At 44.4% G+C, this 109,360-nt stretch overlaps 2 protein-coding genes and 2 long non-coding RNA genes across 13 annotated transcripts; 2 read left to right on the top strand and 2 right to left on the bottom strand.

Annotated features, from left to right (window-relative positions):
• The first annotated feature begins 13,471 nt into the window (after nucleotides 1–13,471).
• HSPH1 (heat shock protein family H (Hsp110) member 1) lies at nucleotides 13,472–38,422 on the top strand. Of its 2 annotated transcripts, XM_058688207.1 has the most exons (18): nucleotides 13,472–13,974; nucleotides 16,524–16,581; nucleotides 18,667–18,807; nucleotides 19,513–19,635; nucleotides 21,377–21,476; nucleotides 22,596–22,729; nucleotides 23,161–23,405; nucleotides 24,254–24,482; nucleotides 25,929–26,035; nucleotides 26,284–26,417; nucleotides 28,519–28,727; nucleotides 30,358–30,489; nucleotides 33,039–33,176; nucleotides 34,058–34,183; nucleotides 35,880–35,987; nucleotides 36,067–36,186; nucleotides 36,403–36,564; nucleotides 37,520–38,422. In XM_058688207.1, exons 1-18 carry the CDS (start codon nucleotides 13,868–13,870, stop codon nucleotides 37,724–37,726), a joined length of 2,580 nt encoding a protein of 859 aa, XP_058544190.1. In that variant the 5' UTR covers nucleotides 13,472–13,867; the 3' UTR covers nucleotides 37,727–38,422. The 2 variants fall into 2 exon arrangements, with proteins under 2 accessions (XP_058544190.1, XP_058544197.1); XM_058688214.1 differs by lacking the exon at nucleotides 30,358–30,489.
• Nucleotides 28,337–44,898, bottom strand: LOC131487488 (uncharacterized). Its single transcript, XR_009249779.1, has 9 exons — nucleotides 44,465–44,898; nucleotides 42,318–42,554; nucleotides 39,992–40,050; nucleotides 38,643–38,736; nucleotides 36,798–36,934; nucleotides 30,456–32,234; nucleotides 29,784–29,880; nucleotides 29,562–29,656; nucleotides 28,337–28,566 (listed from the first exon to the last, which is right to left on the bottom strand). It is a non-coding gene; the product is annotated as an uncharacterized LOC131487488 (long non-coding RNA).
• A 356-nt stretch (nucleotides 44,899–45,254) lies between these two features.
• On the top strand, nucleotides 45,255–70,725 carry LOC131487466 (uncharacterized). Of its 9 annotated transcripts, XR_009249766.1 has the most exons (7): nucleotides 45,262–45,468; nucleotides 47,054–47,205; nucleotides 50,180–50,266; nucleotides 51,163–51,509; nucleotides 57,551–57,803; nucleotides 58,004–58,044; nucleotides 61,201–62,929. XR_009249766.1 is itself a non-coding variant. In XM_058688229.1 (5 exons), the coding sequence occupies exons 2-5, from the start codon at nucleotides 47,157–47,159 to the stop codon at nucleotides 70,488–70,490; spliced, it is 657 nt and encodes a 218-aa protein (XP_058544212.1). In that variant the 5' UTR covers nucleotides 45,255–45,468; nucleotides 47,054–47,156; the 3' UTR covers nucleotides 70,491–70,724. The 9 variants fall into 9 exon arrangements, 4 of the variants coding, with proteins under 4 accessions (XP_058544212.1, XP_058544222.1, XP_058544229.1 ...); XR_009249765.1 differs by lacking the exon at nucleotides 61,201–62,929 and having other exon boundaries at nucleotides 45,264–45,468; nucleotides 58,004–59,053; XR_009249764.1 differs by lacking the exon at nucleotides 58,004–58,044 and having other exon boundaries at nucleotides 45,266–45,468.
• Nucleotides 70,726–73,878: 3,153 nt separating this feature from the next.
• LOC131487491 (uncharacterized) lies at nucleotides 73,879–79,070 on the bottom strand. The gene is made up of 5 exons (XR_009249782.1): nucleotides 78,888–79,070; nucleotides 78,673–78,777; nucleotides 77,589–78,593; nucleotides 76,876–76,921; nucleotides 73,879–75,190 (listed from the first exon to the last, which is right to left on the bottom strand). It is a non-coding gene; the product is annotated as an uncharacterized LOC131487491 (long non-coding RNA).
• Between the last annotated feature and the right edge of the window lie 30,290 nt (nucleotides 79,071–109,360).

The raw sequence follows: 109,360 nt of genomic DNA on the forward strand, positions 1-109,360 counted from the left end.
AAGAGAACATAATAATTTGCACACTTTGTTTTAAAGACTTTCACCAAGAGGTAACACATGACACTTCTACTCCCATTCTGTTGACCGAAGTAGATCACATGGCCATGCCCAAATGTAAAGGGAAAGCACTATCCCATGATGTGCTTGGAGGGAGGAGAACCAAACCACAGTGCAACCACCCAACGACTACCACAGAATATATTGAAGATGGCCTAGGCTGAGCAATTGAGTAAGAATCCAGAATCCACCAACCCTCTGTGACTGCTCTGGCCGGATTGGACAGAATAGAGGGGAATGAAAAAAAGTACATCTTCTGTCTGTCTCTTCAACTTTAATTTCTTCATGGGGAGAAATAAAAGAGTTAAAGTTTCATACGTTGATGCAAATGTTGAGTTATTTTATATACTAGCATTGTATTATCTGGGCTGGGTTCCTGTCTGAGCTCACTATATAAACCTGCCAGACAAACTTAGTTGGCCATGGAAATAAATTATGGATGGCTTTCAACCTATTATAGAGTATGACCCTGGATAGAACAACATCTCACCTTGATCCAGTTTAGAGGAAAGTGGGAGCCACCTCATAAAGGCCTGAGGGGCTCAAATACTCACATTTGGGGGGATTTTCAGAAAAGATAGGATAATTTCAGGAAGGGGCCAGAGTAAAGTTCTCCATTAGGCACAGCAGGCATAGGGTCTGGGGTCAAAAACCTTTCAGCATATTCTTTCAATATCAGAAGAAAAAAAGAACTTTCATGTTGAAGAAAATGTTTTCACATATAATATTGATATAGTCATCTTTTTACCAATGCTTTAGTAAACTATACTTTTTATTTTATTATGGGGAAAGGGGCTTATGAAGACAAAAGTGCCTAAGACCCATGAACTCCGGATTCTCCCCCGACCTTCTCTCTGGAGAACAATAGAAATATGGTCGACTCAGCCTGATCATTGAATACGTTGGGATTAATAAGCCAAGAACTCAAAAGAGGAACTTCTGGCCTCGAGGGGGAAAATATGGCCTCCCCTGCTCCCCATCCCAGGGCACATCATATAGAAGAGTGCTAAAAAGGATGTTCAAGGTCTACATAATAATTAGGGGATCAAGACATGGTGGAGATTTGCTGGATGACAGAGTGTGATGTGGAAAGTATTACAATGCTAAGCCAGAGAATAAAGTCTACTTCTGGATTCTTCTCTTTCCAAGTCTTGTCATATGTCTGGCCTGGGGTTGTTCCCCAGTGTGGTTCTTCATTCTCTCTACAGGGGGTGGGAGTGAGCTAGTCCACAAGTTCTAGCCTATGCCTTGAGGCCAAGTTATTATTTCTCAGGATTGCTCATCCTTGGTGCACTTTTGTCCTTAGTATCAGCCACCTCACCATTATCTCCCATCTGCACCATAAGGACGTCCAAACTGGAGGCCATGTTTCCACCCTTGCCCTCTGTAGTGCAGACCTGTGTTACACATAGTGGTAACCACAAGCCATGTATTCAATGGCTACTAAGCCCTTGAAATGTGACTCTGCTGAATTAAGAGGTGCTGTAAGAGTAAAATATATACCAGATTTCAAAGATTTAATATTTTTTAAAAGACGTACATACGATCTTAATAATAATTTTATATTGATACGTTATACTATTAATACTATTAATAATTTAGACATCAGGTTAAGTTAAATATACTAAAATTACTTTCACTTGTTTCTTTTTACTTTTTAACGTGGCAGCGAGAAAATTTTTAAAAATCATTTATGACTCATTTTTGCGACTCATATTGTATTTCCATCAGACCACGTTGCTCTAGAATGTTGCAGCACCTAGAGTGATCCTTTGGGAATCATGAATATCATGTTTCTCCTCTACTCAAAACCCTCCAAAGCTTTTTGCATTTCACTCAGAGGCAAATAACAGATCTCATTGTGAGCGATAAGGTCTTATGTCATCATAGATGATCCCAGTGACCTCTCTGACCCCCTCTCCTACCACTTTTGCCTTTGCAACTCCGTTTAGGACACACTGGTCTTCTTGCTACTTGGTACACATGCTAACCATGCTTCTATCCCAGGGCCTTTGCATCTGTTTTTCCCTCTGCTTAGAATCCCTTTCCCCAGATATTTGTATGTCATTCCCTCACTTCCTTCAGGTCTGTGCTTTTATCACCCCGTTTTAAGGAGAAATGTGCATGCGTGCACACACACACACACACACACACACAGACACACAGTCCCCTGAACCACCTGTTCCCTCCTTATTCTGTTTAAGTTTTCCTCACTGCTTACCATAAGCCATCATTTTGTCTTTTTTTTTTCTGTCTCCCTCTGTTAGAAAGTAAGATCCATGAGGGCAAGGCTTTTTGTGTGTTATTTACTGCTAAAGACCAAGTGCCTAGAACAGTGCCTGGCACGTAGTAGATACTTAAAGAATAAATGTTGAATGGATGAATATCGAGCAGTAAATGTGTGGGGATCCGTGGGGAAAGCTCAGGATGACCCTGAGGTTTGCCACTAGCCACGTAAAAGGATCTCCTTCACCACCGGTAGATTTCTACAACAGGGTTTGAAGCAAAAATCTAACAATAATGGTATCGTCTCTGCCTGACTTTGTTCTCTGTAGAAACTCAAGGACAGGACAGGACCTGGGGATACTAGGTGCCATCCAAATGTTATCAACCCTAACAGAGCCACAAAAAATCTCTCTTACGTGTGGGTGTGTGTCCTTTTTTCCTTTCCTTTTCCTTTAAACACAACTAAAACAGAATACAGTGATTTTTTTAAGGTTTATTTTTCAGAGAGAGAGCGCAAGCAGAGAGGGGCAGAGAGAGAGGGGGACAGAGGATCTGAAGCAGGCTCCTTGCCGACATCAGTGAGTCTGAGACGGACCTCGAACTCAGGAACTGTGAAACTATGACCTGAGCAGAAGTCAGACACTCAACCAACCGAGCCACCCAGGCGCCCCCATAATACGGTATTTTAAAATTATTAGACAAAATGAAAAGGAAGCTAAGAAATCCAAATAGCATAAAACCAATTACTGTAGGGCTTGGGCTGTGATCCTACAATAACTACAGTCAAGTCACAGACTGATTAAATTTTCAAGGGCAAGGCCTGGCTTCCTCTGGTTTCAGCTTTCATCTGTCTCCAGATCATATGTGCTCTGGGTGTTACCTCATGTCCCCATTACCTAGTACCTTCCTGAACATTGCCCTCAATTCAGGGAGACCCTGGAACACGGACTTCGTGCCACAAATCCTTGTTTGCCAGAGACCTCACTTCATAGTTTATGGTTTCTCTAAAACACAGTTAATCCCCAGTTCTTCCAGTCAGCCCCCTCCCCTGCCCTCACTGGCTCTGAGATACACTTCTCTGGGCTGTTCTCACCCCTACTGGACTCCAGGGAACCTTCCTGGCAAGATTTAGCCACTTGGTCTCAATTAACAGGGACCCTCTGTGCCCCTTCCCCAGGGGAGGTTAGGATCTGCTCTGTGTGAGATCAGACGGGAGCACAGCCCCGCCTACACTCCGGAAGCTTCACCCCATCCCATCCCCACAAATTGCTCAGCACCAGCGACATTAACTGTGCCTCTAACAGGATGAACATGATTCCATTCTCTGGGACTCGCCTGGTAGGGCTTTTGTGCCTTAGGCGGCGCTTGAAGAGAAGGAATTACTCAGGAGCCCTTTGGTCTATTTCCTCGTGTTGCCTGCACCCACACCCACTACCTCTGTCACCCAAGCCTGCCAGCCAGTGCTGGCCCCACACCCCGCGCCTCCTCCCCCTGCACTTTCCCACCCCTTTGTACCAAGCGAGGACTTCCGTATTTAGCACCTGGCTCCACCAGTTACCAGCTGTCCTTTGGGAAATCACTGAATCCAGAGAGTTGTACTTGCATTTGTAAAATGAGGAGGAAATGGAAGGTACCTGTCTCAGAGGGGCCCTGGAAGCTTCTCTGGCAAACACGTGTGCCCCCGCCACTGGCTCCCCTCTCCTGAGCTGTAAGTACCATGTCAACTCGGAGTCTCAGGGCCTGACTTCATGCCATCACAGAAGAAAAGGAACACATAGCAGAGCTCAGCCGAGAGACGGATGTACAAAGACAGAGCAAGTCCCGATACACTCACACTGGAGGCCCTGGATATGGCCGAGCCTGAAGTGGAGATGGGGTGAGATATGCACCCCGAGACTTCCAAGTTACGTGCATCACCAAATTCCCGTTTTTAGTTTTAGCTTGTTGGCTGCTTGGATCCGCGTTGCCCGCAAAAGCTCAAACTAAAATACTCCTTTTCTATGCCGTGGCTCTTCACTTAGGCAGCTTTGTGTAAGATTTTCATGAGCCTCTGGCTCCCCTGGGTGGCAAAGAGAATAAATTCACATTTCTGGGATTCCTACTTTCTACACGGGCATTTTCATTTCTACAATTTATTCACACTTTGACGCCCCTAGTCTCAGATGTATTGGGGTTTGCTCTTAGCCCACAGGTGCTTTGCCAGAGAATTCCTTTTCGTGATCCACCCACTCACCTCGCTGTGGTGGTGCTGTGTCTGAAGTGAGCCAGTCGAAGCCCCTCACTGGTCCTATTTGGGGTAGCCACTGGGTTTGGATCAGATGCGTAGTGAATGACCCCAGTCAGGGGAGCAGAGGGTCACCCTCCTCCAGAAGCAGTCGGGACCCAAAGCACCACTTTGGTATTATTACAGGTTTCACCAACCAATTGTGTGAGCCAGCCCAGGTTCTAGCATGTTCTAAAAAGCCCCGGCCTTGTGAATTGGCCTCATCCAAATCACTCTGAATGAGGAAAGTGTAGAATTGAGAAAAGAACAAGCTGATAGCCATTTTCATCATGCAATTTGTAAAGGCATATTTAAACACACAAAGGTTCGGCCATATGGATTTTATTTTATCACAATCAATTTCCTGGATAGCCATTGCTATTACAAACATCAACGAGGTCCTTGGAACCCTTCCTGACCTTTTCGTACCCACGCACCATCTGGAAACACATCTTTAGTACGTACCACTCTGTTGTGCTTATGTTTTTTACATAATTGTCGCTCGTTCCTCACTGTGACCCTGGCAGTTCAGAAATACTAACCTGCTTGTCCCCACAGGTGTCATTCACCTTCTGTGTATTTGCATACCCTGGGAGAGAAACAGAGTACCCTTCTCCCAGCCGCCTCACCTCGGCTCAGGTGTATCTACCTTATCGCCCCATTCCATGCCCTTGGCCCAAGTCTGCTTCTGCTTCTATGCACAGTGCTGTCGTTACAGTGATTGCATCGGATGATTGAAGCGTGGTCTTTATCTTTTTTTTTTTTCTTTAAAAAGTGCTTCCTAGCACAGGGCTTCGCCCAAGGTTTATTAAATGAATATATGAATTAGAAGGATAGAAGAAGACAAAATGGCGTTTGTTGAGGACCCGCTGGCCAGATGCCCTATGGCACTGGGGTAAGAAGGTAACAAGCGAGCATAGATAAATGGCCTGGAGACATACCTAGCACAAAGTGCACATGCATATCGAGTGAATGATGGCAGATTCACATTCTGAAGAGGAAAGCTGAGGCTCCGAGAGCTTCAGCTACTTCCTGAAGTCACAGAGTTACACTGAGAGAGCTAAGATTTGAATAAAGCTCTGTCTGGTCCCCAAGCCCTGGCCTCCCCGTAGCCTTCCATTTAACACCTCACCGCAGCAGGCAGGCAATTTTTTTTCTGTTGATCATGATCTTCCAAAACAACGGTAACACTTTTACATAACGACTTTCCATGGGAAGAATTCCACAAATAGTTGGTGGTTGAATGGGTGAGTGAATAGGCTGGGGGAAACTTCCAGTGCGGAGCAAACACAGGTGGCTGACAGAAGTCCAATTAGTGGGTGGTATTAGACGACTCCTTTAGAAGACGTACAATATCACTATAGCGATCCATTAAGCAGAAGCAAAATGCATGATAAAATAACCGTGGGTAAAGGGCTCTAAGAACAATGTAACAAAAGTAAACTAAAGAAAAGTCAATCTTTCCAAGACAGTAACAAAGTTAAAATCTGCGATAGTCAGAATGTTCTTAAGAATCTCTGACAGCGGAGAGGAGGCATTTTTAGCCTCCCTGCTAAAATCTGCTTCTCTGGTTTTGAATTATCTGCAAAGATATGAACACAGATCTAACATTTTGAAACCTGTGGACGGTTACTTGTCTGAGCAGCCATGCGGTATGAGGAGTGCACTGTGACCGGTGAGGACAAGAGTTTCAGGTTCTCTTACTGGGGAAGGGTTACGAGGGAAAAATGAAGCTAATTGGAAGCATCGAGGGTGACCAGGAAATTAAATAATCAAAGCAGTAACAGCCATAGCTGCTGTCCGTTATGTTCCCTTTCTGTGGCAGGCACTTTGCTTATGTTACATTATTGAATTAACTGGCCCCCACGATACACGAAGCGGTAGGATTTCTTACCCACATTTCACAGGTAACGTTTTTGGAGAGGTGAGGTACAGCAGTTTGCCCAAGAGATGTCCCAGATGCAAAGACTGACACCCAGGTCCATCTGACTCCAGACACGGACGCTGCTGGATTGTGTTTCGACTCTCACTGTAGAGGCAAATCCACAGCCCCACTGCTGGGGCCCTGAACCCTACCACGCTCGGTTCCAAGAGCCGCAACGCCTTCAGTTTGCTAAGGACGTGGGCTGATCACCATCATGGCCTCCGTACAAAGCGAAAGCCTTGCACCCTGAAGGTGCTCATCCACTCGTAGGTGAAGCCAAGGGCTACTCTGTAATCAGCGAGGTGTAAAGTTGACCAGTTAGCAGAAAAAGCATTTCAAGCTGAAGGCTTAGAGGCATTTTAATTATGTAAACTGGAAGGACATATTGAAAGCACAAAGGTTTTGGCCATTTTGGTTTTATTTTATTGTGATTAATTTCCTAGAGACCCACTATTATTGAAAAAAGTCAACAAGGTCCTTGCTGTCCGTTTTGGAAACAGCCCCGTGCTCCTCAATATTACAGTCTTTCTCCCACCATCCCTGCCAAGCATCCTCACACTCTCTTACTTATAAACTCTCCCTCAGGGAAGAGTTCTGTTCAAGGACAAATGTGATCCCCAAGGACAGGTCATAGATCACAGTAGTAAGGGTGGGGCTTCCTGTACTCCCAAGGAACAAAAATGTCCTTTGCTTTCATCTCTGTCCCCCAGGGCTAACAAGCATAGTTGGTCCTTCCTCTTCCTTAGGAGGTGTCCTGACCATTGGAAGATCAAACACGGCCAGCGTGGGGCCGGACGAAATAAAGTTCTGTACTGGTTTGTTCTGGGAGAAAAAGGCCCTTTTCTGACGGCCTCGCAGGACTGAGCAGGACTGAGGCTGCCTTCTGCTGGTAGGTCTCTCAGCCTTTGGAAGGCCAAAGAGAAATCAAGTAGGAAAAGAGCATGCATATGTTAAGAACCTTAGCAGAGGCAGGTCACAACCAATAGTAAATGAGGAGGCTGGAGGCAGGTATGAAAAGGCAGGGTCAGGCACTACAGACATTCCCGACCTTTTGTTCTGGGCTAACCCTGTTGCTTCCCTTAGAGACCAAAGAGAAGAAACTGACCTGTCAAAAAATTAGAAACAGTTGAGAAAGGGTGAACTCCTCAGAAGGGAGACTTTGCAAGGGCAAAATAAAGCGCAATAACAGACTCGTGGAGTGTGCTTTTTTTTTTAACGAGAAGAAAACGACACACAAACTTCCTCAGGAAAAACAGACTTAATATTTCACAATCTAAATAGCCGGTTTCAGGTTCCTACCAGTAATTGTGTTTTTTCTGTCTCTGGGAGGTTGGAGGGATACATCTTCTCCAATGCTTTACTCCTAACATACCTTAAACCTTATGTTTGTTGATATAGAAAGCAGTTGGAAGGCATGTGCTATTATTTTGGAGTGCCTCATCGTTCAGAATTGGCAGCATTTTTTGCTGCCTTTTTGCTATTTCTTCTTTTTGTTGGTGAATTTTAAGAAGCAACTTTAATTTGCGTGACTCTTAGCTCTCATGTCCCTCTCTTTTCCAATTATTCCAGTTGTCCACCGCAAGACAACTGACCTTTTGTCATTACATCCATCTCTGCCGAGATCTGACTTTGTAATCAGGCAGCCGGTTCTCCTGAAGTCTCTAGAAAGAGGGATTTCATTTCACTGGGCACAAATGAAATAACGGTCTGACTTGCCCAGTGAAAACAACCCACCCTCCTGAGTGGATTATTAATTCATTCGGGAAACTGAATATACGTGGGTTCCATAAACCTAACGTGCCATCTAACAACAGCATCTGTAAAGATGCTAACATTTCTGGAACTCACACATCCTGGTCTCAGAATCTACCTGATGCATAAAAAAAACAAAACAAAACAAAAAAAAAAACATAAACGACCACAGGAAAACATCAACACTTCGGTGATTGTTTCCCACTAAAATGAAGGCACTTCTTCCAACAGGGCAAATCCAAACAGTGGTGGGGAAATGACTCATCTTTATTTACAAGGACTTTGAATTTACCCCATTATAGTTCAGAAAAGAGAAGACATAGGGTACCAATTCTTCTTCCTTTCCTTTTTCTCACATGTGCTGAAGAAACAAAGAAAAGAAAAAGAAAAAAAAAAAGGAGGAATCTGTTTCTGGCCTACAAATTTAGATTTCAGGATGAAAAATCAGAATATTATGTAGGGCAGCAATGATCCCAGTTATCCAAATATGAAATCTCTTATTTCTACCACAGTAGAATGGTTAAGGTAACCATAGATATAAGAATTGCTTAATAATTTTCAGTAACAGTGCAGGAATTCTAATTATTAGGTCATAAGTAAGGAAACTAAGGCAAAGAAGAGTGGTGAGTCACATACATTTGTCTGAAATAATTTATAATCACAAAAAGACTTCTCAATCACAGGCAAAATCAACCACTCAGAATGGGCAGGGCCTCTTTTCACAACAGCAAGGCATGTCCTGTAGCAAAATGGGAGACACACGATCCCTCCTCGCCTACTGGATGGAACTGTCTGACTTATTCATAGTCTGACTTAGCCTCCGGGTTCAGAATCAAACGTTAGTCTATTTTCTCTCAAAAACATCTATGCATCTTTGTGCCAGGTAAGCTGAAGTGAAAATCTTATAGATGTGATAGCAATGGTTCTCAATCAGGGACATGTATTTTCCTACTGCTGGTGGCTAGTGGGTAAAGACCTGTGGTACTGCGAAACACTCTAGGACAGCCCATACACAACAAAGAATCATCTGGCCTAAAATGTCAACGGCGCCAAGGTTGAGAAACCTGGTGTTAGAGGAAAGCTGACACATGTCTCTTTTTTCCCAGTAAGTTTGTGATGTATTTCTGTCTCCTGATAATTCACCAAATATTTATTGAGTATCCATTACGGCACTGTGAAGAAGCAAAACAAGGTCACTGCTTTCCTGAGCCACACAATTTGAAGAGAGGAAATAAGCAAATAAGCAAATAACTAAGTAAACAAACAATTTAATTTCAGAGTGTGGTACATATTGTTAAGGAAATAAATGGATAACAATAGAGAGTAACTAGAAGATGTTTTCGATAGTATAGACAAGGAAGACCTACCTTGCCGAGGAAATTAGGATGTTTTTAGCAGCAAATAACAGAAACTCCCAAGTCAAGCTGGCCTAAACAGTGAAGAAAAATATGGTTTCACCTAACTCCAGAGGTAGGATGGATCTCAGGATTGACTTAATGCCCAGGCTCCAATATCTATCCAAGTGTCTATTCCAACTTCCTTTCCAGCATGGCAGTAAGGTCCATCATAACAATTGTTGGTCTCATAACCTCACTTAAGGGTGCCTACGGGAAGGCAAGGAGATGGAATGGGGCACACATGGAACACTCACATCCCAGTGTTCTAAGCAATAACACTGAGAATCACCTGAGTGGACTATGTAGGTCACGTGCCCATCCCTAAACCAATGACTGTGGCCAAGAAGAATGGAATGTGCTGATTGGCTTAAACCAAACAGTGACCACCCTTGGCTGCAAGGTCTGGCATCAGCTTCTCCTTAATAACTAAACAATCACTTGGGTGTTTCTTGGGGAAGAGTGATGTCCTAACTGGGGGGCACTCAGAAACTTTCTCTGTACATGAGATTCAAACTCAGTTTTGGAGACTGACAAGGAGCTGGCCTAGCCAAGAGCCCAAGGAAGAGCTTGGGGGTGGTGGGGTGCACAAAAGCTTTGAGGTGGCGAAAGGAGGTCATTGGCCGTCCAAGGAGAAAGTGGTTCACACTAAGCTTGGAGGGGCAGATATGAACTTTATCCTATAATTTGAGTTTTTGCTAACCACATTTGTTATATGGTGATTCTTTTTAAGTTGGGAGGGAAAAAAAAAAAAAAAACCACCAGTCTTTATTTCCTTCAGGATTTTTCCATGCATTCCTACTTTTAGGTAATCATTCTTTCTAGTATCACTTAAAATGAAGACAGAATAGGTTTTATCAGAATTAATTGTCAAAGAACAATTTTCAAGTTAATATATGAGAAGAAAAAATCTTTTAGAAAGCAAATGTTGGAAAAGACTCAACTGGACAAGATTTGAGGTGTTTGAGCATTCAGATGCACGAGGACTATAGGGAAGCTATGCAAAACTCCTCCTGATTTGGAACAAATTTTCTTTGCTTCTGTAACCCCCCGCACCTGGCACAGGCTGAATACAGAGGCAGCCACAATAGTGACTCACACCAGATGTTGAAGATCATGGGCACTTTCGTGTCCATTATTCTACCTACATGACCATTGTTTTGCCCATCTCTTCCTTCCTTTTAAGGAAGCCCATCACAACTTTTGTTTATATTTACTGCACATGATCTCTCAGAATGGCATTTTTGTTTGGGCTTTTCTTTCTTCTTTGCATTTTTGTTTTATTATTCTTTGGGAGCTGTTTCTGTTTCCAATGTTGATGACTCTCTTGTTCATCAAATATGGGGGGGAAACCCCTAGTAACTACAAGGATACCTGCTAGCAGATTTAGGATAAAGTCACCTTAATTCCTTGTTTACCTTTGGCTCCATAATTAGCAATGATGTGTTGGGATAATTTTTGTCTGTTCTTTATTTGATCCTAAAATTTCTGACACTATGATAGAAATAGTGTGAGAAGTTACGTGTATTAAAAATGTAATATATCGGGGCGCCTGGGTGGCTCAGTCAGTTAAGCGTCCGACTTTGGCTCAGGTCGTGATCTCGCGGTTTGTGGGTTCGAGCCCCGTGTCAGGCTCTGTGCTGACAGCTCGGAGCCTGGAGCCTGCTTAGGATTCTGTGTCTCCCTCTGTCTCTCAAAAATAAATAAATGTAAAAAAATAAAAATGTAATAAATCAAAATAAAATAGGAAAATAGGATAAAGTAATATAAACAAGGATTCTAATTGAATAATAAGCATAGTATCATCTAATTAGATAATGTGATAGTTCATATGGCCCCTACTCCCTCACCTGTCCCAATAATTAAAGTGAACTGATTAAATAAAAGGGGGCTACGAACATGTACAACTCAGCATTCATGGAAGCGTGAGCTGAGATAGCAGTTGTGGTGCTGGCTTTTCTTGAATAATATTACTACCACTATAATTTGTTGAATGCCTACTACCATGTAGATGTTGTATTTATATGTAATCCTTCCAAACTCCCAACAAAGGTAGTTATCTCCATTTTTACAAATGAAACCAAAGCCCCAATAACAATTTGAAGATTACCCAGATATCACATAATAAGGACATACGTTTGGTGGTTTATCTACATCCTCAGTTATTACATACAACCTGAGAGGTGGAACTCAAGAAGGCTTAGTAATTATCTCAAGGCCTCACAGCTGGCAAATTCATAAGTATCTAGAGCCAGAATCAAAGCCCACAAAGTCTAACTCTGGAAGGCTGGTACTCTTACAAGCTGTGCTATAAAGTATCTTAGTATAGCCCAGGATTTGAATCTGACTTGAAACTGTCTAGCTCTAAAGGCAAGAACTGTTCCCTTCTTTCTGTTCAAAGGGCTACCATTCCGGTGATTTTAATACAAGGTTTTGTTATGCAAACAAAGTGGGGGTGAGAGAAGTTTTTGGAAGGCAAAACAAAAAATCAGTACAGCTAAACAATTTTCAAAGGTAAGAATACAATCACCTTTAGATAGCTACTGAAGCAATTAAAAGTTAAGTAGTTCGTCTAAATGCGGGGCCAACCATCGAAACGCACATGCAATTTACTTTGTATGTAATAAAAGCCGGCCTCCCAGGCTTCTATTATAACCTTCTAAGAATTGCCATACTTTTCAGGAGACATATTTTTGTATCTCCAGCTCACTACTACTACCTTATCCAGTTACACACATGTGAACTGTGCTTATATTTCTACGTGCCCGGGGGGGGGGGGGGGGGGGGAGAGGGAGCAAGGAGTTATCGGGACAACTTGAAAGACACAGAAGTGTGTAAAAGACGTGATAGCAGCAGAATTCCACCTTTTTTTTTTTTTTTTTTCCTTTTCGTCCTTGTCTCTTTACCGAAAACAAGCTGACAGCAACACCACTGTTCAGGGAAAGAAACAAGATCAAACAAGAAGCAAAACTTAATAATTTATGGCCAGGTGGGGCAGGGTAAAACGAGGTCTGCTCAAGTCAGACTTCAAAAATAAGCAGCAAGGGATACTACAGACAGCCTTCCAAATTACGCCACATTTAAAAGGGCTTCCTTTACAAAGAAAACAGTAACAACAACAACAACAACAACCTCTTATAGTTTATTCCACAAAAGAATATCCTGCCGGCTGATGAATACAAGAACTTTTAACACACACCCTGTGCCTATTATTAGCCGCATCAACGGAAATTCTTTCTTCTAATTCATAATTCACTGTGGGGTGATCTGTACAACAACAGAAGCGAATACAAACCAAACAGCAAACAAGATGCCACTGCTGGAGAAGGCGCGCAAACACAGTACGGGGAACCGGGCCTCTCCCGCGAACTCCCTAAAACAAAGCCGGGTCCCGGCACGCACTGCGGCCGGAACTACATATCCCAGCACACAAGGCGCACACAGTCTCCCGGCCGGACTACGGTTCCCGACATGCTCTGTTGACAGCTGGTCGGCCTCCTCATCGTGTAGGGGTCTAGGGTCTCCGCAGAAGTGGGGTTTGTTTCCCCGCTCTCAGCCCCTCGGGGTCGCACACCATCACCCACTAGTAAACTGTGAAGATTACGATTTTTGGGGTCAGTCTGCATTGTCCGTTTTATTCGGAGAGCAAAGAGCTGTGGCTAGGGCGGGCGGGGACGTAGGTGGGTCAGTCTGGCCGGCTTGAGCCAATAGCGCCGGAGCGGCTCTTCTGCCACTATGGCAACCGCGGCGCTCCCCAGAGGGACCAGCCACCCATTGGGTAGAATCTTTCGAGAAGGCTCGAGAAGAAGGAAGCGGAAGTGGCACGTGGAGGGGCCGGTGGAGGCGCCGGTGAGTAAATGCCGCAGATTCTGGAAAGTTCTGATCAGTGCGATACATAAGGCTGAGGAATTGGGACCTCCCCTTTTGGGTCGGTAGTTGAGCGCCGCGCCGGTGAGCAGCGGGTGCAGATCGAGGCAGTCCTCCCGAGCTTGAGGAGCGCCCCGCGGAGACCGAGCGCCGCTTTCTCCCGTGCTTAGTCCTCCGAGTGCTGCCACTGTCCCCGGGAAGCCGGAGGCGCCGGCAGGCGGGCCGTTCGTGTTTCCGTCCGAGTGACAGAGGAGCGGTCGGACCCCGCGGGAGCCGCGCGCGGCCGGGGCAGGAAGCGGCTGCCGAAGCAGCGGGAGGGCGGCAGGAGGACGCAGACCCAGACCCAGAGCCGAGGCGGAGGCGGAGGCGGACCGCGACCCGGCCATGTCGGTGGTGGGGCTGGACGTGGGCTCGCAGAGCTGTTACATTGCGGTGGCCCGGGCTGGGGGCATCGAGACCATCGCCAACGAGTTCAGCGACCGCTGCACCCCGTAAGTGGGAGCCTGCGGGGGCGCCAGGGGAGGTTCTGGAGTGCGGAGAGAGAGCGGGGGCCGGGGCTGGGGACCGTGGGGACCCGGGGCTCGCGGGCGGGCTGCGGCGCGCCGGGCCGAACGGAGGGCGATGTGGGTAGCGGTGCGCCCCTGGGGAAGGTTGGGAACCGGCGGCCCGGCCCGGCAGGATGCTTGCCCGACAGGGGTGGGGGCTTGCCGGCAGGACTGGAGGGGGGGGTGTCGTTTTGGCGATCCGGGGGCCAAGGATATTCTCAGAGCGGAGAGTCCCAGGGTCGTCGCTTCTGGGGCGGGCTTCCTACTGATGGGAGAGCTAAGGCCAAGCCCGCGATTTCGTTCCCTTTTCTCGGCAAGCCTCAGTTCGCTGCTTCCGCGGCCGCCCCCGTTTCCCCACGCGGCTTCTGAGCTGACTGAGCCGCCCCCAGCTTGTCCCCCTCCTTCCGAGCATGCCTCTGCGCACCGCAGATGCGGGGCTGCTGAGCTTTTTCTTCCGCATTGAGTCTCCGAAATGAACTAGAAGCTTCCAGAGCCTGGATGCTGCTGCTTGTCCAGTGAGCGGGCGGATTGTTGTTAGCGACCGCAGAATCACTCCTTTGATAGATGCCTTTTCTTGCGCACTTTCGGTTGCTAACGCTAGCAGACTTCGTGCCTGGGATCGTTTGTGAAGATGTAAAGGGCCTTTTGCTCGTTTCAGGAGAGCCATTCAGGAGGAATCCTAAATCATGTTCTAGTTTATTAATTTTGCACAGTTTAAATAAAGGAGATAAGATGAAAATTGCACACTTTTGTGCTAGAATTCGGGGATGGATGTGGTCAGAATTAGAATGTTCTATTCCACAGCAGCGTGGGGTGGGCAAGGGCAACATTTTATTAAAGCAACTTTTTCAAGGGGCTTGTTTTCTGAAGATCATCATGCAAACACGCCTGCATGTACATTGATGGAAACAACTGATTCCTTCTCAGGGAAATTAATGTAGGTAGTAATTTTTTCAACGTCTGAAACCCAAGATAAAAAGCCTAGAATGATACCTTGAGCTCAAAGGTAGGATGACCGTGTTTGTATCACTGTTTGAGTGCAGATGGCCATTTGTGAAGGTGAATGGAAAATCAGAAAATTAGCAAATGTTTGACATTGGTAGTACCATTGGAAAGACTTATTCCACGATTCTACCTCTTTGCAAATCTGCAGTCTGTTCTTTAGATATGTAAAGATCTGTATAATTGGAGTACGGTAAGAAAGACAGTATGTCAGGCTTTCATGCTTAGGTACAATTCACATCTTTGTTCTCTTTGATCCAATAAAAAAGAAAAGCTGTTCAGATGAGACTAGGAAAATATTGTATATGTGGCTGTGGTGACCACTGTGAAACTGAAGACAGCAGGTATGTCCCTAGAAAAGGTAAACAGAGGGCAGCATTGGAGTTCCCTGTGATCTTGTTGATACAATAGATATTTGGCTCACTTGCATTGGCCACTATTAATTTCCAAGTGGAAAATGAGTAAAGTCGTTCTGCAAGTGAATGGTTACTCTAGTCCTAGAATGTTACTTTGTTTTCAGAAGGTTCTAGCCTTTGAACACTTCTGCGGCTTTTAGGATGCTGTTTAGAGCACCTGCACAGATAATTTGGGTCTAGGGTATCAGAGCAACCTTAAACTTGAGTGTTGTTTAAGTTTAAGCTTAAGTTTAAGTTTAAGCTTAAACTTAAAGCCCCGTGTTGAGTGCCCTCAGCATATTCCCACTTTCTTCACCTACCTGCGCCTTGATTGAAAATCTGATTTGCGTTCCTCCTGACAAGACTTGAGTTTATCTGTGCTCTGTGCTACCGTTCCGTTTCCATTGCTGAGAAGGCTGTCTCACAGAGGTCATCTTTCATCTCTTCAAAGCTGACTTAATTAATGGAACTAATTATTCATGCTTTTCCCTCAACAATTACACTCTGTTTGCTGTGGTACTTGCTCTGCATCATACTTACTTGGCCTCCTTAAGTAGAGTTCCCTGTAGGACCCTTTTGTGCTTTTAAACTGCAGAAACCTGACTTAGGCCAACTTGTTTGGATTCATATGAATCTGTTGATCCTGAAGGGGTGGAGGTGTATCGGGACAGTAATGGGTATGACAGTGATACTTAGATTTGTACAGAGTTGCCAACTGAGAGTGGAATTCACTCCATATATTTTGCTGATCATGTGGCTAGGGCCAAATTAATAATTTCCCTTCATTCAAAGTATTTTCAGAGTTAATGTCCATTTGCTAATAATTGGGGACCTGGAGAACTACACGGGTATTTGAAGTAATGGAAAATGCCCCCTGAGCCATGAGCAGACTTTTTTGGCTAACTGCCCGTTAGATTACATTCTCAGAGTAACAATTAAGTGGGCTTCTACTAAGTATCTGACTAAAGCTTTAGACTACAACATTGTGCCGTACTTGTGCCGCCCACCAGCACCCCGACCATGGGTAGGAAACTGGTGTATTATTTTCTCGTCTATGCTTTTCAACATTTTGAGACCTGTGGTTTGTATATTTTCTAGATCAGTCATATCATTTGGATCAAAAAACAGAACCATTGGAGTTGCAGCCAAAAATCAGGTATGTTCTTTAAGACCATTCTGGTCACGTTTTTAAGGGAGAGGTTATGAAATATCGAAGCCTGTTTACGTTTGAGTTTTAGAAATGTAATGTACGTATTCCTTAAGAGCCCTTAGATGGTTATTTTTTTCTTTGTTCCCTTCCTCTTTCAGTGAGTAAGATCTGTCTTAACTTTCTAATCTGCCAACCTTAATTTTTAGTGATTTTGCTACCTTCTAATTTATCTAATTTTTAAAAATTATAAATGAGACACCTGAAGTTCTTTCATGTAGAGTTGTGATACTCATTTAAGAGTTAAGGAAGATTTCTTCTAGAAGTTCTATATTTTAAAAGCATGTTCAGGTTACTTAGGTAAGACTGGGAGAACTGTGTCTAGATGTGTGCCGTCTTCAGGGTAGCTGTTAGATACACTTGAATTTGCCTCCTCTGCATTGAAATGGGAAGTAAGTAGGACATACACATGAGCTTTTGAAGTCTTACAAGGAAGTAGAGTATCTCATCGATATTCAACATGAGTACATGTTGAATGACAGTATTTTGGATCTGTTAGACTAAATCACTGAAATTGACTTCACTTGTTATTAATGTGACTAGAACATTTATGTATGCCCCTTCCATTTAGGGCTCACATTATAACCAGGAACCCTTAGGGTTGGGGAGGAAAAAAATAAAGGAAAAGAACATGAAATTTGAAATCTGTTTGGAGAGGCTGTAAGAAAGAGATTGAAAAAATTCTTTTAAACACAGAAAATAGTACTGCTGAAAAAGAAGCAAAACTCTAAACCCTGGAATGCTATAATAAGGCAAGTTGGAAGAGATACAAGGCAAAGGAGAGAAAAATAGCTCTGCACACTCAAAATGGTGTACTTAAAAGAAAAGGGACACATCGGTGGAGGAACTGTCTCCTCAATATGGCTATTTAGAATATTGATATGCCAGACCTTAAAATGCTGTTGCAGTTTTTTTGTGGTTCTGTGAGGAGACTCAGTGGAGGCTCAGATGTAGCCTGTAGATTACTAGATACACTTCAACTCCATTTCAGAATCACAGGGAATTTTAGTACATAAACATGCTTAAATTCCATGTTTGAAAAACTACTGCCAGGCTGTATTCCTCCCTTTAAAAGAAGTAGACCAGAGAAAACGGTAAATAGGAAACTGTTCTGGTATTTTCATTACTTTACAAGTCTGTTTTTAATCTTTTATTTTAATTGTTTCTGTATTTTATTTTTTTTCAACGTTTTTTTTTTTTTTATTTTTTTATTTTTTTTTTATTTTTTTTATTTTTGGGACAGAGAGAGACAGAGCATGAACGGGGGAGGGGCAGAGAGAGAGGGAGACACAGAATCGGAAACAGGCTCCAGGCTCCGAGCCATCAGCCCAGAGCCCGACGCGGGGCTCGAACTCACGGACCGCGAGATCGTGACCTGGCTGAAGTCGGACGCTTAACCGACTGCGCCACCCAGGCGCCCCTTGTTTCTGTATTTTAAATACAGTTTTCGCTGTTGAGTGCTTTGAGTGAAATATACTATGAAGTGGGACTTTTTAATCCGGAGTCTAATCATCAAAAATATGCAGTTAAAAGTCACTTAGAACTTTTGAGTGATCCTTGCTGCTTCTGCTTTTTGGTACCGATAATTAACATTCCATGATTATAGCAGCCCGTGTATTTTATGGCACAAAATGTTTATCCTGACCAATTAACGTTAACTTTTTTAAAAAATGCAATTTGACTTGTAGTGCTTTTAGATCTCCTTATTCGTGTATTCGGTGGATATAAAACTTAATAAGTTTAGTGGGGAAAAAGGAATGAAATAAAGGGATGCAGTTCTTGATTTGTTCAGGGCTTTAGAGGTAGTTTCCCAGTCTTTGATTTTATCTTGCAGGGTTTGAAATCTTTTTAAAAGTCTGTAGTGACAGCATTGCCTCCTGTTTCTTCTCATTTCCTACCTTTTGGCATTTCCCAGGGTTGCGGAGAAAGTTACTTATATTATGGTTTGAGTCGTACAATTGACTTTTTATAAAATTATAATTACTGATGTTCCAATTAGAAAAAAAAACTAATAACTTCTCGTTTCTTTTTCAGCAAATCACTCATGCAAACAACACAGTGTCTAACTTCAAAAGGTTTCATGGCCGAGCATTCAATGACCCCTTCATTCAAAAGGAGAAGGGAAACTTAAGTTACGATTTGGTTCCAATGAAAAATGGTGGAGTTGGAATAAAGGTAATCTAACTGACTAACTTTAATGTGCTTAATAGGAAATGAAATTCACCTATAGAAAAAAACGCCTAGTTCTTAATAAATGTTTACCTCAAATTTCTTAATTAGATGATCTTTTTTTTTGTCAAGTTCTTTTAAACTGTAGGTATATGTTTTAATGGCCAAAAAGTGTTTAAGTGGCATATATTGCTATAACTTAATTAATATCTTATGACTTCTTTATAATTGTTAAAATTTAGGTTTACTTAGTGGTGCTTAAAAAGTTCTCCATTGTGTTACAAAAGTCTGTTCCATTACAGCCCAGTTGCAATTGTTTGAAGAGCACTCATGTAATGCAACCAGAGATCTGTTCTTAAACCAGCGGAGGCATTCCTGTGTTATGACCTACGCAAAATGATATTTGTCACAGTGATTCATCTCTTCAGTTAGAATGGAAATTTACTACTTTGTATAATGTTTTCACTAGTACTTTGGGTAGGGGGAAAATTTACCCTAGATTTTTTTTCTCTTCATCTCTAGAGAAAAGTTCTTTGTTGCATTTTGGGTTTGGTTGGTTTGGTTTTTGGTGTCCTGTTCCTTTCTTCTTTAATGACAGTTGCAACAATAAAGATTTTCTAGAAGAGGATATGTAATAATATATGGAAGTCAGTATTAGCATATAAATGTTAAGTACTACAACGTTTAAAATGTTTTCTTTCCCTCATACAGGTAATGTACATGGACGAAGAACATCTGTTTAGTGTGGAGCAGATAACAGCCATGCTGTTGACGAAGTTAAAGGAAACCGCCGAAAACAACCTCAAGAAACCAGTAACAGATTGTGTTATTTCAGTAAGTAGAATTCAACAAGGCAGTGTGTTTTCTTTTAATTTGCCTTTCTTCCTACCCTTTAAGTGTTATTACTAGGGATCAAAATCCTACTGGACTGTATTAACAGAGTGTTCAGGAGCATTTCAGAGTATGTTTGAGTGGTATTTTTAGCAAGAAGTTGCAGGAGTTCCTGACTGGAGGTGCAAATCAATCTCTTGCGGGACTCTTTGAAAAGACTGAATTGGTCAGTTGAAATGGAAGATGTTCTAATGCTGTCCGTTAACAACACTGTTAGACAACCTGTACGCTTAACAGGGATTTTCAGAATTCTGTCCGTTGTGAACCAGTTCACTAGAAGTTTTACGATGTAACCTACCAGTAGTGACAAAACTTAAAAGATTTTTAGCACTGGAAAATCCACTATCAGTGGACGGTTGATAAGTTATCTAGGGGTATTTGAAAAGGACAGAAGTCAGTCTTTTATTTGGACGCCAAAAAGGCAGCTGTAAATTCTGCTTTCCCAAATGTGTAGGGTCACCTTTTGATCTGCTCTGGTTATGCTCCGCACTAAGACTGTCTGTAACGGACTACATCACGCGTGGTCTTTGCATTACGACATGAGCAGGGTGGCCTGCCCAGACCAGTCAGAAGCTTTGGTGACTGTGTGTCCTAGGATGTGAAAGGATGAGGCAGAGAGCCCTGTCTTGCCCTTGCAAGACAGAATATGTTCTACTAAAAAGGAGTATTTGGCTGTTGCATGGAGAAATAATATTAATCTCTGGTAAAATTAAGAATTAAGTTACACGTCAGTAATTTTTCCTTTTTTTTTTTTTTTTTTTTTTTTTTCCCCTAAGTAAGCTAATATGGAAAAACTGCTGAAAGCAGTGTTCCTGATTGGAAAAGTGAGCAGAGACCCACTTTTGCTCTTGCCTCTCTTTCTGAAGCAGCTACAAATACTTTGGGGAAAAAAATGAAAGCCACTGTACTAAGTTTTCTCTTAGGTACTTTCTAGTTAAGTGATGCTATGAATGTATTGTTAGATTCTCCTGAAGAGTGTCCTAGTTAAAGTGCTGTCCTAGAAAGTGATCAAAAGAATTAACCTAGCTAAAGCACAGGTCAGCACCATAAGAAATTTCATCCCATCCCTTGAGCTGTTTTTGCTCTTCTTTTTAGGAATATCAACAGGCTTTGCCAAAAAATGTTTTTGTGATCTTAACAGGTCTGCAGAATTAGAAGGTACCCCATCTTCTATTAATGCTTGAATACAGGGAATAGCAAACTGCAGGGCGGTGGTGTATACGAGAATTAGCTGTGCGTTACCTTTAGGTACCTGTAGTATTGTCTGTAGTTTAGTTACGTTTAACATTAAATGTTGACTTAGCATTGTGGTTTCCAAATAAGAAATTTCAGACTGGCTTGGAAATGGTATTTCATACACTTAGATTTAAAGCTTTCTTTTATTAGGGAGAGGCAGTTGTCACTATGTCTTAGTGAAGACTCCTGATTAATTTTTATTTTGGGTTAAAATTTGGTTATAGTAAAGATTACTTTGATAATACCATTTCGGGGCATTTTTTTTTTTAAACAGCTACTCTTCTGAAAGTTACGGAACTTGCTAGAAACTAAGTGTAAATGTCTGTTTCTGTTTTATAACTTTGATAGGCACGTATTTATCTGGACTGTTGTTAATGTGTTATAAGTGGTCGTGAGGAATTTGTATGTGCTCTAGACAACTTAAGGTTCTTTGTTTTCTTGTTGGTAGGTCCCCTCTTTCTTCACAGATGCTGAGAGGCGATCTGTATTAGATGCTGCACAAATAGTTGGCCTAAACTGCCTACGACTTATGAATGACATGACAGCTGGTAAGAAAAAAAAGCTACTTCTGTGTAGAAGTGAATATACTATCAAAACTGAGTTAAGACAAGTCAGATATCCTAGCCAAACATTTGTTCATGTACACGTAGAAACATAGCCTATTAAAAGACATGGGTTAGATTTGAAAGCAGGAATTCTGTTTTTTTTCAGATGCTTATGTTTAATGAGAAATGGTCACTGTGTCAGTTTATGAATCTGTTGTCATTAGAAAGTACTTCTAGGTATATATTTCAGTCCTTTGTATTATGTGTGTTGGATTTAGTTTTTTATTTCCTCACATGGTTTTTATAGTTAAATTTTCCCCAAACCTTAGGATTTTGGGTTTCACAGCTACCATGGCTACGAGTATTAATGAGGTTAAAAAAATTTTTCCCCCTTAGTCATTGATCACTCATTTTCTGTCAAATATTGATTTAAGCTGTACCATTTGCCAGACGTTGTGTTAGGTACGGATAGGGTGGTGAGCGGACCAGTCACTGTTCCTTCCTCCTAGAGCCTTTACTAGTTTTTTATGATTACAGGTGAACAGAAAGTCAAGTTACAATTTAGTGTATTCAGACAAAGCAAGTAAGACTTTATTCCAGAATATTTCTAATACGTGTATTCTTTAAAACTCTTAATTCAAGTATCAATAAAGGTGTATTCTTAGGCTATACATGTTTAGAAATATGGTGGCTTCAAAGTTCAGAAAAAGCTGACCCAGTCTCCTTAAGGTACATCAGTTATTTGCCTTGGCTCTAAAAAGAAATTGGTAGGAACTGCCATTGCTATAGTTGTATATTAAATTCTTAATTTTTTTGGATAAGCATTCTCCTGGCAGGTTGTGGTTAAAATGTAAGTATGGTGTAATTAGCCTGCTAATGTTTGTGGTTACATTTCATTGTATTTGCACCTTGTACATTTTCTTTGTCACATCTCTTCATTGAAAAGTAATAGAGCATTGTTCTAAAATCGGAAAGGGAAAAAATTATGCCATGAAAATTAGTATGAAGTCAGGTGTGAAAGAAACGTGTTCACCAAGTTTCCTGCATGTATAATTCTTTCGGTAATGATGAAATTCCTAAGAAAATGTGAAACAAGGAATTGAAACAGTTATTTTTTTGTAGTTGCTTTGAATTACGGAATTTATAAGCAGGATCTCCCAAGCCTGGATGAGAAACCTCGGATAGTGGTTTTTGTTGATATGGGACACTCAGCTTTTCAAGTGTCTGCCTGTGCCTTTAACAAGGGAAAATTGAAGGTAAAGTCATAAATTTGAACTAAATGACCAAAACATATTAAACGTGTTGTAGTTGTCATTACTTTAAGCTACTGAGCCTTCTTGACTTTGTGCTTCTTAGGAAGCAGAATTTTGGGTACTATAGTAACAAGGACTTATTCCTAACACTGCTCCCCATAAAGATGATGTGATTATTTTAGGAGACCCTTAAGTGTTCTTGCTTAGGAAGGAGAAGCATTTTAAGATTATCTTCTATGTAATCATTAAAAGTAAATTAGAGATTCAGCATTTCATTTGGATTTGGTAGTAACATTTTTCTTAGATTTCATGTTACTATAATTTAAATAAAAGTTTTGATCTTATTAGTCTTCAGTTTGTGTAGTAATATTTAAGATTCTGATTAAAAATATGATTGAAAATAACCAGATTATTTGTTGTTTTAACTAAATTAGGTACTGGGAACAGCTTTTGATCCTTTCTTAGGAGGGAAAAACTTTGATGAAAAGTTGGTGGAACATTTTTGTGCAGAATTTAAAACCAAGTACAAGTTGGATGCAAAATCCAAGATTCGAGCACTGCTTCGTCTGTATCAAGAATGTGAAAAATTGAAAAAGCTAATGAGCTCTAACAGCACAGACCTACCACTGAATATCGAGTGCTTTATGAATGACAAAGATGTTTCCGGAAAGATGAACAGGTGCGTCTTGAATTCTGCTAGATTAAACAGAAGAAACTTCTTGCTGAAACTATAGCCCAGGTGTCAGTCTAGCTGTGGTGTTGAGAGTCTTGGTCCACATTTTCAAGATTATATGCTATATACTAGGACTGTTCACACCATTAGAATTAGGGTCACTTGTGCGAAAAGGTTTTTTATTTTTTTAAAGAATAGGTTTTGTTGGGTTTTTTTTAATGTTTGTTTATTTTTGAGAGAGAGAGTGGGGGTGGGGGGTGAGGACAGAGGATCTGAAGCAGGTTCTGTGCTGACATCAGAGAGCCTGACGTGGGACTTCAACTCATGAACCGCGAGATCATGACCTGAGCCGAAGTTGGACACTTAACCAGCTGAGCCACCCAGGTGCCCCTACAAAGAGGTTTTTTAAAAAGATCTTTGCTAAGTGTCCTCATGATGAAATCTTTTTAGTGTTTATCAACTCTCGGTGTTTCTGGGCTAGTAATTGAATAATGGTTTCACAAAAACCATTTAGGAGTAAAACGGCAGTCTGAATAGTGATTTTTTTTCCATTAATGCTGGTAGAGCTAATTTTTCTCCCATTTCTTTTCTGTACCTGTTCTGTGTGTGTGTGTGTGTGTGTGTGTGTGTGTGTGTATATATATATATATATATATATATATTTTTTTTTTTTTTTTTTTTTTTTTTTAAAGTTAACAAATTACAGTACAGTTAAATTTGGCCCATACGGAATGGAGGTTGTCTGAGGAAAAACAAATTCATTGGGTTAATATTATTTTCAAAAAAAATAGAACAAAGTATTGGCTTTCAGATGCTTTTTCTAAAAATTTATAGTGTTCCTCTTATTTGCCAAGGGCACAATTTGAAGAACTCTGTGCTGACCTCCTGCAGAAGATAGAAGCTCCCCTTCATTCCCTTCTGGAACAGACTCAGCTCAGAGCTGAAGATGTGAGTGCAGTTGAGATCGTTGGAGGCACTACACGAATTCCAGCCGTGAAAGAAAAAATTGCCCGATTCTTTGGAAAAGATATTAGCACGACACTCAATGCGGATGAAGCAGTAGCTAGAGGATGTGCGCTGCAGGTATTACGTTCTCAGCCCTCCTTTCTCTTGCTGCTCGTTCCTTAAGCCATTTCTGCTTTGTTTCATTGTGGTGGGGTCATACAGTAAGCAGAGCCTTGTGTCTAATAGATATCACAAGGGAGCACACTTCCAAAAACATCTGTTAAGGCTGTGGGGAGACCAGGATTTTCAGATCTGGAACATCTAGGAAATTTCTGATTAAAAGAAATTTGCAGCTGATGTTTCTTGAACTGCGGATTAGGAATAGGCATGATTCTGAGGAGACGCGGGAAACACAACTGTAAAGCATGAATCAGTTGTGTGGTGTTGACAGTTGTTACAAAGCACACGGGGATTAGAATAACAATGTGGTGCAATAAGGAATTGATTTGGGGGAAATTTCCTGGGCTAGGAGTATTAGTTAACAAGTGATTTTAGAAAATAGCTGACCCCTTTCCCCCTAATTGATTTTAACTTGCTTATCAAGTAAGAAGGTGGCTCAGAGGCTCGAGTGTGTTTGGCAGAGCAGAAGCACCAAAACTAGAAGTTGTTGATAAGAAAAGCAGCATCTGTAGTTAGGATATCACAGTCTTGATGTAAGTAGTTTTGACTAAGTTTCAAGCTAACAATCCTTAAATTTTATTCTAGTTCGTACGGTTATTTTTGATATAAAGCAAAGCAAGAGATTCTATACACAAAGATATTTAGAAGGAGTATACTTAATACTTAAAGAAGAACATGTAGGTACTCATTATTGTTAATTATCTGTTGTATCATCATGATTTGTCATGGGGTTTTTGTTTTTGCTTTTTTCCTTGATAATGGAGTATGCCCCCTTACCGAAGAAGTCTCCCAACTCCCCAGAACATCGGAAGCGTATCATTTCTTTAGAGGAAGAGCTCACTTTTGGTCTCTCTTTGGAAGGGTCCTATGCTAATCAGAAACTGACTTTTAGCGTAGTCACATATTTAGTCATTTTTATGTAACTACTCTAAATCCACCTGTCTGTTGGGTGTCATCTACCCCAAATGTGAATTTACCATCACCTCCTTCATAAAATTCCTTGAAAATATGAATATTTGGGGTCTTATCTTTTTTCAGTTTCTTAGACATTTGAAAGATGATGTGGACAGAGCTGTTTGTGGATATATACACAGGTTCAAAAGTGGTACAGCTTGTAATTGAAGTTGCTGTCAGGACATTTCTGGAAAGGTCCATGTTTTTTCCCAAGCTCCTATGAAACTTGCTGTTAGTTAACTGTTGCCATCCTAAGATCCATTGTATTATCTGTCTTTATATTTAGTGATTGGCATAGTATTTAGATGAAAATCCTTTGCACTTAAGACAGGGTGTACCGTAAGCAATTTTGATTTTGAATTTAAACTTGATACCCGATTTTAATTAAAGGGTGAGTGCAATTATTTATTCATAGCCTCCTGATAATCCTTTTTCTTTTTTCCTTTTAAGTGTGCAATTCTTTCCCCAGCATTCAAAGTTAGAGAATTTTCCATCACGGATGCAGTTCCTTTTCCAATATCTCTGGTGTGGAACCATGATTCAGAAGATACTGAAGGGTAGGTAGCAGAAGATAACTATTCAAATACTGTATTTTAATATCAAGGAAGATTAACGAATGAGTTTTACAGTTGAGAGTCTGATTACTGGGATCTTTGAACAACCAAACTGATCAAAATATTTCTCTCATTTTGGTGTTAATAAATGGTGGGCTAGAATTGGTAGAGATCTCAGAGTGTTTATTCAGTTTGTGTAGCACAGTAAGTTTACATGTTTGCAATACTGAATGCTTTTTGCTTTCCTCTAGTGTGCATGAAGTATTTAGTCGAAACCATGCTGCTCCTTTCTCCAAAGTTCTCACTTTCTTGAGAAGGGGACCTTTTGAGCTAGAAGCTTTCTATTCTGACCCTCAAGGAGTTCCATATCCAGAAGCAAAAATAGGTGAGCCGTTAATTTTGTGTGTTTATGCTTTTAAAGACTTAGTGTACAAATGTAAAAATTTTTCTTGATGTTGAGTGGAGTAGAATTCCACGTAAAGACATCGTTGATTTAGAATAATGGTGATGGAGAAATCTTTTCCTTCTATGGATGAAGAAATTGGCCAGTAGAGATGAAATGACTTGCTGGTGCCACTGTTACTTCCACATATTTGTGTTTAGGGACTCTTCAGTGTTTTTTCTCTTCTGATACAGTCTCTATTTAAAGCATCAGCACCGGGGCGCCTGGGTGGCGCAGTCGGTTGAGCGTCCGACTTCAGCCAGGTCACGATCTCGCGGTCCGTGAGTTCGAGCCCCGCGTCAGGCTCTGGGCTGATGGCTCGGAGCCTGGAGCCTGTTTCCGATTCTGTGTCTCCCTCTCTCTCTCTGCCCCTCCCCCGTTCATGCTCTGTCTCTCTCTGTCCCAAAAATAAATAAAAAACGTTGAAAAAAAAAAAAATTTAAAAAAAAAAAATAAAATAAAAAAAAATAAAGCATCAGCACCTACTTTTACTGTTAACCTTTCTTCTGGATGGAACGTTACTTCCAACTTAAAACCTGCCTCAGAACCCAGTGAAAAAAGTACATCCTTTTTGGGACACTTTTCTTGGAGAGGTTTGGCGCTGTCTGTTTTGACTCCTAGTTACTGGAAGTCTGTTGGAGAGCTACAGATACATCTTCCTGCGTGGCCATGTCTCTTTCCCAGGCTGAGGGCGAAATTCTCCAGCATCGCTAGATGTGTTCCGGACTCACCCTTGCCCCATACCTTTCTGTAATGAAGTTGTTTGAAGGAGTCTGACCTGACCAGTTGTGTCTTCTTTCTTATTATTTAAGACTAAAAGTGTACTGGCACAGATTGTTTGGTTTTGTTTTTAAACAGTTTTTACGAATTTATTGCTAAGAAATTGTTGAATAGAGACTGAACTTTTAATAGGTTGGATTCTATGCATTAATTCCCCATCATGCAAAGGGTATAATCCAGGTTTTTTAGTATGTCATCAAGTTAACATGTTACCACCAAAACCAAAAAGCTTAGACATACTTAAAGAATGGTCTTGAATCTCTCTTTCTCCTGTGACTTGTCTTGGATGCCCCATAGTAAATGCTGTTTCTTTAAATGGGTCTTACGGTAATAATTTCCTGACCTCTAGTGATCTGATAATTATTGAATGTCAATTCCAACATCTTTCACCGACCTGGTAATTAAATATGTAACTTTCTGTGTTTGTGTAGACAGCACCTTAAATATAGGGCTGTCAAATCCCATATAGTGCTTTGCACATATGAGGTTCGAAATACTTAATTTTGGTGTAGTGATCTCTGGAATAAGGCTATTGGTGGAGATGATAGCTAACACTTAGCACTTGGTTCTGTAGTTTTACATGCTCACTGTAAACACTTGCAACTCTGTCCATGGAAACATAGGTTAAATAACTTGAATTAGGACACCTAGCCTGGGTTCAAGCCCAGGCCAGAGTCCACACTCTTAACCCCCCCCCCCCCCCCCCCCCACCGAGTAATGGCTCTGGAACTACTGTATTTTGCATAGTAATTTCAGACTTTGATAAACAGGTGTTATGAAAACCTCTCATATTTAAGACCTAGGGAAATGTTTTGATTGTTCAGTCAGAAAAACCGTATTCCCTAAAGACCCTGTGGGATTAAAATGCATCTGGTGCTTGCTATCGCTTGAGAGCCGTCTGCCTTACACTTGGTAACAGATTTTCCAGTCTAGTTGTCCCTTACCACCAATCTGGAGAAACAGGGTAGGAGGAGGCAGGGACTGCTTGTCAGCAGTGCAATATCTATGTTAAATACACCCGATCACAAGAGTGCCCTTGCTTTTGAAGGTTTTATGGCATATTAAGACTAATCTCGAAGCACTGAAGTATGCCATAGAACTAAGTTTATTTTATGTTTGTAGTGAAAAAGATTCTTAATTCAGTTGGTAGAGAAAATTGGGGAGATTTAGGACTAGTATACTTTCAAGCTGTATTTTCGGGCCTTTGATTTCTTTACGGAGCTTTAGGTGCACTTCTAAAATTGCCAATTTCTTTTTGTTGCAGGCCGCTTCGTAGTTCAGAATGTTTCTGCGCAGAAAGATGGAGAAAAATCTAGAGTGAAAGTGAAAGTGCGAGTCAATACCCATGGCATTTTCACCATCTCTACAGCATCTATGGTGGAGAAAGTCCCAACTGAGGAGAATGAAGTATCTTCTGTTGAAACAGACATGGAGTGTCCAAATCAAAGACCAGCAGAAAACTCAGACACCGAGGTAAGTTTCTGGATCACCCTTTGTGTTTGAATATATAGTTGATTTAATTCTATAGGAGAAGGGTAGGGAAAGGTTAAAATACATGTTTCTTAATTTTGATTAGAATTTTGGGTAAGGGTGATAATAGCAATTGCTAGGTGATGATAATATACAGCCCAGAATTCGATGACTTATAATTGATTAAACTCTATATCGCTTAATTTGAACTGGCACATTACAATATAACTAGAGTCATAAAGTTTCTCTGAATTATTTTTTTAAAGGCATCGACCACATATTGAGAAGGCGGTGTTAACTGATGATTAAGAAAAAAGACTTAAAAAAATTAATGTGGTGGAATATATACCAAATATTAAAGATTATTTTTAAAAATTGTGAAGTTGACTTTGGTATTTCAGGACTTGCTTTTATTTACATGGTTTGCACTTTTGTTTACATGGCTTGCTGTATTGTGGGAGGAGGGAAGAGAAGTATCTACATAGAGAATAGAAAGTTGTTATTGTTCACGTTCTTAATTTAGACTTTTGTTAGCATGAGTGCAGAAGAATTTTAAGAAACTTCAAGATAGATTAACTGTTAGAGTTTCCTTTTGGATAATAATCACAAATAGCTTACGTGAAGAGGCAGGTGGTGTAATGTTTTAGTTAACATGTGAGAAAGTATGGTATCCTGTGGCCACACAACTCTGTTAACACTGTTACCATTTCTAGAACATTTAAAGAACATTTACATCTGAGCCTTCATTTTCTCATTTAGAAAAATTTCAAAATAATGAGTTAAATGACCAGTGCCATATACTTTGCCATTTGGTGACAGATACCATTATTCTAATACCTGTTGTATCAATCTCTTAGTGCCTTTTGGGTATATTTACATCGTGAGTGCCTTGTTTTTGAATACTTCAGTGTCCGCCTTAGAATCTTGAAGTTCTGAAAGAAAATTTTAAGAGGCTTCAGGGTGGATAGAAAGTAGTTAAATTAGAATGTTTTGGGCTTTTCCCGAAGATGGGAAAAGAGCATAGCAAGCACTGATTATTGGGGATTGAGTTCTACTAACATGTAGCGTATATTCTTTATCCTGAGATCTTCTGAGGTGGAAATGGCTGGATCCCAAAAAGAAGGTGGGGACGGATGCGGTCTTGGGTATCTGTAAGCTGAAATGATGCATCCCTGAAGGACTGATAGTTGGCTATTTTATGCAACTGTTCATTTCATTGAAATGGAGCTGTGTTGAGATGCTCACAGCTGCTGGTGAGATTTAAGTTTTGGAATCTTGTGTTTGGGAGAGAGGCCTGGAGTCAACCTACTTTTTGTGCTTTTGAGAGCTTAAGAGCTGTACAAAGCTAGGTGAAAGTTTCTTAAAGGAGAGTGCTTGACTCATCACATCAATCAAAATGCCTACTACTTGGTTATTTAACTATATTAACTGCTATCGTTGAAAGAATTTCTTACAGGTTTAAGATTTGTAAGGAGTTTTCATGTGTTTATTTTGCTTTTATCCAGTCTCTTTTTTCCCCTCACTTATTAAGATTTCAGAAATTGAGTGTACTGTCTTTGGTGCCCTATAACCTATTAAAGTTATACAAGTACACCTGCTTTCTACATCCTTTGTGCCTGGGCTTTCATTTCAGAAAAATATCCAGCAAGACAACAGTGAAGCTGGAACACAGCCCCAGGTACAAACTGATGGTCAACAAACCTCACAGTCTCCCCCTTCACCTGAACTTACCTCAGAAGAAAACAAAATCCCAGATGCTGACAAAGTGAGTGACTCTTCTAGTTCATTCCTTTAGACAATGTTGCAACATGTGATCATTAATGATATCATTAAATCTGCAGTTTCAAGAGCAAGCACCAAGTTATCTTATTCTGGGTAGGATTTTTCTTCTGTTAATTTTTTATGTGTTTTTCAATTAAAATGAGTTAGAGGTACTCAAGCTCAACTCAGGAAACTGAATATCCTGCTTTAAACATGACAGCTTCTCTTGATGAACTGCTGCTCCGAGCAACAAGAGATGAATGCATGGCATTTCTTGTCCTCTCTGGTGCCAGACGTATCTGCTAATGTGAGGAGCAGAAAGAGCTACATCCCAGCGCTGTGTGATGAGTTCTTGCTTGCATTAGTCTGATGATAAATACACGGGCTATAGGAGTCTAGTAAACTTTTTTCTTCTCTCAAGTGACCTGTCAAATTAACTATGATCTGGGAACAACCAGATCGTACCTCGAAGTAATTTTTCTTTGCCATGCTTCCACAGTATGTATTGGAAGCTAAATGATTTGTGTGGTGTCCCTTGAATAAATGACAGCTCCTAATAAGCAAACCTTTAAAATTCATGGTCCGATAGATACCGCGAAGTTTCCATTGTGACTCCAGATCATTCTGTGCTTTGCAGAACTTCCACTTTTTGTGCAAGTTGCATGTAGATTATTAATCTTTCATTAGTGATTTGGTTTTCTCTTACCCTCCGATGAATTCTAGAATTGTTCATTGGCAAAAATACATTATACACTTGGTAAAAGCTTTCAGTTTTTAATCTCATGCCCTGATTGGTCCTGGCGGGGGGGTTCCTACTAGGAGCTTTAGTTCCTGACTCTCTGAAAGCCGCCTTTTTCTTCTCTTCCAGAGTTGCGTGGTGGTGGAGGTGGTGGTGAAGCAGCTTTGCTTTCTTTGCCACAACAGCTCCCTGCCGTCCCCATCCTTCCCCTTCACGTAGCGTTGAGCATGAACCGACTTGTGCTGATGGTCTCAGTACCTGTCTGGAACATAACATGGGGCACCATCTCATAGTCTTAGTTGTAGGTGGGACTGATAGCAGACCCTCTGGAACACTGTCACATACTACTTTGGAGATTCTTCATCCGTGCCTTGTCGAGTGCCATTTTGTGATGTATTGGTTTAGTCAGTAGTTGGTTTAATGTTGGGCCGTCAGAGAGTCTTATGCTGACTTCACTGCCACACATGTGCTGTCATCCATTCGTTTCCCAAATATCTGTCGTACTCCTGTGTTTTGCTAGGTGTAGATGTCATCTAATTCATTTTCCTTGTGGTTCGTGCCCCCGGAGCATGCATAGTCTGTTGTGGGGTCTGTGCGCTAGAGTGAAGAAGGCATGGGGACTGCGGGCTGATTGGCAAGATCATTGTGGGTGAGGCAGCTGGCCGCACTGAGACCTGTGACTCAGGAATACTGAAATAAGTCTGGGAGACAGGAGTTCTAGTCCCGTCTCTGTCTTCATCATTTTAGGCAAGCCGCTGAACCTTTTTCAAGTCCCAGTGTCTTCTATGAAGTGCCTAGAGCTTCAACCTTTTTTTTTTTTTTTTTTTTTTTTTTTTTTTTAACTCCCCAGAATTATCCACCGGTGGTGTTTGCCATATCGATGGGCTATTCTTTCCTATTTGGCCATCCCAGCCAGTCAGGGTATATGTTTTATACCCCTTGGTTTTTCTAATCTGTTCCACAGCTGAGTTTCCTAAATTGTGTTCTTTACCATCTCAGCTAGTAGGAGCCTATAGAAATGGAAACACAGAAAAGTCCTGGAAAATTAAAGGCAATAGGAGAGATACTTACTTCTTTAGCCCTGTATTTACATATTTTTAAAAACTGCAGTAAATTGTTAGTGTTTGCTGCATCATTTCACTTTCTATATTAAGGCTCTTTGTCTCTTTTTACCTTACAGAGTTGCTTGTGAAAAGTGGGATCACTCAAAGACAGATAATAGGAATAAGGATACTTATACATATACTTACATATATGTATGGGTGTGTGTGTATGTATATAATCCCCGCATTCAGCAGGAAACTTTAAAAGGCACTCATCAGTATAGTGCTAATTATAATTGCAACAGGTATAATAGTGGGATACAGGGATTTAAGTATATATTACAGGAGTAGATTGGTCCTAACATGCTTAGCATTGGTCATAATCTATCTTGTTACTATTAAGGTTCTAGACTATGATTTAAAGATGTGGCAATTTAATACTATTTTTGACTTTTGGAGTCTGAAATATTGTTGAAGGGGGTTAAAAATTAGAGAACTCTGAAGAAAAGCTTTAGCAGGAGAGATTAAATTTACCATGCAAAGAAAAAAATATCCTGGTGAATTCTTGAAGGAAAGTATGACATGTTTAACTTGTAACTGCAGCCCAGTGTAAAATGTGTGGTGGGAATTAGACGGTCTTTGACATTCCTCTAAAGTTTAGGGACTTTATTTTTGCCTAAGTCATCAGTAAGTATGATAGGGAGATACCGTTGTCATTGTTTCAAGGATTATGTAAGAATTTTTCCACTTCTTTTTTACCCCTTCCCTAAGGTCAATGAAAAGAAAGTTGACCAGCCTCCAGAAGCTAAAAAACCCAAAATAAAGGTGGTGAATGTTGAGCTGCCTGTTGAAGCCAACTTGGTCTGGCAGTTAGGGAAAGACCTTCTTAACATGTATATTGAGACAGAGGTAAGTGCTTCAGGTAAATAGTTTTCATTCTGCTGTGTATTTAGTTGTTTGGCCCTGTTACCCTTATTTCTAATAGATAAATACGTACACTTCTTTCCCATACTCCCAAGTTCTATACAGTTTTAGCAATAGGATGAGTCCGTAACTAATGGTTTTCCAATTTAATGTTTTTAACAAGCTTGATTTATAGTTTTGCATCCTTTTGAAAGAAATCTGTACCGTAGATCATTCTGCCAGGTATATAATTGATTGCCCAAGTTGTTGGAAGAAATTGGATGCCAGTATGTCCTAGCACAGAGCACAATACAGTTGGTATTTCAGGCCACACTACATTTTTCTGTTAAAGTACATTGTGCTTCTTTGTAGTCTAGAATATGTGAACATAATTGAGATTCTGTTTTATTTTGCTGAGATGGCAACATTGTGCTTAGAAATTTAATAATTATACCTCACTTATATTTCATAAGTGGGTAAATAAATTTATAGTCCTTAATTTCAAATATGGTGGCAGAATGGTGTGACCATTATACGCTTGCCGATATTAATCCTAATATGAGATGATCGTATAACTACCTAAAAAAAATAATAAATTACAGCGGATTGGGTTTTTCCCCCCTTGGTATTAAACCTGAGATGCGGAAGCTGTGTAATTTATTACCTAATGTTTTTTTTTGTTTTTTTTTTTAAATCCCAACCTACTATGTGAATATAGTAAATGAAGAACTTTGTAAGATTTATTGGAAGATTCATGAGGTGTACGTTAGAACTGTTAACACTTTTGGGGGCGGGGTATATAATCATTGATTTTAACACCAGAGTCTAGTTAAAATTTAGTTACAGATAACAGAAGGCTGGAACTGACCTTTTCTGTTTTCTGACAGGGTAAGATGATAATGCAAGATAAATTGGAAAAGGAAAGAAACGATGCTAAAAATGCGGTGGAGGAATATGTGTATGAGTTCAGGGACAAGTTGTGTGGACCATATGAAAAATTTATATGTGAGCAGGTATGTGTAGAGCGTTGTTGTTTTTTTTTTCTGAGTTTATTTTGAGAGAAAGCGCACATGCACGCTCACAAGATGGGGAGGAGCAGAGGGAGAGAGAGAATCCCAAGCAGGCTCCGTGCTGTCCGCACAGAGCCTGATGCTGGGCTCAGTCTCACAAACCGTGAGATCATGACCTGAGCTGAAATCAAGACTTGGATGCTTGGGGCGCCTGGGTGGCGCAGTCGGTTAAGCGTCCGACTTCAGCCAGGTCATGATCTCGCGGTCCGTGAGTTCGAGCCCCGCGTCGGGCTCTGGGCTGATGGCTCGGAGCCTGGAGCCTGTTTCCGATTCTGTGTCTCCCTCTCTCTGACCCTCCCCCATTCATGCTCTGTCTGTCTCTCTCTGTCCCAAAAATAAATAAAAAACGTTGAAAAAAAAAAAAAAAAAGACTTGGATGCTTAACTAACCGAGCCACCCAGGTGCCCCACGCTCTGTTTTTATTCAGATAATCTCATCAAGTGTTTCCTCTCAAGTCTGACATTTAAATCTCTACTAGATTATGTAACAAGCTTTTTGAAAACGGAAAACTTGAAATAGAAATTGTATAAACAAAGTCTCGGAAAGAGGCCCGTTAGTGATATGCAATTTTACATTCTAACTTATCCCAGTGACCCTTTAGTTGTTATCATCCACAAGAAAGAACCTATCAAACATTTACTCAGAGTCTGTGACACTAAAGGTATGGGGGCTAGAGGGATAAATAAGAGGAAAAAACCTTGCTTTTAAAGACCTCAGACCTTTTTTGTTTTTTTTTTTTTTTTTAACGACTGGTTCCCTTGCCTGCTCTGTGGTCATTGTTTTATCCCGTAAGACTTGTTCATGCAGTTGTTCCAAAGTTTATTGAGCACATTATTCCCCTTAGCCCTTTTCTAAGCACCCAAAGTCAGTGTGGCTCTGAGTGAATCCCAGAAGCCCAACTATGAAAGATGGGACTTGGAAAAAAATTGGCTAGATAGAAATTTGGGATGGTTTAGGGATTAATCCTGAAGTTACAAGAATTTAAACTTGGAGGAGTCTGTTTTGTTCTAAGATCCTTGAGCTACCTTGTAATAAACTTTTGGTTTTTGGCTCTGCCCCGACACTTCCTGAATTTCTTAGATGGTTTGGATCCTGAAGGAGAGATGACCCAAAATAGGGTAGACCTCCTCAGGGTAGAGTAGAAATAATTACATGAATTGGTTCGGAAACGATTTAGGTTCAGTGATTGAATTGTTGTCAACTTGTCTGACATCTCCCTTTCAGTATTCGGTAGTTGTGGGAGTGAATAGAAAGTTACTTAGTCAAGGCCCAGTTGCTTCGGAGAACGGGAAGAGAACTGCTCTTCCATAACCACATTTCAATGTATAGATTGTCCAACACTGGACTTCTGAGATACATCATTAAGTCAGTAAGCAGCTTACCAAAAATTCTCAGATGTCCCTTTGTAAAAGAGAAGCCAAAGAATTACTGTTCATCCCTCATGTAAAATGTATGGCACGGATAGTGTTTCTTGCTCCTTGATAACTTTTCAGTAAAGAGAATCCAGCTAATCAGAGTGCCTTCCTAGAAGTAAGATTGGTTACTTAGCGTTTAACACTTCTGAGGATGACTGTTTTGCTGTGAAAATTTTTGCAGTCACGTTGCAACTGATACGGATTCTCTTCTATTTCCTATACAGGATCACCAAAATTTTTTGAGATTGCTCACGGAGACCGAAAACTGGCTCTATGAAGAGGGAGAGGACCAAGCTAAACAAGCATATGTTGACAAGTTGGAAGAGTTAATGGTAAGCCCTTCTCTCCCCCTAGACTACAGACTTCTGAGATGCAGCTGGACAAATGCTAATTTATTACATTTTGTTTTAGAAAATTGGCACTCCAGTTAAAGTTCGGTTTCAAGAAGCTGAGGAACGACCAAAAATGTTTGAAGAACTGGGACAGAGACTGCAGCACTATGCCAAGATAGCCGCGGACTTCAGAAGTAATGTAAGTCTTTTTATACATCGCAAGGAAGTTAACCTAGATTTTAATAAACTAATACTAAGTTGAGGAACCTTCGTTGTGAACACATCTTCCTAAGTGAGACCTTTGTTTTCGTGTTTGAGACCAGAGGTAGGTTTGAACTTCATGGAAAATTGGGTCAGGTGAGATGTTATTGTTAAATACTTCGTTTCACAGGATAACTGCTTTTTTTCCATTCAGGCTGAGAAATACAATCATATCGATGAGTCTGAGATGAAAAAGGTTGAGAAGTCTGTTAATGAAGTGATGGAGTGGATGAACAATCTCATGAATGCTCAGGCTAAAAAGAGTCTTGACCAGGATCCAGTTGTACGTGCTCAGGAAATTAAAGCAAAAATAAAGGTAAGCATTAATGTCTAACGTTTACTCCTGTGTTTTCTCCGGGACTCCAGTTGTAATCCTGTGAACTTGAGACAATTCTTTCTTTGATCAGTCTTTACCTCATTCTGACTGAAACCAGATTTCTTATTAGTTCACTGTTGATACTTCAAAATACAGAAGACCTCATGTTTCTATAAAATTTCCTTTTCTGCATTATTCATTTACTTCAGTAAATACATTTGTTGAGCGCCTACCATGTGGCAGCCATTGGTCACAGGTGAAACTGAGTGTACAGAGGCAGTCCCCGCCCCTGTCACAGTCCACCTGCTGGTTCAAGGAAGGCTTCACAGCTTACAAGTGCGGAAGGAAGTGTATCAGATGGTGTCAGGTGCTGCGGGCACAAATGAAAGTAGAGTGTTAGGATTCCGGGCACTGGAGAAGGACCCAGATTGGTATCGTGTCAGGGAAGGACTTGCCAAGTGTGTGAGGCTTTAAAGAAAGCTGAGAAGAAAACCAAAGAATGCTTTTCATCTGCAAGAACGTTTAAACACGGTGAAGGTTAAAGAATCGTGAGCCTTTGAAGTCAGGGGGCTGTAAACTTGAATCCCAGCTCTTCACTCACTGGTTTTCCTGATCTTGAGGTTAAATTATCCAGCCTCTCTGAACCATCTTCTCTCTCCTACATAGATGGGGATCATAATTCCTACTTTCTAATACTGTTGTGAGGATTAAGTGAGGTCATATGATATAGGAGTACTTTGCAAGTTCCTGACACATCCTACAAGAATATTCTCTTCTCTCTTGATCAGGCCTCAGGCTATAGTTTTGGGCAAGTGTAACGAGAAAATGAATTCCTTGAGCTGTATATAATTGGAGTTGGTAGAAATGTACCCGTTCACGTGTGTTATGAAAGTAATTGAAAATGACTGGATGGATCTGAGTTACCCTGACGCCCAGTTTTGGTTTCCTTGCTTAGGAGTTGAATAACACCTGTGAACCCGTCGTAACACAACCCAAACCAAAGATCGAGTCACCCAAACTGGAAAGAACTCCAAATGGCCCAAATACTGATAAAAAGGAAGAAGATTTAGAAGGCACAGAAAATCTGGGTGCCGAGCCTCCACGTCAGAACGGGGAGTGTTACCCTCACGAGAAGAGGCCCGTTAACATGGACTTGGACTAGAGCACACTACGTCGGCTTCGTCCTTCAGTCAGTAGATGTTTCTGCCACAGTATGTGACTCTACATAACATACTGAGACTATTTATATTTTCTTTTTTAAGGATGTTTAGAAATTTTTGTGTATTATATGGAAAGAGAAAAAAGCTTCAGTCTGTAGTCTTTATGATCCTAAAAGGGAAAATTGCCTTGGTAACTCTCAGATTCCTGTGGAATTGTGAATTCATACTAAGCTTCTGTGCAGTATTCCCATTTGCATCACTGAGGATGAATTTGACTTTTGTCTTTTGGAGAAAATAAACTGTACTGCTTGTTCAAGAGGGCTGTGATTAAAATCTTGAAGCATTTGTTCCTGCCAAGGTAGTTTTCTTGCATTTTGCTCTCCATTTCAGCACGTGTGTGGGTGTGGATGTTTATAAACAAGACTAAGTCTGATTTCATAAGGGCTTTCTAATATTAATTCTGTCCAATAGAATATGACTTTTTGCTTTGATATTAAAAAAATCCAATGAGTAAAGCAAAAGCTAGTGAAATGTGTTAGCAGCATGCAGAACAAAAACTTTCAACTCTATCTCTTGTTATACAGCACATTGTCATGTGAAGGTGTAAATTGGAAGAAATGTGGATTCTGTTTGTCACTGATATTGTGAAGCCTTTATGAGCTTTAAAATAAAGTTCATCTTATGGTGTCATTTCTAAACGATTTTGTCACTAACTTAAATGGGACTGAGGGAGAGGAAAAGCATGTAAACTGTAGCAGAAATGAAGTTCTTTCATATGAAAAATCCCAATTTTCCCTTTTCTGATACCCCTTACATATGCTTTCTCCCGATAGAAAAGTAGCCTATGCTTATTATATTAAACATTGTCTTTAATATAAAGTTGAATGTAACTCCCAACACCCAGAAGAAAACATTAACCTGTTGCGTATCTTTCGAGCCTTTTCCTCCTGATGACGGGTGTGTGTGGGGACGGGTATATGTGTTCCACTGTTGGGTAGGATGTTTTCTAAAACTGTGACCAAGGAGAGAAATACAGTTAGGTGTTGTAACTTTACTGCTCTACCGAGTTCCAATGTGAAGACATACATAAAACTACTTTAACCAGTCCCAGTGCCGGTGGAGAGCGGTTTGTTTGGGTCTTTTAATCTAATCAATCCCACGGTGAATCCTGTCTCTATCTGCATATTTTCTAAGGACAAGAAGTGTCGGGGGTGGGGTGGGGAAGACATGCTCGTTTAGGATAGGTGACAACCACGCTATACCCACTAAGGGCAGCAGTTTTATGCTCTTATAATGAGGACCAATTTTCCCTCACCAAGGGGCGGAATTCATCTTTTACGTGTTGCCGGTCTGTTACAATAATCTGTTTAGCTACTGTGTGTCAGGCTTTTCAGAGTTTAGTCCTTAAAACAGCCCTGGCACTCCAGCTACCCCAGTCTTAAATCCCACACTCAACAGTCATTCTGCACTAAGTAACTTGTCTTTGTTACGTGTGGCTTGTACTTCCGACATGATGAATTTGTTTGCCTACGTGTGTTTCATAAAGGTTTTATTCGTTCTTATTTGTAGTGTTCATTGATTTTCCATGTTACTATTGAGGATCTTAACCATTTGCCAACATTCAAACATTTTCCCACTTTGCAATTTCTTTTAACTTTGTTTTTCCATGTAGAGTTGATCTCGTGGTTTTTCTTCTGTTCTCTTAATGCACACTAATACATACTCATTGTACAGTTCCCCATTGACAGGTGAAGGTAGGTTAGTGTTCTGTGTACAGTTGGGAAGCTCATAAAAGATGAAAGATTTAAAAAAAAAAAAAAAAGATGAAAGATTTTAAAATACAAGAATGGGAAAACTTTTTTCTTCCATCCCCAAATAGTACCTGATGACAGAGGAACGATCAGCCTCTCCTAAATCAGTATTAAAGATGGGAAGTTTTCTGTAGTATCACTTTTCTGTAAAGCTGAAGTCGTTTTTTGGTTTGTTTTTTTTTTTTTTTAAATGGCTCAACTAGCTATAGTTTGCAGACCTCAAGATTGCATTTGTGGATATTGGAAAACAACATTGTCAATGTTGACTACTTCATAATACGTGTTAATATTCTAATATATATCATAATATCACACAATTATGATTTATCTAGCAATCACTTAGAATCCTCAAGGCATGGAGTAGTTTGGATAAATGCTCTACTTAACAAAACATGGAGTTTTATATTTAACTTAAATGGTCACTTTCTGACAATTTTCCTAAAAATATCTACTCACTGGAGAACATGGGCAGTAACCTGACATTGGCTGTAGCAACTTCTTACTATATATGTCTCCTGAGGCAAGAGAAACAAAGGCAAAAATCAACTATTGGGACTTTATCAAGATAAAAAGCTGCACAACAAAGGAAACAAAACACAAGCTACAGAATGGGAGAATATATTTGCAAATGACGTATCTGATAAAGGGTTAGTGTCCAAGATACATAAAGGACTTACCAAACTCAACACCCCCGCCCCCCAAAAAAGTAATCAGTTAAAAAATGGTCAGGAGACATGAATAGGCATTTTTCCCAAAGAAGACCTACAGATGGCCAACAGACACATGAAAAGACGTTCAACATCACTCATCATCAGGGAAACCTAAATCAAAACCACAATGAGATACCACCTCACACCAGTCAGAGTATCTAAAATTAACACAGGTAACAGATGTCAGTGAGGATGTGGAGAAAGAGGAACCCTTTTGCACTGTTGGTGGGAATGCAAACTGGTGCAGCCACTCTGGAAAACCGTATGGAGGTTCCTCAAAAACTTAAAAATAGAACTACCCCATGATCCAGCAATTGCACTATAAATATTTATCCAAAGGACACAAAAATACTGATTCAAAGAGATACATGAACCTCAGTGTTTATAGCAGCATTATCAACAGTATCCAAATTATGGAGAGCCCAAATGTCCAGCAAGTGATGGATAAAGATGGGAGATACATATCTCACATGTATATGTATATATGTAATAAATTTCACATTACACCCCCCATACATACATACATACAGTGAAATATAAGCCATCAAAAAGAATGAAACCTTGCCATTTGCAATGATGTGTATGGAGCTATAGAGTATTATGCTAAGCAAAATAAGAGAAAGACAAACATCATGATTACACTCATGTGGGATTTAAGAAAACAGATGAACATGTGAAAAAGAGAAGCAAACTAGGAAACAGACTCTTCACGTATAAAGAATAGACTAGAGAGTTACTGGCAGGGAGGTGGGCCTGGGATGGGTTAAATGGGTAATGGGTTAAGGAGGGCACTAGTAATGATATACTGGGTATTGTATATAAGTGATGAATCGCTATACTGTACACCTAAAACTAATATTACACTATGTGTTAACCAACTGGGATTTAAATAAAAACGTGGAAAAAATGTCTACTCTTGTAGACCCCTGGAGTCTAGTTCATGAACATTGGTGAAGTCTGAGCAATGATTAGCTTTCTTGGGTCAAATCCCCAATGTTTACTTTTTATTGTCCTTGATTCCCCATCAAAAAAATGTAATATGCCTCGTTTCAAAAGCCTTTCAAGAGTTACTTTCAGAAAGTCCAAAAAATAAACTTTGGTTGTTTTGGTTGTTGCCAATGACTCGCTTTTATCAGCGGCATTTGTGCGTACATATATATATATATATTTTTTTTTTTTTTTACATTACCACTTCCATCCAGACTTCTATCCAGACTATGGTATTTGCTGTGCAGGAATATGTCACTCTCTCTATGTAATCCACACAAAACAACCCTGTCATGCTTTTCTGGGGAGATGGAGTCTTCTAATGATATTTGGAGAGAGAGATTCACTCTCCCAAAGTACTATGTACTGTGGGCGTGGTTACGCCCCTCCAGTGGGCAGGGTGAGGAGAAAGTTACCCCCGTGCCATTCCAGCTAGCTGTGGCAAATGTGCTATGGTTTTCTCTCCGTGGCCTAGCTTCGCTAGCATTGGGTACTTCCTAAAAGACAACCAGTCGAAATTGGTTATTTTTGAGTCTGTATTTGCATGTGTTTTGTAAATAATATGAGCATGTGTGACATATTTGAAAGCTTCAGAATAATTAGCTGTTCCAGTCTCTGGCGGTTTCATTTTCTCAGAACTGTAGTACAGCATGGGTCCCTTAACGATTCTTAATCTACTTAAGGCAGGTGGCACTGTGTTACGGGGACCGCCTGGCGCCTCATACAGTGTTCAACAGCATCCTTCATCTGTACCCACTAGGTGCCACTAGGGCTCCTGTTGTGACAACCAGAGAGGACCCCTGCCCCTTGAGAGCCTCTCTAGGGAAAGCGACGACCTTCCAAATCGCACACAAAGAGAAGGGGGGATATTGGCACTTATCCTCCGAGTGCCTCAGCCCTCTGCTAGGTGCTCCTACTCGGGCTTCACAATCCTCCGAGGGTATGTTTCCCATTTTACCAGTGGGGAAATGGGGTGAAGGACAGTCCGACCAAGTTGAGAGGTTCATCAGAACTTCGATCTGACTGACTCCAAAGGTAGTGTTCTCCCTATGGCAGCAGAGGGATAAAAGTTAGCATGTACTCACCCACGGGTAAAAGTTGGTCAGCGCGGTGAAAATACACTTTTACCCTCATTGCAAACGCTCCGTGAGAGGCCTCCGAATCTGTTCTCTGCAATCATCCACTGAATGCAACCGTATTAAGATGTGTTATTTTCTCACCAGGCTGTAGAGAGCTTTCTAAGCCCATGCTTCTTTGACACACCAAAGCTTTTCACCACCAAATACAGTCTCTTAATCCAGTGTTTGCATCCCCGGTTGCGACTGAGACAGAAACAGAGAGGCAGAGAGAGAAAGGAAGAGAAGAGAGAGAAAGATTAAGCAAGATATCTGTGTATAAAAAGAATCAAGATGAGGACTGTTAGACCATTACAAGTGTTCATTAAAACAACAAGACAATTTAACAAAAACCGAAAAACGAGCTTGCCTCTCCATTAAACGCTGACCCAGAAACAGTGATTTGCAACGCAGGCTACAAGTTAAAAGATGCCAGAAGTTTTAAAAAAACAAAAAACAAACAAAAAAAAACAAAAAACAAAAAACCAAAAAACAAAAACACCCACAGAGATTCTGATTGGGATGGGGCCTGGGCATCAGGATTTGCAAGGCTTCCCAGGTGAGTGTAACCTGCAAACTCAAGAACCATTGAACTATTGACTATACATAGGATGTATGTGATAGCTGATATTTCAGCCAAGGTATCTGAAGTTCCGTTTTCCGAGCAGTGACGCTATATTCTATAAACTGATATATGCCCATCCATTTACATTTTTCTATGCTTAGCCTTTTCTCCTTGGCTATGGATGTTCAATTCTCCCTTAAGCTACCCAACTTCCTCACTCCTCCTCTCCTGTCGCTTCCCCCTAGGGAGACTTGGGGATTGATGTGATGCGGTTACCGGCACCTTTCCGTAGGTCTGTGTGTATCGTTTTAATGGTTTCTGTTTTCCTCACTTAAGGCTTGAGGCATATGGAGAATGAGCCCCCCGTGCAGCCAACTGAATGAACGGTAGCAGTTATTTACTCTGGTCCTCGTAGGGGCTCCTCCCCTGCATCACCACCACCCCTCACCCCAACATCCTCTGCACACATACTGCAGCCCAGAGATTTCCAACAAATGTGCTCCCTTTTAAATGCTTTCGTCTTTTATTATTAAAAACAAAACAAATAAAGTGGAGAGAATCAGGAAACAACCCCCTACATCCCCCGTACTGGCTCCAGCTCAGTGGGGGATAGCACTGGGTGACAAATTAAGTGCTTCCATAGCTTTTAAGTCAAACATACTGGGGGTTCCATTCCGGCTCCACATTTTACAATCAGCATGGCTTTGACATTGACCTCCCCCAGCCAATTTCCTCCGTAAGCTCGGTTTCTCCCTCTACAAAGTGGTCGTCCTTGAGGACGAAAGGAGTTGGTCTACATGACGTGTTTGGGGATCTTGGCACAGAGCAGGTATGCGGTGAAGGCTCGCAGCACCAAGAGTAGGGAGGGGCTTCCTCTTTGCTAGGTTTCTTTTCCAACATCAGCATATACTGTTTACTCCTACCAGCTATCACTGCACACACGCGTGCGTACACACACGATATTTTTTAATTTCTTCCCTTTCATGTTTCCTCTGAAAAGCGTGGCTTTTGAAATAGACATGGGCAGTCAACGCATGCCTGTCTTCCTGCTCGGTGAACCAATCAGCCGCTGTGGGGTGAGTGGAAATTCAGTCATTTATCATCACTGGGTGCCCAGGGCTACCTCTTTGCTAACCACTTCCAGGTTTGGGAATGTTCTAGAAGCCAGATGGCGCCAAAAAAAGGCTCTGAGGGACCATGACTTTATAATCCATAGGCCAAGGACACTATTTGCCCAGGGCCAAAGAAGGGGTGATTGTCAAAATTAGTGAATCGTCCTGTTTACTGGCACTAAAAACCTCCGAGAGAGTTGCCTTAACACTATCCCTTTCCCACAAAACGACAAATACCACAGTAGCTTTTTTTTTTTTAACGCCCCTCCCTTTTTATTTAGAAAAATTGGCAGAACAGTGCCGTGAACCCTTGACCAGTCACAGCGACAGTCACCTCTCCCGCCCATACCTTCTCGGAACGGGGACCTCGTCCTCCCACCCCTCAAGTCCACCGTCGCGCCCAAGGAACCCCTCGTCGGCACAAGAGCCCGACCAGGTACCTCGGTCCCCCAAACGTCCTTTACGGCTGTTGTTTGGATCCAGCGTCCGATCGAGGATGACGCGCCTCATCACTTCATCTGGTTGTCATAAGCAGCCCGACCCTTTCTAAATGATGTTAAGTGTTGTTTGAGGATTCCGGACATTCTATAGCAACGCTATACGTAAATGTTTTGCCTGAAGGAGAGCTTTCTCGAGGAATTTAGAAGGTGGTTCTTTATTAGTCAAAGAATTCTCATGAGGTACTTGCATTCGCTGGTCCCAAGTGTGTCTTAGTAACAGCTACCTAATCTTGCGAAGAGGGTCATAACATTCCTCCATGAGTAGATAATTCGCATGCGAGGCTAAACGGCCCTACTGCTCCACAGCCACGAAGATAAAACCCAGAAGAGCAGGGGGGCACGCAGAGCCGCGCCTCCCCGTGTCCAGGAGTCCAGGAGGGTGTCCAGGTGGGCACCCTCTCCGTGAGGAGTTTGGCGGGGACCCAACTGTGCCCACAAGGGAGCCCTGACGTTCAAGCCAGGGGCGGAGTGGAGGGAGGAGCGCTGCTCGGGGCAGGGGCTGCTGCTCCAGAAGGAATGGAAGGAGGTGTGGCACCCCCGGCCCCGCGGGGGCTGCCCGCTCCTACCTCCTCCCTGGGCTCTCCCCGCACCTCCGAGCGGATGCGTCACCCTGACGGGGCAGGGCGGGCCGTGGCCAGGGGGCTTCTTCAGCGCCTGGCGGGCCGGGGCCTGTGGGGTCCAGCTGGCAGCGACGGCCCCCCGGTTGCCACACCGTGAGGCCGGCCCGGGGTGCCGACAGGGAAGCAGGCCGTGCTGGGAAGCGTCACAAACGACCTGAGCGATTCACGGATCCCCTTCTGCGGACTCGGCCCTTGCGCTTTGCCCCGGAAGGAGCACCTCCCCTGAGATCTCGGCGCGCTCACGGGGCCACTTCAGCGCCTCTGGGCCCTCGTGTGCCGTGCGCTCCCGGCGAACGGCAGGGACGGGGACAGGCCGACTCCCACGTCTCTGACTTCGGTGTCAGAGGGAAAAAGGGTGCCATGCCTCAAAATGGAGCCCACAGGAGGAGGCCGGGCTAGCGGGGGGGGCGTGAGGAGAGCTGAAGGGGAAGAGAGGAGAGCTGAGGGGGACGTGAGGAGAGCGGAGGGGGGCGAGAGGAGAGCGGAGGGGGGCATGAGGAGAGCTGAGGGGGGCTTGGGGGGACCTGAGGGGGGCGTGAGAAGAGCTGAGGGGGACGTGAGGAGGGCGGAGGGGGGGCGAGAGGAGAGCGGAGGGGAGCGAGAGGAGAGCGGAGGGGGGCATGAGGAGAGCTGAGGGGGGCTTGGGGGGACCTGAGGGAGGCGTGAGAAGAGCTGAGGGGGACGTGAGGAGAGCGGAGGGGGGCGAGAGGAGAGCGGAGGGGAGCGAGTGGAGAGCGGAGGGGGGCATGAGGAGAGCTGAGGGCGGTTTGGGGGGACCTGAGTGGGGCGTGAGGAGAGCGGAGGGGGGCGTGAGGAGAGCTGAGGGATCTGAGGAGAGCTGAGGGGGGCGTGACGAAAGCTGATGGGGACGAAAGAGAGCTGAGGGGGATGAAAGGAGAGCTGAGGGACGTGAGGAGAGCTGAGGGGGGCGTGAGAAGAGCTGAGGGGGATGTGAGGAGAGGTGAGGGGGGCGTGAGGAGAGCTGAGGGGGACGAAAGGAGAGCTGAGAGGGAGGTGAGGAGAGCTATGGGACGTAAGGAGAGCTGAGGGGGGTGTGGGGGGAACTGAGGGGGGCGCAAGGGGACCTGAGGGGGGCGTGAGGAGAGCTGGGGGACATGAGGAGGAGAAGAGCCTCAGACTCCTCTCCTTGGTTGCCCAAACTGGCTATGACATCCTGACCTCTCTTTTTAATGTTTATTTATTCTGAGAGAGAGAGAGAGAGAGAGAGCATGAGCCGGGGAGGGGCAGAGAGCGAGGGAGACACAGAATCCAATGCAGGCTCCAGGCTCTGAGCTGTCGGCACAGAGCCAGAAGCGGGGCTCAAACTCACGGACCATGAGATCATGACCTGAGCCAAAGTCGGACATTTAACCGACTGAGCCACCCAGGCACCCCTGACCTCTCCTTTTAAAAGCAAGTGAAGATTTATTAGCTTATGTAAGAAATGAGGAGCCCTGTCAGGAACATGGTCTGTGTGGGCTTCAGCTTGGGGTTGTTCTCAGTGGCCCAACAGACCCCTTTGTAGGCTCGTTTCCCGGGACTGGTGGCAGCCCCCGCCCCGCACGTGCCCTCCCCCTGACACTATGAAACAAAGCAAAGCCAGGACTGGCCACGTGTGGATTTCCACTTCCAACCCTGTTATTCCGAAGAGGTCTTTGTATCATACAACAGTTTCTGTGAGGAACGGGGTTTGAAATCCACTCGGCTAAAACTCTGGATAGCACGTGAAAGGGAAAAGAGTCAATGCTTGGCTGCAGTTGAGATTCAGGAAGGTCCCAAGTAGGAAACAGGTGGAGGCAATGGGGCAAGGACCGGGAGACACCAGATGGACAGAAGGGAGCACCCAGGATGCTCGGGGTTCGTTCTGGTTTTCATGCTCGTGGCTGAAACAGGTGCTTCTGATTTCCAGGGCCTGTGTCCTCAGTGGGACAAAAGATACGTATATTAAGGCTGACCTGGGTCGAACAAGGAGAAACCCAACTTCCTTTGATCCACAGGACGCTCACCGCTGGATGGACCTCTGCCTGCAGGCTCTCGTGGGACGCATACATGTCACTAGAGGTAATTTAGGGTTCCAGTTTACTGCTCACTTTCCTAAGTTTACGTGTGGGAGAATGTTCTGCAAACGCAATGTCCGTCGTTTCCTTACATTTGCTACAACCGCTCTGCTCTCAGAAATCACTAGTGAACTTTCTGGGGCTAAGTCGAGTGATCTTTCGGGCCTCCTCTCTGCTGGTGGCTCTGTGGCACTCAGTGTCCCCCATCTGTTGCTCCCCTCTCACTGGCCCGGAAGCCAGCAGTCTGAAATCAGGCTGGGGGTGGGCGCCCCCTCCCTCCGAGGGCTCTGGGGGTGGGGGGGGGGGAAGATCCTTCCTTTCCTCTCCCAGCTTCTGGTGGCTCCAGAGGTCCATTGGCTTGTGGCCACATCTCTCTCCCTTTTTCACATCGTCTTTCCCACATGTGTCCCTTGATCTCTTTTACCTCTCTTCAAGGACACTTGTGATGGCATTTAGGGCCCACCTGAATAATCTGGGGTCATCTCCTCTCATGATACCGAGTTTAATCACATCTGCAAAGACCCACTTCCCAATAAGGTCACATCCACAGGCTCTGGGGATTAGAACTTGCGAGCTCTGGGTGGTCATCATTCAGCCCACTACCGTGCCCCACGGTGGATGAGAAAAAGTATTGCCTGTGTCTTTCTTGCAATATTTTCCTGTCTGTGTTACACCAGAGAGAAATCTCCCAGATGAAATGTGCCTGCTTTGTTGTTGTGTAGGAATATGAAGCCGGTAATTAAAATTTGTAAGCCTTTAGAAATACCTCTGATGGTCATAAGGATGTCCGCAAATGACATCTTTCTTCATGAGAGTCACCACAACAGGAGGCAGAAATGAGAGGAGAGACTGGAAAGTGTGTTTCAGGATGGGAGGTACGGGAAGGCGTGACACATTGAGCCAGACAAATTATTTCAGACTAGCATCTATAGAATATTCTCTTTGGGATCCTGGAACTGACGGGAAGGGGAGGGCAGGCCCAGGTTTAATCTGAGCAGAAAGGGCAAGAGGTGGTTTGAGGGATGGAGGGTAGAGGCTGGCCTCAGGGAGGGACCTGGGAGTAGTCAGGACTCAGGCAGGACAGAGTGGCTTCCAGGGTTTGGAGGAATATTCCTGTCCCCGTCCTGAATCTCACGGGCATCTGGCCAAGTATCTAGGAGCTGTAGCTGGCCTCCCCTGAGTGAGCGCCTGGAGTGGAGAAAAGACCCCGGTTCCTCTTTGATGGTCCCCTACCTTCTACCAGAGCCTCCTGAGAAGACAGACAGATTGTGCTCCCACTCTCAGCCAAGTGGTGCTACACAGAGTTGTCCCAAACAGAGGAGAGAAGACAGTGCCACTATTCTAATACCGCTGGTTAGAGACTGGGGTCCTGACTGGGCTTCACACTCACGGTGGGTCCCTCAGTCCAGAGTCCTCAGCTCCCTGAAACCTGGTGGTAAGACTTGGGCAGGAGAAAGGAAGACCGCTCAGGCTCTGAGCCTGTCATAATCCCAGCTCTGCTTCCTGGAAGAGTCCGTCTGAGGGACTACCAGTCGTCTTGGCTAAAACCAGTCGTCTCGGCTAGCAATAAAATGGCCCTTGTTTCCATCTTCCATTATTCCCTGTTGTGGGTCTCCCTCTGGGATCTCACCAGAAGCGGGGGTTACTGGTGGGCCGAATTTGGATCCCCCGGGGCCCCTGCTCGGATGCCAGGCATCATCAGCATCTCAGATCGTATCGAGTCTCATCCTTCCTACCAGCTGCCCACCCCACCTGCTGGTCCACAATGCCTCACGCTGTCCTTTACTTACAAAGGGAAGAGGACAGATGTAGGAATCTAGAGACATCATCGGTCCCAGACCTGGCTCTTGCCACCTTCTTGCTTATTATCCTGAGCAAGTCGCCTCTCTGTTATGGACTGAGTGTTGGTAACACTCCCACATCCATAGGCTGAAGCCCTGGCTGCCCTGTGGGGGTGGTGGGAGGTGCTGCCTTTTGGAGGTGATCGGCTTGATGTGGGGTCAGAGGTAAACAAATCTGCTTAACGATCATGAATCCAGCATTTCCCAAACTTATGTCAGCAAGGACCGGTGGGTAATGGCTGGCTTATCTCCGCTCCCGTTGCGACCGCCAGTGGACAGGTGAGAAAGCAGGATTCTGGCTGCAGAGGTAGGAAGAGTGGGAAGGGGGGAAAGAAGAACCGGGTCAGAAAAAAGGGCAGATGTCTTCCACTGCTTTGCCCCATTTTCTTCCAACAAGTCCAGACCCACTGGAAGTTGCACCTGGAGGTATCTGGAACCCCGCTTGACATGATTTATAAGATAGGGTTTTGTTTTGAACGCCGCTGACTTCATATAATGGCATTATTTCCTCAAGGGATTAGTTAATGGAGGGAACACTGCCCTCAGCAAAACAGCATTAATGCAGAGCTCTCAATTTAAAATAGTACCAAGTAGGCAGGCTAGAACCCTGAGGATTAAACTCGAAATGTTATGGTCCAAAAATAAAGGATTAAAAATGAGTACTTCATTAAAATGGGGAGAGATCCAGTGTTTGAAGGTTTACATAAAGCAGGATGGGGAAAGGGGTCCGGCCAAGGTGGGTTGGTTGCTTAGGAGGCTCCTCAAAGATTCCAACACAGAAGGGCAAAATCCGGGGGTGGGGGTGCACACAGTTCCCCCTGCCCTTTGTAGCAGCTGAAGATATTCAGGCTTAAGGGATAAGTAGTAATATACTCTGGCCCATCCGCAAGCTGGTGATAAAGCTGAGAGTGGGTCCTCTCTGTGCCTCTGGAGCCTGGGTTCAGTAGGAAGGAGAAAACTTGGGATTTAAATCCATGTCAGGAAGAAGGGAAGGAAGGAGGGAAGGAGAGAGGGAAGGTGGGGGAAAGGCAGGAAGATAGGCATAGTTTGCTAGTCTGAGGCAGTGGGAATCAATTGTCTAGCTTTCGGAGACACGGAGAGGATTGTTTGTCTACTCAGCACCCTCCTCTTCTCCAGGGAACAGTCCTTGGCATCACTGCGGCTCTACGAGACCAGCCATTTTTAAAGGAACCAGGCTACGGCCCTCACTCGGTCTGAGCCAAGGTAAGTGCTGACTCAAGATATGTCAGCAAGTCCCTTTGCTAGGGATGTGAGACTTAGAACCCCAAGAGAACCTGACGTCAGTCTCTCTGTGGAGTTCAGGCTACAAATTAAACCCAGAGACTGTTGTGGCCATGTTTCCTGCACCGTGGACAGAACTGGTCTGCAGAGAGAGAGAGACAGAGAGAGAACAGACAATATCACAGGGACAAGGATGGGACGTTAGCCCTGATGGGGTTTTTAAGTTCTTGGTCATAATGTTTCCCATGGTTCTACAAACCAATAAATTTCTCATTTTGCCTAAGCTTGGATTGCCTAACGGGTAGCCAGGAGTCTTCACTGATGTGAGGGTTCTCCACCGGCACCAGCTGGAGGTTCCTGTGTGGTTGGGTCAGAAAAATCCCAGGGAACGATCATGCAACTTAACCGGAAAGAGCAGCCTCTTCCCGGGAGTGGCTGGACATAGACACGTGTGAAATGCCAGTCATGGTGGGGGACGGGACGGGGCTCCTAAAATGTGCCGAGTGAGGATCCAGCATTCTTGGCCAAGGTGGAATAGGAAACAAGGCCACGGGGGCCTTGAGGTCTGGGAGTGGAGGAGTCGGAGAAGTGAAAGAGAAGTAGGCACAGGCTCACCTCTAATTGGGAGTCCAGGGCAAGAGTCCAGATGGAGGCTCAGTCTTGAAAAGTTAAATATCAAGTTAACAAAGTGTCCAATAAAATGTTCAGCAGGTGACAAATGTTCTATCCTCCCACCTTGGCGGTGCGTAAGGCCCCAGAAGGCCAGTACGGACGTAAAATTTTGGAGTCCTCATGGCTCCATGGTTATGTGACAGTGCAGGGAGGGCAGCCCCTGGCTCCCAGCCCCCAGCTCACCCGCTTTCTCCCTCCACCCTTAGCTTCCTCCTGCATGGTGAAGGGCGTGGATGGCACCCCCAGCCAAGCACGCCCAATGTGTGTCCACACCCCAGCAAACACCCACCTCTTTGCCCCCTTGCTGGGCTGGGACTGTGTGGTCTCTCCATGGATGGATGAATCCCCGAGGACACGGCATTCATGGCTCTGGACACGGACGCAGGGCCATCTGGGCACGACATCTCCAGGGCCCAGGACCTGCAGCATGGGTCCAGAAGAGGGACGCTTCTCCTTCGTCTCACAGACCCCTTGCCCTATGGGGAGGGGCACGGCCAGGACAGCGCCCCACTTGCCCCAGTGTGAAGAAGGTCATGGGCTGACCAAAGAGCAGGTGAGCCGTACTGGCAAGTACCGGACTGGAGGGTCAAGAGACTTCCTGTGTTTGCAGTCACGGACTCTGTCCCTTACTGTCCTCATTTGCAAAATGATGGCTTTGGATTAAGGGTGGAGATTTATAGCCTAGTGACTGGGGCCAAACTAAGGTTTGAAGTTGGGATATTTTGGCTTGGGTGCCTTTATGAAAAAAAAAAAATGTAATCTCTCTGAGGACCAGTTTCCTCATCTAACAAGGAGGGATGCACCTTCCCTAGGCTGCTTCAAGGTTAAATGATGCCCATGAAGAGATCAGCCTAGCAAGTGCTCTGTAACTTGTAGTCACATCATTATTCTTTCTCTACCGCTGTTAGGATCTCTGAGGGGGCTGAGAGCTTTCAAATGGCTGCTTTAGAGCCACGCTTGGAAAGGACCCGGCAATTGGCCTTCTGATATTATTCCTGAAACTTGCTCTTCTCTACCCTGAGAGTCTGCGTTGTTGGTTAGAACTTGTGGCCTCTGAATTTTCTTGCGCCGTTTACTTAACTGATAACCATCAGCCGTCATTTAAACTCCCAGAACCTCACTTTCCTTGTTGGTGAAATGGGATAATCCATAGGGGTGTTATTAGGAATAAAGGAGATAATACGTCCAAGGTCTTAACTGAGGCTTGCCTGGCACAAAACAGACTTTCAAAATTGTTAGTTATTTTTTTTTTACCAACAGCGTCCCTTTCCTCTCCATGGTCCCACCCCACCTGGGGGCAGGAGGTGTCGGGGACACCTGGGTCGTGACGGAGCTGCAGCCCATCGGCTCTGTGCTGTCTGCACTCAGTGAAATCGAGGCTTCCGAGGAAGAAAAACCTCGCATCTGACCTGTGGGCTTCACTTCAAGCTCTAATTGTTTTGGGAGGAAGCCCACATTGGCAGACATCATTTCTTGTTTTGTTCTTCTTGGCCCCCGTCGGGCAAAGCTTACTCTGAGTCAGTCAACTGGATTAACTGGGGAAGAAGAATTTGCCAAGAAAAGAGCACCCTGGTCTCTTCAGAGCCCAGACACGGAAACTGCTATGTGATCACTGCTCCTTCTGGGCGGCTTCGCTTCCTTCTTTTTCCTGTGCAGGACAATTTAAATTCAACAAATCCGAGCCGATAATAGGCAAGTCTGGCTTCTCCCCGACAGCTGACATGCAGGCGACCTGGTGGCACCGGAGGGTCTGGTAGATGCCGGGCCACCCCAGCTCAGGCGTTCTCCGGGAAGGCTGGTTCCGCTCCAGCGGCAGCTTGCAGGAAAAGGACCAGATGAGCGTGCGGATTCCTTAGGCACCTACTGCCTCCCACTTAACCAGAAGCCCCCCCTTTGGTACGGTGGTCCTTCCCATCACAGCACCACTTCCATTAGCAAAAACATGCGCATGCTCCTCTCTTCGATTTGACCCTCTATCACCAGCTCTTCTCCCTCCTGCTGAATTTGAAACACCTTGGAAAGCCTTCTACTTCGCCCCTCAAAATCCTTCCTTCCGTGGTCAAGTCCTTGCCACGGTCACCTCCCCCCAGACTCTGTGCCAGCACATGGAGCTTCTCACACTCCCAGAACTCCTCCACCTTTCTCTCTTGCCCTGGGCCTTGCCTCATGCTCCTCCCTCCCTCCCTCCACCCTGCCTTTCACTTTTAATTGCGGCAAGACTCGCATAACACAAAATTGACCATTTTAGCCTTCCTTAACTGCAGGACAGTTGGGTGGCGTTAAGCCCGTCCACCACCACCCATGACTGGAGCTCTTGCATCTCGTAAAATGGAAACTCGATCCCCATTAGACAATAGCTCTGTACTCCCCTCTTCCCCCAGCCCCTGCACCCACCGTCCTACTCTCTGTCCCTATGAATCTGACTCCTCTCAGTCCCTCATGTAAGGGCAGTCGTACAGTCTTCGTCCTCCTGGGTCTGGCTGATTTCACTCAGCTGAATGTCCTCAAGGTGTCTCCGTGCTGTAGCGGCAATTCCTTTTCTAAAAGTTCTCTTTCAGGGGCGCCTGGGTGGCGCAGTCGGTTAAGTGTCCGACTTCAGCCAGGTCACGATCTCGCGGTCCGTGAGTTCGAGCCCCGCGTCAGGCTCTGGGCTGATGGCTCGGAGCCTGGAGCCTGTTTCCGATTCTGTGTCTCCCTCTGTCTCTGCCCCTCCCCCGTTCATGCTCTGTCTCTCTCTGTCCCAAAAATAAATAAAAAAAAAAACGTTGAAAAAAAAAATTTACAAAAAAAAAAAAATAAAAGTTCTCTTTCAATTGGCTGAGTTCTATTCAACTTTCAGGCCGGGGTGTGAATGCCTTTCCTCCAGGAAGCCCTGCCCTCCATGGGCCCCCGACACTGATGTTCCCACAATGCTTTGCACCCCTGCTGTCAAGGGGCAGCTAAGCGGTGAAGGGTGGGGGAGCCTGGAGACTACCCACTGCTTCCCTGAGTGTGGACTCCTTCGGGTCACAGACTCCCTCCTATTCCCACCGTGTCCCGCACAGAGCGGTGCTCAACGAATAGTGCAGCATGAATGCTGAACAAACTCCTTGGAAGTACTCACTGACGACTTTCAGCAAAAATCTCGAGACCAAGCCTGAATGTTCTTGATCTACCAGGGACAGGAGGTACACTCACCTACCCTTTACTGGAGCATGGTTTGTCTCTGTGGGGCTATTCTCTGTCTCTCTACTAGATTCTGTGGCCTCGGGCGGCGCCCCCTCCACGTCTCTGAGAGCCCAAAGTTACCCTTTCCCTCTCTCCACTCCATGCACAGCCACTGGGTCATCTGCTCGCCTTCCTGGTACCGTGTCTCTGGAGATGATTTCCCAGTCTGCCTCTCCCAGCCTCACTTCGCCCTACACAGCCTGGGAGCCATCTACTCTTGGCCACTTGGCCACCCCTCTCCGTGTAAGTGAACTCCAGCCAGCGTGTGTTTCAGCAAGTTAACACTAGCGCCCGCATTCGGGGCAGGACGCTTGATTCCACAATAATCTGCCCCCAGCCAACAGCTTCTACGTAGCGTCTGGAGCATTTTACAGTTACGCTTTCCTGTCTGCGCTCAGACCCGAGCCCTTCTCTGCGGCATGGCCTTTCACAGAGCAGTGGCACCACGCGCCTGCCTCACCACCGAACAGTGGTCTGACTTTGGGCAAACTCGAAGCCTCAGTTTCCTTATCCGTAAGTGTGGATAACACGTCGTACCTCTCCAGGATGTTGTGAGGACCAACCAAAATAATTTCATGATTCCCACCTGACTGTCAGAGGTGGCCCCGGACAGAAGACCCTCAACATTTTTGGCGTTGAGTAAGGCGTGTGCTATTGGAGAAGGCCGGGCCCCACTCAGAGAATGTAGGTGAGGTAGCACCAACGCGGGTAGAGCAGTGACAGGATCTTCTCCCTCCTCCTTGCTGCTCGTGGTCTCTCCTTCTTGTCCTCAGTACTACAGCCAAGCTGTCCAGGGAAAGCGTCAGTGTGATTTGTAGGGGAATCCTTGCCGCTCCAAGGCTCACATATAACAGACGCCCTCCTGACGGAACTCGCGGATTGACTGACTCTGTAAACACCTGCCAGATGCCCGCAGCCTCCCAACGATCACATCTGGCAGATGGCACGTCTGCTCCCAATGGTCGAGGGTTGAGTTGTACACTTAACAAGGACCTGCTGTATGTGTTCCCAGACCTGTTTATGCCAGTGGGACATTTTACTGCAATTATATATTTATTTAAATGAGATGAAAATGTGCCCAAAACCTTGTAAGAACTGAGATGAATTCTTTGGAAAGACTAGAGGAAGGGTGATATTGAATTGAGGATAGATGGGACAACTTTTAAAGCTTGGCAGAAAATTCTAAAAAATCTAGGAGTCCGCTGTGCTCATATTGTTTTGCAAACACCTTCAGGTTCTTGCTGTACTTAAAAAAAGCAAAAAAGGGGCACCTGGGTGGCTCAGACTGTTGTGCAGCTGACTCCACTCAGGTCACGGTCTCACAGATTGTGAGTTCGAGCTCCATGTCAGGCTCTGTGCTGACAGCTCAGAGCCCGGAGCCTGCTTCGGATTCTGTGCCTCCCTCTGTCTCTGCCGCTCTCCCGCTCATGTTCTGTCTCTCTCCTTCAAAAATAAACATAAAAAAAAAAAAGCAAAACCTGAAAGTCATATGTAATGGATTTAAGGAAGACTGTGCTGAACTCATCTCTTAGTTGAAGAAAAAGCCTTGGCCCAACATCCAAAGATTGGGGAATGGGTGTACATTTCACTGTTGCAAGTTGAAATAAAACATTTACTGTACATACGTCGGTTCCCTGCCTTAGAAAACATACATTTTTCAGTAGCCCAACAACCACAGTTGTTGATCCAGTTGGATGAGAGTATTTCCACTGGTTCCCTTCCTGGTTGGGACCTGCGAGGCAGCCCCGCTCTGGCCTCTTTCCTTCACTGTTCACAGCTCCCCCTTTGCATTCCATTCTTGAGGCCAGTCAGCAGAAAGAGGTAGAGAATCAGCTCTGTGTCCAGAGCCAGCTTCCATGCCACCCCACTTGGAATGGACAGAGCGAGTGTCGGTGGCTTCTTACTGCTGGCTTATGCTGTTTGGAAGCCTTGCCCTGCCCCACACCCATAACAGTCTCCAGGGATAGACTGCAAGGTGTCCCTCAAAGCTCAGATGTTGGAGCCCTAATCCCCAGTGTGATGGTATTTGGACACGGGGTCTTTGGGAGGTAATTAGGGTTGATGAGGTCATAGGATCAGTGCCTTCACAAGAAGAGGAAGAGACATTGTTCGTGTTTCACCCCATGAGGACACGGTGAGAAGGCAGCAACTGCAAGCCAGCAAGAAGGCCCTCACCTGGAACTGGATTGTCCAGAACCTTGATCTCAGACTTCCACCCTCCAGAGCTATGTGAATGAATGCCTGTGGCTTAAGCCGCTCAGTCTGATATTTTGTGACAGCAGCCTGAGCAGACTAATGCTCCCAGGAGGGGAAACTAAAACCCAAGCAGGTTCTGCGAAGGTGAATAAAGAATGACACCGATTCTGCTGCTGCCCACGATGACAGTGACGAAGACGCTGGTGATGTCAATCCCCACGTGTCTGAGGACAGAGGATCCCCTCCCTTTCCCTCTCCAGACCTACACACTGTCACGCTCACCAGCTCGTTGGATCGCAGACCCACGTGGGAGATCTCCATGTGTATAACAGGAAGTTTAAGTGACTTGCCTGAGGTCACACTGTTTTCAAAGACAGACCTGTAACTCTAATCCTAGTCCGTGTCATTTTCTAACTGGCCAAAAATTCTCCCAAGGCCAACTTTAGATTCGTGGCTAAATGATGCCCATGATGGATGGTGTTTCTGTGTGTGATGCTCTCCAATTTTGATAGCATCTGAGGCATGTTCCTATGTGACCCCCTGAAATAGAGATTGCTAGTTGTCTACCAAAAATCCTTTGTTCCTTTCCTCCTTGGTTACAGAACTCTGAACTCCTCTTGCAGCTAGGTGTGGCCCACGTGACTGCGTTCTGGCCAACAGGATGTAAGCAGCAGTGTATGGGACCTCCTAGAAAAGCCCATAAAGGTTGCTGATCTGGCTGGGAGGTGCCTCCCCTTTGTCTTGGACCTCTGTCCGCCATGCCTCTGTTTCTTCACACTGTCTGGAAGGTGGGAGGCCCTGGCAGCTATAAGGTGATAGGGAAGACAGAAGCCGGAGCCAAGATAGTGGGTAGAAGTATGAAGAAGGGGTCTGGGCTCCTGATGACCTAGAGCCACTGCACCAAGGAACTGGGCATGTCGGGATGGTGTCATCACTCACACAGCCCCACGGCCTAGATCTAAATCATGCAGGCAGGATGTTAAACTGGCGAGATTTGAATGGTGACCTCATTATACTCACAGGCTGCGGGGCTTAGGGACAAGTGACTCATGCTGATGGCAGAGTAGCCCGGGATGCCTCAGCCAGGAAAGGCTGCCTTACTTCAAGGGGGCCCTCGCTTTGACCTGGCTGTTCCTGTTCGGCTCACCTGCCGTTGCAAAATGCATACCATTGATTTAGGTCTTGTTTCAGTTCAACTTCAAGGATGGAGTCTTCTGGAGAGCAAGGGTTAGGGGTTTTTTCAGGCTGGAAGAAGGAACACTTGCGGGAATGGGAACCCAGGATTGTAATGGTGACAGGGAACATAGATAGCTTGTCAGTTACATGCATTTTTCTGTGTTGGACCAAGACACAGGCTGGCTGAATCCGTTACAAAACAAGAGCATTTTCCCCCGAGCTTTTACTCGGGAGTTGAAACCACCAACTCCTATGTGATATTTTCCAGGTGAGTGATTTTCTGCATTCCATCAACTTACTTCAGTTGTGGTTGTGTTTGATATGCTGGTATTCGGGAAGAATCGCTACTGACACCCAGAATCCAATCAACACATTCGGTTTTGCAAAACAGACATTCAGAGAAACATAACATTTTTAAGAGCTGGAATAAAACTCACAGATCAGCTAATCCCGCCTCTCATTTCACAGATTAACGGAAGTGATCGCTGGAGGTCACGCAACTAATGAAGGTGAATTTAACAACAGAACTCAGGCGACCCTACCTCATAAGCATTTTATTCTGCAATTTCACAGTTCGGGGTCCCATCGAATGGCCCACATACACTATATAAGGGCTCAGGTTCTTTCCTTTTGCCCTGTGTATTTCTCTGGGAAAGAATTTGCAGACTGTTTCCTGAGGTACCAGCAGTCAAATTGGACAGAAAAATAAACACAGATGCACCTAATGGTCTACCAGCAAAAACCAAAATCCATCCTGGAACCGACTGCCCCACTCTCTTTCACCCTCAGAGAACCAACATCATGTCAATGATCTGTTTTGATTTCTGAAACTGAGCGGCTTCCTCCCCACCCTGCCTCTTCCTTTTCCTCCTCTTCTCCCTCTTCCTCCTGCCTTGCCCTCCCTCCGCTCCCTTCCTGTTCCTACATTACATTTGCAGTGGGATTTCTCTCTAAGACTGCCTTCCAGCCAAGCACTCGCCTGGCTTCTGAGCACATCAGCATTTTTCCCTTCCTCTCGCCTTCCTCTCTTCCCTCCTCCCTCTGGGCTTTTGTTTTCAAATGGCGGGCCTATCAAAATTAATGAACGCATTTATTTGCTCCGTATCAAATGCACACTGAAATTATTGTATTTCTGAATAGACCAGTGGTGCTGGGTAGACACATTCTGATCTCCTGAGGGCTACCACCGCACCTGTTTGTTACCTTGGGAATGCTTATGAGAACAGGATCGTGGAAATGTGAGAGGTCTCTGACAAGACAGAAGGTTTTCTTGATCTATGCCTGCTCAGTCCCTTTATTTCCTATTTTGAACGTGTTTGGGGCTCTACACAAAAGTCAGCGACGAGGTCATACCGTGTGATCAGTATTCTAGGAGGCTGCCAAGGAAAAACCCGAGACACATTATTTTGCTGGCAGAGCAGGTGTTCTGCTTTGAGTTGTAACATAACCAGTGAGCAATAGCTCATGAAATGACCTTCTTTTCAATTTATTAAAGGGCAAGCGTTTCTTGGAAATCCATATATTTTCACTAAGCTCTAAATCAAGACTGCATCTACCAGGGCCCTCTTAAAATCTCTTCCTCCAGTTTTGACTTTCATAGACTGGGGCACTAACCCATTCATTTCTTCCTTTCACTTGGAAGCCAAGCTTCTGTGTGTATTTCTTAATAGAGAGTGTGTGCCGTGGGCTGAATTTGCAGTGTCTGTCCTTCTCAGATGTGACAGCCGGGCTGAGCATGATCCTGGGTCTCCTTACATTCCAAGGCCATGAATAATTGCCTTTTTATCAGTCAAAGGAGGACAAAGTCAAGCGACACTAGGGGGATGAGCTTCAATCATTCCCACAGATGCACCCACAACCACCCCCTCCCCCACCCTACCTGGTCGGAAGCACGATCTCGGGACACACTTTAAATCTCTATGTTTACTTGTTCTCTGGGTCATCCCCTGACTCTTTCAGTCTGCAGTTTGTATTCCATGCTGATCTGCCTGGAAGCCGCAAAATCCGAAAATGCAGGTGAATTGGATGGACCAGGACCAACCTTAGCCTTTTCCTCCACCACATTGTCTCGCTCCTCCTTTCCTTTGTGCATAGCAGCAACATCCCCTTCCACCACTGGGGGAGCAGGCATGCTCTGGGGATCTGTCAAAATTTCATAGGGCACTCTAGGGTGGCTCCGGGAGGCAGGAATGAAAATATCCCAGGGGCTATGCTGCCCAAAGGTTCCTGGAGGAATAGAGACAAATAAGCATAGTACAGAAGCTAACCTATCTTCTAATCAGAGCAAAGCTTACTGCTAAGGTTGTTAGGTCAACCTAATCAAATTTAGTTCTGCTTCTGTGGTTCTGTAAGAAACAACTCCAGGGCAGTTGGCTCTGGAGACTTGAGCCTGGAATGCCTCCTACAGAATGCATCACATGGGTGCATAAGTTACTCAGTACTAAACTAAGGACGGACAGGATAAATTCTAAATAGTTTTAGCACTTGCTTCAAGGAATATCAGCTAGGGAGACAAGCTGACCTGCTGAAATAGGTACAGAGTCTCTGTACATCGTGAGTCAGGTGAATCTCCTTACTTTAGCCCACTCAGGCTAGGCCCTTCCCTGTGTTCTGAATTGTTCCAACCAAGATATGACCCTATGATAACACATTTTCTTACCAAACTCACTGCATTGAGTCTAGGTGAGCTCTCTAAGTTTAAATGTCTTTAATTTTGCCAATTCTTTGTGAACGTAGGCTGACGTTAAGGTATAGACTGAATTTTGTTTCCTGCAAAACTCACATGTTAAAGCCCCACCCCCCAGTGTAACTATATTTGGAGATAAAGCCTGTATGGAAGTAGTTAAGGTTAAAACGAGCTCATGAGGGTTGGACCCTGATCTGGCAGCGATCTGATAAGAAGAGACACCAGAGCCATCTCTCTGCCACGCAAGGATACAATAAGATGGCCCTCTGTAAGCCAGGAAGAGAGTTCTCTCCAGAACCTGACCATGTCAGCACCCTGATCTCAGACTTCCAGTCTCCAGAACCATTCTGATGTAGGAAAAGAAATGCCTATTGTTTCAGTCACCCAGTCAACAGTATTTGTTAGGCAGCTTGAGCTGACTAATACACTTGGCCTTAGAGAATATATGTAGCCCTGAACTGAGACTGAGGAGGCAGCCAGGTGGGATATTCCATACCTATGTACGCCCCATCTCTGCTCCAGAGGCACATGGTGCAGTCAAGGGAGGATAAGAGCAGAAACTGTTCTTCTATCAGCTCTAAACTAATGAGATAAAAAGGGAGGAAAGATGCTCCAAAGCTGTTCCAGCATGAAAGGGACATTGAATCAATATGTCAATGCTCCATTAATGATGGTTGGAATATAGAAGGCAGGTCAATCTTCTGAATTATCCTTGGTACCATTCTCTCCCTACCTCCTACCACATCACACCCTCCAAGTTCTCCAGCGCCAGTCCCAGGATATCAAACAAGATACACCAAAAACCATCTTACAGATGATGGGTCTGGGGGAAAGATCAAGATATTGTAAAGAACAGCCCCACCAGAGTTCAGGTTGTACCCTTAGCACTGACTCCTTTCAATTCAGTAAGAAAAAAAGGTGGGGGGGACACCTGCACCTGGGTGGCTCAGTAGGTTGAGTGTCTGACTCTTGATTTCAGATCAAGTCACAATCAAGTCAGGTTCGTGGGATCAAACTCCGTATCAGGCTCTGCGCTAAGCGTGAAGACTGCTTAAGATTCTCTCTCTCTCCCTCTGCCCCTCTCACCTGTGCTCTCTCTCTCTCTCTCAAAAAATTAAAAAATAAATTAAAATTTAAAAAGTAATAAAAAGATTAAATTTACTAAGTGTCTAAACTTAAAGGAAAATATCAGACCAATTCACGAAAGACGATCCATTTACAAGAAAAATGAAGACTTCCAATCGCTTCCTTTAGTCCTGTGCAGGCAGTACATACATCTTGTTTTCCCCAACAGTAGGATTCGGGATTACAATCCGGTTTTCCTATTTTGACTAATTCAGAGCTCTTTTGAGAGGGTTGATTTGATCAAAGCAATGGGAAGTATTTTAACTCTTACAAGTTCTTGAACTCTAAAATAGATGGTACTCATGACGTCACAACACTGACATGGGCCGTGTGGAAGGTCACATCTAAATCAAAAGGAAGAACACACCTGAGTACAGTGGGAGAGTTAATCACCACAATGCTAGATGCCATACAGCAGTTTCATGGGATGGGGTCAGATCCGGATGAGTATCCAGCAAGGGAGAGGTACCGGTGTGGCAGTCATTGGTTTTGCTACACTAACTGCTAAGTGTTTATTGAGCACCTAACTATGTGAAAGACCCCATGCCAGGTCCAAAGACCTATAAAATGGGTCCCTTGCAAGCTGCTTATGCTATGGTTTCCCTCAGTGCTTAGGGTTTGGAAAGCACCTAGGAGTAGACAAGTAATCAAAAGTGATTTGTAAAGTAGCCTGGCAAGTGCTAAGCACCCAGTACTTGGAATAGAAGATGGAGGCTAGGCAGGTGGCTCTTACTTCTAAATTCCAATTTCTCTTGCTGTAGCGTTTAAACTTCTGTGGGGAACAGGAAAAGGTGACTAAATGGAAGTCTGTATTTACCTCTATATTGGCCTTCCAGAAACGTGTTTATTGGGATTCTATATAGCCATTTAAATATGTTAGATTCTAAATATGCTGAACGGAGTTAAATGTGCTTTTTTGGAAAGTTGTCTAAGGGATGCAAAGGTAAAAAACAAGTTCTGGAAATTATGTAGTGGGATATAGGTGCCCCTGTATATATATATATGCATAGAAACTTTCTGAAAGAAAATTAAGATTCATTCACAGTGTTCCCAGGATGCAGAAATGGCAGGTCAGGTGGTAAAAGAGGTCAGAGTAGCAACTAGTGCTTTTCATTTTCCATTCTTTTGTGCTCTCTGAAGCAATGTTTCCATAAGACAGAATTTCTGGAATACAGATTTCCAAAAATAAAAAATAATGCACATTTATAACCTCATCTACCAAGAGATAACGTTTGTGAAAACCTTGGTGTGTGTCTTTCCAGACTTTCAATCTTCCACATATTTCTTCGTTTTAACAAAGAATCATACTTTCTTTATTTTTAAGATTCATACTTTAATGTTGTCTTGCGATCTGAATGTTTTCATTTAATAATTTACTGAGAATATTTTTCCTGTGAATACACCTTCATTTAGGGCACTGTTCTTCAAAGACTGGATGGTATTCCAGTGTATTTGTTATACCATCATGTACTGAATCAATCCTCCTTATGTTGGATATCTAGGTTGCTTCTAATTATTCTCTTTCTCCCTTACGAACAATGTATTGATTCACCTGATAACTAAATCTTTGTGCGCATGTCTTATTATTTCTTATGGCCAAATGCTTAGAAGTAGGATTGCCGGTTTGAAGCTTTAGATATGTAGAGTCAACTTACCCTTCCGATAGTATACACCAATTTGCTTCCTAGCCAAGAGCATATAGGAGTGCCCATTTTCCTGTATCCTTGCCAAGCTAAAAATATTTGTTTCTAAACCCATCCTTAAAGGGTTTTATAGACCGCCTCCCCCTACCCCCCATCCTCACTGGTACAATTTCATCTTACCAACCAGAATATTAAGTTAAAACTGAAGCTGTGCTCATTATAGTATTTAACATGAAGTGTTTATTGTCTACTCTTGGGGGGCTGCAGCTCGGGTCCCTGCAGGCCATATTCTTTGATGTCATAGACGTGCACAAAGCCTTCCTGGTCGGCCACGTAGGTGAAGGCATCTCTTGCTGTCACTGCGATGCTGCTGACCTGTGCTTTGTCTCTGGATTGAAAAACACATGCACATGGTCCATCACACACACACACACACATTGGATCCATCATACACACACACATACACACACACACACACACACACACACGGCCCATCACAGATGCACACGGGGCCCATTGCCGATAAAGCTGACTTGTCAGACAATGGCAAGTGGAATGCTGCATCCCATTTGCAGTAAGAACTCATCACTGTGCCTGTGTTAATCTTTCAGCAAGATAGGGTATGCTATATAGATAATCAAGCTAAAAACTTGGAGCCCAGAAGAGTTGCTGTGTTGCACAGTCAAGCTAGTGTCAATAAAGAAAAAAACAGGGGCGCCTGAGTGGCTCAGCTAGTTAAGCGTCTGACTTCAGCTCAGATCACGATCTCACAGTAGTGAGTTCGAGCCCCGCATTGGGCTCTGTGCTGACAGCTCAGAACCTGGAGCCTGCTTCGGATTCGGTGTCTCCCTCTCTCTCTGCCCCTCCCCTGCTCGCACTCTGTCTTTCTATCTCTCTCAAAAATAAACATTAAAAAAAATTTTTTTAAAGAAAAAAAACAACAACAAACCCCAAGCGTGGAAGTTATTTCCAATCGACTGTCCAACTTACAGGAGTGAGGTCTGCAATGGGATGGGCCCCACCGAACAGCCTCCAGAAGGTGACAGAACCTGTGAGGAGGGGAGAGCAGGAAGACCACCGGGGGTGTGCACTTCGCCTGTGCCTCCGAGTCTCCTGAGACTTTGCTGCCAGGCATTGCAGCCTCGTGACACCAGGGGCCTCTTCTTATACCCTTGGCTAGAATTATCCGTGAATATAGGGGAAGGGGGTCCTCTTCGTGGATTTTGAATCAAAGGGCTCAGTGGCCTTTTCTGTCTCTACTAATCTAGGCAACTTTCCTGATGAGAGGGGCAGATTCGGCTATGGAGGAAAGGTCTGGAAGTTAGAGCTGCGGCAATAATCAGTGTGTGTGTGTGCGCACGTGTGTGTGTGCACGCACATGCATGTGTGTGTAAGTACTTATTTTAAACACACTGTGGGGCCTGTCTAGTCAAAGGGATTCTTGGGCCGGGGGGGTCTTTTTCGCCTATCAACCACAATTCTTGAATGTGTTTTACACATGGGTGTTCATGTAGCAAGCTTTTGTGAAGTGGGGACCCCATGGATATCGCTTGCTCTTGGGAGTTCCCTAAATTACTAGGTTGAAGTTTCCTCCTCTTAGGGGCGAGGGGGCTCTGTGATCCCACCAGGCAAAGCAGAAGCCATGGATACCTCAGTGTGGAGGGTGGAGAGGAGCCTCCAAAGGCATCTGCAGTTTTGGGGCTGGGGCCATGGGTCCAAAGTCCAGAGGACATAGCCTCCCTTACTACCTAACGAGAACGCGAACGACCACCCCGGGATCCGTACACACAACTTGAGCCTCCCCTTTGCAACCGGAACACAGTGGCTGGCTGTTTTCAACTCATAATTTTAATTAAAATCCTGGAGCTTTGGAGCAGGACTGTGGCCCACTTGTTACATTTTACTAAAGCCTGAGGGTCATGTCATTTGTGTAACTTCGCCTTGCTAGTTAGTGGCAGATCTGGATTCAGAAGCTCATCCTCAGGCTCTCAGGGGAGCCCTGGCTTCTCCCTCCTAAAACGAGCAGGATACATAGATGATCTACACTTAGGATGCTTTGTTGTTCTTAAGGCTCTTCCGTCAGGCTGCCTGTGCTTACTCGTGGCTCTCCCCTTAAAAGGCTGTGCTTGGTGTTCATTTAGCCTGACTACATGATGTCCTCGGTGACCCACTTCACTTGTAGAGGCCTCTGAGTGGGCAGCTGAGGCGAGGAAACTTGATTTGGAGGAAGTGGGAGTCAGGCCCTCACTCCCTGGGTGATCACCTCCCTGGCTGGCAGGACCGGGGCCAGAGCAGGTAGGGTAAGGGGCTTAGTCAGCCTGGGCTCCAAGGACAGAGCGGCTGGAAGGAGAGATAGCAGAGGTTGTGGAGTGGAGTAGTGAGTGCTTAGGGACCCTCCCTTTCCAGATCCAGGCCTGCAGTGGCCAAATATTAGAAAAGAGCAGCACAGCCCCTGCGGGAAGCTATTCTTACCTTGGGGCCCATTGGTGATTAGGGAAGTGGCCACTGATTCAAACTTGGCTGCTCGAGTCTTCAAGAGGGCAAGACAGGAAACGCTCCAATCTGGGCCTGGTCACCAGGGAGAGTTTGGGTGTGCTCACAGCCCTTTCTCCCACCTTCTTCTGTAGCTCTGCCCCCCAGCACACCCCCTCCCGCACCATGGGCCTGAAGCAGGAGCTGTGCACACAGGGGCGTGGACATGCTGGCGTCCTCGCTGGTTGAGAACCAACCCAGGTAAGGGCGCCTGGATGGCTCCGTCTGTTGAGCGTCCGACTTCAGCTCGGGTCATGATCTCACAGTCCATGAGTTCGAGCCCTGCATCGGGCTCTGTGCTGACAGCTCAGAGCCTGGAGCCTGCTTCAGATTCTGTGTCTCCCTTTCTCTCTGCCCCTCCCCCCTCATGCTCTGTCTCTCTCTCTCTCTCTTTCTCTCTCTGTCAAAAATAAACATTAAAAAAAAAATTAAAATAAAAAGAACCAACCCAGGTAAAGTCAGGTGTGAAGGCAGATGGCCCTGCCATTGCCCAGGACCCTAGGACTTTTGGAGAGAAACAAGGATTTGGGAGGCTTTGCCCAGGACTTTACAGGTGCTTCTCAAGAAGTCCCCACTCCCTAGAAATTCTTGGATTGAAATAATATGAATTAGCCATTATGTCACCTCTTACATTTACCAAGATATAAAACCATGTGAAATCCTATGGTACTGGATTATTAGTCCCATGGTCAGAGAGAAAGTGGAGACTTAGAAAAGTCAAAAGCCTTGCTCAAGGCCAAAAAGATGTCCATTCTTTCATTCACTTGTTTTTGATCAACATGTGTTAAATCTCTGGTACAGCCCCGACATTGTGCTGAGAGCAGTGGATAGAAGGAGAGGCAGAGGGCCACACTGAGGCAAAAGAACTACTCCCAGGAACGAACAGGACGCTGCTGGCACATGCGGGACGGGGCTTGTTGTGTATGGAGAAGGGAGAGGTCAGAGAAGGCGTCTGAGGGGAGGCAGCACTGAATCTGGAATCTTGAAAGATGTCTCGGGCACTGGGCAGAGAGGGCTCTCTGGGAAAAGTCGTCAAACTCTATCTTCTCTGTACAGCCAAGGGTTGGAATACGTTCTAAGTCCACCTCCCTGCTTCCTCCTGGTCTTCCACTCCCCCTGCTATACTTTAAGCACCATTGACACAGGAGCCACATCTGTCTTTTTTTTTTAAGCCACTTATCTGTCAATCCTCTCACCATGCTTACTACATAGAACTCAAATATTTGCTGTTAAATAAAAATCCTGCAAACTGACTTAGATGAAGCCTGTGAGAACCACAAAGAACGTTGCTACTTGAGGTTGTGGGCAAGGAGCTCTCCTTACGTTTTTCTCCTTGAGTCTGTGGGCATCGGGGTACGTGGCCCAGACTGAAGGTGCCATGAATGGTCTCATGTAAATAAGGGGCTATATAAATAATGGGGCTGGTGCTGAAGTTAAAGACAAGGGGTGCTGTCTCACTACCATGGGGGTACCCATGAACCAGGCTGTTAATCATTCAGCAATACTTATTTTGGCCTCTGAGCTCACCACAGTGGACATGATAGACTCAGGCCATGCCCTCAAGCAGAAAATGATTGTAATTAGGATTATCTATTTAATGGACACTTTCCATGTGCCAGGCACTGAGCTAGGCATGTTCTCAACATTCCTGTACTTTAATCATCACAACAATCTTAGGTAGACATTATGTTTCTGATTTGACAGGTGGTGAGACTGTTTTAGAAAGAATTACCTTGCCTAAGGCACACAAATTAACACATAGAAGGGCTGAGATTCAAACCCAGATGTGTTCACATCCAAAGCCCATGCCCTTGATATTGGATTTTGTAGTTGTCTTTGGAAGGCTGAGGATTCTTAGAAGCAGCATGGAGGGTCCACCCACATGGCGGTATGGCTCTTGCCCGTACCCAATGCCTGGAATATACCTATAATGATTAGGCTAAGTGTTACCTTACTCTCAGTTTATCAGGTCCTTGGGATTATTGACACAAGGGGGTGGGGGCAAGGTGGGGGGCAGGTAAAAGAGGGGATATGCAGCAAAGATAAAGTCCCTTCACTTTGCCCACATTCGTCCTGCAGAGGGCCTGCAGTCCCAAGAAATGGGTCTGCATGTCACTTCCCTACTTTCCTCAGGGAGCATTTCACTTCCCTAAACCTCAATCTTCTTCATCTGTGATATGGAGACAATGCTTCCTATTTCATAGAGTTTGGCCAGGAGTAAGTGAGACACTATGTGAATTGTGCTACATGACCTTGCAGTGATAGCTGAATGGGGACGATGAACCTACAGTTCATGGCACAGAGATGCTCAACAAATGGTAGCTTTCATAATCATTGTTACTGAACTCTCTGGCCTCAGTTTCCTCATCTGTGAAAACGGGTACAATAGCACCTATCTCTTAGGGTTAATGTGAATGCTAAATGAGGTAAAATATTAAAAGCACTCAGGAAAATACATACAGGATTAAATATATTATTTATATAATATTTGTATATTGTTATATTAATTATAATTCTATTATTAAATAGATACTATTTAAGTTATTATATTTATGAAATATTATTATAATTATTATATTATATTTATTATAATTATATATATTAATATAATAAATATTATATTATATTTATGAAATATTGTTATAATAGACAAATATAATTATTTACAAACAAGAAAATATTATTATATTGTTTTCCTAGTTAAAAAGCCTTAGTATCTAAGAACTAATAAATGAATTCAGCGTAATAGCAGGATACAAAGTCAACACACAAAAATCTGTGCATTTCTATACACAGACAAGAAACACTCTGAAAAGGAAATTGCAAAAACAACCCCAGTAGAATAAAAAAGAATAAAACACTTAGGAATTAACTAAGGAAGTGAAAGACTTGTACAACGAAAACGACAAATAAATTCAAAACATTTATTTATGTTATGAAAGAAATTGATAACCTAAATAAATGGAAACATATCCATGTTCATGGATTGGCAGATTTAATATTGTGAATACTACCCAAAGTGATCTACAGACTCAATGCAATCTCTATCAAAATCCCAATGATGATTTTTGCAGAAATAGAATACCTATCCTAAAATTCGTATGGGATCTCAAGGACCCCGGACAGCCAAAAATTTTTCAAGATTTTTCTAATCTTGAAAAAAAAAGAGCAAAATTGAAAGACTCACACTTTTTTATTTTAACATTTACTGTAAAACCATGGTAATCAAAACAGTGTGGTACTGGTATAAAGACAGACATGTAGATGAATGGAATAGAATAAAGATCCCCAAAATGAACCCTGACGTTTATGGTCAAATGATATTTGACAAGGGTGCCCAGATTGTTCAATGGGAAAAGGAGAGTCTTTTCAACAAATGGTGTGGGGAAACTGGAATATCCACATGCAAAAGGATGAAGTTGGACCCTTATCTAACGCCACATACAAAAATTAACTCAAAATAGATCAAAGGACTAAACGTAAAACCTAAACGAGAAAAACTCTTGGAAGAAAACACAGGCCAAAAATTTCATGACGTTGAATGTGGCAATGATTTCTGGGCTATGACACTAAAGGCACAGGGACAAAATTAAAAATAGACAATTTGGACTTTGTGAAAATTTTGAAAAATGTACATCAGAAGACACTACCCAGAGTAAAAGGGCAACCTATAGAATGAGAGAAAATATTTGCAAATCACATATCTGGTAAGGGATTCATATCCAGAATATATAGAGAACTTCTAAAACTCAACAACAACAAAAAAACCCCAAACAACCTGATTCAAAAATGGGCAAAGGACTTGAACAGAAGTTTTTCCAATAAAGATATACAAGTGGCTGATATGCACATGAAAAGATGCTCAACATCACTGATCTTTAGGGCAGTGCAAATCAAAATCATAATGAGATACCCCCTCATACCCATTGAGATGACTATTAAGACAAACAAACAAACAAACAAATGAAATAACAAGGGTTGGTGAGAACGTGGAGAACTTGGAAACCTGTGCACTGTCGGTGGCCACGTAGAATGACAGAACCACTGTGGAAAACGGTACAGAGGTTCCTCAAAAATCTAAAATAAAACTGCCACACGATCCAGTAATTCTACTTCTGGATGTATACCCAAAAGAACTGAAAAGCAGGGTCTTGAAGAGATACCGGCACACCCATGCTCATGGCAACACTACTCACAGTGGCTCAAATGCAGAAGCAACCCAAGCAGCTACTAATGGGAGAAGGGATAAGCAGACTGTGGTACATCCACAATGGAATATTATTCAGCCTTAAAAAGGAAGGAAATTCTGTGATATGCTACAGCAGGGTGAAACTTGAGGACATTACATTAAGTCAAATAAGGCAGTCACAAAAAAGACAAATATCGTATGATTCCACTTACACGAAGGACCTACGGTAGTCAAAATCGTAAAAATAGAAAGTATCATAGTGGTTGCAGGGGATGCGGGGAGGGGAGAATAGGGAGTTAGTATTTAGGGGTGACAGTTTTGGTTGGGGATGTTGAAAGTTTCTGTGGACAGGAAGTGGTGATGGTGTGCAGCCACGTGATTGTGTTTAATACCACCCAACTTTAAGTTTTGGTGTGTGTGTTTTACCACAATAAACAAAGAGGAGGAGGAAAGGAGGCAGAGGGGAGGGAGGGGGAGGAAAGGGAAGCGGAGGAGCAGAGAGAAAAAGCCTTAGTCTCCCAGTGAGCTCACTGCTTTCCTGGATTTTAGCCTGGTTGAAATCTGCCTCTCTCTTTCACTCTCAAATTCTTTCTCTTTGTTGTGAAGGAAGATGTAACGATCCCGAATATAAGGAAGAACGAAGCTAAAATGTTGGAAAGTCAGCAGAAAGGATGTGTTTGCAGCTCATTTGGCTTTGCCTGCTCAATCGCCTCTCTCTCTCAGCTCCCCTCTCTACTAAGAACGACTTCAGAAGAATTGTCCAGACAGTTTTCCAAATAAGATGATGACCTCTTAGCCAATCCCATGTGAAAAAGACCACTGGGTTCTTTGACCTTCCAGAGGAGCCAGGACTGGCTTTTTCCTGGAAGGGTGGGGAACTTTCACATACTTTCACCTCGTTTTTTGCAATGTAGAAATGTGAATTATTGGTAACGATGGCTGGCTTTGCATTTGAGGAGCAGAAAAGGAGTTTCTCAAAGCCAACAGTCACATAACTTGAAGCAATAAATGCTGCTGCAAACAGGGTTTTAAATTAGAGCTGCTGGCTGAAAGGTCAACATCGCATTCTTGGCCAGTGACTTTATTTTCATTTTAATGGCAATGAAAATAATCTTTCAGAAGGAAATGCCATCACTTTTTCCCCAAAGGTTTTTAAAACTTTTAGGCACTCTGGGAAAGAGCTTCATAGAAGAATTTTTTTGTTATAGTAAAGGGGGTAGGAATAGACTGGATAATAAGTCTATAGGTAAGAATTTCTTTTTAATCTCATGGTGCTTAGTGGTTTCCGTTGCTAGCCGCTGCCTTCCGGAGTGTCTCTCTCGCAGTCCAGAGGCTGATCACATTGCTTTACCATTATTTTACTTACTGGGCATTCATATCTTGTCTCTGAATTTAGACTGTGAGCCCCCTGAAGGCAGGGTCAGGCCTCGCATCTCTCTCTCATTTTTTCTATGCATCTCCCTCAGGGTTATGCCCATGGGAATGGTTCAAAGATACTTTCTGATCAAGTAAGTCATTAGAACTTTTCCTTGGCTAGTAAGTTATCAAATGCCGAAAGCGGGGATTGCAGGGTAGGGTTGTCTGAGGGTTTGCTGCTTGGGCTTCAGGAAATGCAAGAACTTACCAGTTTTATGCAAAATCACCAGTGCCCTGTGTCTCCCCTGTTGGGGCTCCATGGGTATGAGGTAGTGGGTCCCCTGGCTGTTGGCAGATGAGTGGCTGCAGACTGCAACTTGGGAAAAATAAGCCTGGACTCTGGAGGTAGGGCAAGGACTGGTAGGAAGCCTTTGGCGGCTGTGGGTTCCCATTGTTTTCCATCCAGCACAGCCAGCCATGAAACTGATAGATTAGTGTGTGTTTCAAATGGTTCATGACTTAGAGGGAGAGGGGTGTAGTTACCAGCCCCAGGACCCAGCCCTGGACCTGCGCATAGCAGGAGCTCATCAATATGTTTTGAATGAAGATGTGAAAGAATGGGCCCGTGATCACATTAGCAGAGAGAGGGGGTCTTGAAGAAATGGAACCAGGGCAGAGAAATTAGAGAGAATGGGGTGGGAGAGTGGGGAAAAGTTTTGCAATAAAATATACAAGTAGTAAGGACTGACCCATGTGGGGGCGTGTGGGGGATCATGGGACCCTGGGGGCACCCGAAGGGCTAATGCGTGTGGTGAGAGTGGCATTAAGCTTGAGGGCACACAGCTGAGTGACACATCAGGAGATGATGTCTGAGGTGGGATGGGGGCAGGAGTGATAGCTGGGAAAAGGAGCCCATAAAGAGTGGTGTTAAAGACACAGGGCTAAAATCGGCACTGTAGCAGAGACCAAGGGGCTCAGCAGGACAGACAATCCTTCATGTGGACAGTGGATGAGACAAGGCTCCCAAAGGTAGTGGGCAAGGCTGTGAGATAGGCTCTGATGGATGAGTGCCTGGGATATGGACTGAGCTAGCTAAACTCTTAAGCTCCCTCCCAGCTTTGGGAATTTCCATTTGACAGGTTAAACCTGAAACCAGGCTAATCCCTTCTCACCTGGATGCTGTCCAGAACTGAGATTTCTTTAGCCGATGAGCCAGGAGTCCAAGCCTGCTGGGGCCTGTGCAGAACAGCCATGGAGCCTGCCTCTCACCTACCTGTTCTTTCTGCAACCATGAGAGGGGCTGGGAGTGTTCAGCTTGCAGTAAATGTGGCCTGAGATGACGTTCCAAATGATGACCTCTCCATCATAACTGGAAGTCACGAGAAGAAAAGGTGGGCATTGAGCCACACAGAGGATGTCCTCTTTGTGCCCATGGTTCTGAGAAGGAGACAGATGGAGAGGGACAGGGTAAGAAATCAAATTCCCAATCACCCATAGCTAGTTCTCCTTCATCTGATCCCTAAGACAGAGGATGCAGACGGGTTCCTCCTCCTGTGCTTGCCCACGATGGAGACTCACCTAGAACCTCATGACCCGGCCCCAAGGATCAGGGCATCCTTCCAGGCAGGAGTCTGTGTACAGGTCAGCCAGAGAGGTGCTGCCTCTCCTTGGGTCAGTTCTACTACCTTCCCCAGGGAAGTGATAATCCTAGCAGCTTCCTGACCTCCCCACACAGCTGGCAAATGGAGCATTTGCAAGGAGCCCTGTTTGGGGCTGAAATGGTGATGGCAATGGGATAATGGAAACCAGCTCTGGGCCAAGGTGGTTTGGCTTCCCAACAGCTCAGTTCTAAGCTCCAGAGTGTGCTGTCCCTTGACTTGATTCCTACAGGGCTCCCATCTGCGGCTTACACACGCAGTTAGGAATTTAGATCACCTACTCTCCTCGAAAGGAGGATTTGGATATGGATCCTTAAGAAAGACAAGAAACCAAAATGGAGTTTTTTGAGGGCAGTGCTGCAGAGAGCTTAAAGAGCCCCCGGCCACAGTCCCTCAACATCCTCACTGGGGTACAGTTTCCATGTGAAGAAAATTGGCTTCTCCTGGTGCTGTAGAGGCATCATTTCTCCCTTGCCCTCACATACTTTCCACAGAGTGTCCCCTGGGGACCTGTCCATGTCATCTAAGATGTCCCTTCTGCCTGAAAGTGGCTGGGAAGGTGGTGGCATAAGACAGTTGGAAAAGAGAAGGTCAACGGCTCTCTCTTTCCCACAATCTTCTGCCAAATCCTGTCTCCTTCTGTGACTCGTGACCATGTATGTCTGGGATCCTCCTCCTCCTATGACCCCCCCACTGCCCACACCATGAAGTGTACATGCCTTAGCATGACTGTCAAGCTCTAACTTTTCAACCTCATTTCCCTCCTGTGTCTGATGCCCCAGCCCCTCAAACTTTTCATAGCCCTCCAGACAACATGCTTTTCATGCATGCTTCCCGACTTGGCTCATGCTTTCATGCTTTCCCCCTTCCCATCATCTACATTGCTTTCCTCACCTCAGCCTCCTGGGAAAATCCTAGTAATCTTTCGATCTCCTGTGTGATGTTAGAGCAAAGTTAATAGTTCCCACCTCTAGGCTTCTCCCACATCTTTTACGTTATTATATCATTTGTCACATTGCATGATTATTATTTCCGTAGTTTATCTCCTCACCAGGCTGTGAGATTCTGGGCCAAGAATCACATTGTTTTTTAAAAATATTTTTTAACGTTTATTTATCCTTGAGAGACAGAGCATGAGCAGGGAAGGGGCAAAGAGAGAGGGAGACACAGAATCTGAAACAGTCTCCAGGCTCTGAGCTGTCAGCACAGAGATCGACGTGGGGCTCGAACCCACGAACCATGAGATCATGACCTGAGCCGAAGTCGGATGCTCAACTGACTGGGCCACCCAGGCACCCCAGGAATCACATTTTATTCACGTTGTATCTCCTGGGCCTATCCATTAAGCATGACACTATAAAAGTGCCCAAAAATACGTGTTGAGCGAGTTAATAGTTGAATAAATAAATATTTGGATGCACTAACACTTCACTGACTTGTCTGACAATGCCTCCTTGCAATGGCCTTCACTTCCAGGCATTTTCTACACGACTTTGTTCTTTCACTCAATAATCACTAATCTGCGAACTCCGGGAAGGCAGAGATCATGAGATGACCCTTTTGATCATAACTTCATCTTCAGTGAACAAAGCACACTTGGTCCACAATCTGCACTTGGCATATGCTAGTTGAATGGAATCAAATCAATTAGGCATTGCTATAAAGTGGGCACTGGGCTAGGTCCTGGGAATACCATGGTGAAGGCAGACAAGGCCTGGCCTCATGGAGTTTGTATTCTAGTGACTTGTACCTTTTGGAATGTTTATGGGGGTTTAAGGTAGGGTTGAGCTGTAACACACGGTTGGGCACAGTGACTTTGCTTTCTTAGCACTTGTCTTATTGGCTTGGCATCCAGACAATTTTGAGGGAGGTCATTCAACCATAGGAGGCTGTAGAAAGTTGGGGCACTTTGCTAATAAGAATCACAAGAAGTCTCCCGGTTATGGGCCCCCAACAAGCCACAGGGCAGGAATGTCATCTCTTCGGCTCCCTGGCTGCCCAAAGGTGACACAGCAAATGCATACAATTTTGCATGCCAAGCAGAAACAGGAAGTACATGCTTCTTTGAGGAAAGTCACACCCACCACATCTTGGGCTGGCATTCCTGTATTACACGAATCCTGGCTGAGCTCATGGAGAGCTGCGTGGATTGGCTTCTGTAGCCCCATGCCCCAATCTGAACACAAGGCCATCACTTTTCCTGGAGGGGAAGCAGCTGCCTGGAGCCCAGTACTTCTGGCTCTGCCTGGACCCCCGTCATGATTCCTGCCACAGAGGAGGTTTTTGAGATCCTTGTGACAACCCTAGGCAGGCCCAGGAGAGTCAGGGTGAGTCTCTGAGTGACAGATATCCTCAACATGTGCCACTGTTTGGGTTGAGAGCCAGACAGTGTGGACCAGGGCTCACCAGGTCATCCTGCCAGTGTGGCTGCGGCTTCCAGAAGTGATGAAAGTCACATGGTGCACCCTGTATGCAAAGCCAAGGAAGAGACGTTGTATAAGCAGTAAAATGAGCTGCCAACACACTCACAGCTTCAGAGAGAAGGTGTTGGCACATTTTATAACCCTACCCCTCACCCCACCAGTGATGTAGTTTTTCGAAATGTCAAAGCAAATTCCTCTAGTGCTAGTGGGAATAAAAAGCAATCCACTTCTGACGTTTGGGTGATTGCATTTCAACAAATCATATGTCAACCGACAAACTCTCCTTGGATGGTCTGCATAGCTTTGCCTTCATAATAAGAAGCCATAGCCGCTGCATGTGTTAAAACAAAAGCCGTCAGCTCAGGAACCTATAATACCAAAGGATGGATTCAACACCAGAGCTTCTCAGGTAGTCGTCTCTCAAATCATCTGGGAATGCAAGGCTTAGGCTGTGAAATACGGCTCGCCTTCAAACGAATAAAGAACTTACAATGTTTAAAGACCTTCAGAAATCCATGACCATCCAGCATAGTGAGCAGGGGAAATAAAATGTCACAGGTAGATTTAAAACTTAGTTTCAGTCAGCATTTTCAACTTCTCCTGTCCCTGAATCCTTTCTCCATCTCTAAGCAATAAAAAAATACTTTTCCCCCCAGAGATGCTTATAGATGGCATTTCATCTCCTCTTCCCACTTACAGAGGGACCAGGGCATAAAGACAAGGTGGGAGGAAGAAGGGAGAAAGTAAGGGCTGGACAATTGACAGAGTGGTTAGCCCTCACTTAGGGGCAAGGATATGCGAGATATGCTGACGCCCCAGCGTGCCCGGGGAGGAGGGAGCATGACAGCCCGGGTATGAGGGGTAAGAATACATGGCAAAGTGTGGAGAGCTCCACATTCCAGGCACGGTCTGCTCTGAATTCCCAGGGATGCCCTCTGTGCCTCTGATAGCTCTTCTAGCTAACGCTTCGTGATACTGCGACTTACGATAAGAAATAGGTATTCGGTCTCTGTCCCCACTTCTGGCAGATAGCTCCTAAAACCCTTGGAATTCCCTAAGTGCTGAGAGCATGGGAGGTGTCTGAAGTTGGTGGGGGGGCACAAAGACCGGGCTTGTGGGACTGAGCCTGTAACCTGTGGATCTGATGCTATCCCTGGGTAGATGGGCCAGGATTGAGCTGAATTGTAGGACACCAGCTGGTGTCAGAGAATTGATTGTTGATGTGGGAACCAGCGCCCTCCCAGAGTTAGGTGAAGGGTCATTATACTTCCTCCCATAAAAGAGAGCTAGAGGGGTGCCTGGGTGGCTCAGTCAGTTAAGCGTCTGCCTTCGGTTCAGGTCATGATCTCATGATTCATGAGTTGGAGCCCCACATCGGGCTTTCTGATGTCAGTACAGAGCGCGCTTCAGATCCTTTGTGCTCCTCTTTCTCTGCCCCTGCCCCACTATGTCTATCTTAAAAATAAATAAATAAACTTAAAAAAAAGAAAACTAGAGGGAAGAAACAGAAACAAAAACCAAAGTAGAAAAGGTTTCTAAAAGGGAGGAAGAGAGGGAGGGAGGAAATTCTTCTGTCTCTATCATGGCTTCACTTGTAGAGAGAGCAGAAGTCTAAAGAACTACTACAAACTGATTTTAGTGTGAAAAGAATCAAGGGTAGGGTTGGTGGGGAGAGGATAGCAATCTGAAGCAGGGTTTTGAATAGCTCATTTTGTACATTTCACTTACAAAATACACATTTATTCTTCTGTCCCATCCAACAGCTATGATGCACCTAGAACAGTAACAGAGTAGTAGTACATCTCAATACTTGAGCTTATCATCTCTTTACTTTTTGCAAGCAATCAATACTGTGGTTTAATTTTGCCATGTCTATATGATAAATGGAGAGAGCAAGATAAAATGTGATTTGATAAATTAGGGTCAGCGCTTTCACTGCTACTTAAGGGATCTATAATTTCCGAGGTCTATGGATGCTACTCCAGGAGCAGTTGCCCTCCTGAAGGTTAAGTGATCCTAAGAGCTCGGTTGAAACACGGAGGCAAGGGCACAAACAGAAGCCAATCGGGAATTGTTTTCACTCTTTTTGTGTTCAGGAGAGAATTTATTGGAATTTTATTCTTGGCCTTGTGGCTGCTGAATTTAATTACTCCGGTAATCTAGTCTGTGATTTATTCTTCAAGAAAGCATTTGGTGGAGAGATACAGTGTTCCCTATCTCTACCTCTAAATAGTCATCAAAATGTGCAGAGAATTGCTTCCAATATTCTAGAAGAGCCTAGTTGCCTAAATTACCATCAGGGAGCAACCAGGGTCCTCGGGGATGCTTTGACATATTTCCTTCTGGAAAATTCCCTTCATTGTCTTAGTGTCCTCCTCCAGCATAGATTTTGTATCAAAAAGATGCATCCCCCTCTTACATCCAAGCTGAATATAACTCACTTATTTTGGTTCACCTCCAAGTAGGTACAATCACAGACTTCACTTTGCTTTTCATCTAGAAAGATAACATTGTCAACTTCTATTAGACATTCTTCTTTATTAGTCCTTAAATCAGTTTACACATGTTGTCTCAGTTCAATGATGATTGGGGAAAAGTTGCATACTAACTTTCTAGTTTTCAGACCACAGTTAGGTGTCTTTCAAACCACCAAAGCCCTGCTGGTTTCCTGCACACCCCCCTGCCCCCCGCATTGCCCTAAAATGCTGGTTCTGCCCTTGCTCAGCTTTGGGAAGAAGCTCACCTTCTCCTGACAGGACCCTACACGGTGCCCGGCCCCTCCTGAGTGAGGAGACAAGTGAACACAGGCAGGTCAAAAGCAGAACTTGGAATCACAAACTCATTACTTTGAGTGATTTTTGTCTTTTTTTACTTTGGATTCTTTTATATTCTCTGGTAGTTGAAAAGTTTTTGCCTCTTATCTTCCTCATGGAAAGTCAACAGGCCAGAATTGTGGAAATTCGACCAAAATCAGGTACAGCACATGAACAAGTGGAAAAGTGGCCTTGGAAAAAAAAAATCACTAACACACAAAACAGACTAGCTTTTAGTTTGCTCATCCATATTTTGACTTATGTGATGTTTAAAATGTTTAGAAAGCTAAGCTCTTTTAAGAACGCAAATAAACATACCGGGTGATGAAGGAGCAGGTGCACAAGGCTTAGCTGGGAGCACATACATTCATGTAAAGTACGTCTCTCCTCAGTAGAAGTTTAAAGTCATTGGTAAAATGAAGGGCCAGAGAAAAAGAATGTAGGATTGTCACGTGCACCCTAGATCCCATCTCATTTGTTTCTTCTACCTTGACAACAAATGCCCAATCTTGCATCATTATGTTATGGGGAGCCTTGGTAGGAAGCGACTTGGCATGTTTCAGTGTGTGCAGACAATGTCCGTTGTTGTAGCTCCATATCTTCAGACAGCCGTCTCTGCCCCCAGTGACTAGCCTGGAAACAGTCTTCTGTTAGGAAATCATGTCAGAGAGCTCACTGCCTAATGGCTGAAGCTACTGGAGAAGACACATACCTTCTTCCACTGGAGTCAAAGGTCAGAATGTGATTCCAGCATTGCCATGAGCCCCAGTAAATCCAGAAACAGACTTCCTGTTTCAAAGTCCCATACTTTTACCACCTGTATCCGGAAGTGGAAAAAAAATAGTGACCTTGAGATACTGGCTATCAAATTAAAGGGAATTTGCATTCAGAAGTCTAGTGCCACAGATATGTAAGATGAAAACTTACCCCGAAGGCATCTTTACTTCCAATACAAGTTGGCTTACCTTGGTGTATTCATTTGCTGGGCTATATTATAAAATACCACAGAACAGGGGGATTAAACAATAGACATTTAGTTTCTCACAGCTCTTGGGGCTGGAAGTCCAAGATCAAATTGTTTGCAGGTTTGGTTTCTTTTGAGGCGTCTCTTCCTGGCTTGCAAATGGCCACCTTCTCATTGTGTCCTCACATGGTCTTTCCCCTGTGTATGCACACCCAGGGTTTTCTTATGTGTCCAAATTTTCTCTTGTTATACGGACACCAGTCAGATTGGCTCAGGACCCACCCTAATATCCTCATTTTAACTTAATCCCCTCTTTAAAGGCTCTATCTCCGCATGCAGTCACATTCTGAGCTGCTGGGATTGGGCCTTCAACATAGGAATATCCGGGAAACAAAATTCATCCCATAACACTCAGCGAGAAGATTAGAAAATTTAGAAATCTTTGGGTAAAAATCTCCTGACTACCTAGGCTCAGAGAAATAGGTGTGGATTGAATTTTGAGCAGCAAAATTTATTCAGCACCAAGGTGAAGCTGAGTGAGGAAGACAGCCTGTTTGGGGGGAAGGATATATCTTCTAAACCCTCAGCTTTCAGGTTTCACTCAGTCTAACTAGTTTGAGTCTTGGAGTGGCTTTCTTTCTGCCCCATTCCTTGAGCAACCTTTGAATGAGAATCATCTGTCAAGGGAGATAAATGTCAGCTTTCATGACTGGTTGAGGTAAGTGCCTACCCCAAGGAGGGCTTCCTCTGGGGCAGGCTTTCTGGAGCCTGTACCCAAAGGCATGGTGGCATGGGAGGAGAAATGCTTGAGGACAACACTCTGTCTCAGAACCACTGAATGTTCCTATTAATCTTCCACTTTGTAAAAGAGGCTATTCCATCGACATAGAGAAATTTCCAGGTCTCCAACCCAGAAACCAGAAGGCATCCTCTCACTGGTGTTGATTTAAATGCCTAAGAGCAGGTTTTTAGTAATGTACACTTTGCTTCCTGCCCCTCTGTCCTTTTACAATGCCAGGGCTCGTGGGGGTGGGAAGGAGGGCGGGGTGTGTCTATAGCTCCGGAGCATCCATTTGTTCCCCTTAATATTGCAATAGACCCCTAGCGTTACTGGGTATTACTTTAATTATTCCAACCTTTGCAAACATCCCGAAGTTTCACAACATGCGGTGACTTGTAATACGGTCAATGTCCAGAAAGGAATGTGGTACCTGTTGGCATGGAAGAATGAGCAGAGGGCGCTGAGTGGGGCAGATAGCCCGGGATTGACACAGAGCGGAGGCAACCTCCCTGTGGACCTGCCTTCTGGTTAAGTGGTTAAACAGCCACACATTCGCTTCCTTAAAAAGAAATTCCCCCAACACCACCACCTGCTACTGCCGGTTACGGTTACGGGAGTGAAAAGATTGAAGTGAGCAATTATAATATCTTTAAAAATGACTTTAGGGTTCTATTTTTAGAATCAAGAAAAGTCTAGGGATGCCTGGGAGGCTCAGTTGGTTAAGCATCCAACTCTTGATCTCGGCTCAAGTCATGATCTCACGTTCATGGGATAGAGGCCTGTGTCGGGCTCTGTGCTGACAATGCAGAGCCAGCTTGGGATTCTCCCTCTCCCTCTCTCTCTGGCTCTCCTGCTCTCTCTCTCACTCTTAAAATAAATAAATAAAAACTTAAAAAATATATATAAAAAAAAATCCAAAAAAGTCTAAAGGTGCTACTTACACTTTTTAGGTGCATTTTGTAGAGGGAATTTCAAGCCTTAGCTGGGCCTAAGAACTTCTTTGCCCCAAGTGATTCTTGCTTTTGGAGTTCCCATTCAATTAAACATATTAAACTGCAACCACATCCCAAATTAAATATAATTTTGCTATTAAATGTTAAAATCTTTGTAAAATATCTACAGTTTTAAGCTCGGTTGATAAAAAAATTCATTATTCGTAACAAGTAAACGTCCATATCACATGTACCTGTATACGTGTAAGTTGCAGTTCCTATGTAACACATTGCAAACATTTAACTGAATATTTATTAGTTTACACTGTGCCATTTTCAAGCATTTTCAGAGGCATTGACAGTGGGTGGTCCCTAGCACTTTGCTATGCAACTCAATGAGTAATGTGTGGCATAGAGGTATTCATAACTTCAGGATCGTGAAAATCTTGGGCTATGTTCTCTCCTTCACAAATAAAGACTGCAATGTGGCTTAGATGCTATGGATCGTGACAGTGGGCATAGATTTCACACAGATCTGCAGGATGAGCAAATACTCAGATCAATAATTCAATTCAGTAAGTGTCTGAGAGTTTATGACCAGCATGTGCTTAATACAGTAAGAGTTGACAGAGTATTTATATCTCAATTCAACATCTCCTTACCACCCACAGGCAGGGAAGATATGCATATCAAAAGTAATGCTATTGAAGGAGGCTGACTGTTAGCACAGAATTAGGAGCCCAAATGCTAATGGAGCCCTTCATTCTGCTTGGATGTGGGAGGGATCTATAAACTTTTCTCAGAGGAGTTGATATCCGAGTTGTGCGTTGAAGAATAAGAAGGGTTTTGACAGATTAAGAGGAAAGAAGGGGGAAACATAGATGAGGTGCTAGTTGCCCTAACTGCCTGCTGAATTGTTAGAAAGGCAAGGCTCATGCCTGGGAAACAAAGTAGGACAGGTGAGGACTGAATCTACACCACATGGGAGGTAGTGACTGTGGGTGGTCAGGAAGAGGGAGATGCTTGCGTGAGTCCAGAGCAGTGAAGACACGTTTTGTGGAGGAGACAGGACTTGAGTTGGACCTTGAAGGGTTGCTAAGGTGTGTGTAGGAAAAGAGGAAGAAGCAGGAAATTCCAGGGTGGAGATGGGAAAAAGTTGGACAGAGCCAGGAACAGGCATGTGCAGGATGCTGAGACCAGAAGGTTGGCGTCCTTGAAGTCGCAGGTGATTCTGAAAGATCTGGAGGACAAATGCTTCTTTATAAGTATGAACCCAAATTAGACAAGAACCCACCTTCTTTGAGATGAGTTGAGACTGAGTCATCATAAAAAAATTTTTGATCAACAGGCCAAGTAATCTGTTTCATTTAATACTTAATAAACCCATGGTGATGACTAATTTCTAGAGCAGGAACTGGCAAGAACACATGCAAAGACAACCGAGTCTCACTGGGAGAGAAGCCGAAGTGAGTGTGAACACGAAGATGACACTACCAGACTGTGGTGCTCCCGAGGCTATAAATCCTAAAGACAGGGTGTGCCAGGCAATTGCAGGAAGAAGGAAAGAGGATGCTGCCAGATGGCCTGGGACACGGGCGTGTAATGCCAGAGCCTAGGCCAGTGGTTCATAAAGTGATTGAACTGATATTTAGGTGATTTCAGAACATTTAAAGTTGAGTGTAGTTGGGGTGTGTCCTCCCATTAGCTCAAGGGCAGGAGTACATGGATTATGGGATGTGTGCACTTCTCTACTCCCACTCTTTATGCAAGGAGCATTGGTTGTGTCCCTTCTGTGGGCCAGACACTGTGTCACGCATCCAGGACCGGGCCAGCATGATCCTCGAGAGCCCCAGTGAAAGAGGAAGTAGACATGGAATGCTTCATACCTTCATCCCCAGATTACACTATAGTAGAGTTCTATTAATCATCCTACACCATACAAGAGAACCACCATGAAATAATGCCATCCTTTAGTAGCAGATGGCCCTTCCAAAGAGCTCATACTACAAGCCACTGGGGCAACTGTGAGCTCTTCCAGTCAGCTTTCAAAGAAGAGTGTCCAAATAATACTTGATAAGTAGCAGAGTTGAAGAATTCTAGTAGAATTCTTAACTTCCAGGGACGACTGTCCCCGGAACACTCCGCTCAGCTCCAAGGTGAGGACCATGGGGCTAGACTCACACTCACAAACACATCATTGCTAAAGAGAACCAAAGTTGATACTTACAGATGCTTCCATGAAGCTGACCACTTGCCTGAAGGCCGGGTTGTAGCGGTAGCAAACCACGGGCTCTTGGTGGGAAACCACCAGGGAAGGCTCCGGAGGAGAGCTTACTCATGAAAAACAGAGAGAGGATGAGAACCTGAACCAAGTGTAGGACACGGATACCCGGGATGAGGCATCTATTGCCTTATGGAGAAAGGTTAAGAGGATAGAAATGGGTCTGTGACCTTGGACACGTTGTTTAACTGCTCAAAACTCTAACTTTCTTATCTCTTAAAAGGGGATAATGGCATCTACTTTAAAGGGCTGTTTTGAGAATTAGATGAGAAGATTCATATAATGTCCTTCCCAAAGACCGTCACATGGCATAATTGGTATTCAATGAGCAGCAGCCACTAATCATGAAAACTGACACCACATGTCTCCTCCTTGGGGCAGGAGGAATGTGATTTCATCTAACTATGGAGTGGACCTTCTTTGCTATTAATTTACACCTTCCCCGCCCCCCCCCCCTGCAAATAAATACAAACTGTATTATCCCGTTCTGAATCTTCAAGCCTGAATAGCAGCACCTTTCATTCAAGCAGGGACAAGGTCCTGCGGGGTGCTTCCCATGGGCAACCAGGGACCAAGGGCTTACCTGTGTCCTCCAGCTTTGCTCTGTGAGCAACCTCTGGGACAACAGCACATAGAACAGACACTTGTAGGGGTTAAGCAGTCCCACTGTTTAGCACTAATGTCCTCATCTGTAAAGGGGAATCTGGAATCCTTTGTAGAAATTTAGTGAGGAGTGGGGGTGCCTGGGTGGCTCAGTTGGTTAAGCACCTGACTCTAATTTTGGCTCAGGTCATGATCTTATGGTTCATGAGTTTGAGCCCTGCATCAGGCTCTGTGCTGGCAGTGTGGAGCCTGCTTGGTACTCTCTCTCTCTCTCTCTCTCTCTCTCAAAGTAAATAAATAAACTTTAAAAAAAAAAAGAAATTTTGTGAGGAAAAGGATGTAAAATGTCTGGAGAAGCCTGGCATGCAGTGAACACTCAATAAATGAATGTTGGTTCCCTGTACCACTGCTACTCTGCCTTCTCTCTTGATTGTCCCTCCAATGCCCGGGTTCCAAGGCTGGGCCACTAGAAGAGGTTCAGTGGGTATGAAATCTCCAACTTAGTGCCAGACTATTCCCAGTGTGTGGAATCCTTTCCAAGGAAAAATAACATTTGACAGAAGGACGATTTGCACTTTCCCATGAATGGTCTCTGGACTCCTGTGATGCCAGAGTCTTGCCTGTGGGGGAGGAGGAGGGAAGGGTGTGTGGGGCACAGTCCCAGAAAGAAAGTGCCGGGCCTGTAGCCAGAGCCTACTCGCTTTACCTACATCCCTTCCCCAACGCGGGGTGGAAGGCGCTGAGTCTCCCCGCTTCGTGGGTGGAACCACCAGAAGGCTGAGAAGGACCGGGTCACTTGATCAAGATCACAAAGCTCTCAAGCGACAGAGCAGGGACCGGCAGACATTATCTGGCACCTAAGTGTTGGCGCTAGAGACTGAGTCTGTTTTTGCCACGAGGTGGAATTTCAGTCTCTTCGCTTAAAAAAAAAAAATCCAACAGGCTGTTTTTCTACACACTGATACCATGTAGAACAAACAGCCGCCTGATTGATGGAAGTCCCGCTTTTCAGCCAGTTGCTCTGGCATCTTGAGCAAAGCGCCTGCTCTCCCAGGCCTGGCTGTGACGACGACCGGGTGGGAGTTCTGCCAGGCGCTCTGGATCCACGGGAGACTTCCCTGTGGCCTCAGGGGGGCAAATTAGGAAGGGTGGGTACAGACACGGGCAGCGGCCATACACACTGGACTTTTCAGTAGAGTGTTGGTGCTGTGAAATCTGATCGCTTTTCTGTAGAGTTAATTCTTGATCTGTGGTTTAGTCACTGAACACAATAAAGGTTCTTCCTAGACATATGTTCACAAATCAAAAAAACAGAACACTTTTCGAGACCGTATGCCATCATTTTTGGCTCAGGAAATCCATTCGCCATTTTCATATAGATGGGATGTGACACCTGCAAACCGCAGTAGCCAGCCTAAACCTTCCCTGCCTCCTTTCCTTGGTTTTCAAAGACTGCAGATTTGGGATTCGGAATCCTGCTGAACACCAAGGGGGAAACTGCAAGCAGAGAATGAGGGATGTATTCCTGGGTGGCGGGGTGGGGGCAATAGCCAGGGGCCAGGTTGGAACCACGAGAAGGCTCTAATGATGTTCTGACGGCCCGTCACTTCTCAAAGCACCGGCAGTGCACCTGGCCAGCCCTGCTGAGCCCGGGGAAGAGGTCTGATCTACCTCGAGACAACTGGGCCCAAGGAAGCTCTCTACCCCCGACACATGCCTCTTAGGAGCATCTGAGAGAAGCCTCCCTGTGGGCTCTGGAGAAGGAAGACTAGACAATGTGCTTCCCATTGTCTACTTAAAAAATAATAATAAGCACCGAGCTCTCCTTCCCCTTCGAAATCTCAGACAGACTTTTGCCCTTGCAGTGGGAGGAGCACCACACAGGGAGGAGGCCGGGTGCCAGGCATCCGGAGAGGCGGTCTAGCCCTGGCTCTGCTCCAGACTCCCAATTCATTCCCTTCTCCCGGCCTCCGTCGCTCATCTGTAAAACTGCGGCCTTGTGCTAGGTGACTCGTGGGTCTCCGGGAGGCGGGACTTAAACTCTTCAGGAAGACCAGGCAGTCTCAGCCTAGGCAGGCCAGGAGCGGGCCCTGGAGGGGACATTCGGCGCTAAGGGGAGGATTGTGTGAGTGACCTCCCTGACCGTGGAAAGGGCAGCCGGCACCCACTTTCCTGGCCAAGGAGGAAATGACAGGTGGCCTGGCAAAGGAATGCCGAGGCAACCGAGGCGGCCTCATTTGTAGAGGAATCAGGGAGACAAGTCTTCAAGGCATTTAAGGGCCCTGGGCAGGAGAAGCCTGCTAGGGGATCCTCCATAAGGACCCGTCTCATCACCTGGGACTGAATGGCTACCCTGCTGTAGGGATGGGGTCTCAGATGTGGGCCTCCAGGGCTTCCTGGACAATTTCCTATAGACGTAGAGCCAGTGGGTCGATAAGGGCTCGAGAGGCAAATTCCAGACTTGTGGATAACATAGGGAGGTGGTGCTGGAGTGATTAATGGGAGCTGTTAAAGGGAGTTCACCAAACACATAGTGCAAGATAAAGATGTGGGGCATAGAGCTGAGGAGGTCACCCAGAGGCCTTAACTGTGGATCGTGATATAAAAGGTTGCAGGCAGCTGCACTGGGCTCGCCGTGCCCTCTAGACAGCTGACAGCTTGGGGTCAAGAGGGTAACCTCATACCTGAGTCGCAGTTGCAGGGGTGCGATTGTGTTGGTGGCCACACGCAGGGCTCTGGGGTGGGGGAGATAGAGGCAGGCCGCGCCCTCCCCCTGGATACCACTGGCTTTGGAGGAGGCCGTAAACGAGCGGCTGTTTCCAGATCCCAGATCTGAGGAGGAAATGAGGAAAAAGTCACCGGAGGTCGTGAACCGGCTGCTTTGCTGTTTGTCTGAAGCCGTCACCTGGGGCAGGGGTCTGGTCAGGACTGATGGAAATTTACACGCTGCCCTGCCCCCACTCACCAAAAGGAAAAAGGGTGAAAGGGGCTTCTTGTCCCCTGTTGTTTGTAAAGGAAGCAGAAAGCGGGGCCCTTGTCCCTGAGCCCCTCTGCCATGCTGAAGCTGCCCACGGAGCAGGGATGCCAGAGGCCAAGCCACCATAGGAGCGGTCAGTGGCTTCTCTTCCCGTGGACCGGCTGAAAGCAGGAGCTCGACATCGTGGGTCAGATTTGGGCACAGAGCTACCCCCGTCTCCCAGATACGTTCCCATTTCTTAACGCAGTTCTTCCATACCAGCCACTGGGGAGATATCTGGAGCACTCAGGGAACAGACCTCAGTGTGGTTATTGGTTAAGGGCACGGAGGTCCAGAACCCCCCTGCCTGGGGTGGCCTTGGGCAAATTACCACTCTCCCTTTCCCTCAGTTTCTTCATCTGTAAAATAGGGAGACTAATAATAGTGCCTATCTTATAGGACTTTAAAGTCTTAGGACTTCTTAAATATTAACAAAAACAGCTCATGGCTAGGATCTCATGGATCATGGCTAGGCCACAGTATAATGGTATGTGATTAAAACGCTAATATTATTGTTAATCCTTTATTACGATTATTGCATAAAGTCATGCCACGGCTCTTGTGTTATTTTAAGGTGATCTGATGAGAGCTGCAAGGGAGGGCTCACTCCCTGGGGAGGAGCAGATGGGCCAAGTGCAAAACTGGGAAGACAGAATCATCACGAAGGCAGCTGTTGCTTAGTGGGCTGGCATGCTCCAGGCATTGTGTTAAATGCTTTCCATGCGTCGTTTCATCTACTCTTTGTTAGGGGCTGAGTTGCGTCCCCCCAGAATTTGTATGTTGAACAACCCCAGTATTTCAGAATGTGCCCTCATTTGGAAATAGGGCTGGAGTCTGGCGCGATGAGCAGAGATGAAGTCACGCCTCAGACAATTTGACTGCCGTCCTTGTAAGAAGGGGGAATTTGGAGAGAGATGCACCGAAGGAGAGAGTGTCATGTAAGATGAAGGCAAGTATCAGGGTGATGCTTCTATGAGGCAAAAATGCCAAAAGTTGCCAGCAAACCCCCAGCAGCGAGGAGGGAGGCAGTCTCTCCCTTCAGTCTCGGAAGGGACCAGACCTGCTAATACCTTGATTTTAGACTTCCAGCCTCTAGAACTGCGAGACGAACCTTTCCATTCTTCAAGCCACCCAGCTTGAGGTATTTTGTCACAAACTAATTCCATCCGAAACCAACTTTGGGAGGTGGGTATAATCCACCGGGTTCCGGCGAGGTTCAGTGACTCTCCTGACGCAGACCTAGTGAGCCGCTAAAGTAGGAAAGAGCCCATCTTAGGCTCATCTCCCACCAGAGCTGCGCTGGAAAATCTGAGGACTAAGCTGGGTGGGATGTACTTGGATGGGGCTTCTTTCCCCCACTTTGAGACTCCAGGAAGCAAATCAGCTATCAGGAAATTTGAAGCCTTTACCCCTTAAGCCAGACTCTTATTTGTTGTATTTATACTGTTAGTTTTCCTTAGTTCTCCCCAGCAGGTAGCAAACTCACTTTGAAAGTTCTAGCCTGCTTTTTTAGCTGTGATTTTTAGGTCATGGCATGAAAGGCAGGAAGCAATACACTTTGGGAGGTCAGTCTCGGGGTGACAATAGTGATCAAAGTAAAATAATCCCATGGAAAAGATGATCTCAGACCCTTCTTGTTCAAGGGATGTCCCCCCTTCCTTTCTGGAGAACTAAATTGTTTGAAAACGCTCATTTTCCTGGATAGAAAGGTAACACACGGTCACTTAAACCACAATAGGAATCCATTTATCTAGTAATTTCTTCTTACTTCATGAGATAATGTTACTGAGAGAGAGAAGGTTTTGATGAGGACAAAAATAAGGTAACTCTGGAGCCTGGCAGAGGGATCTTAGTTGGAATGCTATAGAGGGACCCCTACAAGGTCTGTGAAAGGGAAAGGTAGGAAGGAATTCTTCACACTGCTGTTGTCATTGATTCAGCAAGTTGGCATTAAATCCCCAAAGTAAAAGTAGCTACAACAAATTCGTATCACTGACCTATCCATGGTCTGTCCAGAACCCTCCTGTCTTCTGTTAGGAGAACTGCCTCTCTGATTATAAGCAGTAGACATGGGATGGACCCAAGCCTGGTCAATCTGTGTCTTCCCTTAGATTTTTCTGTCTAGAGCTGATAGTGAATCTGGAACTGGGTTGTGGGTTTAGACTGGCCATCAATGGTCCCAGCCATTTGGAAGGAGAAAACCTTTCTGCAGTAGGAGTCAATATCAGTGTGCACCAAGGAGCAGAAATTCGTAGCGCAGGCAGAAAGTGTAGAGATAACAGTGCCGTGTTTGAACCCAGCTACCTGTGAGGCCACCTGTCTGATGATCAGGTTTCAATAACCAATAAATTCTCCCTTTTTAGCTTAAACTGTTTGAATTAGATTTTTGTCTCTTTGGCCTAAAAGAGTCTTAACTGGTAAAACTACTCTGTGGTGAGCACAGTTCATACCTTATCTTTTATGAGCACAACTAACCTACGAGGTGGGTCATTTTGCAGAAGAGTGACCAATGACCAAGAGAATTAAGAGCGACCAATGACCAAGAGAATTAAGAGTGACCAATGTCCAAGAGAATTAAGAGTGACCGAGGACCAAGAGAATTAAGAGTGACCAATGTCCAAGAGAATTAAGAGTGACCGATGACCAAGAGAATTAAGAGTGACCAAAGTCCAAGAGAATTAAGAGTGACCAATGACCAAGAGAATTGAGAGTGACCAATGACCAAGAGAATTAAGAGAGACCAATGTCCAAGAGTTTAGCAAGATTGAATCCTTCACCCAAGGTCACTGAGTTTCTGGTAGTTTCAGAGTTTAAACTCAAGCCTGTATTTCTCCAAAGCATTCTGTACCCCACCCCCAAATGCACACTTCTCTGTCCACACTGGAAAGGTGTTTCTGGGGAATGGCCACCAAAATAAGGCATTTCCTGGTTTCCCTTCCACCCAGAGTTATGAACTTCACAGTAGAGTCTGAAAGAAAGTGATGGGTCATTTATGGCTGGGGTTTTAAGAGGCAGATATGCGTTATCTGCTCTCATGCCCATCGCCCCAGGATGAAGAAGACTCTGGGAGTCTAGGACCCCACATGAAGACAGCCTAGTTCTTGAATGGGAGAAAAATGCCCCTCACCAGGAGCACTGGCCTTGGGTTATGAAAACAAACAGGAATAACCTTCTGTTGTCTCAACCTCTAGAAAATATGGGGTTTATTTGTTACAGTGGCAAGCCTTACCTCAGCTGATACACCGTGTTATCTTCCTTCCAAGAAATAACTTTCTTTCAAGAAATAACTTTTCTGTACTGATTCCTGTTAACACAAAACAGCTGTCTTTGTGGTGTGCAATGTTAAATTCACAGAAAATAACAAGTGAAAACAGAAAACCGAACCTGTCACTTTACTCTCCTTTAGAGTAATGCCAGAAACCAGCAGACTCCTGAAACGTTCCATGTGTCCCCATGATTTAGAGAAGTGAAATATTTGGGCTGAAAAATCAATTCAAAGAACGAAGACCATCTGATCAGGCATGCTAGAAATTTAGCTGTTTGGTTCCTGGTTGATTACTTTTTATTTGATAGGAATAATGTATTCTGAAATAAATTACACACCATATTTCCAAGATAGGATTTCAATATATTTTAAACACATTTTGGGAAGTGATTCAATATGCCTGAATCATCACAGGCAAGATGCTAATCTTGTAATCATGATTTTAGATTGGAAGAAAATGGAGAGGCACTAGGAAAAGAAAATAGGATAGAAGACGTGTTCTTACATACAGAATTATGATTATCTGATGGTGCCAAGTCTTGAGGAAAAAAAGCTCATTAAAAATATGAAGTCTCCAACTTTGTGGCTTTGAGGATGCCTTTGGATGGATTTGATTTTCAAAATAAATCAAAAACTGAAGTCCATAGGTTTTACCATTTTAATCACATTTTCTTGGAGGACTGAATTGAGTTTGGGTCCTGGTTGCATCACGACCTGTGATGTCAACAATTAATTTTATGTAAAATGTCCTCATTGGTGCCATGAGATGGACTCTAAGCTCACTATACAGGAGCCATATTGGATCCTATAAACATGGCAGCGTCCCTGTGCTCAGTCTTTGAGGCTTTTCTCCCCATTGCCCACTCTTGTTCTCTTCTCTATTTCATCCACTCCATGGCTTAAAATTTCATCTAAATGCTAATGAATTCCAAATTTATATCTCCAGTTCTGACATCTCCCATCAACTCAGGATGACTCTATCCAACACATCTACTACTGAGCTCCTGGTCAGGCTCCTTCTACCCACTATCTGCCCTGTCTCAGTTGGGTGGAGCCCAAAGCTTTGGTGTCCCCCTTGACTCCTCTTTCTCTCTCTTCTCCCCCTCCTTTAAAAAAAATAACGGTTTTATTGAGATCTAATTTACATCACACAAAATTCACATTTTTAAAGTGTATAATACAGGGGTTTTTAGCATATTCACAGAGTTGTGCAACCATCAGCATTGTTTCATTTCAAAAAATTTTCATTACTTTGAAAAGAACCCCCATACCCATTAGCGGCCACTCCCTATCCCTCCGCCCTCCTCCCTGCAACTACTAAACAAGTTTCTGTCCCTGTGGATTTGCCAATTCTGGACATTTCATATAAATGGGATCATCCAATACATGGCCTTCTGTGACTGGCTTTCACTTAACATAAACTTTTCAAGTTTCATCCATGTTGTAACACATATTAGTACTTCATTTCTTTTTGTTTCTGAGGAAAAGTTCATCGTAATGATATGCCACATCTTGTTTATCCACTTATTAGTTCATGGGTATTTGGGTTATTTCTACTCTCTGGCTATTATGAATAATGTTGCCCTGAATATTCATATGTAAGTGTGTGAACATAAGTTTCCAATTTTCCTGGGTGTAAATCTAGGAGTAGAATTGGTGGGTCATAAGATAACTCTATGGCTAATGTTTGAAGAACTGCCAAAATGTTTTCCAAAGTGGCTACACCATTTTAAATTCCCACTAACAATGTATGGAGGGCTCCGATTTCCCTGCATCCTTGCCAACGCTTGTTATTATCTATATTTTTATTTTAGCCATCTTAATGGGTATGAAGTGGTAACTCACGGTGGTTTTGTTTTGCATTTCCCTAATGACTAATGATGTGAAGCATCTTGTCATGTGTTTATTGGCCATTTGAATATTTCTTTGAGGCAATTTCTATTCAAGTCCTTTGCCCATTTTTAAATCAAGCCATTTGTGTGTTTATTATTGAGCATACAGATTTTTTGGTATTCTATGTGCAAGTCCCTTGTTAGATGTGTGATCGGCAAAATTCTTTCCCATTCTGTAGGCAGTCTAATCATTTTCTTAATGGTGTCTTCTGAAGTTTTTAATTTTGATGGCGTCCAACTCATTTATTTTCTCCTTCTTTCTGTCTCTTATGTTTTTGATATCATATCTAAGAAATCATTCCCTAGTCCAAGGTCATGAGGACTTACTCCTATGTTTTCTCCCAAGAGTTTTGAAATTATAGCTCTTTTTACATTAGGTCTATGGCCTATTCAGAGTTAACTTTTATATATGGTGTGCGCTTCGGGATTAAACTCCTAGATTGAGGTGTCGGCAGGTTTGCTTTCTTCTGAGGCCTTGCTCCTCGGCTTGCAGATGCCCACCTTCTTGTGGTGTCTTCCCATGGTTGCTCTTCCTCTAAGTGTGCTGATTTCCTCTTCTTAGAAGGACACCCATCATACTGGATTAGGGCCCACCAACATAGCCTCACGTAACTTCAATCACTTCTTTATAGGCCCCGTCTCCAGACATACTCACATTGTAAGGCACTGGTGGTTAAGACCTCAACGTGTAGATTTTGAGGGGATATGATTCAGCCCAGAGCATCTGTAAATCATTTATTATGTGAGTGGTCAGTGAACTGGTTTATGTGTCTATACTGACCAGTCATACTGACTTGCCTGAGGCTCCAGGAGTTCTTTGACTCAGACTGCTCTAAACTCCCACCCTCTGGCCCCATGAGAGTAAAAAAAAAAGGGATGAAATCATGAAAACTTTTCATATTCTTTGGAAAAGCATACGAAATGATGGAAAAAGCAAATCAGTGAACTTTCTTTCTTTCTTTCTTTCTTTCTTTCTTTCTTTCTTTCTTTCGGTAGAAAAGCAACGCATTACAAAGATCACAGGGGCAACTGAATTTTAGAGGTAGATAGGACCCTAGGTATACAAGTACAAAAAGAGATGTGAAGGCAAACAAAATGAAAATGGTAATATCACTGCTTCTAAAGGTGTTTAAATCCTAAGCCTTACAGACAACATTTCAGAAAAGGCCCACCTGCCCTGTGTGTATCGCACAGTAAGATGACCAATAGTAGCAAGGGACTGCTGCCTCCCCCGTGTCCCCATTCTGTCCCCTGCTCCTCCTCTCCAACCTCCAACATACATTCTCCCGGGGGAATCAGGGCAGCATGCAAACGGGGGCTGAAATGCCATAAGGTTTACTCATCCTAACAAAACACCAGGTATAGAAAATTTTCTAAGAGACTACCCTTCCATTGCCCACGTATCTTCTTTTTCCAAAACAAATCCTGCTAATGTAACTACCATTTGAGAATCTGCTAATGCAGAGGCCTCTAAAGCTGAAGAGGGGAAAGAAAACAGGAAAAGAACACATTCTCTATCTGAAACTGTTGGACAATGTATCAAAACATAAAAGGGCAAAGACCTTAATAGTGTTGTCCGAGGACCTGGAAGATATTTCATTATCCTCAGCAGATGCATGGATGTCGATCACTGGAGCTGTGTGGCTTTTCAGCGTACCTGTTGGTTTTCTAGAATGAAAAAAGAACAGATGAACACCAAGCAGTTCTAAGCGCTGTTTCTAAATAAAAATGCAAGACTAAACTTGGTCCGGATCTGGCAGTTCTATTCAGCCTGGAGGAGGGTTACGTCTCCTTCTGAAATCACGCAAGTATATATCTTGTGTGATAAAAGGACTGAAGCAAATAATACCCAGTTACAGCAACACAACTCAGTGCGAGTTGAAGCCCTGGGCTTTGTTTCACCAACTGCTGACAACATCACTATAAAAGGAATAACGAGGAATGGCACAGGGTGGGGCTGGAATAGATCCTGTGGCAAGTTGTTGCTTTATGCAGGCCAGAGTTAACAGTATTCAGCTCTAGGGGGAATGTCTTTTTGATATAAGTTTATTTCAAGGAACTCTGAGGGATCAAGGTGTCCTCAGGGTCGCAGGGCTGGGTGTGTAGTGAGAGGGTGGGAGGTGGGGAGAAGGGAAGCAGGGCTGAAATGGAAGGGGAGAGCACACTATCGTTTTATAACCAAGTCCCTGGAAGGTAAGTGGATTGTTCCACGTCAGCAGACAAACGGGCGCCTAAGGTAATAGAAGTGGGTAGAAAATCATTTTTCTTTCTCTCTGATTAGGCATCTGGCCTTGTGCTGGGCGCTATACGTGGATGACCCCATCAGTAATCTTTATTACTGCTGGAGGGGTAGGTACTCTTGGGATCATCATTATCGAGGAGGAAACCAGCAGAACCCCTTGAGCAGGATCACTTGGCTACCAAGTGACAGGGACAGAATCAGATCCCTCATGCCCACCTGCTCCTAGCACTGCCTCCACCACTGCCTGTTGTTGCTGAGGGGCATGGGTCACCTTTCAGATCCTCCACTGACGCCTGATACAGAGGTTCGGGGAGGAAGCTTGGCGCGCCCTAGAGGACCTGTTCTTGTCCCCAAATCCCCACCATTAATGCACGAGAAGACTCCTCCCTATTTTCCACTCTCCTTCCATCTTCAACACTTACCAGTGGAAATGACATAGGCTTTTAGAATCAGCCAAAATGCATTTGAACCCAATTCCGGTGTTATTTCCAAAAAGTTAAACTCCTCTGAGCTTCCGTGTTACCCCATTGGTAAATGGGGCCAGGGAGTGGCTGGGCGCCTGGGTGGCTCAGTTGGTTAAGCATCCAACTCTTGGTCTTGGCTCAGGTCATGATCTCGCGGTTTGTGAGTTTGAGCTCCACATTAGGCTCTCTGCTCTCAGCACAGAGCAAGCTTCAGATCCTCTCTCTCTCTCTCTCTCTGCCTCGCTTAAAATAAATAAACTTAGAAAAATGGGCCCAATGATTTGCTTATTAATCCCCAAGAATGAGTCTCTAGTGGCCACAAACAGGAGTTTCCCAGGCTGTGTGCATGCGAGATCAATGTCAGGCAGGGGTTCTTAAATTATCCTAAAGGGGAACTGGAGATCCCCTGTCCTACTCTCAGGTACTTTACTAGATCAATGGCACTCTTGGTTGGAGAAAGAAAACAAATTCACCCAGGCAGATAAGAATTCCAGACTCGAATGATTCGATCCATCCCACCTGTCAGCAACAAGTTCTTTCTCTCACAGAATGAAAATGCCTTGACTCCTCTGTAGATGCGAAAAACGGTTTGATCACATTCTGCTCGCCTTTGGGGCAAACCAAGGAACGCTTGGTGTCTTCTTGCCTCAACATCTTTTCTAACATCCCTTATCCTTTCATCTTTTGCTTGACATTTGTTGTTCCCATAGTACGACCTAAAAATATTCACAGAAAAACAAAACACAGCCTCTTAATACGATCCGTTTTCTGACAAGTTGCTGATTTTGAAAGTCCCGCTTTTGCTTCCAGTGAGGACTACTTTTTTCTTCCTCTTTCACCCTCTGGTGTTACACCATGGATCATCTGAAGAGTGAAAATGATTTCTGTAAGAACGTCAAGATTCATTTCCCCTCCTTCTCTAGAGAGAGACAAGAAGGGTCACCTGGAGGAAGGAGGAAGCGCGAAGAAGGCCAACTCGTTCTGAGGTGGGTAACCCAGCTTTTAATAAATCTCTGCTGAGCACCAGGCAGTATGCCAGGGTCTCGCCATCCATGATTTTATTTGAACCTCACAGAAACTCAGTGAGGCAAGCACCTTTACCTCCAGGGTACAGATAAGAAAACTTACACCTTTGGGACGTTAAGAAACTTGTCATTAAGAAAGTGATGAAACCAACATCTTAAACCCTAAATCAGAGCTCATTAAGGCAACCTATCCGTTTCATCCACCAACCAGCCAACTTTTTCCTACAATTATTTTGACATATTTTTAGTCAAATGACTTTTTGGCTTATGAATCTACTAAACAGTAAAATCAAAATAGTAGCATCATCCAGAAGCAATCAAAGGCCTTCATGTGGTGTCAGACATCAGTTTCACCGGGAGATCACGAAGGAACTCTCCATTGAGCTTACCCTGACCTCCGACCTCGGCTGTGTCCAAGGTGGCCGAGGGGCCTTGGATGAAGAAGGTCGAAGAATATTTCGTCTTCAGCCTCCCCTTGCCCCCACGCCCAAGTTCATCTCGGAGGGCGGTGCTATTTCAGTCCAGCAGACTCTCCCGAAGTAGGACTCTGATGTAGGTCTGCTGAGTTTCGGGAGAAATGGGAAATCTTTATTCTCACTGGAAAACTTCCAGAATTTTAAATGCTGGTGCACAGTTTCAAAACATGTTTTAAATCTGTCTGTGGTTGCTTCGCGAATCATTGCTGTCTCTGAAGGCCTCCGGTTTAGGAACGTGTTGGTGTGGGGAAGACAAGAACGTATCTAGGAAGGGGAAGGGGGCCGCCATCTTTCCACTCCTTCTGAGCCCTTTTCCCTCAGAGTCACCTGGACGCTCTTCAGTCCATGAACTCCATTTGCAAATGACCGGGGTATGTGATTTCCACCTTCTCTGGGGCTGCGGTCTGGGTGCCGGGACAGTTTACTGATGGTGAGTTGAGGTCACAACCTTGCTGCCCACGGTTTCTCCCAGCGCTGGCAAAGAGCTGGCTTGGGTAGGGTACCCTGCTAGTCTCTCTGGCCCTGTCCTTCCCTTCCTCCTTTGGTAGGCAGCAGGAAGGTAAACAGTCTTGAACCCAGGGCTCTTTCATCTGCTAGACAGAGGGGAGGGGAGGGTGAGTGCTGAGCGCAGATAATTACTTAAGACGGGAGAGTGGACGTGCGTATCTGGATGAGCACCTGAAGTATCAAAGCCACGCAGCCAACCCCCCCTCAAACACCAGTTTGACACCTTCACCCTTCTTGTTATGAGCAAAGATCTGAAACTTCTAAGCAGGTGTGTCATTTTTTTTTTTAAGTAGAGGGAGAGCAGCCAGTTCATTTGCATGATCTCTAGCAGTTCTTTTCCAACACAGCCAGACAGAGATACATGTTTAAATGGTCGTCATGGAAACCAGAGAGCGTAGCTCTCCCCCAAGGTCTGAAGGAAGGATGATGAAAAGTTTAAAGCAATCACCATGGAAACCTAGAGCAGATTCAAGGCAGGTTCAGATCCCTAGCACACTAACTAGCAAATAAATCTCCAGGTGCTGGAATCCTACAGGAGGGTAGATTCTATGCTTCTAGCACCAGCGCTGACCCAGAAGCCAGGTCTACAGTTATGGGCTCCCAGCATCCTCTGGGGTTGACAGTAAGGTGTGTGTGTTCCCCCAAAGCTCAGACTTTGACTCTTCCTCTTTCGATATGGGTCTTGGAGCCTCTCTTGCACATCCTTCCTTTTATCTTATTCCTCCCTTCCATCAGTTTCCTCAGTATGGTAGGAACCCACAGAACTGCTGTGACAAGTGGATCCCTGCCCAGGTCTGCAGGAGGGAAGACATTCAAGGTCCAGCCTTGGTTTCTCCATAGCTGACCAAGATGTAACTCCCTTTCATGTTTATTAGTGACCAAAATGAGGGGCGCCTGGGTGGTTCAGTCAGTTAAGCATCCAGCTTCAGCTCAGGTCATGATCTCATGGTTCATGAGTTCAAGCCCCACTTCAAGCTCTGTGCTGACAGCTCAGAGCCTGGAACCTGCTTCAGATTCTGTGTCTCTCTCTCTGTCTTCCCCTCCCCTGCTCACACTCTGTCTCTCTCTCTCACAAATAAATAAATATTAAAAAAAAACTTTAAATAACCAAAACGAAGTCAAGGATTTCTGTCTTCCATCACCTTAAGTAAATGAATGCACTTGAAAGCACTTCCTGTACTACAGAGCCCTCTCTGTAACCCCCATTTAGGGGTGGGGAGCTGGTGCTGTAGCACCTTTTGGAGGAGTGTGTGTGTGTGTGTGTGTGTGAACATATGGATACCTGATTGAAGCAGTGATGTGACTGTAGGACACTGTGGGAACATGTTGGGGGGACATGTTGGATGGGTAGATGGAAAGAGAAAACATGCGAGGAACCTGTCACCACAGAATTCTACTTTTCCTGGAGGGCAAAGCTTCAGAGCACCGCGTGGGGGGAGAGAGGTATGTGGTTTGAATTCTGACCACAAGTAAGTTCATTCAATAAATATTTACTGAGCACCTATTATGTACCAGGCACTAGTCCTAGCACTTGGGACATAACAATGAGCAACACAGATAGAAACCTCTACCTTTGTGGGGCTTACCTTCTGATGGGGGAGGGCAGACCATAAACAACAAACAAGAGATAAATTATATAGTCTAAAGGAAGGTGATGGGATATATAGAATTAGCGAAGGGTAGAAGCAAAGTAAGGAAGATTGGAAATGCCAGGAGCAGGAGCTGGGCTGTTTCAGGATGTGTATAATAAAGTGGGCAAGGAGGACCTCCCCAAGAGGTGACATCTGAGCAAAGACTTCAAGGAGGCGAGGGAATGAGCAATGTAGACGTTTGCAGGGAGAACTTTCCAGGCAGAGGGAGGATCTGGTGAAAAGATCTTAAATATATCCCAGGAGATTGGTATGACTGGGAGGGAGTTGGTGAGGGAGAGAAGTGGGAAACCAGGCCAGAGATGTAAGGGCTAGGTTGACACACAAGACCCTGGAGGACTTTGGCTTTGACTGTGAAGGAGATGGAGGGCCTGATGAAAGATTTGGATGGATCTGACATCTAGTTTTCCAGGCTCTCTCTGGCTGCTTTGTGGAAAAGAGACCATAGGGGTGGGGTGGAAGCAGGGAGAGTTGCAAGGTTCTTGTCGTAATCCAGGCGAGAGGAGAGAGTGACTCTCACTGGATAGTAGGAGAGGGATTGGGGCAAAGTGGCCAGATCCTGGGCGCAGTATGAAGATAAAGCCAATGGGCTGGCTGTGGGTGGCAGAGAGGGTTAAGGGTGACTACTAGGTTTTGACTGGAAGGATGGACTTAGAACCAACTGAGCCGGGGAAGATGGAGTGAGGGGAAGATGTGGATCTGGGTTTGGATTTAATTTTTATGTCTGTGAGACATCCAAAGGGAAAGGTCCTGTACAGAGAGACCCATGGCAACTGGAAATGCCAGACTGAAGTTTGGGGGGCAGAGCTGGGTTAGAGACATAAATTTGGGATCTGACAGCAATAGCGCTGGAGGGCATCACTGAGGGGCTGAAGGAGATGGAAGAGAGGAAGAGCAAGGACGGAACCCTGGGCTCCAGCCCAGGGAAGGAGAGAAGAGGGGCTGGGGGCCTGGAGCCCAGTGAGAGAAGCGCAGGAAGGGAGTGGGAGCCATCTGTTGCTTTGGGTGCTGAGAGGCCAGTGGGAGGAGCATCCACCCTGCATTTAGCAGCACGAGGGGCCCTGGTGGCCCTGACAAGAGTGAGTTTGGAGGTGTGGCAGGGACAAAGGCCAGCTTGCTGGGGGCTTGAGACAGACTGGGAAATGAGGCATGGGAAAGAGCTCTTCCTAGAAGTCTCGGTGCAAAGGCTCCCTAAGCCCCACTATTCTCCTCTTAGCACCACGCCAGAGCAAAAAACACAGATGGTAACCGGAGTGAGGAGGGCGCCAACTCTTTTGGTCACAGACTTGTCTAGATCTCTAAAGACACTTGGCAGTTCAGGGTGTAAGGAGCTTTAGTGGCCCCTGCTTTCTGGAATGTGAGAAGAAAGAAGGGATGCACAGGAAACTCATGGCAAAATTAGGGATCTGGGAGTGTGAGCTGGATGAATTTTTAGAACTCACATCCAGCATTTTTGTTGAACTAGAAAGGAAACTGAAGCCTGAGGTCACAGTTCTGTGAGTTGCAGGGCCGGGGGCTAGAACTCAGAGATCCTCATGACGGATTCTTTGCTTCTGTTCTGCACAAACACTCAATTTTGAGCTGCTTCAGTTTCTGAAGGCTGAGTGTTAGTTTCTTAGTATTCCTCTCCATTACAGTTCCAGAAAGCCACAATTTCCCAGTTCTAAGAACGTCTAATGAAAATTCCCAAGAAACTTCTTAACCATTGCACATCTCTTTCTAATGCTTTGGTGATTTAGATGTCAGTGAATCCGAAATGTATAAAGGAAGATTTCCTTGAAAGACGACGTGAGCTCGAAGGCTGTGAATCAGGGGTGGAAGAGGCCTCGGGGAAGCAAGGTGGTATTTCATAGGAGGCTGAGCTCTCAGGCATGACTCATTACTGATTTTCCATGATGTTCAGTGTCAACTGGAGCAAGATTCTAAAGGAAAGGAGGAAAAATACCCCTAGGATTTCAGCTTTTCCGAAGCTAAGAAATGCTCAGGCAGAGCTAGGCTGAAAGGCATCATGAGAGAAATGGCTGTCGTCATTACGCGGGTGGACGGTTGACTTCTGAGTGATTTAAAAAGGTGTTAAATATTTTATTCATTACAAATGCGCTGACTGGTGAGTTCCAACCAGGCCCTTAAAATCGACGGGTGCAGGGAGAGAAAGGGAAGGTAAGGGCCAGCTAGAAAGGCCAAGAGAAAAAGGCGAAGATAATTCCAGCAAGTGAAATACCTGGAAAAGAACTTGGGTAGGAAGAGACCCCAAGTCATGACTATCCTCTTGGTGATGAGCACACAACTCCTGCCCCCCAGCCTCCCCCTTCTCTCTCTGCCCGTGAGCCTGGCTGGGCAGCAGACATGAGTGTCTGTGACGGGCTCTTCCAAAGATTCCTCTCTCAGGATGCTGCTGCTGCTAAGCAGCCCACCCAGACAGCACAAAAATGGTAGAAGGCGGCTTTTATTGGCTACAACTTTCTTACTATCCTAGGGTGAATGATAACATTTCTTTTCTCTGTGGTCAGAGATTTATTCTGCTCCAGGGTCAGAATCTTCCTTTTGAACCCAGCTTGTCCTAAAACAAGTCCCGGGATCAGAGGGATAGGCTTTCCCAGCCCGGCCCTAGGGGATGGCAGGTGGACTCCTGGCCTTGGGGTCAGAAAAACTGGACTTGGGTCCCCATTCCACTTCTTCTAGCTAAGCGCCCAATGGGCAAATTTTAGCCTCCTGGTAGAATGGGGTACACACAACTCATACCTCACCTGGCTACCATGAATATCAAATAAAAAATATCATGCATGTGAGTGATTCTTGAACTTGGCTGCAGATTGAAGCCACTGTGAAGTGTCCACAAAATACAGATGCCTGGGTCACACTGCCTTCAACAGTGGTTTTCGATCTTGGCCACATTAGAATCACAGGAGGAGCTTTTAAAGGTCCCGATGCCCAGTCTTTATCCCAGGCCGATTAGGTCAGAATTATCTGAGGATAAGACCCAGGCAACCAGTTTCTATAAAGTCTCCAGATGATTCCAATAGGCAGCCAAGACTGAGAATCACTAATGATATGAGAGTTCTTTATCAATTAGCAAGTGCCAAAAACATGTAAGGAATCATCATCAGTATCAACTTGAACATTAAGTATGTTGATAGTGATTTTGAATTGGATGGGGCTTTCCCACATACTCCCAAGGGCTTCACAAAATGAGCAGGAAGTTTAACAAAGTAAATGTGAGGAATTGAGACTGGCCTTCAAAGGGCAATTTATTAGAAAAAAATATAAAAATATTAGTACAATTAGAAACATAGAAAAATTTGTGTTGTCGTGTTTAAAGGGTGCTTCTCAGACTTGACATGTATACAAGTCACCCTCGGTTCTTTTTCAAGCACAGACTCGGGTTCCATTGTTCCGAGGGAGGCCCGGGACTCTTCAATTCTAGCCCACACCCTGGGGAGGCCATCGCGGTGGGTCCCAAGATGACTAGCACAGATGACCTAGATTCAAGTCCTCGTTCTTTCATTTCTGAGTTGTGGGGCTGAGTGCAGGCACCATTCTTCACTTTTTTGTAATGGGTAAACCTCCTCTTCCCATCCCCACTTCTGGAAAGCATGCCTCCTCCTACGTCATGTAGTTGCATGGGCACGGTCAGCCTCTTACTGTCCCTGCCTTTCCCAGGTCAGTTGGCTTGCATTTGTCTCAAAGATGGGCCAGACTGGTGCAACGAGAACCTTCCCAGAGGTGGCTGTACCAGGGACCAAGAGTTGCAGCTAGTCTTTATCCGTGACCAAGCAGCATGAGAGGCAGGCCCATCACCATCTGAGGGAACTGATGTGCGGAGGAGAGAGAGAAACAGAGTCGGAGAAGCAGCCGAGTCCCTGCTTCCAGGACTTCCCCACACTGGGTTACACGTCTGCCCTTCTCACGTCATATGAGCCATCCACAAAATTTTCCTTTTGCTTCTTCATTTGGATGACATTTCTTTCGATACAGAAAACAACAACAACAACAACAACAACAACAAAAAACCCCGAACAAGACCCCAGGACAAGTTAATGAATTCTTCTGTGCTTCGCTTTACTCATCTGTAAGGTGGGACTAGTAGTGGGACCTAAACCACAAGGTTGTTACAGAGATTAAATGAAATAATACACGGAAGGAGCTTAGTATAGTATCGGATACTTAGTGTTCAGGACCAGAGATTGCATCTAGTGCAGACCATGAGCTCATAGCCAGGGCATGATCCCTTATAAAGGGAGTGGATTCCTGGTTCCAATCTAGACCAGTCCCTCCCCCCGTACCAGGATGTATGTCCTCCATCTGGTCCCGACAAAATGATTCCCACACGAATAGCACAGACGGGCTCTGCCACCTTCCCTACTTCATGGACCCAAGATCAGCTTGGCCAAGCCCATGACCATACCAGGTGTGCATTTGGGGATGTGAGAGTAAGGGATGGGTTGGGCTCTTGGTTCTCCCTTGACCTTCCTCTGAGTTCACTTGGTCAGAGTCCAGCTTCCAGAAAAATGCAAAGGTCTTCAGGTTCTGGTTCTTCCTGTTGCCATCACTTAAAACTATTATTTTCAGCATGCCTTTTGAATTCACAGGAATGACCCCCTCCCATATTCACACCAACGCCCCAAGACCACTGTCTTGTTGATATTACTGCATATTCAATAGCATGTAGCACATTAGGGGCGCTCATAGGGTGTGGCCTGAGGTTGCTTAAAGTAGATTTTGCTCTTATTTCAAATCAGCAAATATTGATCGAGCTCTCAGCATGTGTGACGCCCTGTGAAGCCCTCCCTCTGTCTCTCCAGCAGCCTAGTGTGAGGCTTCTAAAGCTAAAGGCGGACAGAAGAGTGGAGGATGTCACATTCTGAGCTGCAGAGTGTGGGATGCCTGTTGCAATGCAGAAATTATAAAGGTGGGAGACATCCAAGGATCTGGCGCACAGAGAACATTACAAACATAAGGGGAATGTAAGCAGTACCTATTACTAGAGCTGTAGGCTCGTGGTTGGAGCTTGAAATGACGGCTTTGATAGGATCGTAGTAGTTCAGCTGGAAATGACGAGAGAGAGAGAGAGAGAGAGAGAGAGAGAGAGAGAGAGAAGATGCTAATTAACGTTGAAGATCACATGCCAGGTCAAGGAAGAGTTTGTAGCAACATCTAAAGCATTCTTTTGACCCCCATTTCGAGAAGGAAAAAGGAACCTCTTGTTCAGAGGATGGGCACATTTTTTAAAACTGTACTTTTGGAGTGGGCAGATGTGTGTGGGTGGCCTGGCGGAGTGTGGAGTGCGTGGGGGTTCTCTCTCCTTGACGCTCGCTCAAGGCGAACACCAGAACCACAATTCCTGGGTATCCTGTCTGACAGACCGTGCTGAAGTTTCTACCACCTATTTTAGATATTTCTGACAAAATTGAATGCTGCCTGCATAGCCACAGGGGTTTCACGGAGAAAACAGCTTATCCTTTGCCATAAATCATATTTAAATTGGAAGCTATGCTGAGCGTCATACTGGGAAGGGTAAAAGACTCTCTTCCCCTGTCTTTGAAAATTGAGAGCCAGCCTCTGAAGCACACGTGCCAGGATCAGGGAAGCGTGCCTTTCAGGCAGGTGCCAGGGCTCATCTCAGGTGCAAGGAACAGGAGTCAGTGGGATCTGAGGAGTTTCTCTGCTCTTGGGACATTTCCTTCCTGGAGGAAGTCCTTATTAAGAAGATAAGCATGTAAAATGGATAAACCCATAGTAGTGTTGAAAGAGCAGCATTAGCTACAAGGGATGACAGGTGTCTCTTTGAGACCTTGCAGGCACTATGCTAGGCTCAGAGGGGGCATGCGCAGAAGATGACCCTTGGTTCTAACCCCCATGGAGGGCAGAAACCATAGAGCCAAAGACACAGGAAGAGGAAGGGGAAGTCTAGGGGAAGAGAGGGTTTCTGGAACTTGGGACCTGACCCAGCACAACAGGACTCGGTGCCCTGAACAATCTAACAGAGCTTAGAATTGTCTCTGTCTTTTCTCTATTAGAAAGGGCTCCCCGGAGACGGCCCACAAGGCAGAAGTCTCAGTGGAGAGATCATGAACACACCCCCTGAGGTGGTGGGAGGAGAAAAGGAGAGCAGACCCCTGGGGAATTCTCCTCTCATACAGCTCCTCTCTGTTATCTCCCTTTCTATGCTGCCAAGGCCAATGCCAATGCCAATGCCCGGCTTTGTTTTCTCCCCACTCCGCCCCACCCCCTCCACGTGTGGTCATCTCTTGGATGGCACTAGTCCCGGATGTTGTTGGTTTTGGTTCCTACTGCCTTCCAAGGCAACAGGGGCTGATAATTCAGTGGGACAAAACGTCCACCCTCCAAGCATGGCTCCACTTTGCAAAGTGGCAGAAGCCGGGCACAACAGGCCACACAGTGTATGATTTCATTTCCATGGCATGGCCAGAAAAGGCAAATCAACAGAGACAGAAAGTAGATCAGCGGTTGCCTGGCACAGAGATCTTATTGGGGTGATGGAAATGTGCTTAAACTGCATTATGGTGATAGTTGCACAATTCAGTAAACTTAACAATCATTAACTGTACTTTTAAAATGTAAAAAGTTAAGTGTAATTAGAATGCACGTTAAAATGTAAAAGTTGAAGAAAAGAAGGATCTTGTCCCAATCACCTTCGAGAAACATACCGGTATTACATATGGCAAATTTGCCTGTGCTTGTTAAGTTGGATTGTTTTCTTTTTGTATTCTTACTTAATTCACCTTATCTTTCTTCTCCAGAATTGGTATTTTGTTTGCTTCTCTTTGTGTTTGAAATTTTGTTGGTCTTAATCTTTTAGACAAATGCTATTTTCCTGGTCCAATTTTCCTTCCCGTTGAATTTTCCTTTTTTACTTAGCAAATAAGTTTGGCTGTTTTCCTATTATTTCCTTTCGCCCAATAATATTTCCCGACTTTCTTGTCTTGCATAGGTCTTCTTTATTAAGAATCTTCCCCACCTATTGTAAGCCTGATGTGTTAGGAGGACACAAGAGATGTTTCCAGGAGTCTATGCTCCCCTAACAGTTCTCTGAAAAACCCCTGCTCTCTCTCTCTACTCAGGAGGACAGTGTGTCCAATCAGTATTTGGTTTCTGATCTGCCTCAACATAAAGAACAATGTCTTGTTTGTTTATGCGCTTAAGAAATACTAATTTAGCTTCTCAGAGCCAGTAGAAATGGCAGGGAAAGGACTCTCATGTTCAAAGTCATATTATTGGTCCTAAGACACTTGGGTCATTTGAGTTGGCTCTCATTCCTACAAGAGGAAGGAAAACACACCAACTGTCTTTAGACCCAAAGGACAGTCAGATGGGAACCCCCAACACAAGTATACCAGGAAGTTCAAATCAATCAATTTCTCTAGCTTCTAGAAACCAGATGTTTATCATTCTTTGTACCATTCTTGGTATTTCATGCAGCATTTTTATTTGTTTTCAACTAGGCTAATAAAGTTATCTTGGGAACAGTGGTCACTCATTAAAGAATATATATATATATATATATATATATATATATATATATATATTTGATTGGCTGATACATCTGGAGAGAGACATCAGGTTGTCAAATTCCTATTTACTTTTACTTAAACATTTCTTTCTTTTCTTTTCCCTTACTTTTCTCTCCCTCCCTCCCTCCCTTCCTCCTTCCTTCCTTCCTCCCTCCTGCTCTTCCTTCTTTGTTTCTCTCTCCCTCCTCTCTTTTTTCCCTCCCTCCCTTCCTCCTTCCTTCCTTCTTTTCTTTCTTTCTTTCTTTCTTTCTTTCTTTCTTTCTTTCTTTCTTTCTTTCTTCTCTGCCTTTCTTTCTCCCTTCATTTCTCTCTCTCTTTTCTTTCTTTCTTTCTTTCTTTCTTTCTTTCTTTCTTTCTTTCTTTCTTTCTTTCCCTCCTTTCCTTCCTTCCTTCCTTCCTTCCTTCCTTCCTTCCTTCTTAGTTTTACCTGAGTAATCCAGTCTCCATGCACTTTCCAGCAGATATAGTTCACATTTGGAGAGGCCACAGCATTTTTAATGCTAATGTTTGGCATGTTTTCAATTTTGGGCAGTTTCTTCCAAGTTCTAAGGAAAAAGCTATAAAAATCTCAAAGGGATAAGAATGAATGTCCCTCCCACATCCTGCTCATTCCAACCAGGAACCTTTTCTGAGATTATTCTTCTGGCCAGGAATCCCCTCCCATCCTCTGAGACCTCACTAAATCCTCCACGGGACCCTCTCTGATTAAGCTAGACCATCTGATCACTCTCTTTCCTGGACTCCAGGGTAGGCTTGACATGTCCTGCCTTTATTTTCTTACTCAGATGTGTACAACCAGAAGGCTTTTAGAGCCCCAGGAAGCCCAGTAGAGAACAAGGACTCAACCAGTATTGAGTATCCTTGTGTGTCCCAGCTGAGGTTTGAGCAGCCTTTCAGAAGAAGATAGTGGGTTTTTGAAGTCAATCTTACAAAGAAGCGGGCCTTGTTTATAGGCATCGTGTACAAAGTCAAATGGGAAGAACTTGGAGATGGCATCAGTGACCATGTTATAAACCCTCTTTAATTATTGAGTAATTCACATGAACACTCTGGGAGATAGATTGTCCTTCCATGGCTGAAACAGGAACAAAGCGCTAGGAACGAAACAAAAGAATGATTCCTTGTGGAGGACCCGTGTCTGTCCAACAGGTACTCCCCTACTTGTTCCCTGCCAACAAAAGCAAGGCACAGATCCCTTGATTTCAGATCGGTCATGTGACTCATTTCTGGCCAATTGGATAAGGTAAAATCAGCGAAGGGCTCTGGGAAAATATTTTGCTTCTTCCAAAAATGCGAAAATAGTGTGAAGCAGTCTCCCTCCCTCTTTCTCTCTCTCTCATTTTTCTTTCTCACTTTTCCTCTTCCCTGGCTGGCATTATTTCTGATTTTTAAACACAGTCAGTATGTGAAATGATGTCTAGAGCTATGGCAGCCACTGTGGGACCATGAGGCCATAGGCTGAAGGATAAAAAGCCAATGTGCTAAAAGATGGCGAAGTGACATAATAGAGGTTGAAGGCTCTTCATGAAGCCATTGATCAGCTAAACCAGCACAGCAAACACCTATATCCTGATGTCTTTGTTAATGAAAGAAAGATAAACTCTTCTATCCTTTGCTGGTCATTTTTCTGTCATTTAAAAATAGCAAACGTTTAACTTTTTCCTATGTGTCAGGCACTGTTGCAAGCACGGTGTACATATTAACCCGTTTACTCCTCAGCATAAACCTATAAGACAGGCACTGTTATTATTCCCTTTTTAAAGATGAGGAATGTGAGGCACGGGATTAGATAAGCTGCCAAAATCTGCAAGTGGAAGAGCTGGGACTCAAACCCAAGGAGCCCGGATTGCAACTTAAAGCGTTCTTAGTGGACAGACCAACTGTACACAATCGTCCGCAACTGATGCTCAGGTAGTGCAACTTGTCACAGGATTATGGATTGTTTTCGAGCTGCAGGCGATCCTTTGAGATGACCTTGAAAATAACCTGAGTTAGATAGAACCTGGAATGGTGGTCGATGTATCGCGGCAGCCTGTGAGTAAGCCATTTTTCTCCCTACCTCCAGCCATAGAAATGAGCTGACTTCCCGAGCAGTCCCAATGTTGGATTTTTTTCCATACTCCTTGTGTTTCATTTGGTTACTTCTATCATAATAAAGTTCTCTTACTCTGCACTCGTGATTTTACTTTTTATCTTCTAGCTGATCCTTACTCTGTACTTCTCCACTGCTGGCGTGGCGATGTATATTTTTTCACTTACATTGCTCATTTGCTTTTGACTACTTTGAAGTACTAATTTTTCATGTTTCAATCCACTCAAAATTTATTTCTTGAGACGCTTCTGTGAACAGTGGTCCTATCAGACTGATAAGCGACCTTCTCAACTGGTAATCACTCAGCACTCCCTCTCAGTTTGGTTGTAACCCTTGCTGTATTGTCTCCCATCGTAGAGGGGTGAGTGAGAGTCTATGGGAAGACTCACTTTCTCTCCAGATGAATTTCCTGTGAGGTTACCTCATCTCTTGGACTTGCCTTTCCAGCCACCTTTGCCCGATGAAACTCTTTACTGCTGAATTTTCTCAAATTTTCCACCCAGGCCTCCTCCTCCCTTACCCACCTGAACCAAAGAGAAGGGGAAGTTATAGACTGAAAAGATCTCAATTCCCAAACTTCAGAACTCAAGGCCTAGTATTTGTCTTGTTTCTGCTTTCAAATTAGGACACCTCAGAAACCAATGCTGACTACCGGATGACCTCCATTTTGCCTGTGGGATTGTCCTTTTAAGATTTATTTTATGGTCTAAATCGACTTGGCTTCCATAACAATACCCCAATGAATCTGATCTCACTGGTTAAATGGAACATCTTTCTTTAAAAAGCAATTTTCAAGAAGTAGTTTAAAACGTCTGATATTGTTACTTTATAAAGCGTCTCTTCTCCAACAATAGAGCAAATAACGAGTACATCTCCTCAGTCTGCACCTTCCTTTATGGTACTTTGAGAATCCCTCAACTTGCTCTTTCTGTCAATTAATCTCTTGCTTAAATTTCTCTTGAATAAAAATTTTGCTGACCTTGTTCCATTAACCTCTCCTTCATAATATCTTTCACCATCTCTGTTACTTTCCTCTGGATACATTTAATTTCTTGGAAGGAATTTTCATGACAGAAATGGGGCAGGAGAGAAAGACTGGCCAAGTTTAGAGATTTAGTGAGATTCAGGAGATGGTGATGGTGCTCAGTACTTGAAGGTAACTCATTTGAAACATGCATTCAAATCTCAAGATATAAAACTCTAAAAGGAAATCTTTAAATTCTGCTGGGAAACATGGATTCAGTTGCTTGTGCTGAATTACCTGATGGGGAGAAAGTCTCTAAAATAAGGAATAAGGACTTGATTGTAAGTTACATTTCATTCTGGTAATCGTTTCTGTATGATCCATCAATATATTTTTTTAATTCAGACAAGGTTCATAATCTTTTTTTTTAATGTCCACCATAATCTTTTTTTAATGTCTGCATAAAGCAGATAAATTTCCTGGGATATTTATGACAAAAGCTCTTCTTGTTTGAAGGTTTCTAGAGGAGAGACTTAAAGACAAGGTGTCTTTCTTGTATCAGCTTTTCATCTATTCTGAAATTGGTTTCATTACATCTGAGGAACTGTTCTCCACACTGCTAGCTTGCTGAGTTCAAGAATGTTTGTATCAGCAGCCAATTGTTCACCTTGAACTTTATCTTTCAGCTTGTCAAAAAAAACAACAACAAAAAACC

Source organism: Neofelis nebulosa, chromosome 1, assembly GCF_028018385.1.
Source record: "Neofelis nebulosa isolate mNeoNeb1 chromosome 1, mNeoNeb1.pri, whole genome shotgun sequence".
Classification (NCBI taxonomy): domain Eukaryota; kingdom Metazoa; phylum Chordata; class Mammalia; order Carnivora; family Felidae; genus Neofelis; species Neofelis nebulosa.

Excerpts from the sequence above, each read along its gene's own strand:
- HSPH1 (XM_058688207.1), top strand. The coding sequence starts at position 13,868 with ATGTCGGTGGTGGGGCTGGACGTGGGCTCGCAGAGCTGTTACATTGCG. Across the intron at positions 35,988-36,066 it reads ACAAGTTGGAAGAGTTAATG|AAAATTGGCACTCCAGTTAA; the intron begins GTAAGCCCTTCT and ends ATTTTGTTTTAG. Across the intron at positions 36,565-37,519 it reads AAATTAAAGCAAAAATAAAG|GAGTTGAATAACACCTGTGA; the intron begins GTAAGCATTAAT and ends TTCCTTGCTTAG.
- LOC131487466 (XM_058688229.1), top strand. The coding sequence starts at position 47,157 with ATGGACCTCTGCCTGCAGGCTCTCGTGGGACGCATACATGTCACTAGA. Across the intron at positions 50,267-51,162 it reads CTCACTCGGTCTGAGCCAAG|CTTCCTCCTGCATGGTGAAG; the intron begins GTAAGTGCTGAC and ends CTCCACCCTTAG. Across the intron at positions 51,510-70,316 it reads ATGGGCTGACCAAAGAGCAG|GAAGATGTAACGATCCCGAA; the intron begins GTGAGCCGTACT and ends TTTGTTGTGAAG.